Source organism: Mustela nivalis (assembly GCF_964662115.1).
Source record: "Mustela nivalis genome assembly, chromosome: 1".
In the NCBI taxonomy this organism is placed as follows: Eukaryota; Metazoa; Chordata; class Mammalia; order Carnivora; family Mustelidae; genus Mustela; species Mustela nivalis.
This window is the reverse complement of record NC_139020.1, coordinates 101,415,567-101,559,745: the sequence shown is the minus strand read 5'-3', so window position 1 is coordinate 101,559,745 and position 144,179 is coordinate 101,415,567. Positions and strand designations below refer to the sequence as shown.

The 144,179-nt window shown below is 36.0% G+C and overlaps 3 protein-coding genes, 1 long non-coding RNA gene and 1 pseudogene across 10 annotated transcripts in view; 3 read left to right on the top strand and 2 right to left on the bottom strand.

Moving 5' to 3' along the window:
- Window positions 1-35,626, bottom strand: part of LOC309871580 (uncharacterized protein) — a gene marked incomplete at its 5' end in the record, with an annotated part of 709,738 nt that extends 674,112 nt beyond the window's left edge. Inside the window, 3 exons of the mRNA XM_082744737.1 lie at window positions 4,396-4,455; window positions 33,881-33,939; window positions 35,386-35,626. Coding sequence (XP_082600863.1) covers window positions 4,396-4,455; window positions 33,881-33,939; window positions 35,386-35,626 — 360 coding nt within the window. The remainder of the gene's footprint in view (window positions 1-4,395; window positions 4,456-33,880; window positions 33,940-35,385) is intronic.
- LOC309841313 (syntenin-1 pseudogene) lies at window positions 16,800-22,481 on the top strand (annotated as a pseudogene). The gene is made up of 2 exons: window positions 16,800-16,859; window positions 21,598-22,481. The product of its transcript is annotated as a syntenin-1 pseudogene (transcript).
- Window positions 35,446-40,750, top strand: DNAJC19 (DnaJ heat shock protein family (Hsp40) member C19). 2 transcript variants are annotated; one of them, XM_082744755.1, is made up of 6 exons: window positions 35,446-35,627; window positions 36,436-36,487; window positions 36,567-36,640; window positions 38,321-38,400; window positions 39,314-39,384; window positions 40,600-40,750. In XM_082744755.1, the coding sequence occupies exons 1-6, from the start codon at window positions 35,625-35,627 to the stop codon at window positions 40,668-40,670; spliced, it is 351 nt and encodes a 116-aa protein (XP_082600881.1). In that variant the 5' UTR covers window positions 35,446-35,624; the 3' UTR covers window positions 40,671-40,750. The 2 variants fall into 2 exon arrangements, with proteins under 2 accessions (XP_082600881.1, XP_082600882.1); XM_082744756.1 differs by lacking the exon at window positions 36,436-36,487 and having other exon boundaries at window positions 35,510-35,627.
- A 4,718-nt stretch (window positions 40,751-45,468) lies between these two features.
- On the top strand, window positions 45,469-48,541 carry LOC309871613. Its single transcript, XR_014315376.1, has 2 exons — window positions 45,469-46,533; window positions 46,576-48,541. It is a non-coding gene; the product is annotated as an uncharacterized lncRNA (long non-coding RNA).
- Window positions 48,415-107,476, bottom strand: FXR1 (FMR1 autosomal homolog 1). 5 transcript variants are annotated; one of them, XM_082744685.1, is made up of 18 exons: window positions 107,243-107,476; window positions 89,110-89,162; window positions 87,382-87,475; window positions 76,402-76,473; window positions 75,836-75,984; window positions 75,527-75,620; window positions 74,973-75,089; window positions 73,639-73,809; window positions 71,768-71,846; window positions 67,984-68,093; window positions 63,537-63,623; window positions 62,098-62,155; window positions 61,948-62,010; window positions 56,598-56,801; window positions 54,650-54,850; window positions 53,855-53,935; window positions 50,281-50,372; window positions 48,415-49,488 (listed from the first exon to the last, which is right to left on the bottom strand). In XM_082744685.1, the coding sequence occupies exons 1-18, from the start codon at window positions 107,291-107,293 to the stop codon at window positions 49,318-49,320; spliced, it is 1,947 nt and encodes a 648-aa protein (XP_082600811.1). In that variant the 5' UTR covers window positions 107,294-107,476; the 3' UTR covers window positions 48,415-49,317. The 5 variants fall into 5 exon arrangements, with proteins under 5 accessions (XP_082600811.1, XP_082600809.1, XP_082600812.1 ...); XM_082744683.1 differs by having other exon boundaries at window positions 61,948-62,155; XM_082744686.1 differs by lacking the exon at window positions 53,855-53,935.
- Between the last annotated feature and the right edge of the window lie 36,703 nt (window positions 107,477-144,179).

Here is a 144,179-nt window from a genome sequence, read left to right as displayed (position 1 = left end):
TGGGAGGTTGGGGGAGCCAGGTGGTGGGTATTAAGGAGGGCACATATTGCACTGGGTATGGCGCATAAACAATGAATTCTGTTACGCTGAAAAGAAAGGAAAAAAAAGAAAGTAGGGCATAGCAATACTTATATAGGACAAAAAAGACTTGAAAACAAAGATTATAACTGGAGAAAAAAGGAACTATATAATAACAAAAGGGACAGGGCACTTGGCTGGCTCAGTTGTTGGAGCATACAACTCTGGATCATGGGGCTATAGGTTCTAGCCCCAAGTGGAATGTAGAGATTACTTAATAACAAAATATTCTACAAATACTACTGCTAATAACAAAGGCAATATCCAATAAGAAGATATAACAATGATAAATATTTATGCACCAACCATAGGAGCATCCAAATAAATAAAACAGTTAATAACAAATATAAGGAACATAAAGGAACGAATCAGTAGAAACACAGTAATAGAAGGGGATTTTAACACTCTACTTACATCAATGGACAGATCCCATCCAAACAGAAAATCAACAAGGAAACAGGCACTTTAGATGACACACTGGACCAGATGGATTTAACAGATATATTTAGAAAATTCCATTCTAAAACAGCAGAATACACATTCTTTTCAAGTGTACATGGAACACACTCCAGAATAAATCACATATTACCACAAAACAAGTCTCAACAAATTCAAAAAGATCAAAGTCATATCATGCATGTTTCCCAACCACAATGCTGTGAAACTAGAAGTCAAACACAAGAAACAATCTGGAAAGAGCATAAATACTTAAAGGTTAAACAACATGCTACTAAACAATGAAGGGGTCAACCAAGAAATCAAAGAGTAAATCAAAAATTAAATTAATGGAAGCAAATGAAAATCAAATAAAACAGTCCAAAATCTTTGGGATGCAGCAAAAGTTTTTTTTTTAATATTTTATTTATTTATTTGACAGACAGAGCTCACTCACAAGGCAGGCAGAGAAAAGGGGGGGAAGCAGGCTCCCCTGAGCAGAGAGCCTGATGTGGGCCTCAATCCCAGGATCCTGAGATCATGACCTGAGCCGAAGGCAGAGACTCAAACCACTGAGCCACCCAGGCACCCCAGCAAAAGTAGTTTTAAGAGGAAAGTTTATAGCAATACAGGTCTACCACAACAAACAAGAAAATTTTCAAATAAACAACCTGACTTTAGACCTAAAGGAGCTAGAAAAAGAAGAACAAACAAACCCGAAACTAGCAAAAGGAAGGAAATAATAAAGATTAGAACAGAAATAATGTAGAAACTAAAACAAATAAACAAAAAAACAAGAGAACAGATCAACGAAACCGGGAGCTGTTTCTTTGGAAAGATCAGCAAAATTGATAAACCTCTAGGCAAGACTCACAAAGAGAGACAGAGAAAGAATGAGAGAGAGAGAGGGAGAGTGAGGACTCAAATAAAATTAAACAATAAATTAAATTAAGTTAAATAAATAAAATTAAAAGAGGAGAAATAACTAACATCACAGAAATACAAAGGATTGTCAGAGAATAATATGAAAAATTATATGCCAACAAATTGGACAACCAGGAAGAAATGGATAAATTCCTGTAACCATATAACCTACCAAAACTGAAGCAGGAAGAAATGGAAAATTTGAGACTGATTACCAGAAATAAAATTGAATCAGTGATCAAAAAACCCCCAACAAACAAAAGTCCAGGACCACATGTCTGGCTTCAGAGGCAAATTCTACCAAACACTAAAAAGTCATACCAGAGATTTTCCAAGATGGTGGAAGAGTAAGAGACCTTAGTTTTGTCTGGTCCCAGGAATTCAGCTAGATAGCTATCAAATCATTCTGAATGCCTGTTAACTTAACTGGAGACCTAAGAATGCTGCAATTCTAGAAATAGAAAAGTGACCACTTTCTACAAGGTAGGAGGTGCAGAGAAGTGAATCCGAAGTGGTATATTGGAAAACAAACTATCAAGGGCAGGAGCCTCCATAAGCTGGCTACCAGAAAGTAATATAGCAGCAGACTGCAAAATTGGAACTTTTATATAAGTCTGCTCTGGTGAGGGATGTGCCTGCCTGAAAGGTGCTCAAGTTGTGAAGCAGGGCAGAATCCTAGGTGGAACAGGATACTCAGGGTCACAGGAAGAATGGTGGTGCCTGAGTCCAGCAAAGCTCCCAGGCATCAGAGCATGGAAGCTGGCTGCAGTCAGCAAGCCCAGAAGTGGACTTTCCATTTGGTGTTGCTATAAACCACAAACCACAACAAGGATTTAGAAACTTGAAGTGGGGTCACATGCCTAAGACAGACATGCTCACTCACAGGCTGAGTGAGCACAGAGTGCAGATGGAGACCAGTGAGATAGGACTGAAAGGACTACTTTTCTTTGAGGGTGGACTGAGGAGTGGGGGATGAAAGCTTACAGCTCAGGCTAGAGATTAGGAGGCTGCCATTTTCATTCTCATCCTCTAAAGCAGCACAGAAAGCCTTCAGGCAACAAAAGTCACACAGAGTGATCCGGATCTACTTACTTAGCCTGTGCTCCCCCACAAGGGCATTGCAGTTCCATCTAAGGCATCTGCATATTTTCAGATGACAATGCTTTGAAACTAGAACTCAATCACAAAAGGAATTTGAAAAGAATTCAAATACATAGAGGCTAAAGAGCATCCTGCTAAAGAATGAGTGGGTCAACCAGGAAATTAAAGAAGAATTTTTTAAAAATCCATGGAAACAAATGAAAATGAAAACAGCTGTTCAAAACCTTTAGGATGCAGCAAAGGCAGTCTTCTCTTTTTTTTTTTTTTTTTTTAAGATTTTATATTTTATTTATTGAACAGACAGAAATCACAAGAAGGCAGAGAGGCAGGCAAAGAGAAGCAGGCCCCCCACAGAGCAGAGAGCCAGATGTGAGGCTTGATCCCAGGACCCTGGGATCATGACCCGAGCCGAAGGCAGAGGCTTTAACCCACTGAGCCACCCAGGCACCCCACAAAGGCAGTCTTAAGAGGGAAGTATTTAGGGGTGCCTGGGTGGCTCAGTGGGGTAAGCCTCTGCCTTCAGCTCAGGTCATGATCTCAGAGTCCTGGGATCGAGCCCCACATCAGGCTCTCTGCTCAGCAGGGAGCCTGCTTCCCTTCCCAGGATGCAAGAGTGGTTCAGTATTTGCAAATCAATCAACATGATATACTATATTGTACACCTGAAAATATAATACTGTGTGTTAATTGTACTGGAATTAAAATCTTAAAACATAATAAATTAATAAATAGGACTAGTAATTAGTTGGAAATATTCAAATAATTACTTTTACAAGAGAAGCTTTTGTTTTCACTAGTGGGAAAATAAAGGAATGCTCTGGTATTCAACTGTTACCCAGATACCCAGGAGTAGCCAGGAACTCCACAATTGAGATATTTTCTTCGGAAAGCTCATTTTGAATTTTTCTCTTTGTTATTTTTAAATTTTACATGTTTGCCTCAGAGGAACAAACACAACTCTCCTTGATCTCACTTAGGAGACTAAGAAGATACTGCTAAGGACTGAAATGTTTTCCTCCAAATTTATGTGTTGTAGTTTAACTGCCACTGTGACTGACCTTTAAAGAGGTCCTGTCTCCAAATTAAGGATAAATGATGTTATACGAGTGAGGTCCTGATCCAGTACAATTGGTGTCATTATGGAAAAACATCAGAGGTCTTCTATGCATGTACAGAGAAAAAGCCATGTGAGGATACACCAAAATGGTGGCCATCTGCCACCAAGCGAGAAAGGCATCAGGGAAAGCCAAACCTCCTGACACCCTGGTCTTAGACTTCCAGGTTTCAGAATGGTAAGAAATGAATTTCTGTTGTGTAAGTCACCCATTCTAGGTTGTTTGTTATAGCAAATCTAGAAGACTAACACAGATACCAAATCCCTAATATAATTTCCCCTATTAGAAGATGCTTGAAACTCCACTGTAAGTACTCTTCTTAAATTACTTAAAAGCTCACAACCGAGGAAAAAGTACCTGATATTTGGGACATTAAAAAACTAGATAGAAACATACAATCTTACAAGCTTAACATGTTAAAGAAAGACTCCAATGTAACCACGACATCTGGGGGAAAAAATGACACCTCAGGAAGAAGATAGCCAGAAAAGAGTGTCCCAAATTCTGTATATAATATCTGCTCAAATCTCTGGCAAACTCTTGAAACATGTTTGCACAGGGAAAACTACAATCAGCCTAGATAAGTCTAGAGGAAATAAAATGAAACTTCAGCTACTGCTCTCTTACAGGCAAGACCAAATTTTCTGTTTGAGCTGAGCCAAACTGACAAAAGAAATCAGTATCTTCAAATAAATAAATAAATAAATAAATAAATAAATAAATAAATATCAACTGACATTACCAAAAATGGCAGAGTAGAGAACTCCAAGTCTTCACTCCCCTCATTAAAGTGATCGACAAGCTGACCAAAAAAAAAAAAAAAAAAATGTCAGCATCAACTTTTTCAGAACTCTGGAATCTAATCAAAGACTTATTTACAACATCTAAGAGAACACTTAATAAAGAAAGAAACTACTGAATTTTGGTAAGAGAGGACTGTAGCATATATCTTATTCACCTAAAAATCCATACCATCCACTCCTAGATCAGGTGGTAACCATGAAGATGGTGTCCCAGATTCCTGATGAAGCTTGCTAGTGACAAGAGTGAGAAATATGAACCTTGTTCTTAAACAACTGTGGTTGTGTTTTTGACCTCTCTAGTAGCCCCCTGAGGGATCAGACCAGGGGCTTCTCTACTCCCTCCCTACCCCATACACTTTGGAGCTTTCTCAGGCCTGAAGGATGTTGGGAATATAAAATTGTGCAGTTCCTTTGGAAAACAGTTTAGAGTTTCCTCAAAGATATAAGCAGAGAATTAATGGATAACCCAAAAATTACAATCATAGGTAAATATCCAAAAGAACTGAAAACAGGTTTTCAAACAAAAACTTGTACATGAATGTTTCTAGCAGCACTATGCACAATAGCCAAAAGGTAGAAACAACCCAAATGTCCATCAACTGGAGAATGGATAAAAAGTATATAGCATATCTATATTAAGCAGAATATTATACAGCCATAAAAAGGAAAGAAATACTCAAGACATATAACAACATGTATTAACCTTAAAAACATAATGCTAATTTAAAGAAGCCAGACACATATATATTTACATCAAATATACAGAGTAGGCAAATACATAAGAAAGAATAAGATTAGTGATTTCCAGAGGATGGAGAGAGAGGAGAATGAGAAGTGAGTAATCAACTGGCACAGGTTTCCTTTTAGAAGATGAAAATGTTTTGGAACTAGACAGCAGTGACAGTTACACAATATTGTGAATATACTAAATGTTAGTAAATTGTACACTTTTAAAATGGTTAAAATGCAGCATTTTATGTTTTGAGAATTTTACTATAATTCATTTATTATAACTAATGTTGCAGGATACAAAATCATTACACAAAAACCTGCTGCGCCTCTATACCCTAATAACAAACTATTGATAAGAGAAACTAAGAAAACAATCCACTTATAATTGCATCAAAAAGAATAAAATATTTAGAAATAAATATAACCAAGGAGGTGAAAGACTTATATACTGAAAACTACAAGACATAAAGTAAGGAATTGAACTAGATAAAAAAAAATGGAAAAATATTCTGTGATCATGGACTGGAATAATTAATACTGTTAAAATGTCCATAATACCCAAAGCAATCGACAGATACAATGCAATCCTTATCAAAATTCCAATGGTATTTTTCACAGAAATAGGAAAACAGTTTTAAATTTGTATGGAATCACAAAACACCCCAAATTCCCAAAGCAATCTTGAAAGAAAAGAACAAAGCTGAAGACATCACACTCCCTGATTTCAAACTCTATTACAAAGCTATAATAATTAAAAACAGTATAGTTAATGGCACAAAAACAGACATATTAATCAATGGAAAAGAATAGTGAGCCCAGAAATAAATTCATACATATATATACATATATATATATGTATATATATATATATATCCAAGAAAGGATCCAAGAATAATGGAAAAAGGACAGTCTCTTCAAAATAGTGCTGGGAAAACTAGACAGCCATATGCAAAAGAATGGAAGTGGACTTTCCCATACCATATACAAAAATTAAAAGGATTAAAGATATGAATGTAATACCTGAAACCATAAAAGTTCAAGAAGAAAACATAGGTGGTAAGCTCCTTAACCTAAGTTTTGACAATGATTTTTTTAATCTGACACCAAAAGTAAAAACAAAAGCAAAAATATCAAGTAGGACAATATGAAACTAAAAAGCTTCTGCACAACATACAACAATCAACAAGATAAAAAGTTAACCTACTAAATAGGAAAAGATATTTGCAGAACATAGATCTGGCAAAGGGTTAACATCCAAAATTTATAAAGAAGTCATACAATCCAATAGCAAAAAACACAAATAATCCTATTTAAAAATTGAGAAAAGATGTGAATAGACCTTTTTCTAAAGATGTACAAATGGCCAAAAAGTACATGAAAAGATGCTCAATATCATTAACCTTCAGGAAAATGAGTGGTACCTGGGTGGCTCAGTTGGTTAAGTGTCTGCCTTTGGCTTGGGTTATGATCCCAGTGTCCTGGAACTGAGCCCAGTGTCAGGCTCCCCGTTTGGTGGGGAGCCTGCTTTTCCCTCTCCCTCTGTGCTCCCCCTGCTTATGCTTGCTCTCTCTATGTGTCAAATAAATAAATAAAATCTTTTTAAAAATCTTCAGAAAGGGACAGCTAGGTGGCTCAGTGTGTTAAGCCTCTGCCTTCGCCTCAGGTTATGATCTCAGGGTCCTGGGATCGAGCCCCGCAACCGGCTCTCTGGTCAGCAGGGAGCCTGCTTCCCCTTCTCTCTCTACCTCTCTGCCCATTTGTGATCTCTTTCTGTCAAATAAAAAAATAAACTATTTTTTTAATTAAAAAAATAAATAAAAATCTTCAGGAAAATGAAAATCAAAGTCATAGTGACATATCACCTCACACCTAGTGAGGCTACTAGAATGGCTAATATCAAAAAGAAAAAACAAGTTTTGGTAAAGATATGGAAAAAAGGGAACCTTGTGCTCTCTGCATGGGAATGAAAATTGGTGCAGCAACTCTGGAAAACAGTTTGGAGGTTTCTCATAAAATTAAATATAGAATTATCGATATTATTCACCAATTCTACTTCTAGATATTTATAGGAAGACAATAAAAACACTAATTTGAAAAGATATATGCATTCCCATGCTCATTATAGCACTCTTTAAAATAGGAAATATATGAAAACAACCTAAGTGTCCAATGATAGATGAATGGGTAATGAAATTATGATATATTGATATATATATGTAGATATATGTATATCTACATATATATATCACATGCTTCAGCTTTAACAAGGAATGAAATCTTGTCATTTGCAACAACATGGATGGACCTCAAGACTTGAGGATTTTATGCTAAATAAAATAAGTCTGACAGAGGAAAAAAATAGTGTATGATCTCACCTTTATTTGCAATCTTTAAAAAAGAATAAAAAAGATCATAGATACAAAAAACAGATTAGTGGTTGCCAGAGGCAAAAAGTGGAGGGTGAAAGAAATGGGTGAAGGAGATCAAAGGTTAAAAAAAAAAAAAAAAGTCTTTAATTAAAAAATACGTTAAACAAATTTTTAAGCATAAAATGTCCAGGATACAATCTATAATCACTTACCATACGAAATACACACACACACACACATACAAAACATGACTATACTCAAAAAAAGGACAGGAAAGTGTGCCCTGAGGATGACGTGGACATTAGCAAACAATGATTTTAAAGTTTAAAAACTATGCCTAAGGACATAAAGGAAAATTTGTTTGTAACAAATGAAAATATGACAAATCTCAGTAGAAAAATTAAAACTGTATAAAAGAAACAAACAGAAACCCCTGAGTTAAAAAATGAAATATGTGGGTAGAAATTTCATGTTCATGAATAAGAAAATTCAATATTGATAAACTATCAAGTCTTCCAAATTTGATCTATAAATCCAAAGCAATCACAATCAAAATACCAGAAAATTATTGTGGATATTACAAACTGATTTGAAAGTTCATAAGGAAACACAAAAGACCAAGAATAGCCTTACACAATAGTGAAGTAGAAGAGCAAAGTCAAAGGCCTGATACTACCTAACTTCAAGACTTACAGTAAAGTTATAGTAATTAAGACAGTGCAATATTGGTGAAAGAACAGAGCATAAGGAATAACACAGAGGACACTGGGAGACAGAGAGAAGTGAGTTGGGGGAAATCGGAGGTGGAGACAAACCATGAGAGACTGTGGACTCTGAGAAACAAACTGAGGGTTTTGTAGGGAGAAGGGGGGGTTGGGTGAATCTGGTGGTCGGTATTATGGAGGGTATGTGTTGCATGGAGCACTGGGTGTGGTGCATAAACAATGAATTTTGGAACACTGAAAAAAAATTAAATTATTTTTTTTAAAAAAAGGAAGAAAGAAAGAATATACAAGCAGATCTATGAAACAGATTAGAGAGCCCAAATATATATCCACATTTATATAATCAACTAATCCTTAACAAAAATGCGAAGGCAATTCAACAAAGAAATGATATCCTTTTGAGGAATGGTGGGAGAATAACTGTACATTAAAAAAATATACATGCAAAGGAAAGGAAAAAAGAAATCTAGACACAGACTTTCTACCTTTCAAAAAATTAATTCAAAATGGCTCATAGACCTAAATGTAAAACACAAAGCTACATATAAAATATAATATAGGAGAATATAATTTAGGAAAAAAGGTAGGTGACCAGAGTTTGACTGATTATTTTAGACACAAAACCAAAAGCAAAATCATGAGAAAAAATAAGTTGTATGTCGGTGAAATTTAAATCTTCTGCTCTGTGAAGGACACTATTAAAAGAGTGAAAAGAAAAGCCCAAGACTTAAAGAAAAATCACCATCTGAAATAACTTTTATCCAACATATACCAATAATTCTTAAAACTCAACAATAAAAATACAATTGAAAACAGGGAGATTCAGTGGGGCCTGAGTGGCTCAGTTGTTAAGCATCTGCCCTCAGCTTAAGTCATAATCCCAGGGTCCCGGGATCAAACTCTGCTTTGGGCTCCCTGCTCAGCAGGAAGACTGCATCTCCCTCTCCCACTCCTCCTCCGTGTGTTCCCCCCGCCGCCCCTCTCTCTCTCTTTCTCTGTGTCAAATAAATAAATAAAATCTTAAAAAAAAAAAAAAAAAAAAAAAAACAGGGAGATTCATGAGATTCTTTGATGGACTCTACCCTATTACCGGTGCCACCATTTCATCACCAAAATTGTTCTAAAAAACTGAAATGACCCATTAGGGAAAACCAGCGCTATTAGTGTGGGTAATGCTGTGGGCTTGTCATATTTGGCCTGTTTTTTACATTGAGGTATATTTCCTCTATGCCTGAGTTTTTACCATGAAAGGATGTTGAATTACATCAAATGTTTCATCTACAACTATTGAGATATTTATCACTTTTATCCTTCATTCTGTGAACATGTATCACACTTATTAATTTATGTATGTTGAACCATCCTTGCATCTCAGGTGTAAATCCTTCATGATCATGGGGTATAATCCTTTTAATATTCTGTTAAATTCAGTTTGCTAGTATTTTGTGGGTGCTGGTACCCCATAATAATGTTTTCTTAATCCTAGTACTCAGGGTCTTTCAACACAATGTATAGATCCCTAACATTAAGCTCCCAGTCAATCTTCATTTCCCTTCATTTCCAACAAAGTATAGGCAAGTAAAAATCACAAGATATTTGCAAGAAATCTATAGCATGAAAGAGAAAACTTGTGGGAAATACAGAAAAAAAAAATTGTCTCTGGATGAAAAAGCAAGAATTCAGAGAAACAAAGAAAACAATTTCAAAAGTATGCCCTGATTGAAGTAGACTTTGCTGAGCCAAATATTTTCTCTCTTGTTTGATACACTGGGATTTTGACACTTTGGAACAATATACCATGATAAAATTTGGAATGGATAAAAGCTATGCTCTTCTTGAATTCTCATAAAAAAATTATGTCATATATCCTCAGAGATAAAAGTACTCTAAAGACTGCTATATTCAACTCTAAACTATTAAAAAAAATGTAGATGTAATATTTGATTGTTATAAAAGAAAAATTAACAAAAGTGACTAAAAAAGAAGTAAACAAACTGAATAGAATAAATTGAAGTGGCAAAGGTCTACATTTCCAGTTTTTATCAATGAGTGAAAGAAAGAGAAAGAAAAAGAAACCAGGCCCAAAGAGCCTTTAATTGCTATCTTCTACAAAACTATCAAGTTACAATTACTACGTTTTTACATTTTTTATAAGTGATATTTTTTTTTATTAATTTAACAGTATTTTCTAATTTCCTTTCTGATTTTTTTTGACCCATTGGTTATTTTGGAGTGTGTTGTTTAATTTCCCCAATTTCTTTCTGTTACTCATTTCTACTTTCATCCTATTGTCATCAGAGAATATACATTGTATGATTTCAATTCCTTAAATTAATGAGAATTGTTTTTATAGACTAACATTAAGATGTTAACGGCAATTCCCAAAGCAACCACTGAAGAAAATAACTTAAGACAAATAGTAAAAGAAGTGACAACTGATATTTTCTGTACCAGAAAATATCTATTCAACACAAAAGAAAGGAGTAATGGAAGATTGGAGAATGAAAAAAAAAAAAAAGACATGATATATTAAAAACAGCAAAATGGCATGTGTAAATACATACCTTATTAGTAAGTATATTAAGTGTAAAGAGCTAAACCCTCCAATTAAAGGGCAGAAATTGCCAAAATGAACAAAGAAACATGATCCAGTTATATGCTTTATACGATAGACACACTTCAGATTCAAAAACACGAACAGGTTGAAAGAGAATGGAAAACGATATACCATGCAAAAGGAATGAAAAGAGCTGGAGTAACAATATTAACATCAAACAAAATAGAACTTAAGGCAAAAATTGTTATTAAAGGGTTTCCTGGGTTGCTCAGTCACTTAAGTGTCTGCCTTCAAGCCAAGTCATGATCCCAGGGTCCTAGGATTGAGCCCCACATCAGGTTCCCTGCTCGGTGGGGAGTCTGTTTCTCACTCTCCCTCAGCTCCTCTCCCCAGCTTGTTCTCTTACTCTCTCTTTCAAATAAACTATTTTAAAAATTGTTATTAGAGACAAAGAATGACATTGTATAGTGATAGAAAATGTCAACCAAGAAGATATAACATTTGTAAATTACATAAGACTAACAACAGAGCCCCAAAATGCAGGAATAAAAAACTGACAGAATTAAAGAAAGAAACAGATAATTCAACAGCAATAGCTGGAAATTCCAATACCCTCATTTTCAGTAAGGGACAGAACAGCTAGACATAAAATCAGTAAGGAAACTGAAGCCTTAAACAACACTATAAACCAACTAGACCTAACAGACACCTATAGAACACTCCATTCTGTAACAGAAAAATACATATTCCACTCAAGTACACATGACATATTCTCTAAAATAGACCATATGTTAGTCCATAGAACAATTCTTATTAAATTTAAGGACTGAAATCATAAAAACTGTAAAAACTGTATTCTCTGATGACAATCCTTATTCAGTTAAACCCCATGAGAGTTTATCCCATAGGACTACATATAAATCTACTTAGGTTTGCAGTAATATCATGGCAAACTAGTGTGTTCTCTTTCTCCCTCCACCCTCCTCTCTCCTTATTTCTCTCTTCCCTCCCTCCTTATCAACTATAAATTCAAAATGCCACATAAGCTTGTCGATTCCATTTATAGTCTATGTTACAAGAGCTCCCAAGGAAAATTATATCCATGAAGCCAGAGATCCCTTACTACCATTCAGCTGTGTTCCTCCTCATTGGAAGTAAATGGGATAACTATCATTTGTTCTTTCAAGCAACGTATGCAAGATTTTCTATGTCCATTTCAAGAAAACGAGCAATATTTTTGCAACAAAGAAAAAAAAAACTTGTAATTTCTTCATATTTTTTGTTAAGAGCCTTTATTGGTTTCTAATCAGATCTTGCTAGTTTTTAGTAATTGCTATAAAGAACAGGGAGACTTTGGATTTCAGTGATGGTGGCCAAAGTAATTCAGATCATCCTACCAACAAAGAAAAAAGCATACTTAAAACATTGACCTGGATGAGTCAGGAGAGCTAAGAAGATTAACAAGGAGAGCTAACAAGATTAAAGAGTAACTTATCTGAGATAATGGAGAAGTCAGAGATTCAGAGAGGTTATTCAAACTTTGCCTCTTTTGCCTTGATGGCATTTGTCAGTTTTGGGTGAAGTGACTGAGATGCTGAAGAACATTTTCTGATAGGCTTAGCAGCAAGGATGACAAAATTGATTCCAGGCTTCCCAATGATAGGAGCCCCAGAAAACTATCTGTCCAAAAAGCTGTACTTTCAATCAGTCTTATGAAACATGCTGTCCATGTGGTAAGGAAATGAGACTTCCTTTCAAAAGCCATATGAATAAGCCATCTTGAAAGAGTTCCCTTTAGCCACATAAAACCTTTGGATGACTACAGCTCTGGCCAATATCTCAACTGTAGCCTCATTAGACAGCCTGAGCCAGAATTATGGTTTCTCCAAAATTCTTGATCTAAGAAACTATGTAATAACTAATATTTGTTGCTTTAAGCTATAAATTTGGGGTTGATTTTTTAGTCAGAGATAAAAAATTCACAGAGTTAAAAAAAGCAGATACAGTAAGAAGTTTTTACATGCATATAAGGTTTCAGAATAAGAAAAAACACTAAACAGGGTAAAAATAATACCTAAAGAAATATGATGGAGAATTTTTCAAACTGAAAACAAAACTCCATAGGTTTATGAAGAAAAACTATCCCCAAGAAATGCAAATTTAAAAAATACATATCTAGGTATATTATATTTAAATTGCTAGAAAAAACAAAAACTTGAAAGCACATCCCCCCAAATGATACACATACAAAATTATACTGAGACGTTTCTTCTCAACAGAATACAATGAGAGCTGGAGACAATGAAATGGCCTATTTAAAGTGATAAAAGAAATAAGCTATTAATCTACAACTATATACATAGTGAATATATCCTTTAATAATTAAGACAAAATAAAGATATTTCCAAACAAACAAAAACTGTAGATCATAAACAGGCCTACAATAAAGAAATACTAAAATTATTTCTTCAGGTGAAAGGAATATGATCACAGGAAGAAGCATGGAAATGAAGAAAAGAAAAATTAAAAAAAAATAAAGAACAGTACTATATGGGTAAATATTAGTGAATATTAACAGTAAAAAGTAAAAATAAAGTTTTAAGTATTTAAAATACATGTATAATTAAAATACACAACACAAGAGGCAGGAAGGAGAAAAGAAATGGCATAAGTATTAACGTATATTAGATTCTAGTAAGTTAAAGATCCATACTGTACTATCAAGAGCAGCCACCACAAAACTGTAAAAGAGTATGTAACCAACAAGAAATAGAGAAGCAGTAATGGAATTTAAAAAAAAAAACTTTATTAACTGTGCAGAAGCTTTTTATTGGTATTGATATTGGTCTGTAACTCTCCTTTTTGATAGGGGTCTTTCCCTCATTTTGTGATCAGGATAACACTGGCCTCATAGAGTCTGGAAGTTTTCCTTCTGTTGCTATTTTTTTAAACAGTCTCAGTTAGAATAGGTATTAATTCTTCTTTAAATGTTTGGAAGAATTCCTCTGGGAAGCCATCTGGCCCTGGACTCCTGTTTTCTGGGAGGTCAAAAATGGGCAGAAGACATGAACAGACACTTCTCCAAAGAAAACATACAAATGGCTAACAGACACATGAAAATCTGTTCACCATCACTAGCTATCAAGGAACTACAAATCAAAACCACATTGAGAGACCACCTTACACCAGTTAGAATGGCAAAAAATAACAAAACAAGAAACAAAAATATTGGTGAGGATGTGGAGAAAGGGGAACCCTCGTACACTGTTGGTGGGAATACAAGCTGGTGCAGCCACTTTGGAAAGCAGTACAGAGATTCCTCAAGTTGTTAAAATTGAGCTACCCTACAACCCAGCAATTGCTTTACTGGGTGTTTACACCAAAGATATAGATGTAGTGAAAAGAAGGGGCATATGCACCCCAAAGTTCATAGCAGCAATGTCCACAGTAGCCAAACTGTGGAAGGAGCTAAGATGTTCTTCAACAGATGAATGGATAAAGAAGTTGTGGTACATATATACAATGGGATATTACTCAGCCATCAGAAAGGATGAAGTGCACATATGATTTATTGAAAGAAATTGCATCGACATGGATGGAAATGGAGGGGATTATGCTAAGTGAAATAAGTCAAGAAGAGAAAGACAATTATCATATGGTTTCATTCATATGTGGAACATAAGGAATAGCATGGAGAACTATAGGGGAAAAGGAGGGACAAATGAAAGAGGAGAAATCAGAGAGGGAGATGAACTATGAGACTATGGACTCCAGGAAACTGAGGGTTTCAGAAAAGCAAGGAGTTGGGGGATGGGGTTGCCAGGTGACAGGTATTGAGGAGAACATGTGTTGTGATGAATAATGGGTGTTATACGCAACCAATGAATCACTGAACACTACATCAAAAACTAATGATGATGATATAGTGGCTAACTGAACATAATAAAAATAAATAAATAAATAAATAAATAAAACAAAAAGACTTTATTTATTTGAGAGAGAGCATGTACAAGCAGGGCAGGCAGGAGGGCAGAGGGAGAGAAACAGGTTGAAGCACGCTCCCCACTTAGCAGGAAGCCAGATGCAGGGCTCAATTCCAAGATCCTGAGGTCATAACCTAGCTCCATCCCAGGACCCTGAGATCATGACACGCGCCAAAGGCAGGTGCTTTACCAACTGAGCCACCCACGTACCCCAATGATGGAATTGAAAAAACAAACAAACATACAAACAAAAAAACACTTGACTAATCCAAAATAAGATAAGAAAGGAACACTGTGGCTGAATTCTCTGCTCAGGTTGTCAGAAGGCTGAAACTAAGGTATCAGCCTGGGCTGAAATCTCATCTGAGGCTTGGGGGCCTCTTCCCAACTCAGTGAAATTGTTGGCAGAATTCATTTCTTGCAGGTGTAGAACTAAAACCCCATTTTCTTACTGACAATCAGCTCCTACAGGTTGTTCTCAGCTCACAAAAGCCATCTTCAAGTCCTAACCATAGGCCTTGTGAAACATGACAGCTTACTTCTTCAAAACAAGCATGAGGATCTCACTCTGGTCTGCTAGACTGTTCCCTACAGAAAGTAATGTAACCACAGGAATGGCTCTCTAATCACCTTTTGCCATATTACCTAATCTAATCAAGGGGCAATGAACCCACTGTGTTCACAGGCCCAGCCCATACCCATGGGGATAAAATCGTAGAGTAGGTAAACACCAGTGCCTGGAAATCTTGGGAACTAACTTAAGATTTGACTTAGCAGAGTGTGGACTGTGGGGAGGCAGATGATACAAAGGAATAGGAAAACTTTGAATGGACCCATATAACTGGAAAATGGAATAAAACAGATTGAGGAATGGTGGCAAGAGAAAAAAGAGCTGAGGAAACAGCACTGGGGGAACTGGGAAAGCTAAGAGCTTTGTTTGGCAATGTATTCTGTGTGAAGCAAACAGTATTCTTTTGACTATTAAGAACTTAGTCGCTCTTCAAATATTTTCTTCAGAGATTGCCATAATTATCTTAATTTCTTTCAATAAATCATATGTGCACTTATTTTTGTTTCTTATTTTTAGGTTTTGTTTCACCATTGTTCATATCAATGCAAATCTGTGCTCAGAATGAAACAACATAAGCCAACATTACTTACTGGAAATATCAGGTTTAGGACTCAAACAGACCTTAAATCAAATCTCTAGTCCTTCACTTACTGGCTAAATTTTATTTTTTATTTTTAAACCACCATGTGTGCCCATGCTAACTGATGTTACTTACTTTAGTGTGGATCAAGATACTGCCTCTAACAGACTGGTTTATCTCCTATAATCTGGTTAAGTGATGGCTGTGATCACCAGCCTATCCAGATTGACACTAAAATAACTAAACATAGTTAACTGCTTCATTAAATTCCTTATGGATAAATTCCTTATGGATAAATTCTCTAATGTCCCTATGGTCACACATATTAAAGAGGATATCTATTACTGTTTAAAGTATATACTAAATGTCAGCTTCTAGGGACACCTGGGTGGCTCAATTGGTTAAGCAGCTGGCTTCGGCTCAAATCATGATCCCAGGTCCTGGGATGTAGCCCCACATCGGCCTCCTTGCCCAGTGGGCTTCTCCCTCTCCCCTTGATTGTGCTCTATCTCTCTCTCTGTGTCAAATAAATTAATTAAATATTTTATAAATATCAGCTTCTAGTATTATAATTTTATTATTTCTTCCACCTTGGTAAACGAAGTAGCAAATATGAAGTTGTGATCTAAAGAACAGAAAAGTGCAGCTGAGACATGTCAGGAAGGGAGCTCATAATAAGATAATACTTCCTAGCTAAGACTGCAAAAGCACCAGAGGGGCTGAGGTTGCTGTCCATCGTATCCATTGATGTTTTCTCAGAGCTTTACACATAATAAGTGCTCAATAAATACAATACCTAATAAATGAAAACAATATTCTATGTCTAATGCCAGTTGTATTTCTGGTGCACGATGGCCTTATTAAGGCGTCCAGCTTCAGAGTAAAGGTAGAAGACCTACCTGTCAGAAAGTCAAGGGTTAGAAGAGCTTAGAAGGGTTGGGAAATAAATTATGTTCTTGCTGGAAGATATTACAAATAATTCATTCACTCCTTTTACAAGTATCCTTTGGTCACTTTCTATGTTCAAATATTATAATAGATGACATAGAAACATGATTTTAACTTTCAAGAATCTTCAGTTCAATAGAGAAAATACTCACATACCAATAAGTGCTATACAAGGCTAGATGTGGTAAGTGGCATGTGTAACACAAACAAAATTATACAGAAGTTCAGAGAAAAGAAAGATCACTTTAGACCATGGATTGGCTAACTAAGGCCCATGAGCCAAATTCATCCTTTAACTTGTTTTTGTCAAGGTCCATGAGCTAAAGACAGTTTTCACATTTTTGATAAAACAAAGAATAACTAGATTATATGAGGCCTATAAAGCATCATTTTACTATCTGTTCCTTTACATAAAGTTTGCGAACACCTTTCACAATGAACAAAGAAGAATAAACAAAGACAGCTTCACAGAAGGTACATTTGATCTAGGCCTTTAACTGATGGACAGAGATGAGACCAGGAAAGGGCACTTGGAATAGAGAGAATGACTTGAGTAAAAGTCCAAGGGCAGTGAACTTCAAAGCACATCTGAAGAATGATGGTGATGCATCCTATTTGGTGGGACAATAGGTTTATGAAGGGAGAAGTGGAAGAGTCTGGAATGACCCTCGTGGTGGGTAAGCTAAGGAAGTTGACTATGCAGTAATTAAGGACATCCCACTCCATATATCATGGCATTTTTGCAATGGCCTCTCTTCAAGGACTCTAAGATAAGAGTAAAGATGATTTTCCACAGTAGAGCACTATAGTAATGATATTTTTATAACAATTAGCCAGAAACAAATCTCATGCTTCATTCTGGCCAAAAAATAACTTACGATGGCAACATATATTCTCCTAACTTTACCCTGGGTCAAACTGAAACTCCCAAATGGGTGCCTAAAGACACCTTGCTTTATTACATCTTGTCTCCTCCATCATCTACCTCCCTGAAAATGTGATTTACAATGGGACTTCAGACAGACCCTCCAGTGTAGCTTTGTTTCACATGACACTATGTTATTAATGCATGACACTATGTTATTAATAATATTCACCAACAAGTCTAGACCCACTATTTCACCCTCATTTAGTGGCAATCTCCTGCAATCAAATAATTGTGCTTGTCTGTCTGGACCCAGCACAAGATGCACTTACACAGACTGTTCTGTTGGTCAGTTCCATTTTCTGACAGCTCAGCAGGGAGGGCTTGATTTATTCAATGCATAAAGCTGCTACATACAAGTGGAACCCTAGCTAGGGAAGGAGGGAAAAGAACTGAGAAATACAACAGAAAAAGACATGCAAAGATGGAATGAAATAGAGGATTGACTGGAAAATCTCCATTTGCAAAAAGGCACTGAGGCTACCCCAATTTCCAGGTCCGCTGAAATCCTGAGTGACTCAATTTTCCTTCCTCACAGACTGAAAGCAGAACTTTTATTCACAAGTACATGCCTCCTAAACGCTGTCACTCTGGCCAAACATATTTCAGGTCTTTGACTGGCCCTCTATTCCTACTGCAGACTAAATAAGGACAATAATTCTTGTAATTAAAAAGCAAAGAAGGAGGGGGAGGAATTAAGATGGTGGAGGAGTAGCAGGGTAAGATGACATCAGGTCGCAGGAGTTCAGTTAGTTATCAAACCAGTCTAAACACCTACAGATCGAACAGGAGATTGAAGAGAAGAAGAACAGAAATTCTAAAAACAGAAAATTGAATGCTTTCTGAAAGGTAGGATGTGCAGGGAAGTAAATCTGAAGCAACGGGAAGATAGACTGCGGAGGGAGGAGCCAGCTCTGATCAAGTAGCAGAGCAACGGAGCACAAAATCAGAACTTTTAAAAGTCTGCTCCACTGAGGGACATTGCTCCAGAGGCTAAGCGAGGCCAGAGTCCCTGCGGGGATAGTGTGGTCTCAGGTCCCAAGGGGTCACATAAAGATCAGGGGTGTATGAGTGTAGCAGAGCTCACAGGTATCAAAGCAGGGAAGCCAGCTACAGAGATGGAGCCAAGGAATGAGCTCTCAGCTCCAGGTTACCTTAAACAATGATTCGAGCCACAGTCAGGCCACTGCTCTTTGAGCAGGGACCCCACAAGTGGCAGATCTGGGGAGACTGACCTTCATCCGCCAGAAGAGCAGAATGGCAGATCTGCTGGGTTTGGAGACTCCAAACGGCGCTGTGTGCCAGAGACAGAAATGCTCAGCCACAGGCCAGGTGAGCTCAGAGCAGCCAGAAACCAGGGAGATGGAAGTGACTGAGCATTTTTCTCCAAGGGCGCACTAAGGAGTGGAACCCCGAGCTCTCGGATCCTCCAGGCCAGAGATTGGGAGGCCACCATTTTCATTCCTGTTCTCCAGAGCTCTACAGTAAGCATTCAGGGAACAAAAACTCCTGAGAGCGAACCGGAGCAGATTACTTAGCCTAGACCCTGGCAGTGGCACAGCACAATTCTACCTCCAGCGAAGACACTTGAGAATCACTACAACAGGCCCCTCCCCCAGAAGATCAGCAAGAACATTCAGACTAGACCAAACTCACTGATCAAGGAAAACAGAGGATTTCCAGCAGAGGGGAAAGCAAAGCATGGAATGCATGGCTTTCTCCCCATGATTCCTCAGTCTTGCAAAGTTAATTAAATTTTCTTAATTTTTTTTCTTATTCTAATTTTTTAAACTTTTACTCTTTCCTCTTTTAACATGTTTTTAACTAGTTCATCTTAATAATACCGTTCTAAAAAAAAATCTTATTTTAGTCATTATTATAGTCATATTTTATCCTTCATTGTATCTAACTTTATTTTTTGTACACATATGGGGTTTTTTCTTTTAAAAATTTTTGGGATACAACTTCTTTTAATAAATCAAAATATACCCTAAATCTAGCAGAGAGCTTTGCTCTAGTCTCCAGCCTGAGCAAATTCTCTCCACTTTTTTCTCCTTTCTTTTCCCAACTGACTTATCTTATCAACTCCTTTTTTATTTTTTTAAAGATTTTATTTATTTATTTGACAGAAAGAGATCACAAGTAGGCAAAGAGACAGGCAGAGAGAGAGGAAGAAGCAGGCTCCCTGCTGAGCAGAGAGCCTGATGTGGGGCTCAATCCCAGGACTCTGGGATCATGACCTAAGCCTAAGGCAGAGGCTTTAACCAACTGAGCCACCCAGGTACCCCTCAACTCCTTTTTTAGAATTTTTTTTTAAATTATCCTCTTTACAATCATATTCCATCCCTTCATTGTGTTTACCCTCATTTTTGTGTATATACATAAGTATTTCTTTCTTTAAAATTTTGGGAGGTAGTTTCTTCTTTTTTTTTTTTTAAGATTTTATTTATTTATTTGACAGACAGAGATCACAAGTAGGCAGAGAGGCAGGCAGAGAGAGGGGGGAAGCAGGCTGCCTGCTGAGCAGAGGGACTGATGCGGGGCTGGATCCCAGGACCCTGAGATCATGACCTGAGCCAAAGACAGAGGCCTAACCCACTGAGCCACCCAGGTGCCCCATGGGAGGTAGTTTCTTCTAAGAGACCAAAATACAACCAAAATCAAGTGGGTGGCTCTGTTTTGTTCACCAGTCTAATACATATAAATATATATATATATATATATATTTTTTTTTTTTTTAACTTCTTTTTATCCCCTATCTTCTCCCCGTTTTGGGGTATCTTCTGATTTGGTTAACACATATTTTTCTGGGGTCTTTGCCATGCTTTTAGTATTTTATTCTCTCATTCATATATTCTTATCTGGATAAAATGACAAGGCAGAAAAACTCACCACAAAAAAAAGAACAAGAGGCAGTACCAAAGGCTAGGGACCTAATCAAAACAGACATTGGTAATATGTCAGATCTAGAGTTCAGAATGATGATTCTCAAGGTGCTAGCTGGGCTTGAAAAAAGCATAGGAGATGCTAGAGAAACTCTGTCTGGAGAAATAAAAGCCCTTTCTGGAGAAATAAAAGAACTAAAATCTAACAAAGCTGAAGTCAAAAAGCTATAATGAGGTGCAATAAAAAATGGAGGTTCTTACTGCCAGGATAAATGAGGCAGAAGAGAGAATAAATGATATAGAAGACCAAATGATGGAAAATTAAAAAAGCTAAGCAAAAGACAGCTAAACAACTACTGGATCACAAGGGAAGAATTCAAGAGATAAGTGATACCACAAGATGAAACAATATTAGAATAATTGGGATTCCAGAAGAAGAAGAAAGGTGGGGGGCAGAAGGTATATTGGAGAGAATTACTGTAGAGAATCTCCCTAAAATGACAAAGGGAACAAGCATCAAAATCCAGGAGGCACAGAGAATCCCCCTCAAAATCAGTAAGATTTGGTCCATACTCCATCATCTAATAGTAAAACTTACAGGGCTTAGTGACAAAGAGAAAATCCTGAAAGCAGCCCAGGACAAGAAGTCTGTAACATATAATGGTAAAAATACTACACTGGCAGCAGTCTTATCCACAGAGACCTGGCAGGCCAGAAAGAACTGGCATGATATAGTCAGAGCACTAAATGAGAAAAATATGCAGCCAAGAATACTATATCCAGCAAGGCTATCATTGAAAATAGAAGGAGAGAGTTACCGGAGGCGGCGAGGCAGCAAGAGGGGTAAGCGGGTCCTTGTGGCCTAGAAAAATCCTGCAAAAATGTCTCTTGAAGACGTGAAGGTAGACAAAGTTATTCAGGCTCAAAATGCCTTTTCTGCAAACCCTGGCAACCCAGCAATTTTGTCTGAAGCTTCTGCTCCCATCTCTCAAGATGGAAATCTATACCCTAAGTTGTATCCGGAGCTCTCCCAGTACATGGACTTGAGTTTAAATGAAGAAGAAATCCATGAAAATATGGCTGTGGTCCCTGGAGCACCAGTTCAGGGACACTTCAATATGAACTATATGGTGGCTCCTGTAACTGGTAATGATGTCGGAATTCGTAGAGCAGAAATTAAGCGAAGGATTCGTGAAGTCACTTTTTGAAAGGATCAAGATGGAAAAATTGGGCTCAGGCTTAAATCAATAGATAATGATATATTTGTTCAGCTGGTCCAGGAAAATTCTCTAGCCTCATTGGTTGATCTGAGATTTGGGGACCAAGTACTCCAGATCAATGGGGAAAACTGTGCAGGCTGGAGCTCTGATAAAGCACACAAGGTGCTCAAACAGGCTTTTGGAGAGAAGATTACTATGACTGTTTGTGACAGCCCTTTGAACGGACAGTTGCCATGCACAAGGATAGTACTGGACATGTTGGCTTTATCTTTAAAAATGGAAAGATAACATCCATACGGAAAGATAGTCCTGCAGCCAGAAATGGTCTTCTCACAGAACATAACATCTGTGAAGTCAATGGGCAGTATGTCATTGGGCTGAAGGATTCTCAAACTGCAGACATACTGTCAATATCTGAGACTGCAGTTACTATTACAATCATGCCTGCTTTTATCTTTGAACATATTATTAAATGGATGGCACCAAGCATTATGAAAAGCCTCATGGACCATATCATTCCTGAGGTTTAGAAGTCATGGCACAATGGAAACTTCACTGAACTCCAGTTTACTTCTTGGGCAACTTAACTCTATATTACGCTTTCCAGAAGCCAGAAAGCATATGCTGCATGAAGACCTTTCTATCTTACATATGGCTGGGAGTCTTACATTTTTGATTGGATATATTGTTCACACTTCAAGATTGTTATAGCCTTAAACTGGTTTTACAAATGTGAAACTTTGGACAAATTTACTGATTTTCACAGAGTAGTTTCTCTACTGGATAAACCTGATGCTTTTACAAGCCATTATGATTACGACTGATACAGGCTTAGCTCTGTGTTAGAACCAATCACCTTTATCTTACATATCTAATAGTGCTGTTCATATTACTTTAGTTCTATGGTATAATTGTATTTTTAATGTGTAACCATAGTACATGTAGAATGATTGCTTTTGATGGTTTTTTTAAGCGCTCTGTGTGTGTGCATGCGCACATGTGTGCATGTAAAACACCAATTAAGTATACTGGTTTCATTCCATGTAAACATTATACGTGTATGTAGGTTGCTAGAGATTGTGTTGATCATCATTTAATTATAACTAACTTTATTTAATATGCTTCAACTGTCACCTTAACTGTGTCAAGCATCTAGAATAAAAGCTAAAATATAACTATTACTGCCTTTCTAAAACTCAAAATGCAGTTCTGTGTTAAACTGAAATAAATGTACACTATCCCAGAAAAATGTAATGGTACATACTGAACTATAGCATAGCTGCTTAGTTGCATTTGAGATTTTCTAGTCAATTGTGTAATGGAAATTTCTTTCTTCTAAAAGAAATTTCTGGTATTGCTTTCTGAGAAAAGCTTCACTACATATTAAATGTAAAAATTCTTATACCAAATAGGATAAACTTTTGACTCCCTTTATTCATTTACAGATTAAGTGGAATAATACCTAATTTTGTCTTTAACATTCTGTAACCTCACTACTTTGGGATGGTCTAAGGATGTTTCTCAGATAATTTGTTCCATTTCCTAACCCCTCCCTACAAAATGGAAGTGACACTTTATCCTGATTTTTTTCTTTATGGTTTATGCCTATTTCATCTTAATTAAATGTGTATAAATAAACTAGAAAAAAAAGAAAAGAGAAGGAAAGATAAAAAGCTTCTAGGACAAACAAAAACTAAAAGAATTTGGAAACACCAAACCAGCCCTACAGGAAATACTGAAAGAGAGAGCAAAGAGAGCAAAGAGAGAGCCTAAAAGTAGTAGACCAGAAAGGAGCAGACACAATATACAGTAACAATCACATTATAGGCAATACAATGGCACTAAATTCATATCTCTCAATTGTTACCCTGAATGTAAATGGGCTAAATGCCCCAATCAAAAGACACAGGTAACAGAATGGATAAAAAAACAAAACCCATCAATATGCTGTTTACAAGAAACTCATTTTAGACCCAAAGACACCTCCGGATTTAAAGTGAGGGGGTGGAAAACAATTTACCATGCTAATGGACATCAAAAGAAAGCTGGGGTGGCAATCCTTATTTCAGATAAATTATATTTTAAGCCAAAGACGATAATAAGAGATGAGGAAGGACACTATATCATACTCAAAGGGTCTGTCCAACAAGATTAAATATTCATAGGTATTTAATTATCTATGCCCCTAACATGGGAGCAGCCAACTATATAAACCAATTAATAACAAAATCAAAGTAACACATCAACAATAATATAATAATAGTAGCGGACTTTAATACCCCCCCTCACTGAAATGGACAGATCACCAAGCAAATGATCAACAAGGAAATAAAGGCCTTAAATGACACACTGGACCAGATAGACATCACGGATATATTCAGAACTTTTCACTCCAAAGCAACAGAATATACATCCTTCTCTAGTGTACATGGAACATTCTCCAGAATAGATCACATCCTGGGTCACAAATCAGGTCTCAACTGGTACCAAAAGATTGGGATCATTCCCTGCATATTTTCCGACTACAAAGCTCTGAAGCTAGAACACAATCACATGAGGAAATTTGGAAAGAACCCAAATACATGGAGGCTAAAGAGCATCCTTCTAAGGAATGAATGGGTCAACCAGTAAATTAAAGAAGAATTGAAAAAAATTCATGGAAACAAATGATAATGAAAACACAACTGTTCAAAATCTGTGAGACACTGCAAAGGCAGTCCTGAGAGAAAAACATATAGCAATACAATCCTTTCTCAAGAGACAAGAAATGTCTCAAGTCCACAACCTAGCCCTACACCTAAAGGAGCTGGATAAAGAACAGCAAAAAAAGACTAAACCCAGCATAAGAAGAGAAATCATAAAGACCAGAGCAGAAATCAATGAAATAGAAACCAAAAAAACCAGTAGAACAAATCAACGAAACTAGGAGCTGGTTCTTGGAAAGAATTAATAAGATTGATAAACTCCTGGCCAGACTATCAAAAAGAAAAGAGAAAGGACCCAAATTAACAAAATCAGGAATGAAAGAGGAGACATCACAACCAACACCAAAAAAATACAAACAATTATAAGAACATAATATAAGCAACTATACGCCAGCAAATTGACAATCTGGAAGAAATGGGTGCATTCCTAGAGATGGATAAACTACCAAAACTGAACCACAAAGAAATAGAAAACTTAAAGAGACCAATAACTAATAAGGAAATTTAAGCAGTCATCAAAAATCTCCCAACAAACAAGAGCTCAGGGCCAGATGGTTTCCCAGGGGAATTCTACCAAGAATTTAAAAAAGAAATAATTCCTATTCTCCTGAAACTGTTCCAAAAAATAGAAATGGGAGGAAAACTTCCAAACTCATTTCATGAGGCCAGCATTACCTTGATCCCAAAACCAGACAAAGACCCTACTGAAAAGGAGAATTACAGACCAATATCCTTGCTGAACACAGGTGCAAAAATTTTCACCAAAAAACTAGCCAATAGGATCCAACAGTACATTTAAAGGATTATTCACCATGACTAAGTCAGATTTACTCCTGGGCTGAAAGGCTAGTTCAACATCTGCAAATCAATTAATGTGATACAATACTTTAATAAAAGAAAGAACAAGAACTATATGATACTCTCAATAGATGCTGAAAAAGCATTTGACAAGATACAGCATCCTTTCTTGATCAAAACTCTTCAAAGTGTAGGGATAGAGGGCACATACCTCAATATCATCAAAGCCATCTATGAAAAACCCACCGCAAATATCATTCTCGATGGAGAAAAACTAAAAGCTTTTCTGCTAAGGTCAGGAACACGGCAGGGATGTCCATTATCACCACTGCTATTCAACATAGTACTAGAGGTCCTAGCCTCAGCAATCAGACAACAAAAAGAAATTAAAGGCATCCAAATCGGCAAAGAAGAAGTCAAACTCTCACTCTTTGCAGATGATATGATACTATATGTGGAAAACCCAAAAGACTCCACTCCAAAACTGTTAGAACTCATACAGGAATTCAGTAAAGTGTTAGGATATAAAATCAAGGCATGGAAATCAGTTGCATTTCTATACACCAACAGCAACACAGAAGAAAAGAAATTAAGGAGTCAATCCCATTTACAAGTGCACCAAAAACCGTAAGATACCTAGGAAGAAACCTAACCAAGGAGGCAAAGAATCTGTACTCAGAAAACTATAAAGTACTCGTGAAAGAAATTGAGGAAGACACAAAGAAATGGAAAAACGTTCCATGATCATGGATTGGAAGAAAGAAATATTGTGAAAATGGCTATGCTACCTAAAGCAATCTACACATTTAATGCAATCCCTATCAAAATACCATCCTTTTTTTTTTTTTTTCAAAGAAATGGAACAAATACTCCTAAAATTTACATGGAACCAGAAAAGACCTCAAATAGTGAGAGGAATGTTGAAAATGAAAGCCAAAGTAAGTGGCATCACAATTCCAGACTTCAAGCTCTATTACATATCTATAATCATCATGACACTATGGTACTAGCACAAAAACAGATACATAGATCAATGAACAGGAGAGTGAGTCCAGAAATCGACCCTCAACTCTATGGTCAACTAATCTTAGACCAAGCAAGAAAGAATGTCCAATGGAAAAAGACAGTCTCTTGAACAAATGGTGATGGGAAAATTGGATAGCCACATGCAAAAGAACTAAATGAACCATTACCTTACACCATACATAAAAATGGACTCAAAATGGATGAAGGACCTCAATGTGAGACAAGGATCCATCAAAATCTTTGAGCAGACCACAGGTAGCAACCTCTTCAACCTCAGCCACAGCAACTTCTTCCTCAAAACACCACCAAAGGCAAGGGAAGCAAGGGCAAAAATGAACTATTAGGGCTTCATCAAGATCAAAATATTTTGCACAGCAAAGGAAACAGTCAACAAAACCAAAAGACAATTGACAGAATGGGAGATATCAGATAAAGGGCTAGTATCCAAAATCTATAAAGAACTTATCAAACTGAACACCTAAAGAAGAAATTCTCCAGTCAAGAAATAGGCAGAAGACATGAACAGACATTTCAGCAAAGAAGACATCTAAATGGCCAACAGACATATGAAAAAGTGTTCCACATCACACAGCATCAGGGAAATACAAATCAAAACCACAATGAGATACCACCTCACACCAGTCAGAAAGGCTAAAATTAATAAGTCAGGAAATGACAGATGCTGGCGAGGATGCGGAGAAAGGGGAACCCTCCTACACTATTGGTAGGAATGCAAGCTGGTGCAACTACTCTGGAAAACAGCATGGAGGTTCCTCAAAAAGTTGAAAATAGAGCTACCCTATGACCCAGGAATCACACTACTGGGTATCTACCCTAGGATACAAATGTAGTGATCCAAAGGAGTATGTGCACCTGAATGTTTATAGCAGCGAAATCCACAAAGGTCAAACTATGGAACGAACCTACAAGTCCATCAACAGATGAATGGATAAAGAAGATGTGGTACACACACACACACACACACACACACACACACACACAATGGAATACTATGCAGCCATCAAAAGAAACAAAATCTTGTTATTTGTGACATGGACAGAACTAGAGGGTATTGTGCTGAGCGAAATAAGTCAATCAGAGAAAGATAATTATCATATGATCTCTCTTATAGGAGGAATCTGAGAGGCAGGGCAGGAGTTGTGGGGGTAGGGAATGAAAAAAATGAAACAAGATGTGATCAGGAGGAAGACAAACCATAAGAGACTCTTAATCTCAGGAAACAAAACTAAGGGTTGCTGGGGATGGAGGTGTATGGAAAGGATGGCTGGGTTATGGACATTAGGGAGGATATGTGCTATGGTGAGTGCTGTGAAATGTGTAAGACTGATGATTCACAGACCTGTACCCCTGGGACAAATAATACATTATATGCCAATTAAGAAAAAAAAAGAAAATGGTAAGAAATTTCTACTTTATATCCTAAGAGAAATTATGGTGAAAAATCAAATTGAGAAAAGGAAGAAACATATTAAAAGCTGAAAGGACCCCAACTTAAGATTCAGTGGTGGGGAAAAAAAAAGAATGGAACTGTACAAGAGTAAACCTGATGATGACTATGAAGATCCCAAAGATGCTGAAGCCATCAAAGAGACCCAGTGTATATGAAAGACTTCAATCTGAAGACAGCCTGAGACTATAAGATACCTCACCATATGAGAATAAATGTCACCAAGAAGAAAGAGAAACTTGGACAGCTAGATCCCCTGGTCCTCAAAGGGAATGCACATGAACAGGTGAATCCTCTCTCTCCAAGACCTCACAGTGGCTGTCATCAAGGAAACACAGTGCATGGTACAAGAACTGAAGAGCACTCAGTCGATTCTTCTCCTATCCAAGCATATCTCTATTCCCCAAATCCCCCAGATAGACCCAGGAAAAAGTCTAGAAAAGAGATTTCAGTATGATGATGAAACTCTCCTAGTTTTCAGGAATAGCAGATGAAGTGTCAGGATGAAAAGGCAGTGTCTTGCAGGCTCAAATGGAGGATTCCTCAGACTCTTCTGGAAAGGACAGTGCTCTGATGACATGAGATTCATTGCCTAGATCCTCAAAGGCATCAACACTCAGCCTAGATACTCCAAAGTTAATGGAATTTGAAAAATCAGATCCAACTGATATGAAGCTGGAGACTGTGAAAAGGGATGCGATTCAACACTTGTATATGCAACAGTATTTGACCAACAGGATCAAGGAACTGTTGCTTTTGATGCAGAACTCTATCTACCAAGACATCAGAAACTAAAACTAGATATTCAGATGAAATGATCTGACCTGCACCATATCACATTATTTCAAGAAATGTTTCTCCTCAAGAATTTTGAGAAACAAAAATGTACTTCAAGAGCACATTAATTCATTAGACAGAGAGGAACCAGATATGCAATGGAAAATAAATGAAATTCTTAACAAGATGGAAGAGAAAAAGAATGAAATTTCCAAGCTCCAGGACCAAGAAAAGGTACTCTATACCGGTATCCAAGCTTCGATTGGAGAAAACAATAAATTTTCTAATTTCCTCATTAAGGTCTTAAAGAGTACTAAGTGGATGAATAAAAAGAAGGTTGAAGGAGATGCTGATGATGTTGATGACAGTGATGAATCAAGTGAATAAGAATCCACCTGGGAAAGTGATGAGGATGAATATGAATCTCATGATGACGTTTTTGATGATTCTATTTGCCCAACAAATTGTGATATGGGTCTTTTTGACCAGGCCCTTCAACTCTAAGAGAAAGGCTGGACATTAAGGAGGTCTTAGCTGAAGAAAAGAAAATTATCAATAACATCAAAAAGGAATATGACACAATCCAAAAAAGTAAAAATTGTGGCAAGTAACCTGAATGTAGTGAAGAAGGCCCTAGAGGTTTACCAATGAGAGATGCAGAAGTACCTGAATGAACTGCCAGTTGTGATTCCACTCAAGCTCTACTGGATTGAGCATGCGGTATTTGGAGAAATACCTAATGATCCTTCTGGAACCTTGGTCTTTTCTAACCATTCCTTGGGATGGTCATAAGAACAAATTGTACAACTCCATGAGGAAAATTCCAAGCAACGAAAAGTTAACAAAGAATGTTGGAAGAGGTGTAAACAGCTTATCTAAGAAGAGATAGAGACAATGAAAAGGATAAGCAAAATGGAAGAAACAGTTCATCAAATAATAACCAACAAGTTTGGCTGTGGGATATACCCAGAAACCCCTCAGACAGTTTCTGTGAATATAACACTTGAAAAGCTAAAGATCAAGAAACTCTGAAAGGAATTATTGAATGCAAGGGAAGACATGGTAGGAAAAACTTGCTCATGTACAATGGGCATTGATGACAAAGACAAAGGAATATACCAAAAGTATCATCAGATGAATGATCAATATATCAAAAAGAGAAACATAATTCTTGGTTGAATAAACTCCAAAACCAGCAGAGTAATGGCTTCCAGGCCCAAGGAAAGCAGATATTGTGGCAAGGGAGAAGGTCACAGAACGGCTCCAAGTCTAGACAGAAAAGAGGAAGAGGTTGTTCTTTTGCATCAGATAGGTGGTCTTACCCTCTCACCCATACAGCCTCTACAAGAGAATAAGAAGAAGCCATGCATGGGCCTTTAAGTTTGCCTTTTTTCTCAAATCCATCCAAGATTTCTGACACATAGCTTATCAGAAGTTCTGTTTCATTGCCAGATGCAACAATCCTATTATTTTAAGTGAACTTACCAAAAAGTCTAAGACCAGATCTAGTCATAAAATTTTAATAATTTTTCTCCAGTTTGGTTATCTTAGAAAAGACTATAGGGGTACCTGGGTTGCTCAGTCATTAAGTGTCTGCCTTCGGCTCAGGTCATAATCCCAGGGTCCTGGGAGTGAGGCCCATACCAGGCTCCCAGCTCAGCAGGAAGCCTGCTTCTCCCTCTCTGGCTGTTTCTCTCTGTGTCAAATAAATAAAATATTAAAAAAAAAAAAGAAGAAGAACTGACTATTGTACCCAACATCTACTTCCAACTGAACTGAACCATTTTAGATCATTTTGGAACCCACTGGATTGAATATGGAGTCTTGGAAGGCTGTATTTCAAAACTGCAAGAAAGCATCTGTGACATATCATGTTTTAAGAAATTTGTCTCCTGGTTATCTCAAGGCTTAGCCATTGGCAAGACAAACTTAACAATCTGTGAGAAAACTTGGCTTTTTTTAATCCTTGAAAAATAAACTCTGATGTTAAGTATTTTTTGAGAGGACAAAAAAGAAAAGCACAATTCCAAGGGAGAAGAAGTGAATGAAAACTTGGACAAAGTAGCCAACAAAAGAAAAAGGGTCAAATCAGGCATGCAGGCCAAGCAGCCCTAATTCCTTAGAGTTGGTAATTTGTGACTGAAGATAGATTCAGAGCCATCAGAAAAACAAAACAATGCAGCAGAACTCATGTTTGTGAGAAATACGACACGGAGGAATATATTTCCTTTTTTTTTTTAATTTAAGGATTTTATTTGTTTATTTGACAGAGGTAGAGAGCACAACCAAGGGGAGCGGCAGGCAGAGGGAGAGGAGGAAGCAGGCTCCCCATCAGGCCCCTGGGATCATGACTTGAGCCAAAGGCAGATGCTTAACTGACTGAGCCACCCAGGTGCCTAGAGGAATATATTTCCTTGGTATCCATTGGGTTGACAGAATAACCTCATCTCATTGGAGCCTAAAACTGAAAGAATAATGAGACTCTAGAATTGTGGCGCCAGGTTAGAGAACTTTGACCCAAGCTGGGAAGGGCTAAATTAGAGAATACAGGTTGAGGAGAAAAGCTGAAGTAAAAATAGTATGCTCTCTGGGCGCCTGGGTGGCTCAGTGGGTTAAGGCCTCTGCTTTTGGCTCAGGTCATGATCCCAGGGTCCTGGGATCAAGCCCCACATCTGCTCTCTGCTCAGCAGGGAGCCTGCTTCCCCCCTCTCTCTCTGCCTGCCTCTCTGCCTACTTGTCATCTCTCTCTGTCAAAAAAATAAATAAAATCTTTTTTTTAAAAAAAAGTATGCCCTCCGAGCAGTTATGCTATTTAGATACTATATTCTTTACACATATTATCTAATTTCATTCTTAAAAACAATACAATGAAGTACTAGTATTACTTTGACTTTACAGAGGGGGAAACAAATTATGTAACTATTCTTCTATTGAACATTTATTCCATTTTTTCTATGCTGAATTAAACATTCATTTCATATTCTTAAAAAGAAAGGAAAATTACAAACTATTTGCCAACAATATCTTAGAACAAGAAACGTAAATCAGAATTCTGACATTGTTAACTTCACAGAGCAGTTATTTGAGGGCTCAGAATGCAAGACATGCAGACAGAGCAGTTTGCTTTGGACTTGCAGAAAGCAGGAGACTACCTAGTTTCCTGAATCACCTCTGGTTTCAGCAAACTCATCAGCTCTGAATGGATCAGAGCAGTATGTTTTAACAAAATGGAGAAGGCTTTTATCTAGAGGAGGCTTTTCTCTAAAGACATTTGCAGCTCTACTAATATTCTAAGTAGTCCCATAAATGACTTATGTCATTTTCTTCCATGTTCTATTCAAGTCATTCACTGTTTATTTTTTTACTTATTTATTAAAGAATCTTTATTTATTTGACAGCAAGTGAGCACAAGTACCGGGCGTGGCAGAGGGCAAAGGAGAAGCAGGGACTCCCTGCTGGGAATCTGCCGAGGGGCTGGATCCCAGGATCCCAGGACTCTGGGATCATGACCTGAGTCCAAGGCAGGCCCTTAACTGACTGAGCCACTCAGGTGCCCCTCATTTGCTTTTTTAAATACAGGTCTAAAAGTAATGATAGGTTAGGGACACCTGGGTGGCTCAGTGGGTTAAACAGCTGCCTTTAGCTGAGGTCATGATCCCAGAGTCCTCAGATGGAGTCCCGCACGGGGCTCCTTGCTCAGCCAGGAGTCTGCTTCTCCCTCTTCCTCTGACTGCCACTCTGCCTGCCTGTGTGCATGCTCGCTCTCTCTCGCTCTCTCTCTCTGATAAATAAATAAATAAAATACTTTTAAAAATAAATAAAAGTAATGATAGGTTAAATCACTCTGAGAGATCATCTCTAACAATCACTTTTGATTGTGCATAACAATTTAAACTAATTTGAGAGTGTCATTTTCATTTCAGGCTAAGTGGTCGTGGGAATTCATGGCTATACCCACCTAAGAATGATCTCACTGATATTTGGATTCCTATTAGTGATAGAACATAGCACTTAAGATTCAGAGCTCTATGGATACATATTAATGAGCTACTCCACTGAGCTGTCCCAGAATATAAATTGATTACCAAGAAAGAAAGGTGAAGAAGGCAATATAGCATCAATGCAGAAAGTGACTTAGCAATGTCAAGTCCTCCTAACCTGACAAGGCTGCTGTTCTGTCCCCGAAATTATATAGGATTTGTTTCCTTTTGAAGATTCTTTCATATTCCTATTTAAGAGGTCTGAATAGATTGTACCTATTACTATAAATATTTGGTGTAGTTGCTTCTCTATTGAAGAATCTTTGTCACTTTCTCACTGTACACCCTAAACTATGTTTGCCTTTCAAGCACATAAAAAAATGTGCTAGTCATAAAAAAGTAACAATAAACAAATACACATTAAATTCAATGTGTATTTGTGTGTGCATATGTGTGAGTTTCTGTGTGTGTGTGTGTGTGTGTGTGTGTGTCCAAGTATGTATTTGTTCTCTGGGTCACAATATAAAATATATTTCTTACTAAGAGTCATGGTCAAGAAGTATTTGAAGGGCACAATCAAGAATACTTCTCTGTAACTCTCACCTCTCATTTATTCCTCCCCAAGAAGTTATTTACCTGACTGGCAAATTTGGGAGAAGAAATTGAGCCAAGTCCTTTCTCATTCTCTTATCCCACAAGTTCTCTCTTTTGTCTTTTCCTACTCTCTGTAGTAGGCTAAATAAAAGCCACCCAAAAGATCAGGTCCTAAAATCAGGAATCTGTAAATTATATCTCTCTTTTTTTAAAAAAAAGATTTTATTTATTTGACAGAGATCACAAGTAGGCAGAGAGGCAGGCAGAGAGAGGAGGAAGCAGGCTCCCCGCTGAGGAGAGCGCCCGATGTGGGGCTCGATCCCAGGACCCTGGGATCATGACCTGAGCCGAAGGCAGAGGCTTTAACCCACTGAGCCACCCAGGTACCCCTATAAATGATATCTTATATGGCAAAGTCTTTGCAGCTATGATTAAGGATTTTGAGTTGTGGAGATTATCCAGGATTATAGCCTTGTACCTTAAATCTAATTATATGTATCCTTTAAAAGGAGGAAGGGGAGAATCTACACACAAGAAAGCCAATATGAAGACAGAGTAGAGAGTGATTTCAAGATACTGACCTTCCTTGAAGATTGAAGTGATGCGTCACAAGTCAAGGAATGCTGGCAGTCATCAGAAGCTAGAAGAAGCAAGGAATGATTATCCATTCATCAGTTTGTGGAAATTTCAAAAGATTACTTTTATAGCTTCTTTCCAAGTGCTTAGTGGGAAGGGAGAAGATTATCAGACTTACAACCATGAGTGAGGTATGAGAATTGGAAGGGCCTCTGCACACCAATTTGTACTTCAACATGCCTCATAATAATAATGGCCAACACACTAAGCAATAATGACATGCAGAGAATACCATGTACATAATTCTCTATCCTCACAAAAATTTGGTAAGGTAGTTATCATTACCCTTGTTTTACACATGAGAAAACTCAGAGTCAGAAATAACTTATCTAAAGTCATACAACACTAGTGAAAGAACTAGGTTGTACATCTATTTTGACTTGCCCCCACAAACAGCCCTGTCCATTTCAAGTGTCTCCCTACATTGCCTATCCTTGGTTTCCTAAGACTGGGCTTCTGTATGTTAACCTGTTCCTCAGGCAAGCTATGTGCTGTAGTTTGTACATACCAAAAATATACATAATAAAAATTCTTTACATAAGAAATTTTGGTTGACAAAATAAATTACATTAAAAAATTGCAGGGCTAGAATTCTTAAAGACCCAAATGCAGAATCTTTTTACAGATGAGTACAACAAAGCCAGCAAATTTGCATATGTGTCTAATATGCAGTCAGCTCATCAAAGCAGAATTTCATCGCAGTGTAAACCGATTGCTAATACTTTGTAAGTTCTAAGTGGAAAGCAACTCCAAACTTATTTGATCATCCAAACATTGTTAAGCTTCCATTAATGTCTCCATTACTTTCCTCTTCTCAAGCATTTATGCAGGGATATATGAAACTGATGCCCTGTAATGGCAACACCAAACCCTAGTTTTTGAGGAGAAGAAGAGAAATTTTAAACAGCATTTTTCAGTTGTGGGGGATTTGGGAATCCCATGATCATGATATTAACTGACTTTGAAGTGAGAATTCCATTCTACAAAACCCTAAATATTTACACAAAGTTCTGACAAGTCACAAATCAAAATAAAATTCTTTCAAGAGAATGCTACCGAGCACCGCTGAAACACATTTTGGTTTGTCGTTTTGGTTTTCTGGGACATATTTTCGTCTGCCATACTGGCCTGCCACATATTTATTTCGCTTCACGGTGTAACTGTTACGGTATTTTTAAGGATATTCATTACCCCTGTCAGTTATAAACAAAATAAAAGGCGAATGCAAGTGTTGAAAAGTGAGGGGGGGGGATGGGGATTCGGAACGCGTTCTGAGTAAGGCTACACAGTATTTGTTTTCGCCCTTCTGCACCAGTACCTTTCCCCACAGGTATTCCCGAACACCTTCGTGCCGGTAGCAAAGGGCAAAACATACAGAAGCCCCAGCTGGGAGTCCAAATAAGGAGGCGATCCGCCCACCCACCAACCAATCCGAAGTTGTTTTCTGCACCTGCCCACTGCTTGAACGCCCTTTCCCCTCTGGCCCGCGGCGGCCCCGTTTTACGACAGTTTTCCGATCTTTTTGCGGCCTCTACTGCCGTATTTCCTGGGGCTCCTGTGTCTGGGTGGTTTGTATCTGTTCGGGGTGGCCGCGTTGCTGTCTGTTGGAGGAGTGGGAATTGGTGGCCGCGGCCTTGGGGCTGGGATGAACCGCACTCTCGGTGGAGGCCGGGGAGCCAAGCCAGAGCCATGGTGAGTCGCCCTTCTGGTCTCCTTAGCAATCCCAGGCCCAGGACTCAATCTCAAGTCGCGACCTCGGAGGAAGGGAGCCGAGGTTGTGTCCCCACTGCGACTGTGGGCTGCAGATGTAGGGCCCCAGAGAGCCGCACCCCTCCAGGACACAATCCTTGAGGGCCTTTATGGTCTTAACATGGCTCCAGTCCCTGGTTCGTCGTCCACGCGGTTTAGTGATTAGTGGAAACGCATTTGATTGTACTTGCCCTTACCCTGACACAGCTCACAGTACCTTCTCTGCTTCGCTCTTTCTCCTTGGCCCTTGCCGACACATCTTTTCTCTATTCCTGAATACATTTGGGCCTCCGTACAGTGAGGGTGAGACGACACAGTGCCAAAGGCGCTGTGAAAAGCTAGTCTTCTAGGTAAGCCCACGTTTAACGTTGAAACATGTCAAAATTCTGCAGTGTCTAAATAGTTCTCTAGCGGAAACTTTATTTCCGTTGTAATTGATGGAACATTAATGTAGCTTCATCTGCCCTGAGGTGCAAGAGGTTTTCAAAGGGATGGTAGTCATCATCTTCGCTGTTGTGAATTAAACAAATCCTCTCGCTGTTATCTTTCACAGTGAAAATCCCATACTTTACAATGAGCTGGAGATAAAAGTTGCAGTCCTTTTAAAGGATGATGGGCAGACTATTTTCTCCCTATAGGTTGTTTCTCCCTTTGAAATAAAACTTAAAAGAGTTCGGGATGGGACAACGGGTATGATAGGGAGGGGTGAGAATTCCAGAAGTCAGTTACTTACTCTGCTTCCCCTTACCAGGCAAGTACAGTGGTAGCAGTTGGACTGACCATTGCTGCTGCAGGATTTGCAGGTTTGTTTATGATTTGGGAGTGGAAATGAAGTAGGGGAGGTTGGAGATTTTTTAATTATTTTATTGCTTTTGTTTTTAGGCCGTTACGTTTTGCAAGCCATGAAACATATGGAGCCTCAAGTAAAACAAGTTTTTCAGAGTTTACCAAAATCTGTAAGACTTACTAAACATTTTTGCTAATTCTTTGCTACCTGTGTTTGAAGCCTAGAGTCACACTTGAAGAGGGTAAATTTCCAAACATCCATGAAATTTTAAGAGATTGCTTTGGGTCCCTTCTCTTGCTTCCCACAAAGATGGTTTAGACGTTCTGAGCTTTGCAATGTTATCCTCAAAAATCAAATGTTTTATATGACAGACTTGGGGCTGAGGTATTAACAATTCCAGTATCATGAAAGTTACTATTATTGTTTAGATACTATTAACCTCATCATTTGTCCAAATACTTGCCTTATCTGCTCTGCATGACAAACATGGAGTGATCTAGGGATCTGAAGTGATCCATCTTAACTGTGTGGCCCTGGCACTATCTAATTCTTGGGTAGCTGGATTTAAGTAGGCTATAAAGTACCTACTGCTGGAGTTAAGTAGGCTATAGAATATGAGTGGATGTAATGTTTGGCTCTAACAGCTTGTTCAGTACTTTTTATTTTTGTGACTGAATGTGACAGAATAGGGTGATGGTAGATTTTACCAATATGATTTCTGATGTAACAAGGTCAGCAGAGCTGGTAGCCTGATTTTCTCAATACATATCTTAAAAGTCGTTTTAGTAGTTAACCTTTACCCTCAAAATACCCTTGAACCACTCACCTGAAAAGATCTCCAAATCCAAAGCACTTGTTTTTCTAACGTATAGTCATATTCTTAGGTTTTTTTTTTTTTTTTAAACACAGAAAGATTGAGCACAAGCAGGTGGAATAGCAGGCAGAAGGAGAAGCAGGCTCCCCACTGAGCAGGAGCCCAATGTGGGACTTGATCCCAGGATCCTGGGATCACAACCTGAGCCAAAGGCCATCCTTAACCAACTGAGCCACTCAGGCGCCCCTCAGATCAAATGTTTTAAATGTTATCTTAAAGACTTTATTTAAGAGAGAGAGCACAAAAGAAGGGAGGGTCAGAGGGAGAAGCGGACTCCTCGCTAAGTAGAGAGCCTGATGCTGACCTCCATCCTGGTACTCTGGGCTCATGACCTCAGCTGAAGGCAGATGCTTAACCAACTAAGCCTCCAGGTGCCCCTCTTAAATAAGTTTTGTTTTTTTTTTTAAGATTTTTGTTTATTTATTTATTTGACAGAGGGAGAGAGAGAGAGAGAGAGATGGCAAGTAGGCAGAGAGAGTTTTGTTTTTTTTTTTAAGATTTTTGTTTATTTATTTATTTGACAGAGGGAGAGAGAGAGAGAGAGAGATGGCAAGTAGGCAGAGAGAGAGAGGAAGGGAAGCAGGCTCCCTGCTGAGCAGAGAGCCCGATGCGGGCCTCGATCCCCGGATCCTGAGATCATGACCTGAGCTGAAGGCAGAGGCTTAACCCACTGAGCCAGCCAGGCGCCCCCAGGTGCCCCTCTTAGATCAAATTTTTATCTAATAACACAGCTAACTTTATTCCCAGAAGAACTGGCTTTGAAGCACACAGTTCTTTTGTCTTAAATTTTTAAGATCGTTCTTCTGGGGGAAGAAAAATGGATGTTCATTAAAATACTTGTTGCTATTTATAAAACTAAAATGCTGCTGCAAGAGTTAAGGTTCTCTGAAATGTCTAAATTTTTCTGCTAAGAACATTTTCAACACTTAGCAATTTTATACTAATCTATTTTTATGAATGCATTTCCTCTTTCAGGCCTTCAGTGGTGGCTATTATAGAGGTGGGTTTGAACCCAAAATGACAAAACGGGAAGCAGCATTAATACTAGGCATAAGGTAATTTCTAATATTTGTAACATTTTTCTACAACTCTAGAACTATGAGCAAATATAAAAAGACCTTTTATTGTCATAAAAGTGTTACACACATTTTAAGATCTAAACACTCCCTACAAAAGTCCAATGAGAAGGCACACTGGCACATAAGCACTTTTTAATTCACTGATAGGCTTTTAAACCAATAATAGCAGTGTACAATGTTGTTATAACTTTTTTTTGTAGTGAAAATCTCCATTTCCAGATACTTAAACAAGCTTTCTTTTTAAAAAATCCCAACTAATTTTTTAGTATTTTATTTGAGAGAGAGAACGCACGAGAGCGCTCACGCCATGAGGGTGGGGAGGAGCAGAGGGAGAAGTAGCAGACTCCGTGCTAAGCTCAGAGATCAGGGCGGTGCTCTACCCCAGAACACCAAGATCATGACCTGAACCAAAGTCGTTAAGCCAGAAACTTAACCGACTGAGCTTCCCAGGTGCCCCTTAACTAATTTCTTAAGAATGCCCTATTTGGGGGACCTGGGTGGCTTAGTCAAGATTAACTGTCTGCCTTGGCTCAGGTCATGATCAAGCCCCAGGTCCTAGGATTAAGCCCCAGTTAGGGCTCCCTGCCCCCTTCAGGAGTCTGCTTCTCCCTCTTCTTTGCTCCTTCCCTTTATCCCTCTTATGCGCTTTTGCTCTCAAATAAAATCTATTTAAAAAAAAAAAAAAGAAAAAGAAAAGCCTCATTTTCCTAAGGAACTATTTAGTACCCTCATTCAGAAGATTCATCATCCTTATAGGTTAGGAAGAGGCTCCTAAACCACTTTTCATAGTGCTGTGTCGTTGACTCGTTTCAGTCACTTTAATTAGCCTTTGTGTATAATTTTTTGATAGGATTCAGAAGTAAATTCTATCCTTTTCTTCTTAAATTAGTCCTACTGCCAATAAAGGAAAAATAAGAGATGCTCATCGACGAATTATGCTTTTAAATCACCCAGACAAGGGTAAGTAGTCATTAAATTCTTGTACATGTTTTTAAGTCACTGTTAGCTAGTGGAATAACTTAATTCTTGGCTATTCCGAAGGAAATGCCTAAATCTCTGTGAGCGCTGTTGCCTAGGCTGGATCCATCCATTTTCCAGTGTCTTAAAAAGAATAAATCCTGAGTGAGAAATTCATGAATAATAAGCTTACCTAGTAACCACTGTAATTTTAAAGTAGTGATAAGCATTACTATTTTCAGATCTGCAAAGTGATAAAATATGACTACTAGTTTAAATACTATCAATATTGCAGTTTTTGGTTGGGGGAGGGGTCTATATTAAAGGAAATGCTAAGTTTCAGTTAAGGAAACTAAAAACTTAGTTTTCTGTCCATTTAGACCTTTGAACTAGAGGTTACCTGTTTAGAAACCTGTAAGATTTGTTTCTGATACATTTCTAAGCAGACTTGGCTGTGTTGAAAGCAAAAAATTACTAGGAATACAAAACTACAGACCTAAAATCCATGTTCCATTGCTCAAAAAAGGATAGGCCCTTCATTAAGAATGTTTGGCATTTAAACATGGCTGTGATTGTTTGGTATCAGACTGCATTAGCCTTTACAAAATTTAGCTTCTGTTGAAGGGCTTCTGATTTACATTTAGTGTGGAGCCTATAAAGGTCTATTTTCTTATTGGGATGTTGACGCTTGCTGCTCTGAGAACTACATCTTGAGAATCAGTGCTCCAGCAGAGTAGTAGGAAAGCACCCATAGGTATCATGAAGGCACAACAGGAACAGAGAAAAGCTGTGAAGGACAGAAATAGAGTGGGGTCTTTCCAACAAAGCTCAGAAACCTCTGAGAACCATGTTTTCAAAGTAACGTGGTACAATAAACTCATGTTCATTTATGACTTCTAATCCTCATAAATAGTAACTTATACTATTTCAAGGTCACATATGTGGGGTCTTTTTAAAATTGTTTCTATCAGTTAAGTTTTTAAAAGTGCCGTTTATGTGGAAATCTTCATGTGAATTCATTTCCCATTTGCCAAATATATTACAGTTTGGTCCGTGGTTGCTGTGTCATGGTTATTTTAAAAAGTCAAAATACCATGTCTGCTAATTCCACCTTGAAAGGTGGGATAAGCAGTAGGGATCCTTGAAACAATAGGTTTTCACCAAGCAGAAATTGAGAAGCCATATTAAAACTATTCCTTTTTCTCTTTCTTCCTACAGGAGGATCTCCTTATATAGCAGCCAAAATCAATGAAGCTAAAGATTTACTAGAAGGTCAAGCTAAAAAATGAAGTAAATGTGTGATGAATTTTAAGTTCTTGTTAGTTTATGTATACGAGTGTTAGCTTTTTATAATAAAATGCCTCAAAGCCACAAATTTTAAAAATGATTTAGTACAAACTAAACCAAAAAAGTTTTTTCTTTGAATGTGAGAATTTTAAATTACATATAGAATATCTGGATTTAACATTCAGTTATTATAAAAACCATTTGAATAGAAATAGACCTTCTCTGGCTTTGAAGGAGCCCCCAATCTAATGATACACTGAAAAATTGGTAATTAAAATACAGTGATCCTGTGAAGGAATGTACAGAGGTTGTTATAGGAGGGATTCATCTTATTGGGAGAAACGGCTGCTCAAAGTTCAGAAAATCAACCCCACTGCTTTGGAACCTTAAATTTAAAAGTGAGTTTAGCCACAGCTTTGACGTTAAGAAATATAACTATATCCCTAATATAATTGACAGAACTTAGATTTAATACAGTAAAAACTGTTAACAGTATAAGATTAGACAGCAGAGGCCTTGTTTCTAATCAAGAAGTATTTACATTGAACTAGCCACTTAAACTGAAAGTTTATAAATTGAGGGTTTTTTAATGTAAGTTGTTACATTTGTTATCAAGCTTAAACATAATTAGCAAAACTAAAAACTGATATGCTCTCATTTATGGTAAACATTCAGCATGGACTATTGAATTTATTAAGTCATAAATGTTACTTAAATAACATTTATGGTAAGTGGCTGAGACTATTGGTCTAATATAAAATATAGAAGGATCTGAACCAGAGGACATGTGAAGACATCTGAAGTAGAAGTCTGTGGCCTGTAGCAGGAATATTATCATTGGCTCTAAGATGGTAAATCATACTACCTATCATCTGAACTTTAACATCTTAAGAGTTCTTAGTAATGGAAAATCCAGGACTCTCAAAGTCAGTTAAGATTAGTTTGGTGTTGGAATGTGTTTACTGGCACTTCAGATTTGGGCACTTCAGATCTGTTCTTTAGTTTTCCACCATTTCCTTAAAATCTGATTAAGTCTACTTGTTATGATTTAGAGCAGGAGAAAGCACCAGCTTAACACAGCCATGGCTTTTATGTAGAATAAATCTTTCTAGTTATTTCTAGGGATAAGGGATATGAAGGTACACTATTATTCAAAATAGTAATGTCTTATGAAGTTAACTGAGAACACTGAAATGAGCAAATACTGAACCATGTGTTCATAGGGGAAATAAAGGTTACTCTGAATCTCTGGGTCATGTTTTTATCAGCCAGTCAATATTTAACCTTGTCTGTCTTTACTTAGAAAGACACCTCATGTTGATTCATTAACATTAAACTTAGAGCCAGCACTAACTCCTGTCATTACATCACAGCCTTCTTGTGTTTAGGAAGATTAGGCAACATTTCACTAAGCTTGAAGGCCATCTTAAATAGGAAAATCACTAATAAGCACAAAAATGTGAAAAAAACAGCGTTAACTGGACCACAGAAGGGATGTTTATCTACAGTATGGTAAAATAAGGCAAGCATAACTATGGGCATTGGGGGATTTAAAATTTTCACCACTCTGCATGTCCACAAATGAGCAGGAAAGTACCTTGAGTACTGATTTTGGGATTACAAATTTTAGCAAACAGATGAATTTGCAAGTAAGATTATCTGCTAATGATGAGGCTCTATTTTGTCTTACTAACTTTTGTTTCAGTCTTTTGGACTAAACAAATTTCTTTAAGAAGAGATTAAAAGTTAAAAGCAAATTTCTTAAGGACAATAGAACTATGGGCTAATATACCCAGAGGCAATGAAGCATTAACCCTAAAAGGGAAAACATCATGTAGTGGGTATATTTTCAGGTGTTTAGTGCAAATAGCACACCTGTTTTAAAGCAACTATTAAAACAATGAAAAATACTTCAAAATAACACTAATAACACAAAATAACACAATAGAGCACATATTTCTGTCATAGTAAAGTTTTATTTCTTCGAGGCTTACCTTTAAGTAGAAGAATCCACAGTTCATTGTAGATTATGAGCCAGACCTACCATTTTTCTTGGGAAAAAAGTCACCTGTGTGAGGGGTCTAGAACATAGTGGGTAACTGGTTCAAGTATGACCTGTGTGAAAGAGCCTTCATCTTTTAATGTTTTTTTTTTTTAAACAAAATACTTGATTTGTAATGTTATTGACTACTTACAGTGTACTAGCATTGTGCTATAAGCAAACATTTAAGTATGTTTTACAAGTAAGGAAACAATATTGTGAAGTTAAGTAATGCTGATCTTTCTCAAACCTAAAGTCCACGTGTCGTTAACCTGCACTGTGATACCTGTCACAAACTTGGTAACCAGGAATGTATCCCTTGGTGGTAATGAAATTTGAGTCTGAGAGCTGTCATTACACCTTTGGCTTGTGGCCTTTTTATCAGTATATTTTTTCTTCTTCAAGGGGGAGGTAGGTATGCACACAGCACTAACAGATAAGAGGTGCAGTTTCAAGTCAAACTTAGTAGTAGCCAGGCTTTGAGTATACTACCTACATGCTTAGGCCTCTGCCCTCCCATCGGTTAATGGCCACCTTAAAAAGTGAGGGTTCCTCCACATTTTATGGGCAGGGAACCAAAAATAAATTATTTCAGAGGTTACTCTGAAATAATGAAACTGTAAGCAAGCCCAGGGGTCTTCTCCAATTTACTGTGTTCATTTGTAACACGGTTCTCCCTATATTAGTCTCGAATATGTAGGTTTTAAGAAATTCCTACCCACAGCCTTAATGTTAGATCTCACAAAGCAGAGATTTAGTTCCCCTTCTTTGTCCATTCCATTTTACCTTCCCTGCTTCCGGGTTGACATTACTATAGGAGTGGTCCTGGAAGTTAAATCTTTTCCCACTCTTAGAATTTTAGGAAAATTACCTTGCCTTCAAGATTTCCAAATGATGGGAATACCTACTGAAGCATTTAAAAAAAAAAAAAAAGTATAGTTATATAAATCAGTATCCCAGAACACCCAAACCATTTAAGAAACAATTGAGAACTTGTATGAAAACAGGTGGAGAGGTGCCTGGTGGCTCAGTTGTTAAACCTCTGCCTTTAGCTCAGGTCATGATCCCAGGGGTCCTGGGATTAGGCCCCATATTGGGCTCCCTGCTCAGCAAGAAGCCTGCTTCTCCCTTTCCCACTCGCCCTGCTTGTGTTCCCTCTCTCACTGTCAAATACATAAATAAAAAATCTTTAAAAAGGGCAGGTGGAATACTCATATATTCTAATTTTAGAAGCTTGATTAAAGGTTTTCTCCACAAACCTTAATTTATAATGAAAGCAAAAGGGGTAGCTAGAAAAAGGCAGCTAGAAAACCACTAATGGAAAGGTATTAGATTAACATCTTACTAACACAAGAGCAAAACCCTAAGCATGTTGAACTATGCCACACTAAAAAGCTGTACTCCGTATATTGAAAATGTACGCCCTACCTTAAAACCCTACATCAGAAATAATTCTTTAAAAAATTCAGTCAGGCATAATGGATTATTTAGAATTAGAAAGTCAGGTTTTAAGTTTCCACGGTTCTGGCTAGAATACAGAATTCTGTTCAAATGGGAGAAGAGTAGGATAGAAAAAATTAAATTTGAGGTAAAGTACAAAAACACTATTTAAAATGTTAGAGTGGGTTTTGGTTATAGATGGAATCCTGAACTGAGAATAACACTGAGTACCAGGAAACTTCAATGACCTAAGCTCTGCTTTTTTTATTTTGGCACTGTTGTTCAGGGTCACTGTGTCTGCTTACAGCTAACTGTTGTGTTAGAAACAGGGTATAGGAAGAGCTTCTATACAGGGGCACCTGAGTGGCTCAAGACATCCAACCCTTGGTTTCAGCTCAAGTCATGATCTCATGGGTTAAGGGATCAAGCAGAGTCTGCTTTAAAATTCTCTCCTTCTGTCTCTCCCCACACTTTCATTACCAAATAAATCTTAGACCAAAAAAAAGAGGAGCTTCTTATCCAATGTTATCAGTTAGTCCAATTACTATGGACAAAGCCCATAGTATTTAGTGTTTAGGTATAATCTGGATTATGTTAACACTTGCTGTTACTTCATTCAGTACAGTTACAGTTAATGGAATTTCAAACGTAACATTCAGATTCTTTCTTTACAATCTGGTAATGACAGGTCAAAAAATGAAATTCAACCAGGCTGAGGCAAAAAAAACTATTCTCTGTAATACTTTTTTTTAAAAAATTACTTTTGACAGTCCAAGTAAAAGAGGTACAAGGTATTTGGAAAATCTCTCTGTAATTTCACTCCAAGAAAAACTTACCAATCACGGAAACACAAATTTAAGAAGCTATTCACTAGTATACTTAATAGTGAAGGCTTTAAGACTGGTAATGCCAGTGAAAAATATTCTTGCCCTTGCTTTTTTTCTGTCTTTAAGATTGCCTACAACATTGGGAATGTCTGGGGTTAGGTACACAGAAGCTCCCAATTCTGTACACCTATATCTACAATCTTCAGATTATCAGAGGAAGAAAGAGGCAAGCCAAATGGACTGGTAGACATCCTCTAACAAAGATTATAGCTTGCATTATAGCTTATACCTTATTTGAGTACTTGAAGTAGTAATATGGAAGGTACAGATGATTCTTAATCTAAAGCAATCCACTGATAAACCCTTCTTACAAAATATATTTCCTTAAAGAATGTACATCCCTCATCAAGAAATAAGGGATTTATTTTCTGGATGATTAGGGTCTTGCTTGGATTTCTAGAGTAGATGATCATACTTAAAAATGTATTTAGAAGTTTAACTATTATAGACTGTGATTATTACTTTATTGCAAATCCTGAAATAAAACCCCAATATTATCAAAGGTTGTAACTACTTTCCATTCAAGAACACTTCCTAATAACTAAAAATTGTGAAAAGGAATCACCAAATTCACTATACCAGATATCCTTTTAAAAGGTATTGGGGATCCAAACCATTAAACAGCAGATAAAGGAAACTAAGTGAGGCTTCACACCAAACCTCTTTTGCCTTTTGGAATTTTGTCAAACACACAAATCTGGTTCAAATTCAAGTTCCTTCAGGCCTTCTAGAAAATCCAAGTGTAAAAGTCTGCTTTACCCTCATCCCAACAGTCATCCAACACAGGACTTACTTCATTATAGCTAGTTGTCCATTCATCTGTCCTTATAAACTAAGCTCATTGTAGGCATAGCCTATGAGAAAACTAGGTTGGTTTCAACCTCAAAAAAGGGTGTATCTGTGGGAAGACAAGTGGTACAATTTCCCAATCTAACTGCAACATTTAGTTTAGATGCCAACTCTGCAGAGATCTTTCTCAAGTTACACATTCAACTCACAGAAAACAATACCTACAAACACTTGTGACTTAGCATGAAGATGATGGATCCCAGCAACAAAAGAATGGCTGACATGGAGATCTGGAATACAAAAAAATACCAGGTACTTTGCCTCTTCCTCACTAGCTTATTGTCCTCTGTTCTTAGATTACTTACATATACCTGTAATTTTTTTTTTTTTTTTTTTTTTTTTGGGCGCAAAATCATTCACGTGACCTCCCTCAGCCTGGTTCTAAGTAATGCCTGTTGGGTTTTCATGAACTCACCAGTTTGATGTGCTGCTTCTCAACTCCACATTAAAATACACAACTACTTAAAAACTGGTGGACTCCTACTATAATTTTACCAACAGTGACTGAGCTATCAACAAAACCCATTTACACCATTTTGCAAAAGTCTTAAGCCCACTTGAAGCTTTAAAAAGGTGATTCCAGGGCACCTGGCTATCTCAGTTGGGAGGGTATGTGACTCACTCTCAGGGTTGAGAGTCACACACTGGGTATAGACATTAAAAATAAAAACTATAAAAATGAATAAAAAGGTGATGCCAAACAAAAATACTAGCATTCCCAAGGTTTCAGGAAAAGATTTTTGCCCCCATGTAATCTTAATAAACTTGTGTGACTTCACATAAGTATAATGAACGTGAGGGCTGCACAAGACCTTTACTTTTGATTTTTTTGGGGTATCTTTTAGCATGTCCTAACTTACCAGTAAGTTTTCCAATAGCAACATCTTACCTACTGGTGTAGTAGTAGCCAAAAAAGATACACCCCTCAAAATAATTGGAAGACTACCGGATTCAAAAATGGTTACTACCTTCAGGGAGTGGGCCTTTTCACTTCTAAATCAAAGTATATTGTATTTACCCCATGAAAAGCCTATTATAGGGAGTGTCTGGTGCTCACAGTCAGTTAAGCATCCATCTCAACTTCGGCTCAAGATATGACCTCAAAGTTATGAGCTCAAAGCATCAGGCTCTGTGCTGGCCCTGTGAAGCCTGCTTAATTTTCTCATTCTCTCTGCTCCCCCCTCTTAGGAAAAAAAGGCAAGCCTATTATGGTTCTACAGTACACAAGCCATGAGGTTTAGTCACTTATAAATAATGAAATCTTGATACTTCTTTCCTAGAATATGGTTACTCTCCTGAAGAACTGCTTGCAACTATGCCCATTTTCTGAGATGGTTTTACATTACTTTCTCAATAAAATAATCTTTATGAAAGGATATTAGTAAAATCTATTCTACATGAAAGAAAACGAGAAATCATTTTTTATTTATACCGTATTTACCAATTTGGAAATTAATTCTCATACCTTATAATTTATCTATAACCCTGTTACTGAAGAGAAGAAAAAAAGGCTAACAACTGTACTTCTAACCTTTAATGATTTAAAAAAGGTGTCTGTGGGTTAAGTTTTTAAAAATCAGGGTATGAATTATTTGATACTGTTACTCAAAATTCAAGAACTGCCCTATTCATACCACATCTTACTTATAAATTCTGTTACTAGGGTTTAGGAAAAAGCATGTTAATACCATCACATCTTAACTTCAGTGATAATAAATTTGAGGTCGGAGTTATATGGACACTGTCCTGGCAAATACATTTTTAGCAGTACCTTGAAATGTCTTTCAGTCATTATAAATTAACTAAAATCACTCAACAGTTTTATGTATACAACAAAGATTATGCACATAAAAAACACTTTTCAAATACCAAATGAGAGAAAGGACTGTCTTTCTTGCTCAGTGGTCTATGTATTTCTATTGCGGGGGGGGACCCTCCACTGTAAATCCAAATGTAGATTTACTTTACCCTCCAGTAAATCCACATTTGATATGACCTCACATACATCTGCATAATTATTTTATCATTGTTACTCTGAACACACTTTATGTAAAGTCTTTATCGTCCTAAAATTAAGCCATGTGGCTAAAATACATACAAAAAATACAATCATTAACAATGACACCCTTCAAAATTACTTGAGAATCAGAAACCAAGTTAATGGTCTACTATTTAAAAACTGCTCACCATAATTATTTTATAAAAATAACTTTTAATAAATTATCAAAGGCAAAAACAAAATTCTGGATTAACCCCACTGCCTTCCAAAAGTTGCCTTTGATAAGATTATAAAGACTTAACTAGTATCAAATGTATGATCAATTCCCTAAGCCAATCTAGTCTCACAAAGTTTTAAGTGCTAAGATTTCAAAGGATGCATTACAAACTGATTAACCAATTAATATGTTACTACTATTTATGAGCAAGTGTAAATGCTTTTTAAAAAGCAATCTACTATTCTAGACTATTACTAGCTCCAACTACTTTGCTACATTTGGTATAAAAAGTAGAAAGTTAAAAATCAGCAAATGGAAGATCAAAGTTTATTTACTACCTGCATACAAAAACATATTGCACATCAAACAACCAAAATCAAAAAAAAAAAAAAAAAAAAAAGAGAGAGAGAGAGAGTAAAGAAAAAGAGAAAAAAGGAAAAGATACTCTACTGAAGACTAACATGTACTTCTATACAGAATAAACCTCCTGGAAATGGATCTTTTCAGTAGTTCAGGTTATGTCTGAAATGGACATGACTAATTCAGCTTAGTGTTTTAACTAAAGCTATGTTTGATTTTTAAATACTGTACACTTTAATAAATAAACCAAACAAAGCCTCAATGTAGAACAGTCACTGCCAATATCACCCAGTGTCCCTGCAGATGAGAATTTAACAAATGTATTCCAGTGGTCTGCAGATTTTCCTCCACATACAGCATTTAAAAAACACATTAAAACAGACCAGTTTCCAGACTAAACTAATGGAGAAATTACAATTCAGTGCAAAATATTTTAGACTGCATTTCATTCTAGTTTTCCTCAGGTGAAGAAGTGGTTGCATATTATTAAAAATGTAACAAAAGCAGCTAATGCTTTCATAAAGAATATTAAGTTAGGGATCCCATCCCTCCCACCTCCCCCCATCTCTGCCATATTTGGAAAACAAAATAACATTTCCTATAGCCAGCAACTTTTTTTTAATGTTACATATACTATTCTCAAGGCACATCTGATGATATATTTTATAACACAGTAGGTGTCAAAGTATGTTTAACATATGATATCTTCAGGATCCCTCCCCTTTCTGAATTCCAAATGGAGGAACTGAAAGTGCGATGTAAAGACTGGCGATCCATATTCTATCTTTGGCAAGCTTGTACAAGCACTATTGTAAAATGTAATGTAAAAGAACTGTAAACTAGGAACTTCTTCAGTTTATGAAACACCATTCAGGACTGCTGCTTCTTGAGTGTTTTCTTCTTTTAAGGTATTAATCTTTTCTTCTCCTGGAGTACGCTGTAGCTTAGAAATTTCATCGCCAGAAGCACTAGTTGGGCCATTTATTGCCTTTTCTGAAGGACCATGCTCTTCAATCACATCTTTTGCCTGCCAAAGGGAGACAACTTTTTCAACTTCTTTATAAATGAAATCTACAGCTGAGGAGGAAAACAGCTATGTAAACATTAATTAGCTAATTATTTTAGTTTCATAACCACATTGGATCAAAGAATTAAAATGTTAAATTTTCAAAACATATACCAATGTATTCCACCTCTTTGGTCTTTCAACTTCTCTCTAGTACCCGGCAGTGCTAAATTACAGAATAATGTACTTGTTTACTGAAAATTGAACCTAATTTTAACCACTGGAAAGCTCACCATGTAAAAGACATAAAGTTAATACACCCCAAGCAAATAAACACCTATTTTACTCACCTTTTTTTTCTTGAAACTCATTTACATTTCAAATCCCTTAAAGCATTTAAAGAATTGAAACTTAAAATGTCTACATCCATCACTGAGAAGAGGTATATATAGCCTACTGCTCCCCAAATTAAGCCAACAGTCTCCATGCCCAATATCTTTGGGTAAACTGAATTTTACAAAAGCTATTTGGAATTTTAAATGAAAAGTATTCCAGGCTCAAGCATGCATATCTTCAGTTACCTGGCGCCAAGAACAAAATCAAGAGTAGTCTTTAAAGTATTATTTGTCCAAAAAAATAAATAAATAAATAAATAAATAAAATAAAATATTATTTGTCTAGTTGGGGAAACAAGTGATCGATCACACAATCAGTTAAAAAGTAAAAATAAAGCTAAACCATACCAAAACAAAACAAAACAAAAAAACCCAAAAAGCAAAAACAACAAAAACCTACAGGTTAAATTCTCCTTACCATTTCTTTCTTGTTTTTAGCCAAAGTTTCCCTTGGGAGGTTTCTTTGTCTGCTCTGAGACTCAGCTCTAGAAATATAATCTGCAACTGTGACTGTTGAAGATGAGAAAAAAATTACAGGTGTTGAAAAATATTTCTAAAGTTTATTTATGGATAAAGAGTAATTTTACTTTTAAGATAAACTGATGGTGGGTAACCCAATTTCAAAATTTTAAGCTGGGTACCACCTCCAACCAAAAACAAAACTTGAAAAATATGTGTGATTTAGTGCTGACAACAGAAAATTCCAAGCTGGAGATCCAAAGCAGCCTAGATTTAAGTCTACTTTCACAGAAATCCAGCCATTGCTTCTGACTGACTCTACAGTTGTGGGATAAAGTTTGATACAGAAATCCACAACCAGGAATAGGAAATGCAGCATTCTAAGCCCAGTGTTTCCAATTCTCAGTGGGGGAAAAAAAGGGGGACATATCTGGTGCAAATCATGGTGTGCTATATATATACTTCGATTTGAAATTTTCATCAGATCTGATTTTCTCAAATATATTTTTTTTGTTTTTTGTTTTAAAGCCTAAGTAAGCTATCAAAGTGTGGGATTTCATGGTTCCTTTTTCACATTCCACAGTAGAAACCCTTCTGAATGATCCAAAACAAAAAGCTACAAGCCAACTGAAGATGGCAGACCACCACCCTAAAAATGTGGACAATGATCCTGGTGGGAAAAGTGCCACCATTAATTCAGTAACCACCTCTTCCCTGCTTTGACAATCTTTCAGGGGACTGACTGAAGTGTTGTGTGTTTGCAAGGACATAGATGGCAATAGTGAGACTAAGCAAGCTAACACTCTTCTGTCAACCCAAGTGCAACATCTCTGTTCTACAGTACTCTGGCCTCACTTTACACATCAAACTTTTCTCTTTAGGACTTACAATTTAGAATTCATAATTTGAAGAAATATCAAAATAATCGCTCTCTTTCAAAGAATTCTACCAGAGACTGGAGGAAAATCTCTCATTATATGAAATATCATTTATTTTAATTTATGGGATGAGAGCAAGTTAATGTAAAGAATGAAAACTCAAGTAAATTTTAAAGTATTTATTAAAAGTCACTAGGGGAGAAATGGTCCATCAGGTTTAAATTATATGAAAATAAATAATTTTGATAAAGAAGCAGGATGGTATTTACAATTCATTTTTTGTGACCACGAATTAACATACTGCTTTTTATAAGATCCAAAATTTTCTGAGACTAAATGAATCTTAAATTTCAAAGAAACCACTTAATTCAGAATACAAATCATTTATAAGAAATAGCACCAAATAAAGATGTATCCTGTCTAAAACTGCCTCTTTTCTTCCAAATTGTAATTTAGAGCTTTAAAATAAAAATCTTCACATAAATCCAGTTAATTCACAAATACATTTAGTAATAGTTTCCAAAACTGGGAAGAGAAATACTATCAAATCCATTTCATTATTATGTCTACATACATGGTAGCAAAATCATCCTAGAAATGATTTCTAGTTTGGGGAGCACCTTAATGAATTGTTTCTATACTTCAGCCCTCAGTGACACCTGAAGAACTCAGCTACTTGGAAACCATGCTGCACAAATTTATTGCTAAATTGGAGTATGTGACAATTCTTAGAACCCTTCATCCACTATGTACATGCACAGCATAATATACTTTGACATGGTTATCAACTAAATTAAGAGGCACTTAGCTGGCAAGGTAAAAAATTACAGCACCCCTCTGCCATGAAGGGAGGTACAACCAGAAACAAACTAAGGTGACTCAAAGCCTGTTTACAGCCAGTCCTTATAATAACAAGCCACTTGAAAGGGCATTAAAGATTAATATAATACAATTCCTAGGAAAAAAATACAGTAATCTGTGCAGCAAAATTTGGACTGCTGAATTTCCTAAGGGGCCCAACTAAATTAACTGGACACAAGTGTATATAGTCACTTTCTAAGTATAATAAGGAATATTCACTGCTTAATTTACACTAAAGACAACAAAAATTTTGAGCAAATGAGAACAAATGAAATGACTGTGTATATAAGGGAATGTTCATATTTTTAGATGAGGCTACTTTTCTAGAAGTACTGACAGCAGCAAGGAGAAAATGATGCACCTGTTCCATCAATGCTATCTTAGGGGGCTTTTAGGGGAAGGACAGGGAAGGCAGGCAAGAAGACAAGGATTTCTGAACAGGAGAAGCAACAATTCCAAAAACAGAGTAGAACAGGAATAAATTTAAGTATGGAACAAATCACCAAATTATTGGATACTCCAAATTACTCAAGTTTCACTTAATATCACACAGAAATCTCTCTGCCTCTTCTTTAACACCACTATGTTTTTTATGTCCATTGACTTGGTAATAAACCACCATCCACCTAGTTAACAAAATTATGTTGTTCTTTATCCTATGTTAAGCCCCAAACGATAGTCTGAACTTTCTTATTTATAAAGTTCAGCAGTATTCACTGCCATGCCAACTTTAAACAGTGTAAATATGACCTCTTGATCCAAAGATATTTCTAACACTATAGAGAGAGGGAAGAGAAGGGAAAACAGTAAGAAACATTTTCTGGAAACTTTCTATTTTTGACAGTATTTAATTCCTTTTAAATTTACAACTATCTTTAAAACATAAAGTTTTCTTCAAGAATGGGAACACCTTTAAACCCATTTCCCAAATGTCTCTACAACCACTAAACTTAAAATATTAAAGATACTTGAATTTACATTCTTTATTTGGGGAAAACACATTCAAGAATTTGCTTTGGAAAGAATGCAGAAATTGATTAGTTTAAAAGGGGTTTATTTTTGGTGCACACAATTTCTTCATTGTGAATATACACGTGATTCTCTGTATACAGGAAATGGAATAATGTTCAAAATAATATAGACACAGCAAACAAAGTTTCTTTGAAGTTACGAAAAATTATGACTACTTAAACATTCTAAAACTAATAAATAAGTACTATTAATTTGAATAGTTAGTAGGTGTAAGGGAAAAGGCATCACACTACAATAAACAAACAAAACATAACATGCATTCCTCTTATTAGAAAAAAGACACTTTCAAGTATTTATCTCATTTATACTTTTTTTCAAACTGTGGGTATTACAATGCCCACAAAAATGAGGTGCTGAATTCAGATATAGTAAGCGGCACCATGCAAAAGTTGCCCCGTTTTGCCAATCAACCTCAATCACAATCTACAAGAAAGTCCCTGGGATGGCAGGCCCAAACTCAAGTATGCAGAATCTGCCAAGTGGACAAAATAATGGTCTTCGCAACAGTATTTCCATGTAAAAAAAAAATTAAGACACAACATTAGTTCAATTAGGTTACTAAAACATTTACGGAGTGAAGGAAGAATGCATTTTCTTAAGAGAAGTAGTCTTATTAGTTGAGTAAAACAATTTATGCAATGCATATCTTGAATGTATATGCACACATGTGTACATGTTAAGTGTAATATATTTAGAAAGCAGACACATGACATTTTTTTCATGCTTGTGACCTGGTGTTGTCAACAGGTCCACTCAAGTTACCTGGCTGTCTATCTTCTGCCTGACCCCTGAAACGACGCCTGCGGCTACGATTGCGTCGCTGGGGTTTTTTTTCACTATCATCTGTAATTGCAAAGTTTACCATGAACTATTCTGACAAAAACAAAAGCAAAACAAACAAACAAAAAAAAACTTCTTTCCTTCAAACATTTAAGAATGGGGAAAGAGAACTTTCTAATTAAACAGGGAAGATAAAACATGCATTACCGACAGGAAGATAATTTTGTAGTTTTAAGCATTTCAAATAGATTAAAAATGGAACTATCATCTGGAAATTAAGAGGGTTTTAAACTCTTAATTGAACAAAGTCAACAATTACCATCATTCAGGAATAAAGTCTTCCTTTCCAATACAATTCAGGTTTTTTTGGTTTTTTGATTTTTTTTTTTAAGCAAAATTAACATTTTAGCCCTTTGGAAGTTAATGTCTACTCATTATACATACCTTCACTAGTGTCATTTATAATAAATTTTAAAGAGGCAAGCTGAAAGCCCAATTTTGGTTTAGGAATAATAAGAGTATTAAGTGCCTTGCAGTTTGAATATCCATACTTAGTTAATAGCATCAAAGGGCACTTTAATAAACCCTTCTGATTTCCAATTTAGCTATACAAATCTAAGAACTAGACACTTCAGACACAAAGCTATCTATCTTTGTTGAAGTAAATACTAAGAAAAATTCAATATGCGAATTGCATTACGTTTTTTTTTTTTTTGAAAAAAGCATCATACATTGATATTATACAATAATGTATCTTTTCCCTAAGTGCTTACATACCTAGCCCATTTTCATTAACTGAAGCTGTATCAGATTCAGTCATCCCATCCATGAGAACAGCATCTTCATCAGTCCTTCGTCTACGAGACCGCCTACGACGGTTAGTACTGTGATGAGATTCGCTGGCATCAGTGTCTGCAGTCTGATCAGATTCTGTATTATCAAGTAAGCTGTATGGATTGCTGTCTGGATCTTTGAGCACTATATGCATGTCAGAGGCAAGAAATATTTGTTTAAGAGAGCTGCAGTCATTAGCAATGTTTTGATCTATATTGAACAATATCTATTAATGATAAAAAAAACTTTAATTCTCCCCCTATATTCTGTATTCAAATAAATGTTTTCTGTATCACTATTTTCCCTGGAAAATAACAAATATGAAGAACTTTAATGGCAATGAAAATTAAAGCAGAAGATGAACAAATACCCTCAGCTTCCTACCATTTCTTGGACTTGTTTTGAAAATGTATTAGGAAATAAGTATATTATTATATGCTACTTTTGATATTCACATTCTTAGTTAATCCTGCCCAGAGGCTAGAGAAATGAAAGTGAAGAGAAATATTGAACTTTGTCTCCTTTATGGAGTTCAACATGTCGCTGCTTGTTATGTTATGTTCAATGTTAATGAACCGAAGCAATCAAAACAAGTCTACACAAAAAAGCAAACTTTAAAAAAAAAAAAAAGGTTCAAATTCTAACTGATAATAAGAAAACAGAGAAATGAATGTTGACCAGTACTCCCATCTCCAGAAACAAAAGAGTGAAGGTGGGGTAAGGTGGGGGGAGGGTGGAAAAGGGGAAGTTTTAAGATATAATTCATAAGAAAAAAAATACCCATCTTACCTATGTGCATTTATTGCCTCCACCAATCAAATTACAGAAGAAATTCACCTAATCACGATTTTTCCTTTCTAAGTTTCCTTTGGTAACAGCTAGCAAGCTAGCATCTTTGCAAAAGACACTAAGTTTATCCATTAATCATAAGCACTAGGTAAAGTACATTTATTGTGAAATTCAGCATACTACAATTTTATAAACCCCGGAAATAGCAATGTAATGTAGTAAAATATAGAAAGTATTTCCCTAAATGCCTATCAACTAAACTTAGGGCTTAAAGAATATCACTGGAACTAGAGTACCTTTTTAAAAGCCCCTAAGTTTTTGTGATTTGTTCCAAGTTTTTTGTAGTTTGTACACAAGTCTGGTGTACATTTAATTATATATATGTATGTTCTACAACATTTAAAATACTATATAAACTTTAATAGGGCATACATGATAATATTAAGAGTGGTTTCCCTTAAAGTGGTATACAAAAAAAATATGTAAAGATTGTATCTGATATAATCTATTGCACATATTGCTGACAATTCTTTCCTCTAAACCCTTATACTAAGAAAAACATTCTCTCAACTCCTGTAAAAAGTTGCTTATGCACCTCAGTTTTCAGTCTTCTAAACAGCCTTCTAGACAGCTCAATTCCTCAAATAGTTAAAAAAAATTTTTAATTTCACAATTTTTCCTGTTCCCAAAATAGTACATAGTAAAGCAAAAACTCCTCTAAGTTAATTTTCAATATTAAGTATGTAAAGTTACTTAGATCTTTCTGTGCATTAGAATTTTCTCGGTTGGTCTGGCAAACAAATATATAACCCAAATACTCTAGGGAAGAAACACACTCTAATTACATAAGCCCCCCAAAATTAGAGAAAGAAATCTTAGACTATTCAAAAGAGAGAATCAACCAAAATTTCTCTGACCTGAATATTCTAGCTAAACCTTCACTAAGAAACACCCTAGTTTCTCCTTATCTTGCCATATGCTCCATGACTTTCCTCAACGAGAAGACACTTCCCAAAATGGGTGGCCTTGGGAAATGAATTAGCTTGCATAAAGTTATACTGTTTACAAAGTAAGGATGCTGACATAGTATATAAAAAACTACCAGAACTGATGGAGGATTTGCCACCACGTGGTCCACCACGACCTCGACCCCCTGAAACACTTCTCCCTCTTCCTCCTGGGCGTCTCCTGCTGTCACGCTGATGTCGGCTCTCCCGATCATCTTCTCCTGCCAATGACCAATCACTCAGCTCATCTTTACGCTCAGATTCTGTTTCAGAGGGGTTAGACAGCTCAGAGTTTGTACCTTGGGAAAGAGAACATAGGCCAATTAGATTCCAATTTTTTTTAAAGGGAAAAAGAGGAGTGACATTTTCTAAAATTATTTCCTACAAATCATTATTTTAATAACCATAATTGGCTGATTCAAAGAAAGCTAAATAAAAATTGAGTCTGAAATTTACTAAGAAACAATTACATGTTAATACTGCATTAGTAATACAGAATCTACTAGTGGAAAATTAAAAATTGGTTTGGATGTGCAGAAACAGAGCCAATACAGTATTACAGAAAACACACAAAACTTTACATATATAATATGCAAATGCAGTTAGTATGGGAAAACAGTAAAACAAATTTGGCCAATTTACTGTTTTAAAAACAAATTAGTATAACAAAACTGCTACCCAATATTTAAAAGCAGATTTAATCGTATTTAGAAAAGACAACAGTTTAATTGTACTACTATGCTCCCCCATTATTTCAGTGATTCTAGGAAGCACATTTTTCACTCTTAACATCTCTCAAATCACAATGCTTCTTATAACTGATGGTCTCTTATAAACTTAGAGTGTATTTTTAGTGGCTGTACTTAAAATAATTGTTTTACGAGCAACTGTGGCTTAAATTAGAATGCACTATGTGAAATTACAAATTTTAAGAATGCTGAGAACACAACTTGAACCTGACAAAAGAAAAATTCATCACGACTCTAAAGGTTGACAGAGTATTTCTAAGGTTTCAATGACCTATTTTAATACTGACCTTTTAAAAATTTAAACAACGCAAATATTCTGTAAAAGCCTGCAACATCATTACTAGTATATCACAATTAAAGTGCCAGATTTAGATACTGCAATACTCACTCCTACATCTAATATTTAATTCTGGGATGCCACTTCCACCCCTTCTTATCGTGTATGTCCAAATCCTTCTCCTTCACAGCCCAGTTCAATTCCTAGTTTAAGACCAATTTAACTGAAAACAGACCTCTTCCCTCCTTTTATTTTCTTAAAAGCAATGTGTGTCTATCATATAATGTTGTCATGTGTTGTCTTCCATTTTTTTCCCCCTTTGGATTTACAACCCACTTGGATTTACAACCCACTTGGTATTTAAAACAGTGGACCTCTAAGTGCCTCCAGACACCTAACAATGTGCATAACAATTCTCTCTTGAGAGAAATGAATCTGCTGCATGATTTTGAAGTTCCTTTGTTTATCTCCCAAATAAAAGTAATTCCATGTTAAAGTTCCCTACATTTAAACTCCTACCACTTGATGATGAAAGTAAAACGTAAGAACTCTTCCAATGTACTTAAGTAGTATTAAGGTACCCAAAATAAAATTTAAGTTTAACAAATGAAGGAGCCTAACAACTTCTCTTCTCCTTTACAGGTAATTCTTTTTTAAAAAATATGGGTGCAACCATTCAACTATATAAAAATGATTAATACACTGGAACTATATTTTAGGGAAAAAATATAGCAAGTTTCTAGTATTCCCAAGTGTCTGGGGCTGAGGATCTCACAAAAGAAAATGAATCTCCCAAACATTTCTCTCTTTAAATGACAAAAAATTTACTAAATGACGTCGTGATTTGTTAGAATAATGGCAATTTATCATTTCAAGAGTCATGAAAACACCTTTTGGAATGTGTAAGAAATTTCTCAATTTACTGACAAGTAAATGATAACATTACCAAAATGTGAAGATATTTCATTTTTAAGATTTTTACAAATGTCCCTATTTTATTTTCTCCAGAAATAGAGCATAATATTTAACTCATTATCACAAGCAAGGAAATTTTTGCTAAACTTTAACCTTAATCTATTATTCTAAATACTTAGGGGAGGTGGTCTAAAACATATATAGATTTCGACAGATAAGACAGATACTAGGGGCGCCTAGGTGGCTCAGTGGGTTGGGCCTCTGACTTAGGCTCGGGTCATGATCCCAGGGGCCTGGGATCGAGTCCCGCATTGGGCTCTCTGCTCAGCAGGGAGCCTGCTTCTCCTCATCTCTCTTTCTGTCTCTCTGCCTATTCGTGATCTCTCTCTGTCAAATAAATAAATAAAATCTTAAAAAAAAAAAAAAAAAGACAGATACTAAAGTCAAAAACAAAACGGGCTAATGAACTGGCTAATGTTCTTGTTTTAGCCGTATTTTAAAAGCTTAAATGTTTCTGGAATGGCAAAACGACTTGGCATATATGATAAGGTTAAGGATACTGAAGTAGGGGAATTATGGATTATTCAGGTGAGGCCAAACTAACCATATGAATCTCAGATGCAGAGAACCAAAGAGAGAGCAGAACTCTGCAGACACTGGCTTTACAAGACAAGAGGGAGGGCGTCACATGCAAAAGGAATGAAGGTTGTCTCTAGGATCAAATTCTATCCTAGAACCTCAAAGAAAGACACACAGCCCTGCTGACCATTTTAGACGACTGAGGGTGCCTGGGTGGCTCTCAACTGGTTAAAGTGATTGCCTTCTCTCCGATGATGATCCCATAGTCACAGGATCAAATTCCACATCCTGCTCCCTGCTCAGCAAAGAGTCTGGTTCCCCCCTGACCCTCTCCCATTCTCTCTCAAATAAATAAAATCTTTAAAAAACAAAAATTTAGCCCACTGAGACTTATGTTTGACTTCTGACCTAGAAAACTGTAAGATAAAAAAATTTATGTTAAGCCTTTTAAGTTTGAGATTTGTTAAAGCATCAAAACACTGATGAAATCACTACAACCATCTCTTAATTTTATAAAATATTAAGTTCATGAACCCCAAATTTTTTTAAAATAGAGCTCTAAAATGAAAAAAGAAAACAGCTCTAAAATGATTCACGAACCTAATCCAATTTTTAATGACTCTAACAAATAAAAGCTGTTTTTAACAGAATTGTATATCAGATTTTCCCCTCTCTGAAACTTCTAAAATCACTCCTGAAGACACTTCACATCCTTTTTCAACGTTCACATACATTAAACTTAATAGCTAAGTACTATATTTTATCAACTTCAACATGTCATCCATTTATTTTAAGACTTATTTTGTGTCTTAAAATGTTGCCCATTAACTTTAAAGCATCACCCACTCTAAGGAAAATACCAACTTCAGAGCACTATGAACAAATGTTTCTTTCTTTTTTTTTTTTTTTTAAGATTTTGTTTATTTGATAGACAAACATCACAAGTAGGCAGAGAGGCAGGCAGAGAGGAGGAAGCAGGCTCCCTGCTGAGCAGAAAGCCCAACCTCGGGTTGGATCCCAGGACCCTGGGATCATGACTTGAGCCAAAGGCAGAGGCTTTAACCCACCTGAGCCACCCGGGCACCCCTGAACAAATGTTTCTTACACAATTTAGATATTATCACCTAAATATCCTGATATTAAGTAGGTAAGAGATGATCTATAACCAAGTTCAAATGGTTTTTCTCTCAAGCTCACTTAAATTCAATAGCTATTTCAAGAAATATAACAAACACTATGACCAGTCTGCAAAGTTTCAGAGGTAAGAGTGCCATCTACTGAACAACTTGCATAACCTTCTTCAATCCAGAGGTTATTCCTCTACCACTCATTACAACTTACTAACTCATAAAAATTTTATCTACTGTCAACAAAGGCATTTTGCAAAAAGACTGGCCTCATCAGTAAGCTGACTTCCCACAGAGACTTATAGAAGTCTTCAATGAATTCATCATCCTATCATCGAAAAAGCCAAGTATGATTATCTGTACTATTAATTTGTACTTCCAGAATCATTCACTATAATTTCTCTTTAATTACCAATTAATTGTCAGGGCGCCTGGGTGGTTCAGTCATTAAGCATCTGTCTTGGGCTCAGGTCATGATGATCCCAGGGTTCTGGGATCGAGCCCTGTGTCAGACACCCTGCTCAGCGGGAAGCCTGCTTCTCCCTTTCCCACTCCCCCTGCTTGTATTCCCTCTCTCACTTGTGTCTGACAAGTTAATAAATAAAATCCTTAAAAGAAATTACTGGTTAATTGTCTTTTATAGTAAACGTATTTTCAGGAAATACAGTAGTACTTCACAATTTTCTGCCCTTCAAATGCTAATAAGCACTTACTTTACTAGAATGTTGTTTTCAAGTTTCAATAGTTAACTTTAAATAATAAAAACTATCAAGAAATGAGAACATGGCAATATATGAAAGGGAAGGTATAATTAACCCTTCAGCTACACAACAATGAAAGGCAAATTTAATATAGTTCTGGAATCACTAGATGATCCTTAAAACATGAAATCTGGGTGTGCAATCTGCACACTGTAAGCTTTGTTTATCCATTTTTCCCTAAATGCCTTCTATTTTGGAAAACACTTATGAATTATTTTTTTCTAAAGCAGTTATCATGAGCACAGAGGAACGGAGAAAAGAGAAGGAAAGAGAAAGGGAAGGTAACAAGGGAAGACAAAAATCAGGTCACTGCTAAGATCCAACTCCAAATGCAGAAAAATGGAACAACTCCAAAGCTGAAGAAGAATAAGTGAAAATTCAGGATTAGAGAATTGTTGACCACCACCATCCACTGGCCCCTTCCTACACAGGCTAGGGCCCCATCCTCATAGTGAAATACATTTTAAAAAAATATTCATTTATAAAATGCTAATTTAGTTCTGGCTTTTTAAAAAGCCATTTTAATGAAGTGTTATTTCATAAAATAATTCCAGATGTGAGATATTTATATTCAAAACTGCTAAGTGAGCCAATAAAGTGTATTTTATAAAGCTAGTACAGATGTACTAATAACATTGGCACACTGATTAGCATTATTTTTCATTATTACTTTCCTAGAGAGTAGGCAAAAGATGATTCCTACCAGCATCATCACAATTACTAGGTTTTGATATGTACACATTTTTGTATACAGAAATGCCACCTAGATTTACTCTAAATACTTAGAATAAAAATGATCACGAACTGCCAACTTAACAAAATGTCAATGTTTGATCTCATTACAAAGTGGCTTGGAACATCATATACCTTTTACTATCATTAACATAAACTATGCCTTCACTACCATAGATGTATCTCAAAACTATCTCCTGCCCCCAAAGCCAAGACAGAACAACAAACTAAGTAACACTGAGCAAAAAGTTTTGAAGTGTCTAAACTAAAACAACTAACAAAAAAAAAAAAAAACTTTTTTTTACCATAACCGGAGGTGTAATTAGGGCCCCGACGACCTCTGCCTCTTCCACTATAAGACCTAGAACCTTGTACAGAAGAGACGGTACTTTCATCAGTGGCATATCCTTTTTCTTTTTCAGGCCCTCTGGTGGAAGAAGGTCTGAAACCCATACCAATCTGTCGTAGCTGTTCATCAATCTGTAGGCGTTCCATTCTTAGCTGTTCTACTTCCTGTAATAAGCAAAACAAAAAAGGGTAAATATTCTTTGTCATACCATTTTCACCTTCTTAAAACCTACAGTTAAAACTACACCCCCTACCAATGAAAGAAGCTGTGATCTGGGTCAATTATTTGTTAAAATACAACTGTGTACCTAATAAATACAATTCACAAGGTGATCTGCTGACTCAATTCACTGAATATTTACTGAATACCTTAGTAAGCACCGAATATGCTAAGTGCTACAAAGCATACAATATAGAGAAAAACGAATCTCCACCTTCAAGGGTTATGTTTAACAGACAAACCTAAAAGAAACTATCTTTTGGTGCTTACACAGAAGAATAAATGGTTTTTATGCTAGAGCAATATTCACAGTTCGAGTTTTAGTTCTGGCACAATGACTGAACAGACGAATGTTTTATTAATTAGCAAATAATTACATGATATTACCAGACTCAGCCCTCAAGAAATTAAAACTCTGATAAGTGAAATACAGGTGCCATGTATGAGAGGGACTATTAACCTACTTTTCCATCAAAACGGAGACACCTGAGATGTGGCCTAGATGAATTAGGAGACTTGGTCATTCAGAAACCGAGGTCACACAGAATATGAAGGTAAGATGATGAGACCAAAGCTCCTGGCTAAGAAGTAGTAGAGTACTGGAAGATAAAGCATGGGCTTTAAAATGCCAAACTGAATGGAGATTATAAACATGAGTTTTAAAAGAATGACATCATCATGTGTGCTTTTAAAATATTAACATAGCAGCAATGACAGAGTGACTAAAAGGAAAACCTACTAGAGACAGAGGTGCTGAGGGTATCAGAAAAGAAACCTAGTAATAAAAGTAGAAAATGACAATTCCAACTTTTAATAATTTATGGGCCTTTTTTTTATTATAATCTTTGCTCTTTAGCAACTCAAACAGATTATCTTAAAAACAATGGTTACGAATTATCAAATGATGGCTATGGGGTACCACCTCTGATCAAATACCAGTTATGAAGAAAGTCCATCTTACTCCCTGACCTATTTGCATTTAAAACATCAAGCTAAAAACAAAATGGGTTTCAGTATAACACACATATTTACGTAAGGTGATGACAGTCAAACTACAGGAACACAAGTGAGACCGTTTCTTAAACAGTAAGGAAAGAATGTAAAAGTTCAGAGAAAAAGAGGAACAATGTGCATAAGACCAGTAATTTTATTATGGCAACAGACCTTTTATTCCTAAATTCTCATATAAGAGAACAGGGTAAATCTGAAGCTGAACTAAAAAAATATTTGATGATCTGAAATTTAATACAAAATTTAATACAAAAAATTGATGTAATTTAAAGTTTAACATATAAAGCAACAGTGATAGGTGAACAGTATACAAACCTTCAAATAAGCAATATGATACTCTAAAAGAACTTGCACATTTCCGATGCTTTCTTTAGTGCCAACAAATACAAATGGAACCATACCCTGTAAGAAAACACAACATCCTCAGTATTTCATACTTTAACGAAGTTCTAGCCTGAATTTCACATATGAATAAATAATTTGGAAAACTTTTCTAATACAAGGGATTTATAATTAAATACTAAAATTCAAGATGTAAAAATAAACTAAGGGAAAAAAATCAATAGAATTTAAAATAGGTTTTCAATAATATATTGCATTTGCCCTACAACTTAAGCATGCTGAAAATTTAAATTACTTTTAAAATACCAGTTAACATCAGATTTTCTAATTTCTAATTCAGTCCTTCTCCATATATAAACCACCTTTTAAAGAAATTTTCCTTAAACTGGTATAAATGTATAGACCAGACAGATCACCTGGTAGTGATGGTTTTAAAAAGGTAAAGCACGTTAGACAGGTTATCCTTAATATGTGCTCACATAACAAAACTGTCAATTATTATGTGCTGGAAGTAGTGCTTCCTGACCATTAACAGAAGTGCCACAAACAAACATTTACACAGTGTAAAATAAAGGAATTACTGATATGGGCCAATATTTAGTCACCAATATTAAAGCAAATCAAAGGATTAACTTCGCTCAATTTACAAAAAAATACACTTCTAGCTTCCTAATGGCTAAGGAAAAATGAGTAAAGCCTAAATAAACTCCCCTAGTTCCAGTGTTTCTCATTTTCTTAATTCTACAGAGGAGTTCCTAACAGCTATTTTAACAGATTGGCTTAAGAGGGCATGAAAAAAAAAACTCTAAGTTAAGCTTAGGAAGAAGTCTTGACCCTGTCCTCAGTAAGTCATGGGCAGATAAGAAAGAATGCAAACTGAATAAAAAATGAAGGAGGGGTTTAAAAAAATAAAAAGATCTAAAATGTTTTAAGCAGATACCATATTAATAGGAGTATATTATTATTCTACACCTGTATCTAATTTAATAGTCATCAAAAAGTAACTTTAAGAAATACTCCAATTTAAAAAAAATACTGAATTATGCATAGCATTAGTGGTATCAATGAAAAACACAGGAATATTAAATAGAATTTGGATTATGCCACCCCAGATGTGGAAACTTAAGGGGAACTCCTAAGAATATTATTAAAGTAAATGTTAAATAGAATTTTACCAAGTAGGAAAATCATTCCAGACAGATTATCTGCAAGGAATAAGAGAAATACAATGCACCTTGACCCCGAATTTGAGATGCTATCACCAACAGTTACCTCCAGAGAAAAGCACAGGTAAGAACATAACCTTAAAGACACAGTTTACAAAATATTTTAATGGTTACTATTGAGCCATAATAAAAAAATTTAAAGAGTGATTAATACTGAATATACAAATTTGTGTCTAAAAGTTATTTCAGTGAAATTTCTAGATTTTTAAAAAGATACTAATAACTGATTACTTATATTTAATAGATTGCACTGACATTACCAACTAGCACTTCAGAAAAATAAAGCAGGATCCCTGGTTTCTAATATCTTACACCCCCCCCCCAAAATTCCCATCGGGAGTTAATAATTGACACACTTTTAAAAAACCTGGAGAATGAAATATAAATGGATCTCTAAATGATCTATATGTAGGAAATATCTTGCCAAGCAGGACAAAATGCAGAAAATCTTAAGTCATACAGCAAAAATCTAAAAACAACCAACAAACCAAACAAAAAAAATTTTAAAAATTTATATTGGGGGAAATAAAGAAGTAGTATTTGTTACAAATAAAAAAAGACTAGCTTCCTTAAAATGCAAAACTTCTAACAACTTAGTAATAAAGACAAAAAATATGCAAGAGAAGCTGCTTAACAAAAAAATTCAAATGTCTTAAGCACACAGAGACACCTTTCTGGAATGGTACTAATTAAAACTCTCTATTGGCAAGTATGTGGAAAATAGACCCATTTCTGACACTAGTGGAAAGAATGTGTGGGAAAACTAAGGTCTAAAAATTTAAATGCCTTTTACCCTTTGATCTTTTAAAAAACCCACTTCCAGGAATTTACTCTCCAGTGAAGGGATATTTGCTGCAGCCCTATTTTTAGCAGCAAAATAAAGACATGAAAAGGCAACCAACAACAGTCTAAATTCTATCAGACACAATGGAAACAGGAGAGATACATATACAGGACATGGATACACATTTACATTTGTATCAATACAAATTTAAATACAAATACAAAATACAAATTTACATTTACATAGATACACATATACTATACCCTAACTTTTACATAAGCATATTTCTTTTAATGAAAAACTCAAATCCAATCTTAAAAACAGATTGAAAATATTGAGCAACTGTACATACACGTCATTGGGCCAGAGAAAAAGAGAGTATGGGAATTCAGACTTTATTTCTTGGTCTCAGAATTCATAATGTGGTTTGCTAAGATAACAAAAAATTTAAGGTTGAGAGAAAATCATTAAATACTTAATAATATAGACAATAACTGCTATAATACCTAGGTGGGCAAGGTCATCTCAGGCTAAAGGTGGTCACCAAAAACTTCAGTGTAAACAAGCTATCAACAGTCTGTCGGGGGACTTTAACAGCTTAAATTATGAAATGGTGGCCCCAAATAAGTGAATAACAACCTTCAATTTTGTTTTAATATGCAATGTTGTGAAAATTTTTAAATTTTGTATATTAAGTTTCCAGCTTCTCTTAATATCGAAAAATACAGCAACCAGATTAAAGCTAAGCAGCATCTGCTTCTTTTATAGAAAGAGACCATGTATCTTCTTATCCCTGTATCTTGCCTTGTATAGTCCAACCTGCTTCATCATTTAATAATCAGCTTGGTTTCTGTAAGCATTTAAGTTTCTTAACCCTGGCACAGAAATGTGGGTAACAATAACCAAAACTAAAAATAGTAAAGTACACGAAAGTTCCTATTTATGAAAAAAGACTTCAAAGAATTAGCTCTGCAACAAGTGTTAAATACTGGAAAGCAACTAGGGATACATCAATCTAAGAAAAGAGCAGTTACTCGTATTAAACTAAGAAATTTTTAGTTGACTCATGTAAGGCCCTGACCAATAAACATTTGATATTCAAGCCAATTTTATGGAGTAGTTGTATGCCAAATGGATCACCATTCTTTTATACATTAAAATTAGGGGGTATTAGAGGGGAAAAGTCTGAATTTTAATGACACCTCAATTTTTTTTTTTAAAGATTTTATTTATTTATTTGACAGAGAGAAATCACAAGTAGACAGAGAGGCAGGCGTTGGGAGGTGGGGGGGGAGGGGGGAGATGCTCTCTGCAGAGCAGAGAGCCTGATGCGGACGGAACTCAATCCCAGGACCCTGGGATCATAACCTGAGCTGAAGGCAGCGGCTTAACCCACTGAGACACCCAGGCGTCCCTATACCTCAATTTTAATACTCCACTCAAAGGCAAGAGGAGGGAGGGTTGCTTTAAAAGTAAAGGTTACTTGAGATTTATGGCAATTTTGGAAGCAGTATAGGATGAAACCAACCTCAGCTCCAAGTACTCACTTCTGTAATACTAAGTCATGTGTTTCTCTTCATTTGTGTTTTTTTTTTTCTCTACATTCCAATTAAAAGGAATAAAGGAAGTGGCTCCTTAATAGGCATCTTTACAACATCCAATGCTTAATATGAGTTTATCTGGGCTAGATTTCTGAACAGTTTTCATTCTCCTAGGGAAGACGCATTCTTTCCAACAGGCTAACGAGCTCTCCAAGCAATAATCCATTGGGCAAAACTGAAGCTACTTCCTGAGAGATCATTTGGGAGAAAATCCTTGCCTTATATTCATTCACAGGCATACAAAGTTTAAGCTACTGGAGATACCGAAGTTAAGATATCCTTAAAGTTATGTTTGAGGAGTAAAGAACAGCATTGGAACATGTGAAAAGAGACAGGAAAGGAAATTTCAGAAAGTTGCTGTCACAATTAATAGCAACATAAAAGGTTACAGATTTCAATTAAGAAATGATCGGTGTTTTCGGATTCTAAAAAAGGTTTAAGTACATGGTTATTTACTAAGAGTTCCTTTATAACAAACTGTTTTGTTAAGTACAAAACTTAAAATTCTCAAACTGAAACCACTTTATCAAAAACTGGCTTTTTACTGAAGTACTGAGAAACCAACCAAGATCTCACAGCTCACAACTGAAAGAAGACTTGTTTTCTTGAGCATGGAAAGCAGTATTATAAGGAACAAAATTTTTTAAAAAAGAAAAAAAACAACAACACTGCATCAGAGACTAGATATAACTCCCCAAAATATAAAATAACATTATTAGGTCAGCCAGGAATAGAACAGTTTACCAAAAAAAAAAAATGAAAGAAAAAAAAAAGCAAGCAAGACAAATTAAATTAGACATAATACTTACATCTTCTCTAGGTAGTTTATTTTCATTGTCTCCTTCAATTCTCACCCGAACCACACCAGATTTGTCCACTATTTCCTGAATAACTTTGCCATTTTTTCCAATTACTTTTCCTTTAATAAGAGAAAAAAACATAACACTAATTTAAAACCAGTACTGGTAATCCTTCCAATACCAGCCCCAATAATTTGACTTGCTATCAAATTTAAAAAACAAAACAAAGCTCCATCTTTTTACTCTCAATATATTCACCATGAAAACTAAGAGGAATTTTATCCTTGATCTGAAACTTCCTTCTCTTCAGAATGCCTAAGGCTATTATTAACGAGGACTGGCAATGCTGCTCACACAAGTCATTTTCCAAGTCTAAAACATTTTTTTTAATGTGCTCTACATCATTTCTGTATTTTTAAAATATCAATGCAACCCATTCCAAAACTTGGACATTATTTAAAGGCAAACGAAACACTTATTTTGGCATTAATCATACCAATTTGTTTATGTATTAAGTTAACAAATTCAATCTTGCTTTCATATTCAAGTTGCTACTCATCCACAACACATCTATAACGTAAAGACACTTTTAAAATGAATACTCCTCAACAAAATAAAATGTCTGCATTTAACATTCTTCACAGTTTTTAAGTACTTCACAGCTATACAAATACATATAGTATATATATGGTATGCGGTCTTCCTAAATATGAAATATGATACAGTGACATAAAATCCAAATAATTTACCTTCTCCACACTTAACATTTAAGTGTGTCAAAGAGCAGTTATTAAGTATCTTCTAACTAAAAGAGAAACTAAAAGGAGGGTAGAAAATTCTCTTCCCCTTAGGAACTTAATTCTTACAAAGGTAGCAAACTTGTAAAAATAGCAAAGCAGTACTAGACAGTGTTACCAGGTAACAGAAGTAAATATTCAGGTAACCTTCCCTGTATGAAATAGATGTATCCCTTATAAAGGTTATTAAGTCCAAGCCCCTCATTCTTCTTTAACTAAATCAGCAGTCTATTTCCAGAGTAAATTAATTTTGGTTGAAAGAGGTTAAAATGGAAGTTACTCCTATCACATTCTTGAGAACATAGTTTCCATTAAAGAATAAGGGAACAACAATACTAAGAGCAAATGGGTCAATACAGCAAAGACACCATTACAGGATTTTCTATCCCTATTCTCAAAACTCCTTCCCCATTAATAACCCTAAGTTTAAAAGCAGCAGCAATTGAAGAGGTACAAAGAAAAAATAGAGTAGGACAGGGAATTCACATGATGTAGGTCTTCTCTGAGCAGCCCTAGCAGCAGTATATAAAAGCAACCTTCATTGTTAACACAGTGAAGCTCAAGCAGCAACTCCATCCTTGACCCTGCTAAAAATAAGCAAATGTCTTTTCGGAAAAAACAGTAATCAGACTGATGTATCATAATCCCTCCCCCAGAATCTTTGCCCCTTCCTTCTATGAACTATACCAGTGGTGAGTGCACATCCATCACCCTTCTGGGGTCTGTGGCAGGGACCTACCTGCAAGTTTTATTTAGTCCCACCAGAGACCGTCAATATTTTAACTGATCATTTCCATTAAATTCCAAAGCATATTGACAAACTGAAGCACACCTGTAGTATAAATTGAGCACTGAGCATAAATGCTGAAGGGACAGAGTAAAGAAGTGATTAAGGAAGGCTTCCAGGAGGTGAAAAGTTTCAATTCATTTTTAAATTAATGTTCACATAATATTTTTTATCTGACTTAGGAGGGGTGGGAATGGTCAGGGTCTAAAACTCGTAGAACCTGAATGTGTAAGAGAATTCTCTTGAACTTACCCACCAAGTAGTCCTCATTCCCTTTTACTCCTCAGTCCACTTTTTCTTTTTCACTTGGACTAAAAATGTACTATTTTTCAAAAGAGTGCTTCACCCATAAAACATTTTGGAGGGAAATGTAGTATTATTATATACAACAACCAAGAAATTGTTAGGCTACCTTTGAGTTTTTCACCAACATATACTAGTTACTGCTAATATCTATTTTCTGAAGAGTCCCAAACAACCCAACTCACCAAAGCAAACCAAGACAGAGTAGAGGAAAAAAAGAGATATGACAAGTACTCACATCATTGCACAGATAAATGAATAAAGAGAAAAACCAGAGAACTACAAAAATAACCAATTTCCTTATATCTGAAATATCGGGAATTTTTACTCAAAATTAGCACTACCAAAAACTCTTTTAAGACCAAGGCTATCTTCTATAGAACTGCTGCACTGGAAAAAACCGCAATTTCCTTTTACACCCTCATCGCCAAAACAGTTTTACAGGCGAAAAAACCTAAGTTAAATTATGCTCTGTAAAGTAGAAACCACAATGTTAGTACCAACAGGTGTCAATAATTGTGACTTAAAGAAAATAGGGGACTTGTTTTCAAAAGCAGCCTGTCAAAAGTGATTTCATTTGACAATGATAAACATTTGATAATGTTCTGTATCTATAATCATTTGTTAGAATTATATAGAAATACTTCAAGCTTACACTCAATTTTAACATCTCATCTCCCCAGCAGTTCAATCTACAGTGAACAAGAACCAATAATATGGAGCTTACTTATCTGGCAGTATGTCACACCTATACAAATGCTTGGGAAAAGTAAGAGGTAAACAGCTGAATACCGAGAAACTGTCCAAATTCTTGTCCCACAGTATTGTTATTGTCCCAGAGTATACTAAGTTGTTAACTGGGCAAAACAAACATCTTTTTAAAGTGGAAGTTCTGGGGGGTATTCTGTAATTTTTTTTTAAATAGGGTTAGACCAATAGAACACATATAGCAAAAAATCATTTCCAAAAGGCAAAACAGGCCGAATTATATATAAATGGAGTCCAAAAGGCCCTCTTTCACTGAGGTCAAGAAACTCATGAGACACAGCAGTGGGCAAAAACTCAAGCCCCTCCTAGTAAATGTCTCTGCTTTATGTTAATGCTTACTTTTTTATTAAAGGTTTAGGATAATCACTGAGTATTTACTTAATATATGACCAAAATTTTTGTCTCAAACAGCATTTAAATGGACAGATAACACCAATGTAGAGAATATTAGTAACAAAGCAATTAAACAACTCATCCCAAGTGGTAACGCTCCTTTAACTACAGCTTCACACTCAAAATACTGTCATTTAACTTATAGCCCATGGGTAAATAATATCCATTATTTATTGTGTCAGAAACTTAAAAGTGAAACCTCCCCTCCTATCATCATCACCATTCTTCTCTCCTACCCATGACTTCTTACCTTATTCTATGCCTTTGCAACAACCAATTATTATTTATTCAGGGCCTACTGTGTAGAAGTTTATTACCCTATTGTTACTCCACTCTTACTTTTTCTTCTGCACTAAACAAAAGAAAAAAAATATCACAAACACCTTCTCAGAAATACTATGACAATTCTGATGGACATATGAGTGATAAAAACACATTAAGTGAAAAAGAAGAGCAAGCCCAAGGGGTGAAATGGCTTTTAAAAAACATAATGATGAACTGTTACAAAAATCATGGGTCTTATTAGCGAGTCACCCTGTACAGAAAGAAATATCTTTACTTTATCATATGATAATAATGAGAAACAAGTCACATACTACTTTACTAAAAATAGAAAACAAGTAAGGCTATCAAATGCTCCATGTAACTATAAATAAAATACAGTATCAGACAAGATTAAATTTCAATTAAATTGCTATATTAGTAATAACATTTAACTTATTTAACATTAAGTAGAAATACCTACCAACAAGATTCCTAGGAACCTGAATAAAATCCTCAACAAATTCCAAGAAACCTCTAGCCTTTTTTACAGCATCAGCACTCTGCAGGAGAAAATAAACATAAAATATAACCCTGAAGAAAACCCCAATCCAAACACACACACACACACACGAAATGAGAAACTGTGAATTACTATGTTCTAGTACAAGATTCTGTTCAGCCCACTAAAGTGACATTCCAGCTCAAATAACTCATGAAGTACTTTAAAAAGAAAAAAAATTATTAAGAGGCTAGGAAAAAAGCATACTATTAGAATATCTTTAAGGGAAGGGGGAAAAAAACCTAAGTTGAGAAAACAAAATTTACCTTACTTGTGTTAGCCAAATTTTAACCCAATCCTAAATATATTAGGTCCATACTCCCATGTTAAGTTTCTCTAGGTGAATGTTAAATACAAATTAATTATATTGTCTACTCTGTCACACTTTTCATTTTCAACATAAATTATTTTAAAAGCTATTTTTGTGGAGATACTTTTTAAAAAGTACCTACAAATAAGATTAAAATTCCTTACTTCTAACTGGTATAATTTTAAAAGACTGGAAGACTGGAAAAGGGACCCTCTATACAATCTATAGTTCTTGGGAAGTTACCTTCCACTTTTACTGTGTTCTTTAATAGCCCATAGATGAAGTATATCATGCACCCATCATGTCATATAACACACAAAAATTTTAAAGCATTTTTAATCCTCACAAGCTGCAATGTAAGCACAACTATTTTCATTTTAAAATTAGGAAAATTATGCAGAGAAGTTAAGTAACTTTCTCCAAGTTCACTCACTTGGTAGAGACAATTCCAATCAGGTAGTTAGTATGGCTCCAAAGGTTTCAGAAATAAAATTTAAAAATCAGGCCTCTACTAATTCACTTTATGACCCAACTTTTCATGAGAAGAACTATGCATGAAAAGTCAAGATGTGAAGGACGCCTCAGAGACTCAACTGGTTAAGTGTCTACCTTAGGCTCAGATCATGATCCCAAGTTGCTAGGATGGACTGGGCTCTCTGCTCAGTAAGGAGTTGGCTGGTCTCTGTCTGCCCCTCCCCCTTCACTTGTGCTCTTTAACTCAGATGCACACACTCTCATAAATACCTTTTTTTTTTTTTTTAAGATTTTAAAAAATTTATTTAATAGAGATAGGGGGAGACAGAGGGATAAGTGAGGTAGAAGACTCACCACGGAGCAGAGAGCCCAACGTAGGCCTTGATCCCAGGACCCCGAGACCATGACCCAAGCCAAAGGCAAATGCCCAACAACTGAGCCACCCAAGCACCCCTCTAATAAATATCTTTAAAAAAAAAAAAAAAAAAAAGTTAAGACTTGAAATCATCACCCTAAAAACCTCATCCACTTTTTCTAATGTGAGGCATGGTCTTAAAGAAAGTCTGAATTATTTCTCAGGTTTGTTATTTTCCAATTCACACAAATGTCATAATTAACCAGAGACAAAAAATATTATCCAAACTCAAGTTCTTCAAAAGCTCCTCTATTATATGCTATTCACAGCTGCCAGTGTCTGGCACAGTAAGCACTCAAAAAAAGCAAATTATTTGTAATGCACATAAAACTGAGTTAAAATCAGAAGCAATTGCTTAAACTTCTGAGAACAGTATGTATAAATACTCTATAAATCTTTTATTGACCCATATAATACAACAGTTCTTCAATCTACCTGCACACACATAATGGTTACTGGGGCTGACTGGTTTTTAAAACTATTTCACTGGGAAACTGAAATTCCAAATATATAATCAAGCAAGTTATAATAAAGTTACTAACAAAAAAATTCTTTAAATGAAGTTACTGAGATGGGGGACAGACATTAGCTTACCTCTCCATAGATTCTAAATGTTCCAGTATCTTCATCTAGCTCAATAGCTGTAACTCCAGGAACCTTCCTAGCTTGCTGTATGTTACTACCATGTGTTCCTATTGCCAGGCCCATCAAATCTTCTCTCACAACAAATTCCTCATGAAAAGCTGCTGCAAGTTGTTTTGTGCACTATAAAAGAGGTATATTAAAATTTATATTACAAAAGTTCAAAAACAAATGGTTTTTCATATGCCCACGTTTATAGTAGTCATAATCATCAAGAAGCAGAAGCAAACCAAATGTGCACTAAACAGATAAACAAAATGAGATACATGCATACAAAATTATTTAGCCTTCAAAAGGAAATTTTGACACGTGCTACAATATGGACTGAGGACACTGTACTTAGTGAAGTAACAAAAAAAAAAAAAAAAAGAATACTCTTACGATTCCATCTACATGACATTTCTAAAGTAGTCAAATTTATAGAAACAAAAAGTAGAATGGTGGTTGCCTGAGGGGGTGGAGGGGTGGATATGGGAAGTTGCTGTCTAGTGGCTTTAGTTTCAGTTTTACAAAATGAAAAGTTCTGGAAACTGGTTAATTAACAACATGAACAGACCTAACACAACTGAACTCTACACTTTAAAATGGTTAGGTGGTAAATCTTATGTTGTAATTTACCATAATGTTTAAAAAAACAAAAAGAACTAAGAAAAAATTAAAGAATACTCCTTTGGGATCATATAACAGAAGGGGAAAAAACAGTTTGGTAAGTCTGTTTAATCATGATTACAAAAAATAGTTAATTCTAAAACAATTTTCTAGAATTACTGATATAAGAAGTTCTCCAATAGTGTGGCAATGAAGAATAAGAGAAAACAGAGTAGTACCTTAGGATGGGATAGAAAAGCAGTAATAGGCTCTTTTTTAAAACCTACATGCTATGTGTCCTCCTCTCGTCTTATCTAACAGTTATTATAGTGCACTAGTTAACTAATGGAAGTGTGTTATGAATAACCGCTGACAGGGTAGTAAAAAAAAAAGTTAAGGACAGAGTAAAGAAAAACTAGTAATATAGTTCTACTGGATATCCCTAATGAGTTTCTAAGTTCTTTGGCACCTGTTATCTATGGCCTAACAAAAAACTCAATAGTATTTAGCAAACAAAAGCTATTTGGGGAAAGTAACAGAAAAAAATAATTGCTCTAAGGGCACAATGATGCCTGGAATCAACCACAAAACAGGTCCCAAGGTACCTTTTAATAGTCAAGTAGTTTAAGCCAAGGAACTTGATTAATATACTTATGAAACTAAATGGGACACAAAAAAACTCTGATAAACCCACTTACTTCTAAATGCTTAGTGGCCTCTTCATTTCTGGACATAAGCATCAACTTCGTACGAATACTTCGCAAATGCATGTCACTTAAAATATTTACTCTCTTCACAGTTGCTTCGCTGGCAGACTATAAACAAACAAGTTAATCATTCAAAATAATCTTATTTTTCAAGACAATACAAACAAGAACCTTCCACATAAAACCGTCCTTGATCCTCATCTACTATACTTCTCTCCCCACCATTTCCCCCTCCCAAAGGCAATCCTATCCCCCAATTCCCTTTCTGAATTCCATTATTTAGTTCTGCTATTCAAATTATGATTGGGGTTAGGAGGGCAGGGGAGGATCCAGGATCCCACACATTCATAATATCATGTTGTTCAGAATGCCTTATTAAGATTTTTTTCTTCCACAAAAGATAGAAATTAACATTTTATAGCTGTGAAAAAATTTTCTTCCGTATGTATTAACATGCATACCAAGTTCATTTTATCTTTTCAAATATTTAATTATAAAACCTGTGCAACATCCACTGGCTACCTTAAAACATGTAGTTATCTTACCAATATCATTAGCTGTGTGGTTTCTGGATGGTAAAAAATTCTGCATGCTCCTACTGCTTTCTTAAAATCTTTATGTGCATTTTCATTAGCACACCTAGGGAGAAATTGATTCATATTTAAGACCTAAATAACAGATTAAACCAGAAGGCAATTATAATGCAAACTAAGTATTTTATTTTGACACTACCCATTAAAACTTTGTTTACTAAAAAGATTTTCTATCATAAGTTTTTGGGTGTTTGGGAAAAAGATTTTTGTAGCACTCTTCTTAATTCACAAAGCAATTCAACAGTAAACAAAATTACTCACGCCTCTCTCAAATCTTCAGGAACATCCACTGTGCATTTAAAGAAGGTATTTTTTTTGACAGTTTTATTTTGATTGACAGGCCGAAGTCGTTCAAATGTGACTATTTCATTGTAAGTGGCATCACAAGCAGCATATTCAATGACATAAAACTAAAAGACATCAAAATACTTTAAAAATCCCATCTGAACAAAAATAATGAGCTTTAAATGAAGTTCTAATTGCCTTGCTCAGCTTACTAGCAGACCCTCCCCCTTGTGGCACAAATACTAAGCACAGCTTAGTTACGTCAATCTGATTTGCCTAAACTAGATTATAGGCTCTTACAAGCATGAACCTTGGTGGTCCTCACATGCCTGAAGTGTATCCCTGAAGAGAAGCTTTGAGGTTTGCAAACTCAGAAAACAAATAAAAATAAACGGTCTAATGAATTTTTAAAATTTATGATCAACTATTTCCAAATTAGGAGTTCAGAAACAAAACTAAGAACTTAAGTAACATTTACAGAAACCAGGAGTTGAGGTATTTCTTTGGAAACTAGTCACAAAGCAAGTGTAAACATCACTTACTTCTCCTTTCATCATTCGAACTTTAGCCAACCACCATCCACAGGGTTCTTGGTCATTTGCTCTTGAATATACCTGAGGAGAGGGAAAAAAAAGGCCCTTGTCCATTCATCCTGGAAGATTTCAACATCACAATGACTTATGATAAATGCCAAATCCCATCAAATTCTAGAATCAAAAATGTCACTGCACTAAAATTAGTTAACCATAACTTAATAAAAGAGTTATGTCTGTTTAAACTTTACTACTGAAAAACAAACTGAACCCTTTTGAGGCAATTTGGCTCTTTGGAAATCTAATTCCAAATTCAGGAGATTTTCCAAACATAAATATTATTTTAAAGAATGCTCTTCACAAGGCAGTTTAACATAGTGTAAAACAGAGTTCTTTCACAGTTTATGTCAATCCTGTTCACTCTTAAGCACTGCACTCTGATGATTCAAGTATCAGACACAAGGATAAGCTAGAAATTACTAAAGACATTTTAAATATCACAACAATATTTCTAAGATGCTGAAATCAACGGTTTTCTTAAAGAACCCCAATTTTAAAACCTTCAAGGATATATTTAGAATTTAGATTCCTTCCTGAAGAGCCTAAATCAAATGCACTAAAATTGTTTAGCTGACCAATAAAAATTTAAATTATACACATTTAGTACGTGTAGCACGGTTCATAAGAATCTTACAAACCTCTTCTGTAAAAAAAAAAATTATCTTATATCCTCTGTATTTGTCATTACCAGGTATTTTGTAACATAACACATTAGAGAAGTTTCCCTTAGGGATTAGAGATATTTCTAATGGTACAGCATCTTGATATATCTTCAGTATGTGGAAAACTGGGGGGGAGGGGTATTGGAAGAGACAACCAAGAAGAACCACATTAAAATCTTTATTATATTAAGAGTACAGAGAAATCTATCAATATACGTTAACACCTATCTTTGGGTTAAATGCAAACAACCTGATAATAAGCAAAGAGTTTGGAGAGAAAGCGAAAGACTCAGTGAGGTGATCTGAGAGTAATCATGGAAGTGGGGGAATACTGGAAATGTAACTGAATAAGCCAAAATCTCACATCAACTTCACTGTGCATGATGATCAGAAAAAAAACCTACATACCAATCAGGCTCCAGTGGACTCAATTTTAGCTTTGCAATTCTTTATGGGCAAATCTATCTTGTAACTTTTATCTTTTTGGTCTCCAAAAAACAATAAATTTTACTTTTCTTAAGAATAAAACAAAATTCATTCTATCTTGCAATTATTTTACGTATCCATGGAACCTCTTATAAATCTAGAGGGAAATCTAATGATCTTAGTTTTTTTTTTCTATATCTTGAAACACTTCACTATTTCATCATCATTCATCAATTATTCCCAACTGTGCTTTAAAAAAGGCTATAAAAAGAAAAACAAGAGAGAGAAGAATGATGGTATCACCTGGAAGAACACAACAGTGAAATATAGCATTACTATTGCATCATCCTGGTTTCTTTACTGCATAGTCTTTCAAGAAAGTATAAAAAGACTGGAGACACCATTCTTGCAGTCTACTTCTGGTTTTCACTGAACAGTTAAGAATTCAGAATTTTTAATTTTCCACCCATAACTGCAAAGACAAAATTTACAGAGGAAGGGCTTGCACAATTATTAGAGGAATCTGGACTGATGCAGAGAAAGACAACAGCACTCTAGATTCTAATGATGAATGTGAAATTACAAGCAGAATCTCCCACCATGAAGCCTTTAGATGATGAATAGTCCCAAACATTATACTTCTAAGAAGAAAAAGGAAATTTAATATCCTCACCCAGTTAATCATTCAAACTGTGACTTCATCATACAAAATCATGCAACGAGACTCGGGACCATTCTGTTTTTCTAAAAGGACATGTGATCATATTCTTTCATCTTTTATGACTGTACACCAAAATGTACCCCCATACAAGCTCACAAGTGGGCAAATGCAAAAGGTAGCTATACAAAGATGACTAGAAAGAAACAAATGATCAAGACATGCAAAAAATGCAATGAGTTAGTCAGTGCAACTGGTTAAGTATGAAAATGATAAATCATAGCACAAAGGTAACTATGCTCTGTTCAATAAAATTAGAAGCCACTAAGAGTTCCAAAATATTCTTTTTTTTTTTTTAAAGATTTTATTTATTTATTTGACAGAGAGAAATCACAAGTAGACTGAGAGGCAGGCAGAGAGAGAGAGAGAGGGAAGCAGACTTCCTGCTGAGCAGAGAGCCCGATGCGGGACTCGATCCCAGGACCCTGAGATCATGACCTGAGCCGAAGGCAGCGGCTTAACCCACTGAGCCACCCAGGTGCCCGAGTTCCAAAATATTCTTAAAGAACTGCATTTCTGTTAACCCAAGTGTAAGATGAACCAGAATGAAATGATAAACTAGAACTTACTAGATGTGTTTTAAATTTGATTATAAGTATTTGTGAGAATTTAATCTGCGTTTATGCATGACAGCTGATGAGCAGTAAGTAGTATTTAGAGACCTGTACTCATTTATATATATATATATATATATATATATATAAAACCAAAACCAGGAAAATATGGCATTAAAAAGTTGTATTTACTATTTTTTTTTTAAAGATTTATTCAGGGTGGGGGAGGCATTAGAAGAAGGAGAAACTCAAGCAGACTCTGCTCTGAGCATGGAGCCCAACACAGGGCTCTACCTCACCACTGTGAGACCACAACCTAAGCAAAAACCAAGAGTCAGATGCTTAACTGACTACGCCACCGAAGCACCCCCGTATTTACTATGTTTAAATGCCCATTAAGATACTTAATGTTGACCTTCAGCATCCTTTTATTCTTAACTTCAGTGAAATTATCTGTAAACAGACTTAATTTTTTTCAGAAATGGCCCACCAGGACCAAATGATAAGTGCTGATGACCTTCTCCCTCAGTATGCCTCAGATTAAAAGAAACCCTTAAGAACAGGAGGGAATTGCCCATTCCAAGTACTATCTCAGAAAGGCAAGTTCAGCTAAACAGACTGGAATATCTGTTGGTACCTAGTGAATGGGTGTCTTAAAAGTTTCGGGGGAGGAGGGAGAATGGGTCTTTAAACTACCTAAATCCCTTTGCTCTAATTCTACTTTCACCAAAATAAAATTTTCTAGGAATGTGACTTCCTATGTGAGCTTACCACCAAATAAAGAGAATAAATCATTCTGGACTGCCTTGAAGCTTTATCTCTCACTGAACATTAAAATTCTGGATTTCATTTTATACTTACATCTATCTCTGTAAGCTTCATTAAAAATTTTACCACTGAAAGACAAAGTCATTCTCATAAAGCCAACTAAATCCAAGTTCATGAGCTTAAATCAAACACTATGAATTTGGCTCCACTTGAGTGCAGTGGGTCAAATCACTTTCTTTCCAAAATGAACAGTTTATCTTACACGATAAAAAATCACTTTAATGACTCATTAAAACTGTGCCGTAGTATACTGTGTCCCTGATGTTGCTCACTGTATTTATGACTCCATCACTGGAGTAGGAGCACCTCAAAGAAATTACCTTTATTCAGACTTTAAATTTCAAAACTATTCCCAAGGAGCAAATTACACTCTAAAGCAACAGCCCTCATTGTTTTAACATTCTAAGTTTCTACAAATCCAAGGAAGAGCTTTAAGAAAACCAAAGAGGACCCATGAGAGACCTAAAAGCACAACAGTACTCAGGCTGAAGAAGTCCAATTTCATGGAGTGGATAATGGAACATGAAAAATCAAATTCCAGAATTCTATTTCTGGGTTCTTTCCACCAAATAACTCCAAGTCAAGCTCTACTACAAAACAGGCTCTAAATTCTAACACACAAAGTACAGTTACTTAAATGAATTATAGTCATGTTATTAACCTTTCAATCAAGTTAATAATGTTTTTAACTATGCTTTTCAAAGTCACAACCAAATATGACCACCAAAAATAGACGGGTTTTAACCAGTTTTCACCAAATTAACTGAAAAGAGTATTTCTAAATAATGTTAACTATTAAACTGAATAATCTTAACAGCCAGTTTTATAATTGTTCCTTTATATTCACTATATCATCTCATTACAATTATAACCTATCATAAAGAAATGGAAAGTGTACATTAGGAAAGCAACTTTAACACCTAGAACACACTGAGGCGTTTTATCTACCTATACATAGTATTTTCTCATTCAACTATGTCGCTGATACTTTTAACAAATGGGTTTAAAGTCTTGGAAAATAGCCATTTCCCATGTAACAACAATCAAGAATGTTTACCTCTTCTTTAAACATATGCAAATTTCCCAAGCCCTAAGACTAACTGCAAACTTGGCATTATAAGAAAGACTAATTACAGATAGATAAAATTTTCAGACTGGTTGCAATAATCAAATTGAGACATTTTTTAAAGGTAGAACAGAGGGACACCTGGATGGCCCAGTAGGTTAAGCATCCTTCAGCTCAGGTTATGATCCCAACTCCTGGGATCAATCCCTGACCCGCATAGGTGCTCTCTGCTCAGGGGGGGAGCCTGCTTCTCCTTCTCCCTGCCATTCCACCTTCTTATGCTGTCAAATAAATAAAGTCTTTTAAAAAATAATTAACAAAGGCAAAATGGAAACTACATGTATCTTCATCTTTTGTATAAAAAAATACTGAATTTTAAAAATTTTAAGGTAAGGGTGGGCACCTGGGTGGTTTAGCTAGTTAAGCATCCAACACTTTTTTTTTTAAGATTTTTTTTTTTATTATTATTAGAGCACGCTCAAGTGTGCATGCCAGCATAAGCAAGGGAAACAGCAGGGAGAGGGAGAAACAGCTTCCCCACTAAGGAGGGAGCCCAATGAGGGGCTTGATCCAAGGACCTTGGGATCATGACCTGAACAGAAGGCAGATGCTTAACTGACTGAGCCACGCAGGCACCCCTAAACATCCAACTCTTGATTTCAGCTCAGGTCATGATCTCAAGATCCTGAGAATAAGCCCGCCATTGGGACCCTCTGCATGGAATCTGAGAATCTCTCTCTCCATCTGCCTATGTCCCTCTCCCATCTCACATAGGCTTACAGGTCCTACCCCCGCCCCTCCCTCTCTCAGTAAATAAAAAAAAGTTTTTCTTAAATTTTCAGATATGGGAGTCTCTTATCTCAAATTGTTCTTATTACTCTTGTTTCTCTCAAGGCATCTATCCCAACATTATAATTGAAATATAAAGACATAGGAACATAACATCTGACAAGTCACCATTTAAAAAAAAAAAAAAAGGTTTATGCCACAAGAACAGAAACTTGACAATTCTTATCTCAACCAGAAAGCACCACAATTTTAAAAAAAAAAAAAAAAAAAAAAGTTTTTTTAATCAAATATGTTAAACCCAAGAGAAAAACCTTGTAGAATTATATACTGGCTTCAGTGTCAGCCTTCCTACGGAATGTGTTTGTGTGAGCTCATGTACTAACCTCCTGAACAAAGCAGGTATCTATAATTAAAAAACAAAACAATTCACATGTGAAATCACTCAGGAAAAAAACATTCTCGATTGCACTTCCAGTATCCCAGAATACTATATTATATATCCAGCTTAAGAAAATTTAAAGAAATCATTTTCCCATGATTTCCAATTTCATAAGGTGAGCATTTTCTTAGCAATCTTTTTTTTTTTTTTAAGATTTTATTTATTTGACACAGAGAGAAAGAGAAAGAGAACACAAGCAGAGGGAGTGGGATAGAGAGAAGCAGGCTTCCCACGGAGCACAGAGCCTGATGCGGGGTTCGATCCCAGGATCATGACCTAAGCAGAGGGCAACACTTAACAACTGAGCCACTCAGGCACCCCTTTCTTAGCAATCTTAAGTTAGCAAAGTCAGCAAAGCAAGCACTTACTGAAAAATTTTTCTTCTATCAAATGTTAAAGATCTTAAAACACATGCCACTTTTTAAAAAAGTCAAAGAAAAAGCCACTAAGAGGTTTAAAAATAAGGCTTTGGATTTTAAACCTTTGTTTCAAAACCTTCTTTCTCTTATAAATCATATAGTGCTTCCTTAAGGACATTAGACCATGACACTAATTTATGTTCTATAATTCCATGTAAGCCTCATATATTGACTGGAAAGATGAACCTCAAGTAGCCAAACATTTTTACAGTAGTAAAATTTTAGGATAAACCATATGAAATTGTCAAAATTCAACCATTCCTGACTTACAAGAAAGAAACTGTCATACTGAACTTTAAATGACTGAAGAGACTCAATAAAAATCTCCCTCAAAAAAAATCTTTTTGTTCTAAATCCATTAGTGATGACCAAATCAAAGTCGCCTTTCCCTTCTTAAAAGAAGAAGGGTTCTTAGAGGTACAAAAGAACAAGAGTTGTGAGTCTGGCACAAAACTGACAACACTATGAAATAGTGTAACGAACGTATCAGAGAATAACATTCAAGTCAAAAACTGGAACTGGTCTCGGTTTCCCAACCTTCAGCCTGTGTGACCTTGGAAAGCTTAGTAAGTATTCATAGAGCTTAGAAGACGCCCTCAAGAAACTGTTATGTCAAACTCAGATAATCTTTTTAAAAAGCCAGTTGGGGGTGCTAGGTGGCTCATTCAGTTAAGCATCTGCCTTCAGCTCAGGTCATGATCCAGGAGTCCTCTGACTGAGCACTGGGTAGGGCTCCCTGCTTGGCGGGGGTGGGGGGGGGGGTGATGGTGGTGGTGTCTGTCCCTTCCCCTCTGCCTCTACCCACCTCAACCCACTTCATCACCCCCACCTCTGGCTCCTGCACATGTAAGTGCCCACTCTCTCTCTCAAATAAATAAAATCTTAAAATTTTAAAAAGCCAGTTATAGCTTATACATGTTAGTGCTATACAAGCGTCAACTGTTACTTAATGCTATATGGTATGTGACTGACAGAAACAGTGGCTGATGACTTAAATTAATATACTAAAACATACTGTGCAATGAATTCGTCTAGAGAAAAGTATCAAGTTAGATTAAAAACCTAAATACTCCTGGGGAGCCTGAGTGGCTCAGTGGGTTAGGTGGTTCTTGATTTCAGCTCAGGTCATGATCTCAGTGTGGTGGGATGGAGCCCCATACATGGGGCCACATGCTCAGCAGGGAGTTGGGTTGGGATTCTCTGTCCCACTCTTCCTCTGCCCCTCCCTAACATGCACACCACTCACCATCTCTAAAATAAATAAAGCTTAAAAAAGCAAAACAACAACAAAAAAATACTCCTTAAAACAACAAAGACCATACCTGTAGAAATACTGAAAAAAGTATCCTGAATGCCACACCAAAAACTTAGCAGACTAGAATACAATAAACTTCATGGGAAAAGCCATTAAATATACTTTTTAACTGTCCAGGAGAAAGCACCACAGATAAAAAATTACCCATAAAATACAAAGATTTCCTACATCAAAATCCACATAAACAAAAACACACAAAATTCATATTGGCTTACAGCCAATAAACTAAAAGATGCTCCATATCACTAGTGATAAAGGAAATATTAACACTGAACACATCAGCTTTCCTGTTACCAGTTTTATAAAACTTTACAACTTAATAATAACCCAGCCAGTCAATCTATGAGGAAACAAACACCTTCATGTATTAGCACTTTTGGAGGACAAAATTGTATGTTCTGGTACCATCAAAATTTTAAATATATACGCCTCCAATTTAGCAAGTGAACCACTTAAGATTCCATAAAATCAGAAGAGCGGTTTACTTAAGGACATTACTCTGTGTTTATTTTTTGGCAACAGCAAAAAAATCTGTCAGTAATTTTAATTTCTAATTATGATACGTCTGTACTAAAAAATATTATGGGGTGGTTATAAAGAATCAAGTAAATCTGTTATGTGCAGCATGAAAATGTCCATTATATCCCAACTGACTGAATACAGAAATCACAAACATATAACATTCCCAATTTAACTTTAAACTCTTTTAAAATGCAAAGAAAAATACAATTCTCGTAAATGAGATTTAAGCGAGAGTGTACAGACAAGTATATCTACACTAAGAGGAAGTTTGTTTTTTTTATTTTATATAATACTGTATCATTTCATTTTTTACATTAAACTTTAGTACAATTTAAAGGGGGAGGAGATTAAAAAGAGAACTACCCTAAATACTCAGTAATCACACCACTGGGTATTTACGCAAAGAATACAGAAACACTAATTCAAAGGGATATATGCACCTCAATGTTTACTGCAGGATTATTTACAATAGCCAAACTATAGAAGCAGCCCTAATGCGGATCAACTGATGAATGGACAAAGATAGGGAGGGGGTGTATACACAAAGATACACACACAACAGAATATTACCTGAGCCATTAAAAAGAATAAAATGTTGCCAATTGCAACAACATAGATGGAGCTAGAGAGAACAATGTTCAGCAAAATAAGCAAGTTAAAGAAAGGCAAATGCTGTATGAGTTCACTCATATGTGGAATTTAAGAAATAAAGCAAAGGGGAAAAAAAAAGACAAACCAAAGCACAAACTTGTAAGTATAGAAAACAGAAGGTTACCAGAGGGGAAATGGGTAGGGGAATGGGTGAAAGAGGTGAAAGAGATTTTGAGTACACTTACCTTGATAAGCCCTGAGTTAACACATATAAACCTACACAATCACTATATTGTATACCTAAAACTAATCAAACACTGTATATTAACTACACTAGAATTACAATTTTTAAAAATTTTTAAAAAGAGTAAGTAGTTTCAAAAATTTGGAATCTATGGGTGGCAAGATTGATTTTAAAATTCTTTATGTATGTAAATTTTCAAATTTTTCAAAAGTGGAAAAAAATGACATCTTAATTTCAGATAATGATTCTCGTAATTTAAGGAGCAAACTTCACCAAAATGGAACCATAGAAGACAATGTGAAAGAAAACACTCTGCAATAATCAATTTCCAAATCGTTCCATCTCTTACACCAATATTTTGTATACAGCTGGAGAGGCAGGCTAAAAAGATGGTCCAGGAACAACTTAGTCTGAGACAGGGGAAAGCACAATAGCACCACCACAAGCACACCACCAAGTTTTTCCTTTAATCTGAGCCTTGACACTATCATTATCTGAAAAATTTAAAAACTATGAAAAGCACTAGTTTCACAACTAACCACCACACATTTCTACTTCCAGAACATTTCCAAAACGAAGTCATTCCTTGCCTGCCCCGACTCATCACAAGAATTCCAGAGGAAAAAACTTCTGAAACAGATATAAATTTTTACCCCTCCCTACAAAAAGATGTTGATTAGAAAAGGATTCATTGCTGAGAAAAACATTTTCACTGGAGTCTAAAGTCCAAGTGAACAAGTATAGTAGTAATCAGCAGCAGTACCCACCAGTAGCCTATTTCACACTCCTTTACTGCAAACACTTCACCACTTTGTTTCCCTGTGTCTTCCCATACCATCTATGATACTTCCCTAAAAGACACAAATACATATCACACCCAGACTACAGTTACAAGACTCCTTAGAAAGAAGTCCTTAGTTTCCACTTTTGGTGGATATGAACTATAAAAGAGAAAGTACAATTAAGCCGTAACAAAATTGATTTAGCAAAAGCAAAAGGGTTCCTAGTGAATTTAGAGCAAGTAATTAAAATCTAGGCCAAATTTCAGAATGGAAAGGAATTTAGGCTACCAGGAATTAAAAGTGCCACCATTCTTTGGGTTCCTAGCACATTAACATCTACGATTAATAGGAACTCGAAATTTACCAATAGAATTTACAAAAAGTAAAAAACATACCTAAGTGAGTTCATATGCCAAGACTCAGAACACTGTCTGGCACAGAATACATACTGCTAAGTGCTTATAAAAACATTTAAGACAGATTATTTCATCTGTTTAAGTGTTCCTATACCTCCAGATACCCCCAACCCGACCCTACATAAACTAGAAAAACATATTTAGCATATTAGAGCACCTCGAAGGAATTACATCAATTTCTTGAAAATCACAAGTTTCCTATTTCCAACAGACTCACAACACCTCTATTTGACAATTACTTCCATATTTCATTTCACATAACATCAGGCATATTTAACAACATTAACATACTGAAAATAGACATCCAAACTCCACTAGTGTGAAAAAAGCAACGTACAAAGAAATAGCACTATATGATCCCACTTTTATTTTTAAAAATAGGGGACAGCCTGTGACTGACAAATACAGTGAATAGTGGTTTTTTTCTTCTCATGTAATTCCTATTTATTCCTTTTTGGTTTTCTGTACTTTTAAAATCTTCTGGACATTTCTAAAGTATTCAACAAGACAGTATGTGTATACAATATTTCACATTTTTATGTATCAACTATATTAATGATCACAATAAAGGACTATTAATATATTATAAAGATACTAAGAGAAAAAGTACAAGAAAAGTTTTAAAGTGATTAGCAAAAAGGAAAACAGCAACCAACACCACACAGCTCTCTGTGCCATATTCTATACAAACCAATTCAAATACACTATCATTCTTTTTTTTTTTTTTTAAGATTTTATTTATTTATTTGACACACAGAGGTCACAAGCAGGCAGAGAGGCAGGCAGAGAGAGAGGAGGAAGCAGGCTCCCTGCTGAGCAGAGAGCCCGATGTGGGGCTCGATCCCAGGACTCTGAGATCATGACCTGAGCCGAAGGCAGCGGCTTAACTCACTGAGCCACCCAGGCGCCCCTACACTATCATTCTTAACTCCAAAATTATTATTTTCATGGTAAGGAAACTTGAGCAAGGACACAAAGCTAAAAATGTTAAAGCTAAGACATGAATCCCAACTGACTCCAAAACTCAAGCCCTGCTATATACATTACACAGCCAATTAACAACAGAAAGACCAGCAAAACTATCAGCTAAACAGATTTTCCTAAAAGTGTATTTATTTAAAACAAAGTCACACACACAAAAAACCTTAAAATACATACCTCTACTTCATCTCCTTCACTGATTTCTTTTTTTATGTCAGGTGGTGGTGGTAATCTAACTTCATTAAATGGAACCTGGCGTTCTGGCTGCCAGCTGAAACATCAGGAAAGGAATTAACAATTTTGAAACAGATTATTCGAAAAGCCCCTAATATTTAAGCTGTAGTCTACGCTTACTGTTGTATATCTGAATTAATCATTTAGCTTTCCCTAATGAAAAGCAAGCTTCATTCATATTACATTCTTCCAAGTAATTAGTCTGTTAAAATTTTTGCATGACTCTTGATGAAGTTCATAAATTAACATCATAAATACTAATTATGTGTAACTGTCCAAATTACTCATCCTAAAGTAACAGTACATACAGTTTTCTAAAAATGAAATAGGCTAAGTTCATAGTAATAAATCAGACTTGAAATAATGTCACATCTACATTGTCAATAAACAGTGCAACCAACTTATTTCAAATAATCTTACAAGTATGACTTCTCAAAGGAACAGAATTTCAGAGCTTACAGAATATTAACTTCATAATTCATGTGCACATGTTCACAGAAATGCAGAAAATTACTATTTTACATAACTGAATTTCAAGATTTAATTTTCTTACACAGAATTTACATTTTCTGCAATAAATATACATGTTAATATCAAAACTTGGGAAAAGCTGACTTCTATCTTTATAGCAAATATGACCAAATTAAAACAAACTTCACTACTGCTTAACTAACATTTTTCGTGTCATACTGTATAAACTGGATTGATAAAATTAAAAATTCCTCCCTATTCTAATAATATTCATATGCCTGGGAGGTACACTAGCACATAAAATATCAAATAAATTCCTATGGCTTCCAACTGAAGATGCTATGCAAAACATCAGTAAACAAGACTTTTGAGTGCTTTCTTTTCACCATTACTATTTAAATGGCAGCTGCAAAGACAGGAATCACCCCAACACATGTTTCTACACACAAAGCTGCTGGGCAGATCTCTCTTCAGGCCATTCCAGAATCAGTTTGAAAGTTAAAGTTGAAGACATCTTTTGACCTTCAATTATACAGTGCTCCTTTACAACTCTTCCAAACCAAGCCCAACATACTTTCACATTTACTTGGGAAGAGAGGATTAGGAGCAGGGGAATGGGCAGGATCCCCGCTAAGTAGGGACCCCCCCCCAAAGTGGACTCAAACCCAGGATTCCAGGGTCGTGATCTGAGCCAAAAGCAGCCGCTTAACCGAAAGAACTTAAGCGAATGAGCCACCAGGGTGCCCATCTTTCACATTTTTAAAACAAGGCCTAGGCCCTACAACTATAAAACTGATACTCCTAATTAATACCAAGTTTAAATTAAAGGCAACCCAATACAAACCAGCAGCCATTTGGAAAGCCTTCGACAACATCATTTCAACATTCTGGGATTTTAAGAATTATGCATAGTATAATCCCATTTGTGCCATCTGATTTTTGCAAAAAAATACTAATTCATGTTCACATTATGTTTTTACCAAAAAAAGTCATGCAAAAAGTAACAAGTATACTGTGGAAAGAAAAAGAGGTGAAAAGTCATCAAAACTAGAACTACCTGAACTTTTAAGATGATCAAACAACCGAAGACTCCCACCCAAAAGCAAAATCATTTTCCACTGGCAATCAGAACACCCAGAAGCAAACACGAATTTAGCACAACCAATCTTTAAGATCTCTATTGATCAAAAAATGACTTACTTGTTCTCAAAAACAACTGTGAGGGAGTCTTCATGAACATCTTTGATAAATCCCTGCAAAAAACAAAAACATTATCAAAAGCATGGCAATATCCAGTTAAACATTACATTAGGGGTACCTCATTGGCCTGGTCAGTAGAACATGCAACTTTTGATCCCAAGGTTGTAAGTTCAAGCCCCACTTTAGAGAGAGCACTTAAAAAAAGTTACATTAATTGCAAAAGCCTATATTACACATACAAACATTGAACACTGAAAAGAACCCAAAGCTTGGAATTAGGCAGATGTGGGTTTGATTTCCATCTCCATCATAATGAGCTACACATCCTCAGAAGTTACTTAGCCTCTTAAAATCTGTTTCTACATAGTGTCACCTACCCTGGAATTGGGAAAAAAAATCAATGTACATCCCTGAAACATCATAGGTATTAGTCTATACTCAAAGTGAGCAAGGCTGTCTTTAGTACTGTGACTAGGAGTTCATGCTCTTAATCAGGCTGCCAAGGTTCATATCCCAAGTTCTAGCATTTACACATTTTTGGGCATAATTTTAACTTAATGGTTCATTACAGCATCATACCTTATGGAATTACGAAAATTGTGAGATTTAATGTTCACCATACTACTTGGTGAAATTACAAATATAAATACTACACTCCGCCATTAGTAAAAAGCATTATTACATTTTGAATACTAAACTTCCATTAATTTAATTTTATTTTTCCTACTAAGTTCCCTTCCACCTTCACTTAAAAACAAAAAACAAAACAAAACAAAAAAACTACAATAAGTACACTGCCTCAAAGCCATTTTGGAATGAATGTAAAGATTTGTAATAAAAATCAGTGATCATTTTATATTCTTAAAATTAATTTTGAAACCAGTATTTTTAATCTATCTTCATTTGATACAGCTGAAACAAGCTGTTAAGATCTGACATTCAAGAAAAGAGCAAAGGACTTGAGTGTAGAGTAACTTCAAATACCTGCTCTGCCACTGTGTAACCTTGGGAGTGCAGTCCATGTAGCACTTGTATGATTACAGCTGACATTAAGTGACCCTTTATATACTATCAAGAAGACAACCTTAGTCAAATCCTACATACTTTGAGCCACAAGGTATTCACAATAAATAATCTTCCAAGACATCTTTATCACACGAGACTCCATAATATCACTAAGAACTAGCTAAATAAACACACTTGCAATACCTGGTTAAAACGAGGCAGGGATGAACACTTCCAGTTTACCTCATCTTCCTGTCCAAAAGTCACCTTAGTAATACTAAAGGAACTTTGATAAACCAACAATAATGACAATAAAGAGAAAAGAAAAAACTGCAACAAAACTTCAGAAATTCAGAAAACAGAAATATCAGTAATTTTAAAAACAAAGCAACAATTATTAATATTGAAATACTTACTCTATGTCAGACATTATTCTAAGCAAACAGCAAACCAAAAACTGAAACAAACGCGCAGCGAAAAGAGCTGAAAAGTAAACAGATCACTACTACTACCCCAGAAAATTTAAAGATAGAAACTCTTGAAAAGGAGAGGGTAATAGATGTGGCTAAATATAAAATCATTTTCCTTCATAATATAGATTCACCAATCACAAAACGTAGGTAACTAATAAAACTAAATAAAGTCATTGCATTCTTCTCACATTTGCTACTCAATTGCATGATTTTGTATTTGGCCCTGATCTCACTCCAGCTTCAAACATCTATCACCTGCTTTAGTTGTATGCTATGGGACATTTCAATGCAAATATCCTCATGTGAGACTAAACACGGGATACAATCCTTCCAATAGTGCTATAGCAGTTCCTGCATGCAATTTCAGAGACAATTTTTATTCCTCTTTCTTCCCCAAAGGTAAAAATTAAGAGCTGCTATTCCAGTTCTGATTATCTGACTATGTTATAATAATGAGAGCCTGATGAATTTCTCTCCTCCTAGTAGGTTCAACCACAACCACTTTCTGCAATGATTTTGATCAGCACTTTAACAGCTATGCTACCAGCAAATCTATCTCTATTAATACCCTTAACATTTGTAAGGAATATTTCAGAAACAGAATTTCCAAGTTCATGAATATGAAGTAAAACATACCTTACCATCAGAGGTTAGTCCTCTTCAGCTTTCATTAAAATTTTCTACTCCTTCACAAACAACTTTCAAAGTCTAGAATGTTTCACCAAGAAATCTTTGCCATTTCTGTATAATTTACAAAATGAGTTCCTTCAAATCAGAGCTCTAAGCCACTGGGAAATTCTACATTCTTCATTCTAACATAAACCTGTTTTTCTACCTAAATGTCAACATTCATTCAACTCTTTCCAACCCATCCCCACTTTACTTCCACCACCAGCATCAGCTTTGTTTGGGTGCACATTTTCCAAAAACTTTAAGAAAAAATACAACTCCAGACACATACTCAAATTACTAATATCCTTCAAGCGTAAGATTAAATAGATTAGGAATGAACTCTTAGCAAAAATGCTCTAATCCCCAAACCCTAGATTCTAGGGATAATGTGCTTCTAACGGCCAGATCTCTATGAAATTGTGTCCATCTGACGCAGGACTCAGATATCACTTCTCATGGTTCTTTCTGTATGCTCGAAGTCACCAAAATGATGATACTAGGTCCCTATACACTCAAGCCCAAAAAGAGCAGGGTAAGGCACTTCCAAAATCTTTTGAATCAGGGGACAGTAAATTAACAATGGTCATATTTGTCTGCACAAGACAATAGCAGGGCCTTATGATTTTATGTCCCCACAACTTCTGTACCTCCTTGTGTTTTAATCCAACCTTTGGGGATTCTGTCTCTTCAGTCACCATTCATCTTGCCCAGGACCTTTATTTCTCAGAACAAAATCTTTTACATTTCTTTTTCCTCTTCCCACATATATGCAAACGTGCAAATTCCAAAACATCATTATAAGATGGTCCTTTGTATGTTTATATGTGAAATTCTTAACTACAAAGTATCATCAATAAGAAACAGGCAATATAACACATCAAAAATGTGATCAAAATATCTTTAGAATGTTGTCCATAACAAAGCAACAAACAGAACATTACATACTAAAAACCTAGAAATGTCACGAACTGTGTGAAATGAAGGTAAGGGATGAAATAAAGAGAACAGCAAAAATCCCTAAGCTGAGTAAGTATTATTTGAAGAACTGTTTTTTTTTCAAAATACAGCCTTAAAAACAGTTTACTTTAACTTAATAACTCAAGGTAGCAAGTTGTGTTCTTTTGTTGTTGGTGGTGGTTTTTTGATGACAGAGAACACTACAGCTGAGAAACAGGTTTTCAGCTTGATGAGGGCAGTTTTAGAAGGAAAAAATCCTATTGGTTAAGCAGAAAGAAACATGGTATGAATTATTTCAGGAATTGAAAGACCAAGATTATAAATACAGCAATAAATAAGGACAATAACCAGGGACCCAGTCTACAGGAAAGTTACCAGATTCTAAAAATAAAATTTCTATGGGCACATGGCTGGTTCAATCAGTAGAGCATGGGATTCTTGAACCTCAGGACTGTGAGTTCAAGCCCCACACGGGGCATAAAGCTTACTTTAAAAAATAAAAAAATTTTTTAAAAATTCATTTACAGACCTTCCAGAGCCCTCATTTTAGTGAAAGGAAAGCTAAAACCACATGTATCTACATAACCCCCAAATTCACCACCTAGGAGGCTATAAATGCTGAATTTAAACACTCATCTCTCTGGAGCTCTTCTCAGTAACTCTTTTTCAATCAGATGATAAAGTGCTTTTCCTGATTTGTACTTTTAAATTCCAAAAGGCTAATTTTAGTAGCAATACTAATTTGAAGAAATAAAAGCATCTTTCCTAAAAACCCTTTTTAAAACAAAGTTCTTGGGGGGGAGGGGAGGGGTGCTCAATATACACTTCACGACTGGAAAGGCAAGATATTACCCAAAAGACGCTCAAAATAAAACAAAATTTTAGTGTTTAAAACCAATTTATCAAAAGCTCTTGCTTTGAACTGTGATTTACAAATCCAAGAAGATGCATGAATCCTTTCTTTAAGAGAACTTTCCCACTAAATCACTAAGAACACACCTTAATCCAGAAAAATTCCTTTGACTGCAAGGTAACTGTCCTTTCAAATAAATCCAGCCATTTCTTTAAATTTCTCAAAGACCCACTAGTAATCGCAACTCATTACATCACAAAATTTACATTCCTTATCAAAAGGAAAACAAACTCAAACACCTTAATACTCAGCACACCACCCAGAACCAGACAACTTCAATCCTTGATTTAAACTAAGGTTTTAGACTGGAAACCTAGATCCAAAACCTAAGATTTAGGCCCTGAAAATTCTTTTTTTTTTCCCCCAAAGATTTTATTTCTTTGGAGAGGGAGAGAGGGAAGGGGACAGGAAGAAGGAAACTCCCTGCGGAGCAGGGAGCCTGAGGCGGGACTCCAACCTAGGTCGGTGGGATCATGACCTGAGTCCAAAGCAGATGCTTAACCTACTGAGCCACCTCAAAATTCTTCTCAGAAGAGTTTACTGAGACGCCAGTCTCAAGTAGTAAAAGCAAAAGGATCCATCAAAAATCTCTAGTTCACACTTATTCTCATAAGCAAAAGGTAAAAAGTTCTCACACAGCACTCCTCTTTCAAAATATTCTTATATAAGATTCACTCTACCTTTAATATTTCTATCAAAGTTTTTCTCTCTGAAGTCTTTCTAAAACTTTCATGAAATTTTAAAATTTCATTTGATGACTTAATTACTGAGGCAAACTTGACAAAAATACTGTATTTCTAAAAATATGCGGACTAAAATAAATTCTCCATAAAGACACTGGGCTCAGTTTGTTAAACTCTGTTTCCTCTAAATGGGCTACCTCTCCGTTTTCCCCAGCTGTATCAGTTACCGTTGTGAATAATTATTATGAAAACCCAAAGGGCACCTGGGTGGCACAGTTGGTTAAGCAACTGCTTCGGCTCAGGTCATGATCCTGAAGTCCTGGGATCAAATCCCACAATGGGCTCCCAGCTCCGTGGGGAGTCTGCTTCTCCCTCTGACCACCTTCTTTCTCTCATGCGCTCTCTTACTCTCAAATAAATAAATAAATCTTTAAAAAGAAAGACAGGAAGGAAGGAAGGGAGGGAGGAAGGAAAACAACCCAAGAGAAAAGAAAAGTTACTAGCATAATTTATGCAAAATTCACCTCAGGTCCTTCCATGCACCCCTCCTTTCTCCTCCCAAGAACTGCCACTGGAGATCTCATTATCACTTGTTATCCTTTGATCAAGTATCCATTTTATTTACTAATTTCATCCTTTGGCCCCAGCCTACCTTCCCAGCCCAATTTGTTAGATACTAAATTTAGTAATTTAGCATTCCTGAAATCAAGATACTTCTTACAAACTGATAGCAAATCTTAGAGAACACCAGATAACCACATAGCAATCAGGGTATAAATGTCACTGTTCAAGCCTGTTCAAACTTGGTTTGCTTGCAATTTTCTGTAAGCACTTGACTGCAACCTCCTGACACTTCATTCAGCAAACCAATGAAGGCCAATTTTAGGAAGGATTAAGGTTTCTTACCAGAAGGTTGTTCTGTTGACACCTTCTGATAAAATCAACAAAGCACCAGCACCAAAACTTGCAGAGTGGATGAAAATTCTTGCAAGAAAATCCTGGAGATAATAGAGAGCTCTTTTAAAGTATGCTTACAATATCAATGCTCTCCATGATACTGAGGAATATACTGTAAGAAGAAACACTATCACCTGAATGTGAAGATGTTTTCTCCAATTTATTTTGTTTATATCTTCCATTTTATTCATGCAAGCATTTATAAGACATCTTTCAGGGAATCCTGGATGGATGGCTCAGTTGGTGGAGCATGCGGCTCTTATCTCAGTGTCCTATTTCTGAGCCCAGCTGACTGTAGAGATTACTTAGAAGATCTTAAAAATAACAGTATCTTTTGATAAGTATGAAATACCACTCAGATTAACTGACAACACTTCTTAGTGTCTCTCAGAACTAATACCACTTTAGATGAAACTATACAAGATCTTCCACTAACTTCCCAAATCTGTATAGAAAACTAACCTATTCCTTAGACTCTAAACCGCAATTTAAACTGTAGAGACACCTCTGTCATTGGCTCACTTTCATACCTCAAATCAAACATGTCAAAAATCAGAATCGTCTTTTGTCCTGCTTTGCACTCTACAGGTTACGATCCACTTGACAAGAGTAAAAATAAAATAAAATTGAATACAGCACAGTATATTTTAACCAGGCTTCTAAGAGAATACAGCCCAATCACTAAGGCATTCACAATGGGTAACGAACTAACTTCTCTTCCATGGATCTAGAATGGTACTAGCTAAATGAACTATACTTACAAGAATTGAGGAAATAATGCTTCTGTGTAATAATTTGAATGAGACACCCTATTATGCTAAGAAATTTAGAGGTTCCTAGCACAGATGATTGTCATTGTCCAAGTAATTTTGTACATGTCTCAATTTGCAAAAGGAATCAAAGCTTCTTAAACTAATGTATACCAAGACACTCAAGTGCCAAAAGTACTTAAAGCTACTCCTCTCCCCAAAAATACCATGAGAAATCTTCTTCCTAGTGCTCTTATATCAAGCACTGTAAATAATTTACAATTAAACATTTTATGTTATGTTCCTGGACTGTGTATTCAAGTAACAGATACATTAAGAACTCATTAGGGAAGGGGAAAAAAAAAATCTCACTAAGGTACAATAGTTTCACTGTTAAGATTGGGTCTCAGATCCACTACTTAGTATGTGATAGGTAAAACAAGAGGGCTAAAGGCAGTTAAGGTAAGGATAATAAAACTCCTAACTGGCTGTATTCTTGCCACAAAGCAAGTCACAATGTCCTCCTTCAAGGAATCTCTACATTCTTTCCGGAGCACTCCAGAGACTTTCTGGAGCAATTCTCAGGAGGCTCTATCAACCCTGAATGAGACTGAGCTTTCCTGGATGCTGGGCATCCTCCTCCTAATTCCCTCACGTGCAAAAACAAAACAAACCCGAAAACAATTTTTTTTAAATACACATTAGTAGCACATTTGCCTAAATATTAAAAAATAATTCATATAGTGAAGATAAAATAAATAAAAACACAAGAAAATTTAAGAAATTCTATGTATAAAGATGACACATGCTGCACTTAACCAGGACTGGAAACCCTGGAGCCCTGATAGGAAAAAAAAAAAACAGTTCACTATGTAAAAAATAAAACTTCTCTATGACCAGAGATACCAAAAAGTCGACAGGTATTAAATGAGAAGGGGCACTCAAATGAGTCCTAAGAGGTCTCAAAAAGTGACAAAAGACATTCAATAGGAAAACAGGCAAACAATTTATGGAAAAGCAAATCAAAATGCCCAACATACATTAAAATTCACAAGAGGGAATCTAAAATCTGCAAATGAAAGTTCCACTGAGAAAACCATTTATATCCAACTGAACAGCCAAAATTAAAGATTACAGAACCCATTTTTTGGCAAAGATGTACAGAACAGCTTTTATATTTATTGACAGAGAAAACAGGAAGGGTTAAGCCTTTTGGGAAGTAAGGTGCACGCTCTCAAATAAGTAAATTAAAATCTTAAAAAGTTTAATTTAAAAAATCTAATTAAATTACACTTCAAGGGGAAACAGCCAAAACACAATCCTATTTTATAGAGCAGTGATGGAAAAAAACCTTCATGTGTATATGAATATGTACCTATGTACCATACAATTGAATGCAGAGAAAAATCTAGTAGGGTGTATACCTGGCTATAAACCCTATCTGAAATGGAGTGGGAATGAGAGAAGAGTACGTGGCAAAGGGAAACAAGGAAAAAAAGGGAAAAACTTTACAACAAAGCAACTTCATGAACACTTAATGCCTACATGTTAAAATTATACAAGTGCCTACGTATGCATATTCTTTAAAAGAACTGAGATATATCCTAAAGCATTCTATCAACCAGCACCACACATATACAGCACCACTTTGTTATCTTTTTTTATTTTTCCATCTCTAGGGATCTCAAATCTACATTCTAATTAACAAACTGGTTTGTTTGATGCCTACACCACCTACAAGATTTGAATTGAAATTTGATTCCAATAACAAGCACAAATATTTAAGACTAATACTACAATCAAATTTCTTAACTTCAAGCAGTACTTTTTTTGAAGACCTACACAAATCAATCTAAAAGTGGAAGTCATTGCAAATCAATGGACAAATGTTCTCCAAGTAAAGTCCAGAAATTTACTGATTACGTTAGAAAAGTTACTGCATTATGGAGTAAGTTCTAACATGGGAAAAAATTCCAAGTCAACCTTCAGCATTCTCTAATATTGAACATTTAACTATTCTGAGCTTTAAAAAATGACAATGAAGATATAAAGATTTCATAAGAATGCCTAAGTACATACTAACACTTGTACATCAATGTTCTTGGCTTGTTAATTTCACATATCCAGCAGTTCTTGAAATGGAATTACGTAATGGTTCCACATAGCCACCTGAAACTATTATGACTTTCCAGTTGCAAAGGGCTGAAGTTACCCATAGTTCTATGTATCTGTAAAGTTCTGTGACAACACCAAAACTCGACAGGGTCCATATATTAATAGCTAAAAAGAATTTTTCAACTGCGTAAATTAGAATCAAAAATGAAGTTAATTTTGAATGTATGCCATTATATTACCTAAAATTAAAAACAAATCAGTGTGTCCCAAAGCCAAGAATGAAATATTCAGCTGTTCATTCAACGAACATGTACAGAAGCCCTACTATACACTAAAGACACATAACAAGCCACTGGAAAACTTAAGACTTGAAAAACATCCTATAATCTGAAAACTTTCATATAAAAGCAAAAAGTTACAAAATGGAAAGAAAGTTTTACTATTGATTAATAAGCCCTGTAAGAAATGCAGAGATACAGAAAGCCTGAGTCTTGATCCTGAAGAAATCAACAGCGCATGCATGCCATGTTCATCTGCCAAAAATAACTATAAACTTCATCAATTAATACTGGAAGGGACCTCTACTCATTCTCCCAAAAAAGCTTGGCAAAAAATGCTGAGGCTAAAGTAAAGGAAACAAGTTAAAACAACTGATATTTAACTAAGATTCAATGCTGTCTCAGCATCTTTTAATATAAGACAAACTATAAAGTTGTATGTATAAATAATATATATTTGAATCAACAAAGCAATCCTTTGTATTCATTTTGTTCTGCTTTATGAAGACTTGATATTAGAAAATTTAACAGATCAAAGTCTCTTACTACTAATAAACATCTGCCAGATAATATTCTAAAGCCTTTAAATACGCAATATTACGTGGCAAGATTACCCAAAGGTGCCTCATCATAAGACTATTTGAAAAAGGGGCGCTTGGGTGCCTCAGTGGGTTAAACCCTCTGCCTTCAGCTCTGGTCATGATCTCAGGGGCCTGGGATTGAGCCTCTCTGCTCAGCGGGGAGCCTGCTTCCCTTCTTCTCTGCCTGCCTCTCTGCCTACTTGTGATCTGTCAAATAAATAAATAAAATCTTAAAAAAAAAAAAAGTATTTGAAAGTTCCATATACAATGACCCTGGAACAACACAGGAGATAGGGGTACCCACCCCAACACAACTAAAAATCCACATTTAACATCTGGGCCCCCCAAAACGTAATACTAATAGCCTACTGATGACCAGAAGCATTACCAATTACATAAACAACCTATCAACACATATATACAGTATTCTTCCAGTAAAGCCAGGAAAAAATGGTAAAATCATTGACAAAAATACATTTATACATATAAGCAGATTCATGTAGTTTAAACCTACATGTTGTTAAATGGTCAAAATGCATATGCATACACAAAAGCATTTCAAGTATTTCCCAAAATACTTTCTACAGCAAGCAATATGAGGCTAGCAACTGAGAATGGCATTTTTAAAAAACTGTCTAGGGGCACCTGGGGGACTCAATCTTAAGCGTCTGCCTATGGCTCAGGTCATGATCCCAGAATCCTGGGACTGAGCCCAAAGTTAGGCTCCTTGCTCAGCCTGCTTCTCCCTCTCCCACTCCCCCTGCTGGTGTCCACTCTGTCAAAAAAAATAAATAAATCATTTAAAAGAAGGCAAAACCATTACATTGTTAATAAATAAATGCCTAGCATAAATTATAATTTGAAGGGGCGCCTGGGTGGCTCAGTGGATTAAGCCTCTGCCTTCAGCTCAGGTCATGATCCCAGGGTCTTGGGCTAGAGCCCCGCATCAGGCTCCCTGCTCAGCCTGCTTCTCTCTCTCTCTCTCTCTCTCTGCCTGCCTCTCTGCCTACTTGTGATCTCTCTGTCAAATAAATAAATAAAATCTTTTAAAAAAAAATTAATCTGAAGCATATACCTAGTTTTAAGATTTCTACCAGCCATATTCAAATAAGAAAAAAAAAAGATTAAATTCAATAATAATTTGTTTAATCCAACATATTCAAAATACTTTAACAGGTAATCCCATTTTAAAATTGTTTTACGTTCTTTTTTTCCATACTAACTCTTTGAAATCCAGTATAGGTTTTACAATTAAAGCACATCTCAATTCACACTAGCACATTTCACTCGTGGCTAGTGACTGCCACATTGAAAAGAACAGATTTTTATCAAGTGAAGACACAGATCAAATCACTTCTCCAAGAATCCTCCCAATCAGTTCTCTTTATTCCAACTGTATTAACACCTTATTAGGAATAGTATGTAATTAATAACTTCAGAAGCCATACATTTAAACTTAAAAAAGAAAATCACTTTGAAGGAGGAAAAAAGGGCCCTGGCAGGCCGAAAGGCTCAAAGGATGAGGAAGATAATAATGATAAGGAAGATGAACAGCTATCCTGTAATGTGAGGAATGTGTACGTATATTTAAAAAATTGTTCTGCTAAGAATGTGTATTGAAGTGCAGCTCAGTATTAGCTTCAGTATACAACTGTTCAGATTTTTGTACGGCTGACAGGACTCTTTTTAGAGAAAATATATATATTTTTTAAACCCAGGTTGTTGGGGCACCTGGATGGTACAGTCATCATGCATCTGACTCTTGGTTTCAGCTTAGGTCATGATCTCAGGATCCTGGGATCTAGCCCCCCCATCCAGCTCAGCAAGGAATCCACTTGAGATTCTCTCTTCTCCCTCTGCCCCTCCCACTCATGCATAGCTTGCTCCCTCTTAAAATAAGTAAATCTTCGGGGCGCCTGGGTGGCTCAGTGGGTTAAGCCGCTGCCTTCGGCTCAGGTCATGATCTCGGGGTCCTGGGATCGAGTCCCGCATCGGGCTCTCTGCTCAGCAGGGAGCCTGCTTCCTCCTCTCTCTCTCTCTGCCTCTCTGCCCACTTGTGATTTCTCTCTGTCAAATAAATAAATAAAATCTTTAAAAAAAAAAAATAAGTAAATCTTCAAAAAATAAAAAATAAAAATGGAGATTGCAAATTTAGAAGGGCTCCTATAGTTAAGATTTTAAAGCTTCTGATGTTGAATGTTTCTAAATATTTAGCAGTTTTCTTAATTTCTTGACTTGTGTACTGTGGCACAGCAAACTTGTAGGAATTACCATCAATAGTAAATTTTCAGTTTTTTAGAATGTTGCATTTGGGGTTTTTTTTAACATATGTATTTTAAAAAGTCATATTTTACTGAAGTCTGAAAAACCAATCTGAACCTTGAATCAGTCTATTAATTTTATGGATCTAGATTCAGTTGGCCTCAGTTTCCTCAATTGCTGTTAACATTACCTCCCCTTCACTGTGATTCTGAAAACTAAATGAGATAAATTCATATAAAGTACCTGCACAGTCTAATACGTACCTGAGTGCTCAATAAGTAATAGCTTTCTTAGAACTAGACAGGACCTTAAAGCAACAGAACCTAGCAGATACTACCACTAGATAAATTGTTAAAAGCAATCAAACTGCCAAATACTGCAGATGAAAGAAAAAAAGGGTCTTATGACCCCCTAGTTCAAGAATTAGGATCACTCATGGAACACGTATCACCCTTTTGACTATTTAAAAAAAAAAAAAAAAAAAGGGTGGCTCAATCTGTTAAGCCTATTAAATGACTTCATGACTTTGGCTCAACTCATGACCCCAGGGTCCTGGGATGGGGATCCTACTTCTCCCTCTCCCCATCTCTGCTTGTGTTCTCTCACATTACCTCTCTCTTTAAAAAATGAATAAAATCCTAAAACAAAACAAAACAAAAGGCACACTAGTTTGAGGTACCAGGCTGGCTCAGTCAGAAGAACCCGCAAGTCTTGATCTCAGGGTCAAGAGTCTGAGTCCCATGATGGGTGCAGAGATAACTAAAAATAAATGAATAAAACTTACGAAAATAAAAATAAAAACCTAGTGTGTTACATCCTTAACATTGTGGTAGAGAACATGCTTCTTGAATTATCAAGTGTTTGCTTTATCTTTTTTTTTTTTTTAAAGATTTTATTTATTTGAGAGAGAGAACAAGCAGCAAGGAGGAACAGAGAGGGAGGAGGAGAAGCAGGCTCCCTGCTGAGAAGGGAGCCCAAAAAAGGGGCTGGATCCCAAGACTCTGATATCATGAACTGAGCCAAAAGCACTTAACAGACTTAGCCACCCATGCACCCTGCCCTGTCTCTGTGAAAAAGTACTTATGTATATGCCCACTACTCTGAGATTTCCTTTGAAGAACCTTAATGCTATACTAAATTAGGCACTGGAAATGAGAAGTCCTCGAGTTAAATCTCATTTCAGCTCCACTGTATGTATGGATAAGTTACTTGTTACTGTCAGTTTCCTAGTATATAAAATGGGAATAAAAACACCTATATCATGGAGTTTTTGAAAGAACAAAATCAGAAAATACTAGTATAAGCTTCATAGACTAACAAGGAACAGACACAGTAAACTATTATCTTACAAAATGCACACAGACATGTGATGTTACAAGAAACATACAAGTGCATGAAAATATGGAAGAAAGCATGTTTTAAGTACATAAAGCCAAGACCTTGACAATATATATCTCTAGGTAGATAAAAAATATTTTTCATTTTTGTTTTCAGATTTTTCTTACATATTGCCTTTATAATATAAAAATAAGATTACAAAAAAGTATAATTTCTAAAAATTAAGTGACTTCTTCAGTTAAATCTTAGTTCTTTTAAGTTTTTATAAAAGCACATTTTAAAACATGAATGATTAGGGCGATCTTTGGAATTCCCATGTGTGGACTCCCCATACATACAGTATTAAGTTAAATCTTTTGCCAAAAAACAATTTTCAATTAAAAAATGTACAGCTGGGGGCGCCTGGGTGGCTCAGTGGGTTAAGCCTCTACCTTTGGCTCAGGTCATAATCCCAGGGTCCTGGGATGGAGCCCCATGTTGGGCTCTCTGCTCAGCAGGGAGCCTGCTTCCCTCTCCCCGTCTGCCTGCTTCTCTGCCTACTTGTGGTCTTTCTGTCAGATAGATAGATAAAATCTTTAAAAAAAAAAAAAAATGTACAACTGGGAATTATCTTTAAAATATGTGGAAATGTGTGTTTTTTTTTTTAAGATTTTATTTATTTGTCAGAGAGAGAGAGGGAGAGAGAGCGAGTACAGGCGGACAGAATGGTAGGCAGAGGGAGAAGCAGGCTCCCTGCTGAGCAAGGAGCCCGATGCGGGACTCGATCCCAGGACGCTGGGATCATGACCTGAGCCGAAGGCAGCTGCTTAAGCAACTGAGCCACCCAGGCGTCCCGTGTGGAAATGTGTTTTTTAACTTAACAGTGTCCCTAATATTAAAGCAACCACCATCTATCTTTTCCTCAATTAATCTGCACAAAGAAATCAATATTCAGCACGAACTTTGAAAACTCAGTACTCTCAAGAAATTCCTCTACTAAAATTCTATCGGTCATCATTAATTAATACTAATAAACCTACTGCATAATTAAATTATTCTCAAATTTCATTTTAATATCAAAGTAACAGGAAATTTTGGAAATACTGTAGCACTCTGAAATTTGTAGTCAGTCAAAGAAATTGCAGAGCTCTGAAAGTAATCCTTTTTTTTTTTTTTAAACTTTTATTTATTTGACAGAGATCACAAGTAGGCAGAGAGGCAGGCAGAGAGAGAGGAGGAAGCTGGCTCCCCGCTGAGCAGAGAGCCCGATGCGGGGCTGGATCCCTGGGTCCTGGGATCATGACCTGAGCCAAAGGCAGAGGCTTTAACCCACTGAGCCACCCAGGTGCCCCTGAAAGTAATCCTGTCTTCTACAGAAGGCCTGAAATTTCACTCAACCAACTCAGAGATTACACATTTCCTTGGAACACCATGGAAACTTTCCTCTGTATCAGCCAGAAATTGAGGGACTTACTTTCAACCTCTACTTAAATTATATTCTGCCCATGGCTATGCAAGTTGGAATGCTATTACAAAGTCAGTATCATACATATCAGTTGCTAAGCATTTTAATGACTCCAAATGGGCAGAGGGTTTTGGGGGGATAACTGAAATGTTCTACAGTAAGGTTATGGTAATGGTCACCCAACTCTATAAATACACTAACAACCATAAAATGTAAATTCTTTCTTAAATAAAAGCACTTTCAATGGCCAATAGTATAAACCCTAAGATGCCTCACTCTAGGTAGAAAAGGCTATAAACAAATTTTTATATAAAATTATATCCCCTATCAAGTACTTAACATCGCTTCCCAATTCCCAAAGATTTAGAAGCTGAGGAGCGAAGAGAAGCACATCAAGCTTTTACCTCCTTAACAAACTACAGATTCACTGTTAAAAAAAAAAAAAGAAAACATAGTATTTTTTTTTTAACCATCCTAATTTTAGGTCACATCTTCTTTTAGCTTTTCACTGGTTCCAATTAATTTGTAAGAAGTTTCAGTTCCACCAGAGTATCTTTAACAAATGTCTACAGAGTACTGCCTCAAGGCATAATGATACAGGCTACTAAACCCATGATTTTGAAATTCTATTGCGATTAGCATTTACAGCTGTGTCTGTATATGGGGGAAGGGAAGAAAAGAAGGAAAATCAGAATCACCTGCACACTGAGGAACACCACCGAAAGAATAAACCAAAATGTGAACAGCTGTTATTCAAAGACAACTTTTCTTTCCAAAATGCCCTCACTGACCACTATTATTGTTTACATTAGAGGATTTTACTTAAAATTAAATTGCTGCTATGCTAAATGAAAAAAGCCAGACTCAAAACATTCAGCATACTCTATGAATCGACATTCTGGCAAAGGCAAAACTATGGGGACAGGAAAACGCTCTAGGATCTGGGGGTGAGTACGTACAAAGGTACGTAAGAGAAATTTGGGGAACAGTGGAATTCTTTGATCTCCATGGTGTTGGGGGTTGTTACACATGTACCAAGGCTCATGTAATTATGTACCAGAAAAGGTAAATTTTACCACATGCAAATTAATCTAAAAAATCCATGTAGTTAAAAATAATTGTGCAGTAAATCAATTTTTTTCCAAGTGAGCAAGCAGTTCCACGGGATTAAAAAATTGGGGATATGAACGAACTCAAACCCTTCATTTTACAGAAAATATATGCTCAGGCACGCACAAGATAAATACATGGGGATTCAGTTTACCATTACCTAACTTCAAATCCAGGGCTCCTCCCACCTCACCATTCTCGCTCTTCCAAGAGTTCTGAAGACCCCAGTTTCCACAATGTGCAAGTGGATTATGGTAGGACATAAAATTCCAAACGTTCAAGTGCAATTATTTTAGTACAATGTGGCTAGGATCCCTCCCAACCTTTGCCAAAGTATACCTTTCTTTGTGAAGTAAAAATTAGTCCACTCAAAGTCTAGGTAGACTCAAACAGATCTGCAGAGTAAGGATAAGGATCAACAATACTTCAGAGTTCCAAAACAAGGACATTCACTGTGAATTTGATTAAAAAACGAAACATAACAAAAAAAAAAAAAAAAAGGGAAAACAAACAAACAAACAAACACCCACACCAGAGCACCTGGGTGACTCAAGTCAGTTAAGGGTCTTCCTTCAGCTCAGATCCCTGGGTCCTAGGATGGAGCCCCCTGCCGTCCTCCCTGTCTGCTTCTCCCTCTCCCTCTCTCCCGGCTCATGCTCTCTCACTCTCAAAGTAAAATTTAAAAAAAAAAAAAAAAAAAAAAACCAACCAAACAAAAAAATGCTGTAAACAATCTTAAGACTTTCAAGCTGATAACCTTAAATAATCTTACAAAATAAAAATAAGAAATAAGTATTTTCTATAGCGATCAACACCAATACTTGACTAAAAAAGGAATCTTCTACAATCCACATGCTACGAAATAGCTAAAGGCAAAAAAAATTTTATTTTTCAATTTCCTAGAGGAGGGGGAAAAAAAGCATACATCCATTACACAACTGTATCACCATACAGTGGGAATATGAAACTTTTCCACGGGGGGCAATTGCAAACATGATGAACCTTACCTACCCTGGACAGCAAAAGTACGGCAAGCCCATTTTTTGTGCATCGTGCCACAACTGTATCTGGGCTCAGAGAAGTCAACTACTAGGTTTCAATAAGAAGTCAATGAAGTATCTACTCAAATTTCACTTAGATCTTTTGACACCAAATATTAAATCTATATCCAGTCAAGCAAAAAGCCTCCTTTCCACCAGGCAGTCACTGTTTTTACTTTGCTGACCACCTAAGGCAACTGGTAAAAAGCTTAGGGAGATCCTTTTAGACGCCAAATGTGACTCCCCACCATGCTATCACCACGTGACAGTTAAACCAAATCCATACAGTTTATCAGTAACCTACAAAACGAAAACAACACTAACAAGAGGAAATTACGACCACCAAATAAAATAAATCCCGTGGGACAAAAGGTAGGCTGAAATGAAACCCAGAGAGAATATATTCTGAGTACACACAATACTCTTGTATTAAGAGAGGCCCTTCATAAAAATAGCCAGGACTCTCAAACATTTGAGATCCTGGCTTACTTAGTAAGATTGACTGACAGACACAGCTGGGGAGATTTTGTATTGATCTTGTAACATACTTTTGGAGAAAAAATCAGGACAAGGTACAGTTACAATGGCAAAACTAAACTGAAAGGATTTCATTTTCAGTAATGTGACACCCCCCTCCCTTACATTGGAAGCCCCGACTGAATTCCTCTACTCTCGAATTCCTCTTCTATTTTCCAATCCCCATCCCATAATAATGCATCTCCCGGTGCAAACAAACAAAAAACCTCGTGCGGAAGAAACAAAAAAGCAACAATTCTTTCCAAAAACACTGAATAACTAATATAAAAAAATTAGTCACCTCCCCAGCAGTCTCCCTGATCGATTTCATTTTTTCAATCTTACTTTAAAGCCTTTAACTCTAGCCTTTTCTTCCGTAATAAAGGGGCTAAGGCGCCGCCCAATTTCCCAGGCCGCAAAAATATTTCAACCCGCCACCTTAGGTTTTCTAGTTTTCTCTTCGATTCAACCCTCAATTCGGAACCCGCTTCGCAGTCAGACACTAAAGTTTATTAGCCCCAGACCCTAATACAAAGGTGAATTCTTAAGATTCCGCGACGCACCGCCCCCCCCCCTGCAAAGGGGTGGGGAGGGGTCGGAGCAGCGGGCCGAGGCGCTCCCGCTCGGCCCAGTCCGAGGGGCGGGGGAGCGGCTGTGACCACACAATCCCACCACCTCCTTTCACGACTCCCCAACCTCCCGGCGCTCAGGCCTGCTCCCAGGGAGCTCCTCGCCGCCCCGCAGCGACTCGGCTTCTTCTCACCGGCCCACCAAGGGCCGCACTAGCATCCAAAAATAAGGTTCATAAGTAGGAAAACGCAAGAGGTGTCCGACGTGTTGTTTCAAAACATAACGGAGCCCTGGCCCCCGAGACCGTTAAACCGCGCGGGTGGAGGGGGGAGAAGCGAGGAACCCAGCAGCCCCGGCTTCGGCCTGGACGCCCTTTTCGACTCCAAACCTCATTCTTTGGGACCACCAGCCCTCCCCCAAACCTGCCTTAGCCCCCAGAACACCCGACAAAGCGGCAACAGGGTCAATACCTTGTAGAAAGCCCCGTTGGAGCCGCGAACCTCCACCGTCAGCTCCGCCATGTTGGAACCGCAAAGGCCGCTGGGAAGAGATTCTAGAAACTTTCCAACCAGAGGGGAGGAGGGGGGAGGGGCGTAAAGAAGGCGGGGGAGGGGCGGGGAAAACAGGGCGGGGACTGGGATCCCCCGCCCCACACCCCTGGAGTCTCACAGTGCAACCCCGACTCACCCACTGGGGTCCCTCCACTCCTTACATCACTGGTCGTGGGCTCCGCCCGCCGCTGCCAACGCCCGGTTCGCCTCCCGACACAATCGCCAGACCTTTGCTTACCCGCCTCTACGTCCCCGCCCTCCAGTACCCACAGCTTCCTGGCCCCAGCCGGTGGGTACCTCCAGCCGCCCCGGCGTGAACTGCCTGGAGGCCGTCTGCTCCACGCGTCGGCTCTCCGCGGCGCTCGGGCATTCTGCCCCTAAACTTCTGGCAAGCGCTGGCAGCCCCTAGCTTCGTTATCTAGGGAAGAGCAAGTTTGGGGGCTCCAGTTGCCCACTGGCACAGCCTTTGGGCGGGAGAGGGAGCTTAAAAATGTACACACTGTGTCCCCCAAATTCTTTCACCTCGCTGTTTTTTATTTAAATCGGTGGCCTTCTCTTCACTCAAATTCACAGTCCCAAGCCTCCTCACACAGTTCGCTGGAGCCCTCTCCCCACCTGTTAACATTTCAACTGATTAAAGTCAGGCTTAAGTATTGAAGCTAGTTTTTTCAGACGGTTTACAACTTGCATGAGAGTTTGCGTTAATACCCATTGTTAGAAGTAGTCAGGGAAACTTGGTACTGAGCTGGACACCACGTTTTCCCCTTCGGCAACGCCTGTAAACTTCCACGAAAAGGATCAAAGCAGAATCATCTTGTATGGCTTTCTACCAAGCATTATGTCGGAGATAGTTTGAATATCTATTTTAACAATACCAAAATCTCTTCCCAAAGTAAGACCTTTGGAAAAAATGTTAAGTCTCTTTGATGTTGATGTTTTATCACCATTTTGACAGAAAAATTCTTTTAAAAAATCTTTGCTGGCGCCGTATACTCTGAGAATTGTCCAAGGGTCCAGCCCTTCTGAGGACACGGGGTCCTAAAAATAATGTACATAACGTCTCATCAACACATCTACATCTCCAAAGGTTCAGAAGGAAAACAGTCCGCAACAGTGTTCAGTATTGTTTTTGCTATATATATAAAATGATCTTTTTAAAATGTTGATTATGGTGAGGAAAATGTAAACAATTCCTTCAATGAGTTAAGGCCACCATTTGTTAAGAACTTTATCTGTCCAACACTTTAGATACCATCTTATTATGATCCTTCAGAATTACAATGCCCTAGTTTGCTTTTTATTCCAACAGCTTTATTGAGATATAATTCACATACCAGCATTTCATCCACTTAAAGTGTCCAACAGGTTTTAGTACATTTACAGAGCTGTGCGACTACCACCACTAACAATTTTAGAACATTTTCCTCAGTCCGAAAAGAATTCCTGTACCTGTGGGCAGTCCCCCCATTTCACTCACGCCCAGGCTCTATACAATCACTAACCTACTTTCTGTCTATAGATTTGCTTAGTCCAGACATTTCATATACATGAATAAGTCATACAGTATGTGGTCTTTTATGACAGTTTTTTCAGTTAGCATAGTCTTTTCAAGATTCATCCATGTTGTAGCATGTTACTACTTATTCCTTTTTATTGTCAAATATACCATTGCATGGATATGTAACATCATTCTATTAATTCATTCATCTTTTGATAGACATTGAGTTGTCTACATTTTTTGGCTATTAGGAATAATACTGCAATGAAGATTCCTGTACAAGTTTTTGTAAACAGATGTATGTTTTCATTCTCTTAGGTATATACTTAAAATTGAAATTGCTGGTTCATATTGATGCAGCAGGCTGGGACCAGCCAAGAGGGTCCTTGGCTTCACACTGGATGGAAATCAAACATGAGCCAGCAGGAAGTAAAAGCAGAGTTTATTGAAGATAAAGAGAAAGCAATTAACAGAGTGAGTGTCTAGGAGACTCAGAAAGGAAAGGAGGGAGTCTCATTTTTGTTTGGAGCTTGGGGGAAGGGGGTGGTTTGCTGAGGGCAGAGTCGGGTGTATCCGCCTCTCAGGCATCCAGGAACCTGTTAGAACAAAGACAAGGCCCAGGTGTCATTCCTTGGAGTTAGGGGGTCTTGCATTCAGATGTCTAGCTCCAGTGGTCTGGAATGCTCATTAGGATAGCTTCCCTGGTCCTTCTTTAGATGCCATTTATTCTAGAGAACGATTAACTCCTTGTCCTTTACAAAGAGGATAGATGCTGTTTATAAGACATGTGTAACATGGAGCGGAGGTGCAGGTCCTAGCAAGAAAGGAAGCAGGAAAAAGGAGCAAAAAGCAGATTTTTATGGAGTCTTTCACTTTCCCTGACTCAGTGTGGTCATAACTCCATTTTCCCTTTTGAGGAATTGCTAGACTCTTTTCCAAGGTGACTGCACCATTTGCATTTCCATCAGCAATGGATGAAGGATCTGGTTTGCTTCATGAGTTTTTCTTTCTCTCTTTCTTCCTTTGTCTTTCTCTCTCTCTCTCTCTCTCTTTCTTCTTCTTCTTTGCTTCTTTCTTCCCTTCTTTCTTTCTTGTTCTTTTCGCCTTCAGTGTATTGTTTTCTTCTGCTTCCCAGTGTGAGTGACTTTGGGTAGGGCTGCAAAAATTCCATTTGGACACAAACTAAAGCATTCCATATTATCTGAAATTTGAAGAGTTAAAGTTGGTCCTCTTCAGGACTTGGATGCTAAAAACATTTGAGTTTACCCCCACGCCAACCTGTTCCTGCTAACACTTTACTACTACTGCTAGGTAGACCTCATGATTTCATTAAGCAATTGAGATTCACAGCAACCAGTCGTTTATCTAAAATCACACAAGTTTTAAGTAGCAGACTAGGATTTAAGTCTTCCTCTTCACTTTTCTTTTCTTTTCTAAAATTTATTTATTTGGGAAAGAGAGAAAGAGCATGCACCAGCATGAGGAGGGGCAGAGGGAGCAAAAGAGAGAGGATCTCCAGCAGACTCCCTGCTGAGCACAGACCACCCCCCACCCCACCGATGCAGCTTTATCTCACAATCTGGAGATCATGACCTGAGCCAAAATTAGGAGTTGGACACTTAACCAACTGAGCCACCCAGGAACACTCTCTCCTTTCCATTTCTAAAACCCCCATCAATGACCCTGTTATATTCACAGTGAAATATTACACAAAGTTTAAATTTTGATGTAGATCTATTTTCATCATCTTGAAAAGACTTTTGTTATTAAAAGAAAAGAACGTCAATTATATCTCAAAAAAACTGGAAAAAAAGTAAAAGTAAAAATAGTTTTCTAAAGGAAAAGAAAGGCACAAAACAGCTTGCATAATCACATTTAAAACAGTGTGTGTTTTAATAGTATATATTTCCAGAAAGCAGACTTACGGTTGACATAAATTTTATAATTGTTATTTTTTGCACTGTTTGGAATTTTTGGAATCAGCAAATCACTTGATTCTCACATGAAAAAGTATTACCATGTTTTAAATACTATGCCACGGATTATTCTGCAGTCATTAGAGATGAAGTTTTAGAGTAATATTTATTATATGACAAATGAGATTATTATATGAGATTTGAGAAAATGTTTATAATATACCTATAAAAAGAAGATGGTTAAATACTGTATGTGGAACCAATTTCGTACAGAAAATATATACATATATTGCATGAAAACCCATTGTAAAGACTTCTACCAAAATATTAACAATGGTTATCTTAAGGCAATAGCATGATGAGATCAGTTTTCTCCATGTTTTCTGTTTTACAAATTTTCTGTCTTGGTAAGTAGTAACATTTCTAATTTTAAAAAATTATAAATTAAATAAGGAAGTGTTTTTTGGATGCCTAGGTGGCTTAGTTGGTTAAGTGTCCAACTCTTTTTTTATTTTATTTTATTTTATTTATTTATTTGACAGAGAGAAATCACAAGTAGATGGAGAGGCAGGCAGAGAGAGAGAGGAAAGCAGGCTCTCTGCTGAGCAGAGAGCCCGATGCGGGACTCGATCCCAGGACTCTGAGATCATGACCTGAGCCGAAGGCAGCGGCTTAACCCACTGAGCCACCCAGGCGCCCCGGTTAAGTGTCCAACTCTTGATTTGATTTCAGCTGGGGTCATGATTCAGGGTCATGAGATCAAGCCCCTACATTGGGCTTGGTGCTCAGGGGGGAGTTGGCATGAGATTCTCTTTCTGCCTCTCTCTCTGCCCCTCCCTCCTTCTAAAATAATTAAATAAATCTTTAGGGGGGGAGAAAGTGTTCTTTAGAGACAGAATTAAACATGAGCGTAATGAAACTTTGTATCACAGATACCAAAACACTAAGAATTCAAGATTTTTATCAACTTTGTGGCACTAAGAATTGTAATAATAAAATGTGATAGGGAAACATGCTATCATCGTTTTAAATCTTCTCAAAGTACTGCCTTGGAAAATAATTTTAACTTGACTAAACTGAGACTATGAGTTTTCCTTCATGAAGAAACAAAGATTTAAAAAGTGTGGAATATGGGTGCCTGTTTGGCTCAGTCAGAAGAGCTTGTAACTCTTGATCTTGAGGTTGTGAGTGTGAGCTCCATGTTGGATGTAGAATTACTGAAAAGAATAAACAAACAAAAAAAAGTGTGAACTAATTTTTAATATTTCAACCAACAGCTTCCAAAACAAATTGCACCCTGTTTTATAAATAGCTAATGAAAAACTCAGGAGTCATAGTTTAAAATATTTCAGCTTTTGTTCCACAGTTATCTTTGATTTTCTTAACTAGATATTATCAAACATAGAGTATAAGAATTAATATTAAAGAAAACTACATTAAACCTAACTATTGAGTTCATCGTCTTCATATTATAATAAATCCTTCAATCTATTCTTAGGATGTCAGAAAATCAAGGTGAAATAAGAAAGAAACCATATTGGTTTTATTTTGCAAGTCAGAAATTGAATTTCCTTCCTCCCCAAGGCCCTAACCTAATGCAAAGTTGAACTTAAAGCAAAAAGGATTAGATCACATGTCCACTGAAGAATAATTAATAGAATTAAGAGCATGGGCTCTGAACGTGGATTGCCCTTTTGAAGTCTACCTCTGTCATTTTCTAGCTTGAATTATGTGTATATGAGAAAGAACATTTTATTAATGTAAAGACAATGATTTTAGGCTACTAAAATTTTTACTCTACTACTTGCTTCAAAATAATTGAAACAAAACCAGCTGTAAAAATAACCATGAAAATACTACAGGAATTATGGGCCCCTTTAACTGATTCCGCCAAAGCAAAATACCTACAAACCAATAGGGAGAGACTTGTAAATTTGAACACGTGAAAATTTAAAACTTCTCAAAGGAAATAAATTATCATAAAGTCAAAAGGTAGCCTGGGAAAGGGGAGATGATTATATTCCTTACCAAAGATCTCTTGCAAATCATAAGGAAACACAAATAGTCCCAAAGAAAATGAATAAAGGACATGAACAGTTGACATAATACTAAATATAAATGGTAATAAACATATTAAAAACACAACTAAAACTCTCAACAAAAGAAATACATCTAGATACCACTTTCTCCCTCTCTGAAATATATTTATAAATAATATACATATATAAATAATAAATATATAGTATATAAAGTTTGATGAAACAAGTAGAAAAAATTTGGAAAAGGGTCATATTAGTACACAAATATGTAAATTGGTTCAATCTCTGAGGAGACATTTTTAAATGATATCAATGTTTAAATTAATCATACTGTTTCAGCCAGCAATTTAAACTGTAGGACTTTATTTTACAAATCTACTCAATTAGGTTGCAAAGTTCTTCATAAGGATTTTTCATTGGGGGAAGGAACTCCCAGTCACAACTAAGAACAAAAAATAAAAGAGGAAAGAAAATAAAAATCAGAGCCTAACTTAACTCTTCATATAGCAGTACTTAGAGCAAACTTATCCATAAAACTGAATAATACACATGGGGTAAGGCCTTTAGACTCAAGACTACAACAACTATTGCAGAATGTCCATCATGTTAAGAGGTTTAGAATTATTATATTTCTGAAAGGCATCTGTAATATAATACAAAAGTAACAACACTACAGTCAAACTGTTGGCTCTGCCACTTGCTCGCTAAAACCTTGAGGGAGGATTAAATGAAATAATATGTATAAAGAACTTAGAAGAATGCCTGGCATATATTAGGCATTCAATAAATGATGGTAATGAAAGAAGTAGGGAGATCATTTAACCACATTTGGGTCTTAAGGAAGAAAGTTTTTATCAGTAGAGAGGAAGATAGATTTTAAAATCACAGTAGTGAAGACAGAAACCAGTTAAAAGTCTATTGTAAGCTAGGTAAGAGAGAAATAGAAACCAAATAAAAGCAATAAGAATGAAGAAAAAGAGATAAAACTGAGAGATTTAAAATGTTAAAGCAATGGGTTCTAATAGCTAAAGATATAATGAGAAATGAAAGACTCAAGGATAAATGTTAGCTTTTATTTGGGCAATTGGGTGCATAATGATATTATTAGTTTAAAACATTAAGGAAAGAGTTGTGGAGGCAGATAAGAAGTTCTGTCGGAAACATTGCATTTGAGATGTTTTCAAAACATTCTGTGAAGTTTTAATAGAGATGCAGGGTAGAGATTATGTTTTTGGAGTCCATGGTGAATATTTAGCATTAGAACAGGAAAGTAGGGGCACCTGGGTGGCTCAATTGATTTAAGCTTTGGATTCATGGTTTCGGCTCTGGTCATGATTTCAGGGTTATGAGATTTAGCCCCACGTCGGGTTCTGTGCTCAGCATGGAGTCTGCTTGAGATTCTTTTTTCCTCTCCCTGCCCTTCCCACTTGTTTTCTCACTCTCTCTCAAATAAATGAATAAATCTTTAAAAATATATATATATTAAAAAAGCAGATGAGGGCGCCTGGGTGGCTCAGTGGGTTAAGCCGCTGCCTTCGTCTCGGGTCATGATCTCAGGGTCCTGGGATCGAGTCCCGCATCGGGCTCTCTGCTCAGCAGGGAGCCTGCTTCCTCTTCTCTCTCTCTCTCTCTGCCTGCCTCTCTGCTTACTTGTCATCTCTCTCTGTCAAATAAATAAATAAATAATCTTAAAAAAAAAAAGCAGATAAGATTTTCTAGGGAAAGCTTATGAGGAGAAGTAAAATAAGAGTAACTGTAATTTATAGATGGAACAATCTGGAAAAAGAAGATACATAGTATAGTATAGTATCTTGTGTTGGGTAAAAACAAGATGATATTATATTATATATTTCTTACATTATCTTCTTAATATAGACAATAGTATTTAAAATAATAATATTAATAAAAGATAGAAAGCAAAGTGTCTGACTAATGTAAACTAGATATAAACTCCTCTAGAGCCACAATTTTATTTCTGCTTTTGTACAACATTATCTTGCCTAGAACTCCAAATATTATAGATTCTAAATATGAATGAATGTATGAGATAGTAATAATAAAAATAAACACCTAATCTATGTAACAGTATGGGAAATGCTTAACAATATGTGATTAAAAAATAAAGCAGAATATAAAAGTCAATCTGCATAATGATTATAACTATGTAAAATTTATAAGTGCAAATAGGTAAGAATAAGTGCTTAGACAAGTGAAAAAAGTTTAATTTGTTAGTATGATTGGAATGCTGCTCTTTTTCTGCATTTATTTGGAGTTCCATTCATAATGTAATTTAATGAGGAAGAAAACTATTCAAACATATTTGACCAGATGGTGAAAGAACTGTTTTCTTTGGCAGGCCCCATTCTGTTGTGGTTACCTTAGGGTAGTCAGTTCACCTCTCTGAAGAAGTGCCATTATGCAGAAACCTGAGAAAGATGATTCCTGATTTAGCCATGTAGAATGGGGATAGTAGTAAAGTACACAATATTCTAGTCAGGAAAAAGATCTCATGAAGGCTCCCAAAGTGTGGAATGGCTAGAGCATAGAGAATAGGGAATAGAGACAAGAGATGAACCTGGTAGAGATCCTTGGCAAAAAATTAAGAGGTTTAAATTTTTAAGTATTTTTTTGACCTGGAGAGAGAGCGAGCAAGCAAGCAGAAGCTGGGAGAAAGGCAGAGGGAGAGGGAGAGACAGACTCCGCACTGAGCAGGGAGCCTAATGCAGGGAAATCTTAGGGCCCCGGGATCATGAACTCAGCCCAAGGCAGATGCGTAACCTACTGAGCCACCCAGGTGCCCAGGGGTTTCCATTTTATCCTGAAAACAATAGGAACCCACTAACGGTAAAATAAAGCAAAGGTGTGGCTTTATGAGGCCAGAAAGCTCATGCAAGAAAGTGTATGGTTTCATCAAAATGTGGAGCCTAGAGCAGAGACTATCACAAAATAGCTATTCATATGACTTGTCTGGCCAAGTGTGACCTTAGGAAAATTCTCAAAGTCTCTAAATATGAAAGACTGAAAATAGGTGATCCTAATTCTTCTTCTTCTTCTTCTTCTTCTTCTTCTTCTTCTTCTTTTTTTTTTTTTAAGATTTTATGTATTTATTTGACATAGAGAAAGAGGTAGCGAAAAGAGAAACACAGGCAAGGAGAGTGGGAGAGAGAGAATCAGGCTTCCCGCTAAGCAGGCAGCCCTACTCAGGGCTGGATCTTAGGACTCTGGGATTATGACCTGAGCCGAAGGCAGACAAATTAAGGACTGAGCCACACAGGTGCCCTGGTGATCTCTAATTCTTATTATCTGGGGGCTGTGATCATTTCTAGAAACTTGCTGGCCTCCACATATCTCTGAGTATTTTCCAGAACTTGCATGAAAGATTATGGGCTTCCTTATACTAGAGGTCTTTGCTTTCAGTTCTTTGTTAACATTTCCTATTAAGTTATATTTGCTTCTTTTAAAAAAATTTTTATTTTGGAATGATTTTTATGTTTGTCTCACAGTAGGATCCACACCCAGTGTGGGGCTGGAACTTACAACTCTGAGATCAAGAGTTGCATGCTCTACCGATAGCCAGGTGCCCCTGGAATAAATTTAAATTTACAGATAAATTACAAAGTTAGTACAGAGTTCCCATATATCCTTCACCTAGTACCCCCTAATGTTAACATATTACATTATTATCATAGATTTGCTAAAACCAAAAAACTGACATTGGTATAGTGGTATTAACTAAACTCCAGACTTTACTTATATTTCAACTGTTTTTCCACTAATACTCTTTCACTGTTCTAGGATCCAGTTCTGAATACCAGACTGCATGTAGTTGTCAAGTCTCCTTGTCTCTTCTGGTATGTCCCAGTTTCTTAGTCTTTCTTTTTTTTTCATGACCTTGACCATTTTTGAGACATAGTGGTCAGACATTTCTTACAACGTCCCTAAGTTTGGTTTTATCTGATTGTTTTCTCATGATTAGACTGGAGTTATGAATTTGGAATAATATCATTGAGGTGAAGTGTCTTCATCACATCATATCACAGAGGTAAAATGTCATCAACATGACTTATTACTAATGATATTAACCTAGATCACTTGGGTAAGCTTATGTCTTCTGGATTTTTCCATTGCAATTCTTCTTTATCTATACTATATTTTTTGGAAGCCAATGAATCCAAACCAGGGTGCCTGGGTGTCTGTGGCTCAGTTAGTTAAGCGTCCAACTTTTGATTTTGGCTCAGGTCATGATCTCAGGGTTGTGAAATGATGTCCCACATGGGGCTCCATGTCTAGCTTAAGACTCTCTCTCCCCTCTCCCTCTGCCCACTTGTCCACCACCCCACCGCCACCACCACCGCCATGTGTGCATGCGTATTCTCTCTCTCACTCTCTCTTTCTCTCTCTTAAAAAAGAAAAAAAAATCCAAACCATACTCAAGGCAAAGGGTAATGGAGAATAGAGACGGAGAAGTGGGATTAAGCTTCATTCTAAAAAGAAAGCTTCATTCTAGAAAGAAAGAGTATCTACGTATGTTTTTTTAAAATCCTTCCATAAGGGAAATTTGTCCCTTCACTCTCATTTATTTATTTAGTCAATCATTTAATTATGTTAATATAGAATCAAGGTTATTTATTTTATACTTTGGATATAACCCAATACTGCTTTATTTATTTTGTTCAAATTGTTTCAGTTTTGGCCGTTGAAAGCTCTTTAGGTTGGCTCCTTTGTCTTTTGATAAACTCCCATTGTTTCATTTTTTTATGTGTATTAACTTGTTTTCTATTACTATATGATGACCCAGTTTCATTTTGTATTTTCCCTACCTCAGCCGAATAGTTTTCTAAATATTCCTTTTGATTCACAATTTGTTGAAGATTTGGCCAGCAGGAATCTCTTCAAACTAGCTCGCAAGTTCTTTTAACATGGCTCATCACTATTTAAACAATATCTACTTTCTTGCACAACAACATGTTCCAAGTTCATTTTATAATTTTCCACCCTCTGGTATGGAAATTTCTCTAGAGAGCCCAATTCTTTTTATTGTAGAATTAGATCTAGAAACCACAGTCTGGATGATAAATATATAGCTTTAAAAATATGAAATTTTATCAGACACTTGTATAAACTAAATTTATTTATAAGATCTCCAAATTTTATTCTTAGGCATGCAAGATGAACTAGGATGCAATGGATTCCAAAAAGCACCTTTTTAGACTTCAGTAGTTTTGAAAACTAGGAGTTATCTTATTGGACTTGACTTTAGATTTTATTATAATGTACTATTCTGCAAAAACTTTGAAAAACACAATTATTTATAACATCTTCAGCCTATTTTTCTGTGACTATGTTTTTACTTAAAAGGAGAGAACCGCCACTACCTTCAAATAGCATGCTTCATTCCCATCAAGGCTTAGGCCAATGTTTCTCAAACATTTAAATAAACACCTATTAGTACAAAACACCCTGGTTTATTAATTATTACTTTTTTTTAATGTTGATAAAGATCCACTGAATTGATTCCATAATCCAATGATGAATCAGTCTTAAAAAGCACAAAGACCCATAGTGATTTCACATAAATTAGTCTCATGCTTAAATTAAAATACTGGTTCTAGGGGTGCCAAGTTGACATGGTTGGTTGAGTGACCAACTCTTGGTTTTTGGCTCAGGTCATGATCTTGGGGTCTTTAAAAAAAAAAAAGATTTTATTTATTTATTTGAGAGAGTGAGAGAGCATGAGCGGGGCGGGTGGGGCAGCGGTGGATGGATGCAGAGGGAGAGGGAGAAACAGATTGCCCGGCGGAGCAGGAAGCCAGACACAGGACTTGATCCCAGGAACCCTGGATCATGACCTCAACCCAAGTCAGATGCTTAACCAACTGAGCCACCCAGATGTTCCTTGAAATAATGTTTATTTATTTATTTATTTATTTATTTATTTTTAAAAGATTTTATTTATTTATTTGACAGACAGAGATCACAAGCAGGCAGAGAGGCAGGCAGAGAGAGAGAGGGGAGGAAGCAGGCTCCCTGCGGAGCAGAGAGCCGGATGCGGGGCTCGATCCCAGGACCCTGGTATCATGACCTGAGCCTAAGGCAGAGGCTTTAACCCATTGAGCTACCCAGGCGCCCCGAAATAATGTTTAGACAACTAGTGAAGAGTTTGGGATTTAATTGTTGATTAGTAATTAAAACATTAAGCAAAATTTTAAAAATACTAAAACTCTAGGAAAAATATATAGTCATTCCAGAAGGGGCGCCTGGGTGGCTCAGTGTGTTAAAGCCTCTGCCTTGGGCTCAGGTCATGATCCCAGGGTCCTGGGATCGAGTCCCGCATCGGGCTCTCTGCTCAGCAGGGAGCTTGCTTCCTCCTCTCTCTCTGCCTGCTTCTCTGCCTACTTGTGATCTCTGTCTGTCAAATAAATAAATAAATAAAATCTTAAAAAAAAAAAGTCATTCCAGGAAAATAACTCTTATTTATCTTAAGGGTCAGCTCTGAATATATGAATATATATTATATACATATGTAATATGACTATAATATATAATATATTGATCCAACCTAAATTCCAATCACACTAAGTAAGAGGAATAATAACAGAACAATAGAAAGTGTGCATGTAAAGTAGAGGCAGTAAAAAGAAGAGGGCTGAGGCCTACTCTTCCACAGTGGAAAGTTAGTAGATAATGCCCACATATTATTTAGAAATACAGAAAATACAAAATAATAAGCTAAAATATTAAAAGTGGTTGTTTCTGGGAAAGGGGAAATGATTATATTGGGCATGGGGCACTGAAGTTTCTAAATTCCTTGAGAATCAACTGATTCTTTAAATTAAGTATAATTTTTGACAAGAAGAAAAACTCAAGAGGAGCTATATAATTTTTCAAAAGAAAGAAAGAGTATCCTATGTGCTCTGCAGAGAATCCAGGACTGAGCAGTTTGAGGTCTGGTAACACGAGTGGTGACTGAAAAAGTAGAAGCACGTTCAGAAGGTCAATAGATAAGATTTGGTTCTCAAATTCAGATTCCTATTTTTGGTTCACTTTATGACATTATTTGTCCATTTTTTTAAAAGATTTTCTTTTTAAGTAACCTCTACACCCAACAGGAGCCTCAAACCCACAGCCCTGAGGTCAAGGGCCCACACTCTACTAACTGAGCCAGGTGGGCACCCCATTTATCCACTCTTTTTTTTTTTTTAAGATTTTATTTATTTATTTATTTGTTTGACACAGAAGAGAGAGATCACAAGTAGGCAGAGAGGCAGGCAGAGAGAGAGGAGGGAAGCAGGCTCCCCGCTGAGCAGAGAGCCCGATGCGGAGCTCGATCCCAGGACCGTGAGATCATGACCTGAGCCGAAGGCAGAGGCTTAACCCACCGAGCCCCCCAGGGACCCCCCATTTAGCCACTCTTAAGCTGACTTCCTCCACCATCTTTGAGGAAACTCTTATCATCTAACCCTTGTGCCCATTCCAGTTAATTAGCTTAGTAATGGTACAAATGTTATAATGTAGCAGTTCAGTGGATGAACTTTTAAAAAGACTGAATTTGAATCCTGACCTGAATTTCTATTTGTTATATGATCTTTGGCAAGTTAGTTGATACCGCCATTAAAAAATGGTTAACATTTTTTAAACATTAAAAATGCTAAACACTTAAAAACTGTTTTAAAGATGATTTACAAACTAAAAAAATAATCGACATTTCCAATTTTACTATTCAATTCCTTGTCTTTTGGACTTCTTTGGCTAACTTTGACTATGCCATTTCTATGAGACATAACTGTAGATAACACATACTTCGTAACACTTTCAAAATACATTTGGGGGGTGTTTGACTGGCTCAGTCAGTAGAGCATGTGACTCTTGATCTCAGGGTCATAGATTCAAGCCCTATACTGGGCCTAGAGTTTACTTAAAGATAAACAAATAAATACACACACACATATGTATATAGATACAAATATATCTATTAAAATATATGTATATATATTCGGAATAAGTAAAACTATTTTGAAACAGCTGAAATTTAAGTGTTTACTCCAATTTCCAATACAAAGGAAATTTCAAAACCAAAAAGATGGAAATAAATAACTTCCAAATTTTTTACTGTTCAGTATTCTCAAGAATTAGTAAGACAGGAGAGGGAAACAATTTTATAAGACATATTTTTATCATTCATAATAATATGAAATGTGCATCAAAGAAAATTATTCTAAAACTCGATAAAGTACGGCAGTACCACAGTTCTGGTCAATTATGATAAGAGGAATTGGCTGGAGCCCATATAATCTGCATGTGAATTTGATTAAAATTGTTTTGCTTTAAATCTATACTTGGTGATGTTGAGAGGCATATACTTCTACATAAAGAACATTAAATCAGGTAGATTCATTTAGGCGAAATGGGAAAGAAGACTTCTGCTCTAACTGAGGGTAGACAAAAAATTTTGGTTGTCTTAGATTTGATGCATCTTTTGACCTGGTTTAACTATTTTGTTTGTTTGTTTTTCTTTTGTGAGTTTTCCATTCTGCTTCCCATGAATAGGCTAATGATTTAAGAAAAAGGAGTTGCGGTAATTGTTCTAATGACACACTGCTTTTAAGAAACCATAAAAGCAGGATGCAGAAGTTGTATTGGATTCAGCCCACTAAATAAAGCTAGGTTCTTGTCCCTAAGTAAGTTTTTTATCTCTGCCAAGTATTATTAGATGTATTGGTTAATGTAAACAATATAAGCAAATCCACATTTGTATGGAGATTAAAATAGCACTTTCGAAAATTCTACTGGGATCTTAAGAATAACAAATTCTTATAAAAACTGTTTTTCTTTCAACCATCAACTAAACACTTCTGGGATATATATAATGTGTTAAGCATTTGCTAAGTGCCAAGTACATAAAGAACAAAAATGCATATATATGATTAATTTCTTTGACTCTTGTATTCTTTTGATGGGTATATGTTAAGTAAAGTCTTTTATATTATGTGAATTATCCCTCCTCTCCCCAGGGAGTAAACAGTGAGAGAAAAGAAGAAAAAAAGGAGATCATTCTTGGATCTGCAATTTCCTTTGAATTCTCCAATTTACAAATTACATTGTGCATAAGCTTAAATATCAAAATAGAAACTATCATGCTTTTATTCATAAGTCACATTGTATTTTTAAACTAAGATAGAGTTGATATTCATCATAAGAAAGACCAAAATTTATGCAATTCAGCTAAGAAATGGCTTGAAAACTTAAAAAAAATGTTAAAGAAGCAATGCAGTCTTAATATTTTATTACAATTCTGTTTTCTGAAAGTTGCTTACAGATTTATTTCTTTTTTTAAAAGATACATATATATATATTAAATATTTTATTTATTTATTTGACACACACAGAGAGATCACAAGCAGGCAGAGAGAGAGAGAGGAGGAAGCAGGCTCCCTGCTGAGCAGAGAGCTCTATTGTGGGGCTTGATGCCAGGACCCTCAGATCGTGACCTAAGCCGAAGGCAGAGGCTTAACCCACTGAGCCACCCAGGCACCCCATAGATTTATTTCTTTTTGTGATTTTGCTTTGTAAATTCTTTTTCCACCATGGCTAAAAAATAGAAACATTTTTTCTTCTCTACTAAGTATTATCTTCTTAGGGAAAAGGATGTCCTTGGTGAGATGACATTTTTAGAGAATAATATGTAATTAACTCATAGCAACTCAACAAGTGTGATAACTCTGAATTCCATCCTAATGACTCCTCATTCAAAGACACCAGTTTTCTAGGCAAATATGTTGTGAAGGCATTTTAATATTATTTTGTTATTATGATTACATTTTTCATGCAAAAATGTTCATATTAATGGGTTAGAAGAAGAGTAAAGTGATCAAAATCTTAGGGGATTGCATTACTAACAAAATTATTTTTTAAATAATAATCTTTAATAATGAAAATAAAGTTTTATGAAAAAGAGAAAGAGCTTCAACTTTGATTTTTCACTCACCTTGCAAGTATTTATTAGGCTTTTATTCTGTTGTATGTTATGCTGGATAGAGTCCTTTTTCCCTAAGAGCTTTTGGTTTATCAGGCAAGAAAGTGAATGAACAGGGAATTACAATAAAATGAGGCGGGTTCCAGATGGGGAAAGGACTGGGTTCTATTTGACCCCAGGGCAGTGTATCATAATATAATCATGAGAAGATGCAATGCATTATTTCCCAGAGGAAGTAAGGTTTAAGCTGAGATCTTAAAATAAGAAATTACACAATACATCTATAATTGGAATATATGGAAATTACAATTGACCTTTCAGCAAAGAAGGGAGTTGGAGGTGCAAACTTCCTTGTACATTAGAAAATCCTCATAATGTTTGACTCTCCAAAACTTAACTACAAACATCCTGCTGTTGACCAGAAGCCTACTGATAACATAGTCAGCTAACATATATTTTGTATATGTATTATATCCTATATTCTTACAACAAAGAAAGCTAGAGAAAATAAAATTTTATTTAGAAATCATTAGAAAGAGGGACGCCTGGGTGGCTCAGTCATTAGGTGTCTGCCTTTGGCTCAGGTCATGATCCCAGAGTCCTGGGATTGAACCCCACATCGGGCTCCCTGTTCAGTGGGAAGCCTGCTTCTCCCTCTTCCATTTCCCCTGCTTCTGTTCCCTCTCTTAATGTGTTTCTCTCTGTCAAATAAATGAATAATTTTTTTTAAAAAGAAATCATTAGAAAGAGAAAATACACTTATTGTGCCATGCTATATTTATTGAAAAAAATCTGCATGTAAATGGGCCTGTGCAATTCAAACCCATGTCATTCAAGGCTAGGCTGCATAAATAAAAATATTCAAAGACACAACCATAAGCCTTCACAAACTTGACATTTGACAGGTAATTAATTTTTTTAAAGATTTTATTTATTTATTTGACAGAGAGAGATCACAAGTAGGCAGAGAGGCAGGCAGAGAGAGAGAGGGGGAAGCAGGCTCCCTGCTGAGCAGAGAGCCCGATGCGGGACTCGATCCCAGGACCCGGAGATCATGACCTGAGCCGAAGGCAGCAGCTTAATCCACTGAGCCACCCAAGTGCCCAACAGGTAATTAATTTTTACAAATATATTATCCTTAGGTGAGCAAATTTATCCCCGCTTTAAAGAACGGGAAACATGTTAAGGTGTAATTGGGATTCTAATCCCTTGAAGAATCAGTGTATATGGAACTTAGGTATGTTTCAAAAAAGGTATGAATATATAAAGCTGACGTAAAAACGTTTAAGTCTTTCTTGCTTGGCAATTTAAAATCAAGAGAACCAAAAATGTAAAATGTTCGATTATTCAGGAAGCCTCAACACTGAATAAGACAATGAAAAAGTTTAGACTTATTTAACCATCACTAATCATCAATACATAATTATTCTGAGATAAAATGCAAAGGATTTCGGTATTACCAAGGAATCCTGTATTTCAAAATATTTTCTTGATTTCAGCATTATTTTAAGAACATATTTATAAAGCCACTTGTGTAAATACCCCTGAAGGGAAAACCAATTTAAAAAGAAAATCACATTATTCACCAAATTAACTAAAATCTCTGCCAGAACGTATCATACAGGATTGTTTGAGAAAATGAAATGTAGTAATGTGTTTTATAAACTTTTAAAGGCTGTTTAAATTTATGCTCCTCCAGCTTCCTCTTGTCCCCTGAAGGTTGGCACCAATGCCAGTAAGTAATAAAGTAAACAAGATTGAAGCCCTATTGAATTGTTTCTAATAGTATAACAATCGGACACTGTTTGGTAGGGAACGGTATTGCTCTATGTGACCATTTGTTGCTACGTAATTAGCTTTGGTTTTATCTTTTCTCCATTTCAGACTTCATTGCAAGTTTGCCACAGAGGAAACTGTGAGTTTTGTAAAATTATGAAAAACCACTACAGGAAACCATAATTACTTGATGCTGGTATTCTCAGCCATTTTGGTCCAGATTTACACATTTTAGAGTGAATGGGTTGGGGGGAGGCACACAAGCAGTGCTTCCTAGGGCTATTCCAATTTTGTGAGATGGGAGCTATGACTTCTTTGAAATGCTTTACAATGCTGTATGTAACCAGACCTAACTGTAATTATTTGAATTCGATAGCAGTTTTCTACAATTTGACTTTTGTAGCAGTTCTCTTAAAGTCTGCCAAAATTGATTGGCAATCAATTTTGTCTATTTTGTGGGATTCCTTAAATTCGGTAGTTAATTTCTATCCTAAGTTTTCACATGTTTATATTCTTTCTAGAACATGAGCATATAGTGGGCACTAAAAAAAATATTATTGATTAGTTAATAAATGTGAACGTCACAGTTCTACAGCTCTCCATGTTCTGGAATTTGGCAAAGTAAGTCGCATAAAAATTTTAGAACTAATATAGTGGACAAAATAGAAAGTCATGAGTTTTGAATTTAGAGGGATTAAAATTCTAATAATACCTTAAGATCTCTAAACATGTTTCCACTTCTTTAAAATGGGAATATGATAGCTATTTTACTAGAAAGGTGTGAGAGGAAACACTGAATACTTAATACTTACAATTCAGTTCTTTTTCATCAGAACACACATCTCTTCTAGATCATGAACTCTTTTGGAGCAGGGACATCTCTCCCTTAAACACCCAGCAAAATGCCTGGCTTGGCATATAGTATTGAGAGAATTTTTCATTTAATTTAATGATATTGAGCAAATAAGATAAACTGTAGACCTATTATAATTGGATATTTCATTTATAGATGTATTTTCAGCTAGCACTGCCTTCATTTTCTTTAGCTATATAAATGTCAAAATGGCCAATGTTTATTAGATACTTAGTAGTGTATTGTATGTGTTAAGATTTTCAGTAATGTTGGTCAATTGAATGATGGAGCTGTTATACAAAAGGTAAATGAAATGAGTCCTTTCCTGCAAATAGCTTACAACTAATTGAAAACATAAAAGTGTTCTTATAGAAAGGACTAAGAGCATTTCTAAAGCAACAAACAACTAAATGAGATATATTAGAGTGGCTTTCAAAGTTTTTATATATTGAGCTAGAGTAAGAAATACATTTTACATGGTGACCAAGCATATATATACACATAAATAACCAAAACAAAATTTCATGAAACAATACATAACATTATTTTATGGTTGCATTCTACTTTTTTTTTTAATCCCATCCTATCTCATTGTGTTTTGTTTAACACACTTCTAGAGTCTGCCAACTAAATATAGCTTATGACATATAATAGGTCATGGCCTACAATTTAGAAAACACTGAGCTTGCTAGATTACTAATAATACTTTTTCATTTATCTATGATACCATGCTTTCTGTGCTTTCACTTTTTAGAGCTACAAGAGTTAAGGATGAATACATAAATGACTACTCAAAAGCAATCACTTTATACGAGGTAGAAATTTTTTGACAGGAATAAAGTCAATAAAGCTATAGGTTTCTGGAGAGAATAATCCGGGGCCCTAAATGTGAACTAGACAAAGTTAAGAAGAGAAACGTGGAAACAGAAATGGTGAAAAAAAAATTGTCCCCAAGAGCAAGGAAAACAAAATGGCATTAAATGAAACCAGACTAGAACTGGAGACATAGAGAGGGAAAGTGGTTTGTTCAAGACATTTGAGATATGGGATCAGCTAGGAGGAGCTGGGGGAAAATGATTTGACCTGCTGTCACTTGGATGGCTAAAAAATACTTGGTAAAGTATTGGGTAATAAGGAAAGTATGATACTCAACTTAAATATAAAGCAGATTTGATGTGAGACCCCATACTGCAAAACTCGTTTCTGGGATCATGTTTTTGTGGCAAATTGGCCATTTAGATAGGATTTCTGCTCTGATGTTTCTTTATGTGGTCTCAAAGTCACTGAGTTGCTTTTATAACTGTAATGTATACTAATCTATCTTTACTGTTATGCATAGTCTCCTTTTAGTCAGCCAATTTTTTTGACGTCAAACCAGAAACATTAGTTTTTGAGATAATAAAGCTACCATTTGTTCAGTGCTTACAATGTGTCAGGCATTGCTGTAATCGCTTTGCTCATGTTAGTTCCTCAAACTTTGGAATTACCTTTTGAAGTTGATGGTGCCATTACTCCAGATTTTATGACTAGGTAGCACAGGCAGAAATAATTTGCCCAATAGCACAAAGGTGGCAGGTAGCAGAACCTGGCTTCAGAGCCCTTATATGTTTGAGAGAGAGTGTGGGCGAGCATGGGGCAGGGGCAGAGGGGGAGGGAGAAAGAATCTCAAACAGACCCTGCACTGAGCAAGTTGCCCACTGCCAGGACTGGTCTTATGAGCCTGAAATCGCAACCTGAGCTGAAACCAGGAGTTGGACACCTGATTGTGCCACCCAGGCAACCCCAGAGCCCTTAATCTTTTTTTTTTTTTAAGACTTTATTTATTTATTTTGAGAGAGAGAGAGAGAGAGACAGAAAGAAAGGGGGGATGGGTAGAAGTAGAAGGAGAAAGAGATTTATTTTAGAGAAAGAAAGAGAGAGAGAGAGAGAGAGAGAGAGAAAGCTGGGGGAAGGGCAGAGAGAGAATCTCAAACAGGCTCCACACTCAGCACAGAGCCTGATATGGGGCTCCATCTAGCAACCCTGAGATCATGACCTGAACCCAAACCAAGAGCCGGCTGCTTAACTGACTGAGCCAACTGGGCGCCCCTCAGAGCCGTTATTCTTAAGCATTGTGCAATACAGTCTACCTGCGGCTAGTATCTAGGGACCATAGCAGTTTTCAGCATTGTCCAGGGCCTAACCATCTGATGTAGGAGGTCATAGGCCTGCTCCTTTGTACGACTAGGCAGTAGCTCACATGAAATACATACATTGCAAAAACTTAGAAACAATGATATTCATGAAAGAAATTATAATAAATTAATCAGGCAGAGATAAAATATTTAATGTTATTGCAATTTGTATGAAGAAGTTACATGAATTTTGGTGGGATTAATCAGGAAAAGCTATTTCTGGTATTAGCAAAAATGAAAGCTTCTGATAGTCAAGGAATTATCCCTAGCTGGAGAAGCTGTCCTGCTTCTTCTTACCACAATTTAGACCTTGTGCTGGATTATCTTCGGTTTGCCTCCCTAGGCCCTGTCTTCATTCTCTTTCAGCCTGCTCTGTGAGCTGGGAGGCCGATCTGTAGAGACTGCCTCCGCAGGCTTTTTTGCTTTCTAGCTTTGAGTGGTTGCCACCAAGAGAGAGCCCCTGCGGGAAATGGTAGGAAGGCAGTAGCCATGGGGAACTGGTTCCACTATCTCACATGTTTGCATCCATTGGCTGAAGGTCAGAGTACCTGTCAGCCCTCTCCACAGAACTTCCAGTCTCCTAGTTCTGGAAGCCACAAACCCCCTCACTCTGCAGGCCTACCAGTGGCAAGGCAGCCCAATTCCTACTGCACTATCTCATATGGTAGTTGCCCTACATCCTGAGGGCATTTTTAAAATAGTCTTTTTAAAAAATTGTCTTTGAATGGTCTAGTTTGAGTATGTCTTCAATTTCCTATCAGTCCCTCACTGATAAAATCCTTTAGGACTCTGCTGCTTTTGACCTTTATGCTAAAGAATTTGAAAATAACTAAAGTAAAATGTCTAGGACACTCATAATGTATTTTTCCCAATATAATGAAGCTATACTTGTTCTCTTGTGTTTTTCCATTCATATTGGGAAGGGGAAGGAAAGGAAGAGGGGGTGGGGGAAGAAAGAGAAGTAGGATGAAAATAAGGAAGTTAACATAAACCAGGAAACAAGAGGAAATTAAGACCAATCAGATGGGCATCAGGATATAGTCATGAAGGGCTGAGTTTCTGAAGTCACCAATCCTGGTTTAACCACTCAGCGACTTAGTAATTGTGTGACATTGTGAAAGTTACTTTCCTTCAAATTTAAACTGGTGAAAATAACATTTTTGACCTCATAATATTATTGTAGGGACTGAAGAAAAAACATTTGTGTTCATTTCCTGGCAAATTAGGTCTTTAACAATTGTGATTGATTGATTGATTGATTTCCCCTTTCCTTTACTGAAGACTACTAAAACAATATGGGAATATTTTGTGTGTATTTTCACTGACATTAAATAATCAGAATTTGAAAGAAACCCCAAACCTACTCTTTCTGATTCCTAATATCATGGCAAAATTAATTAATCATTCTAACCTGCTCCAATTAACTTGTATTTCTTAAGTTCAGAGTTTTAGGCATGAATTCAAGACTTTCAGTTTAGTTTAGTTTATATTCAGTTTATATTTAGTTTATATTTATATTCAGTTTATATTTAGTTTAGTTTATATTCAGATCAGTTTAGTTCATATTCCATAAAACAGAACTTCTGGCTCAAGAAGATAAAACCAAAAGTAGAACTTAACAATAAAATGTCATAGAGAATTCCAAAAAACATGCCTATCAGTTCTTGGATGACTATTTGATTTTACCAAGAAACTTTTAAAAGAATCATGTGTACAAGAATCAAGAGTATTTTGCTTTACTTCATAATATATAATTCACCTCACTCCCAGGAAAATGTGATCTTAAAAATGTGGAATGCTTAACTGATAAGTATTAACATTTGAAAAATAATATTAAGTACACCAAGAATATTCTTTCTTTCTTCTAATATTAAGAAATCATTGTCCACTGGTATTATTTTGCCTCTTTTCTTATTTGCTAGTTAAATAAAGTAGAAAAAAATACATACATACAAAACAAAAAGAACATATGTGATATATGGTTATATATGATATATTTTAACATATTATAAATATATAAATATTAACAGATTCAAATGTATACTATATATAATAAAATATATTTTTTATAATCTAAGATGATCAAAATGAGTGTTTAATGAATATATGATACAAAACTCACCATCATATGTGGAATAGTTTCTATAGCATAATTTATTATATTTAATAAGAATATAACTATGATTATTATGGATGAGTACTTGGAAATTAGTGTTTTCTTCGTTAGGACTTATAAAGTACAGAATATATATAGCATTTTGAGAACTTTCTTGTAGCATTTAAAACAAATTCAGATAACATGTATCATGCAGCAGAGAAAATCTTCAAATATACACTTAAGAACATTTAAAAATCAAACCTAATTGCATCCACCCCATGGATGGTATGGTGTTCACATACATATCTGAACACATATGGATACATAGCATGTATATGTCTGAAAGTCATTTGAGAAATATGTATATGATCACAAATAAAAATTAGAGCCTTTTAAGTGTGAAACAGTATAAGCCACTATTTGATAATGGAAAATATTAAATAAGAAATAGGAACTGGCTCTTGTAAGAAGGGAGTCAATTTTTAATTAAAGGGAGATTTTGAAGCCATCTGTTGGCCCCTCAGTTTATTCAGCTGCAATGCAGTAAACGCTCTTGCTCTGTAATATGTACAATTACCTTGTTCAGCAAATTAGCTAAAAACAAGTTGGACTAAGATTCAAAGCTTCAAACAAAGTCCAAACAAGTTGGACTAAGATTCAAATCTTCACATTACACTATTTTATACTCTCATTTCCTTCATAGGTTTCCTTTTCCCATGTTACCTGATGCCCAAGTTACAAAAACATACAAGTTTCTTAAGTGTGCTCCAGAAACCGTCTTCTATTACAAATATAAACTCTAACTCTAGTTCTTGGTCTACTTTTAAGTTTTGTGATTCATCCTTTTGATAACATTTTGAAATCATGGAACATAGCTAGTGTTGGAGATAAAGACAGTTTACCTATTATGATATTATCACTAACTCCCATTCTTAATTTGTTTGTTTTGTCCCTTTTCCACCTTTGCATGGGCTTTTTCCCCCTAGTCACTGAAAACAAACAAACAAATCTATGTTGCTTGAGAACGCAGTTCTCTCTGTTAATTTTTTCTGCTGCAGTTTACATTAAACTTGTATTAAAGGTGTTTCAGCTGTATTTGGAACTCCAATATAATAGAAGCTGAATAGAAGTGGAATAGCAACAGGAAGTTTTGTTCACTGATGTAGTCCAAATACAGAGCTGGTACCGTAGAAGCTCAGTAAGTATTTGTTGACTATCATACTTTTTGATTAGAACAAATGTAAACAATACAGAAATGTCTTAAATTTAAAAATAAAAGATTCGTCTTCCAGAATTCTGGTTCCTCAGCGTAATTACTATTAAAAGTAGTATGTATTCTTCCAACCTTTGTTCTATGTAAACCTATTTTTTAAAAAGGGTTTGTTTATTTTATTTTATTTTTTTAAATTTTATTTATTTGTCAGAGCGAGCGAGAGCGAGCACAGGCAGACAGAGTGGAAGGCAGAGTCAGACGGAGAAGCAGGCTCCCCGCGGAGCAAGGAGCCCGATGTGGGACTCGATCCCAAGACACTGGGATCATGACCTGAGCCGAAGGCAGCTGCCTAACCAACTGAGCCACCCAGGCATCCCGGGTTTGTTTATTTTAGAGAGAGAAAGAGAGCAGGGGGAGAGGGAGAGAGAGAATCCCAAGCAGACTTGCCCACTAAGCACGGAGCCTGATGTGGGGCTGGATCCCAGGACCTTGGAATCACAACTGGAACCAAAGTCAAAAGCCAGAAGCCCCACCGGCTGAGCATCCCAGGCACCCCTGTGTATACCTACTTTTTTTTTTTTTTTTCAGTTCTTCGTGAGAGAACATATATATTTTAAAATTTCATTTACTTCTTTGACAGAGAGGGAGAGCACAAGCAGGGGGAGCACCAGGCAAAGGGAGAGGGAGAAACAGGCTTCCCCCAAAGCAGAGAGCCTTATGTGGGACTCAATCCGAGGACCAACCAGGTGCCCCGAGAGTACATATTTTTATATGCTAATTGGTTATCTATTATATTTTTTATTCTTTTTATATATTGTGCCCTTTTTTTTCTCTTAGGAAAACTTAAATATAATAAGTTTCTGCTCTATGACATCAGCTACAACTCATTGCTATGTTCAATCAATGCATTAGTATTTTAAGATCATTTGGGATGTTAAGTCACATCCTTAAGTCACATTCTTTGAAAATTCCAAAAAGACTATTCTGATTTGTCACTAACATGTTACGTGGGATTGAAAAATATGTTCAAAAATATTATTCAACATCTCCATGCCCTTTTGTGATTCTTTATCTATTAAAAAAACAAAACACAACCCAAGGGGTTAATGGTGAATATTTGGCAAACTTTGGTCACAGAAAATGAATAATGAGTGGAACTTTCCCCTCTCGTGATCTAAACCATACACCACTGAGCAGGAATCAAATAAATTGCGCCTGCTGATGGGGCATCTGAGTGGCTCAGTCGGTTAAGCGTCTGCCTTGGGCTCAGGTCATGCTCAAGCCCCATGTAGGGGCTCGACTTCTGAGAACCTGCTTCTTCCCCACCCTCTGCTTGCTGTTCCCCCTGCTTTTGATCTCTCTGTCAAATGAATAACTAATATCTTTAAAAATAAATAAATTAATACATAGCACATGCTGCAAAATTAAGAGCTGATAGTAGTCACTTTTTGCCCTTATGTTATTAAAATACAAGCTTCAAAAATTTGAATCATTTTGGAACACTATGTCATCATACAATCAAAACTTGAGAAAGCACTCATGATTTATAAATCACAAGTGATATGAAATACTTGTGACAGCTACCTAATATTATTTAGGGTGAATCAAAATTAGAATGAAAATCTCTTGTGGATTTACCAGTGCTTTTTAAAAATTCTCCCTAATATAGTATAGGTGCCTTTGGAAATGCAAAGGAAAACCCAATTCTATTTCATTACATTTTAAAACAATCTTTGGTCAAAATACAAAGAGAAGGCTCTGGATGTCAGTTTGAAAATGCTGAGAGAGTATAATTAAGATTTTTAAAAAGTCTTAACTGAGAGCCAAACCAGTTTTATAGCCTTCTAAGGAACTATTTACAAAGTCTCTGGGAGTTTTCTTTATTTAAGTTAAATCAACCTGGCAGGGAGTCTTGTTTAACAAAAATTCCTTACACATGCAAGGAATGTTATCTGTCACCGCACTTGACTGGTATCTAACCTGGCATTTGTGCTCATTGGAAATAGCTCAGTGTCCATTTCTTTATGGGCTCTTATACTGCCAAATCATAGAAGCCTTTTAAAACTGGCTGCCTAGGAAGATCTAGGGCATAACAGTAAACAAGTTGAATAACTACTGAAAACAGATTTGGAAATAAAATTAAAATCTATCCCTTGTTACTGTTTGGAACCCCACAGAATTTTTCGTTATGCATTTTGCCTTAAGGGCTTTATGAAGTTGGGAAAACTAGTCACTGAATTTTAATATATGAAATCCACACCTAAAAGGAACAGGTCATGACCCCACTGAAGTCTAAAAATATCCTCTGATGCCTTCAGCCCTTGATTCTGTTACAATATTCTTCTTAGGTTGCTAAACTAAGAGTTACTGCTAATGCAGTCAGTAGTTTATGAGGGAGATTTGGTGTAGTTGTTCAGTTTGTTGACCTATGAACCATAGGAATATTGGATAGCTTATGTAAAACCTATCGAATTTCTGCTTCCTTTCTGCTGAAAGAGAAAATCTATTTACAGATTACATGATAACATGAAAAGCATGGCCGGTTTTTTTTTTTTTTTTTTTTCCCCAGGGAATAAAAACACAGTTCAAGTCTTCCCTTATAATGAACAAAAAGCTTGACAAGTGTCATTCTGTAATTGCTTAAAAGAGGACCGCTTTTTAAAAATTGATCTTCTGGTCTTCTCAAAGTTGTGAAAATTCGAAACACCTCTTAGCAATTTTCCTTACATCGTAACTGTTTCACAAATATGTCTCAGTGGTTAATGGAAGTACCAAGACTTGAAAAGTGTATTCTAACATTTAATAAATGGTTACAAATACAGGAGGGTGAGGAGAAGGAAGGAAGGAGGGAAATAGGAAAAAAGGGAAGAAGGAAGTAAGGGGGGAAGGGAGGTAGGGAGGGGAAAAGGAAGGAAAGAAATTTGGTCTAGTAAACCATGCCTAAAGTCAGCCTGCATTCCCAATTAGATTAGTCAGCTCATGAACTTGTCTGTTACAGTTCCATTTTGAGACATGAGACTTTTCTTAAGCATACTATTTAAGGTAACATCCACACAGGCAGTGATCCATTTGTTCAATTAATATGTTATTATAACCTGTTAGATAAATCTCTGTATGTAATGAAGCAAGAACTTTAAGCAAGCATATATGAGTGATTCACAGGATATTTTGTTGTTCTAGGTATATATTTTGTATATATATATAAAATAAATATATGTATTTTTGATTTTTCAAAATCCTGCAGAAAAATATGAAGAAAGAAATGTTTATGGTTTGTTGTAGCATTGTTTGTAATAACTAAAAACTGGAAGAAATTAGATTAAATATCTATTAATAGATATGGCTGAATAAATTATATGCACTTCACTATTGAATATCATGTAGTCGTTAAAATGAGCTCTGTACAACTACAAAATTTTCAAAACAAATTATAAACTAAATATGTAAGCCACAGTACAATACATTTACAATGACTCCATTTATGTAAAATATTTAAAGTTATATGTGTGTATGTGTGCAAATACTTAAAAAAGGAAAGGAACTTTGAGATTGTTTGAATCTTTCATAATAGAACATATTCATGGGTTACTTAAGAAATTAAACAGACATCTGAAAATAGCAGTTATATTTGGGTTCAAATTGGTTCCTTGTGTGTTTAGCATGCAGCTGGGTACAAAATTAGTGCTCTTTGTTCTAGCTCTTTTAGTTTCTTGTCAGTTTTTAAGGCAAATATATTACAGTTACTGCATACAACATATGGGCATTCCATCTGATTTCCAAAATACAGTGAAAATAAAATCTGTCAATAGTAGAAAAAACTGACTTAGGGAGGTTTAAAGAGAAAAGTCTGGGAACACTGCCCTTAGTTTGTTTTGGGATGAGCTTCTCAGGATTTTGAAATATAATTCCTTTTTATAATGTTTATTTATAATCATGATCAATTCACTAGACTTCTCAACAATTAGCAACTCCCCTCCAATAAAATAAGCAGGATACCAGGAAGAAAAAAAATAAAATTTGATGTATTACTATTATCAGTAAAAGTGCCTTGGTTTCAGATAACCTAAGACCATGACTCAGTTGACTTAGACAAGAAAAATCTATAATTTCACACAGCAAAAAGTTTTTCCAAGTAGATTGCCAGGAAAGGTAATCGGTCACCAATGGAGAATCTGAGAAGTGGGCTATTGTTTTCACCAAGAGCTAAGGTGCATCAGTACAGAAGTACTGTGCTATAAGTACAGAAAGAATGACTCATGTCATGAGAGTTACAGTTGGAAGGGTTTAGCAAAATAGTCTCCAAAGAATCCATAAAACCACATTTAAGGATGACTCAGCTTTAAACACCTGCCAAACCAGAAAGTGCAAAGACATTTTAAAATAGTACCAATGATGGAAGACTTTTTCTGCCTTCTTTTTCTCTCCTCCCTCCCAGTGCTCCAACTTAGAGAGGTCAGCAAAGTGAGCCGGGAATGTGGGAGGAGGTAAACAAGAAGAAAGAAATCTAACATGTCCCCTTTTGCAAAGGCCTGACTACTATCATATTCTTGCTAAATGAGAAGATGAATAGAGAAAATCCTATTATTAATGGAGATTGAAGTGCTAGTTAACATAATGATTTTTGATTCCAGGGACTGCTATGCTGAAAATATGATTTAAACTGGTGGTTCCACCTTGTATGACCCAAGCACAAAGAGGAAAGTTAAGGGAGAATCTGGGTTATCTCCCAAGTACCCAGGCAGAAATTCCTTTGTTGAATATATTTTCTGAGAGAGATTTGTAGATAATTATCTCTTTAAGTTCATTGGCTATCTTACTAGATAGATAGATAGATAAATAGATATAGATATAATCTCCCTCTCTAGGATCATGACCCGAGTTGAAGGCAGACACTTAATCCACTGAGCCACCCAGGTGCCCCAAATAAAATCTTTTTTAAAAAATAATGTTTTAGGGGCACCTGGGTGGCTCAGTGGGTTGAGACTCTGCCTTCAGCTCAGGTCATGATCTCCGGGTCCTGGGATAGAGCCCCGCATCGGGCTCTCTGCTCAGCGGGGAGCCTGCTTTCCCCTCTCTCTCTCTACCTGCCTCTCTGCCTACTTGTGATCTCTGTCTGTCAAATAAATAAATAAAATCTTTTAAAAAAATAATGTTTTATAATTTTCAGTGTACAAGTCCTAGAGTTTTTTGGTATTTTCTTCTTTTTTATGCTATTATAAATAGGATTGCTTTATTCATTTTCCTTCAGATTGTTCATTGCCAGTGTGTATAATTGATTTTGTATATTGATCTTGTATGTTCCAAACCTGCTAAGCTTGCTTATTAGGTCTTACAGTTTTTTAAGTGGAATCCTTAGGATTTTCTATATATGAGGGATGCCTGGATGGCTCAGTCTATTAAGTGGCTTCCTTTGGCTCAGGTCATGATCCCAGGCTCCGGGATCGAGTGTTGCATCATGCTCCTTGCTTAGTGGGGAGCCTGCTTCTCCCACTCCCTCTGCCTGCTGCTCCTTCTGCTTATGCTCTCTCTCTCTCTGTCAAATAAATGGATATAATCTTAAAAAGAAGAGAAAAGAATTTTTTACATACAGGATTTTATCATCCTCAAGCAGACATAGTTTTGCTTCTTCCTTTCTCATTTGGTTGTCTTTTATTCCTTTTTCTTACCTAATTGCTGTCTAGAACTTCTAGTACAATATTGAGTAGAAGGGATGAGAGCAGACATACTGTTTATTTCTGATCTTAGGAAAAATCATAATTTTTCACCATTAAGTTGATGTTAGCCATAGGGTTTTCTTTCTTTCTTTCTTTCTCTTTTTTTTTTTTTTTTTTTTTTTTTTTTGCATATGCCCTTTATCTGGTTGAGGAAGTTTCCTTCTGTTTCTAGTTTGTTTAGTGTTTTCATTATAATAGTGTATTTTATTCTGTCTAATTATTTTTTTTCATCTGTTGAGGTAATCATGTAGGTTTTATCCATTCTTCATTGTATGTGTATTTTTTAGTTGGGGAGGGGTAAAGGAAGAGGGATAGAATCTTAAGAAGGCTCCACACCCATCATGGAGCCCAGTGAGGGGCTTAATCTCATAACCCTGAGATCCTGACCTGAGCCAAAATCAAGAGGTGGATACTTAACCGACTGAGCAGGCTGGTGCTCCCATATGTACATTTTTAAAAGTAAATTAATTAATTAATAACTAAATTAACTAATCTCTCTATCTATTTATTTAAATTAAGCTCTATGCTCACTATGGGGGTCAAACTCAGGATCCTGAGATTAAGAGTTGTATGTTCTACCCACTGAACTAGCCAGGAATCTGCATATGTGCATTTTAAACTTTAGTAGATAATGCTAAATTGCTCTTCTTAACCTACAGCAATTTATATACTTGAAAGAAATTTCCCACTTCCCTCATTGTCAGCAATGATCGTTACTAAGGTCTTTTACTTGTGGTCAATCTAATAGGTGAAAAATACTATCTTATAGTTTTACTTTGCATGTTTCAATTAACTAGTGAGGTTGAAGAGGTTTTAATTTTTTTTTGCTTATGAACATTTGTAATTTCTTCTTGTGAATTATCACAAAAGCAATAGCCTTTGTTCATTTTTCTACAGCCTCATTGATCTTGTCAATTTGTTGAAGCTCCTTATATATTACAGATATTCATTTCATGTCATTTATGAACAATATAGATATTTCATCCAAGTTCAACAAAGATAATTTTGAAGAATACAAAAAAATCATTCACTTTGCCTTAATCACTGCATTAAAATTACTTTTTAGTTAACATCTTATGTTAAATATATATAAAAATCAGTGACTCCTTTTTTTAGGTCTTAAAAAAGTCAAATACTTTCTGTGGCATCTTTGACACATTTAAGATTATATTCTACTGATGTCTTTTTGCAAAGAGCTGATCATAAAGGAGCTAAAAATTTCTGGGTGTTAAAAACTATGATTATGACTATGCCCTATAATTTTTCATGTTTCTGTGCTCTTTCAATTATATCCTAATCTACTCTTGCTTACTGAACAGAATTGCCATTTCCAAAGGAAATGCTTTGGTTGTTCATGTCTTTCAAGGAATTTTAATATTTTATCTAAGTTGTTTAATTTTATGCCAAAAAGTTTTTCATAATATTTCCTCATTACATTTTTAATATCCATAGAATCTGAAGTCAATTCTCCTCTCTCATTCCTCTTGGTCATGTTTCCTGATCTGTCTGACCATAAGTTTGTCAGTTTTGTTGATCTTTTCATATTATCAGTTTTTGTCTTTATTAATTTCCAATGTTATTGTACTTCTTATTTTATTGATTTTTGTTATGGTTTTATTATTTCCTTTATTCTGCTTATATTTGGTTTCATTTGATCTTATGCTCCTAGTTTCTTTTTTTTTCTTTTTCTTTTTTTTAAATTATTTGAAATAGAGCACAAGAAAGAGAGGACACAAGCAGGGCGGAAGGGCAAAGGGAGAGGGAGAAAAGAGAGTCCAATGCGGGGCTTGAACCCAGGACCACAGTATCATGAACTGAGCTGAAGGCAGATGCTTTACTGACTGAGCCACCAGAATCCCTATTTTCCTAGTTTCTTATGACTGGAGCTAAGGTAGTTGGTTTGAGAACTTCTGTTCTAAGATAGGTATTTAATTGCTATAAATTACCCTCTGAATACTGTTTAAGGCGTATTTTATACATTTTGATATATTATTTCAGTCACAAACACTTTCTAGTTTCCTTATTAATTTAATTGACCCATTGGTTATTTAGAAATGTATTTTTAGTTTCCAAATTTTAGAGGATTTCTCAGATTGTGTTTCTATTATTAATATCTAAAACAATTATATATTATTTAGATAATATCTTTTTGCAAGATTTTAATTTATTTAAATTTTTAAGTTTTGTTTTATGATCAGGGCATAAGTCTAGTTTTGTTAATGTTTCAGATGCATTGAAAGAGAACATGTATTCTGTTGTTGTTGGCTGGCTTGTTCCGTAAAAATCAATTAGGTCAAGTTGGTTGATAATGTTTTTCAAGTCTTCTATATCCCTACTGATAGTCTGGCTTTTTGTCAATTATTCACAGAGGGGAATTGAAATCTCTGACTCTCATGGTGAGTTTGTTTTTTTCACCTTCCAATTCATAAATTTTTGCTTCATTTATTGTAAAGCTCTGTTTTTAGGTGTATAAAGGCTTATTATCTTTTTTTTTTTTTTTTAAGTAAGCTCTATGGAAATACAAATCAAAACCACAATGGGATACCACCCACACCAGTCAGAATGGCTAAAATTAACAAGTCAGGGAATGACAGGTGTTGTCAAGGACGTGGAGAAAGGGGAACCTTACTACACTGTTGGTGGGAATGAAAGCTGGAGCCGCCACTCTGGAAAACGGTATGGAGGTTCCTCAAAGAGTTGAAGATAGAACTACCCTATGACTGAGAAATTGCACTATGGGGTATTTACCCCAAAGATAAAATGTAATGACCCAAAGGGGCACCTGCACCCCAATGCTTATAGCAGCAATGTCCACAATAACCAAAATATGGAAAAAGCCCAGGTGTCCATTAACAGATGAATGGATAAAGAAGATGTGAGATTACACACACACACACACACACACACACACACACACACACAGGAATATTACATAGCCATCAAAATTTGAAATCTTGCCATTTGCATTGACATGGATGGAACCCAGGACCACCTTATAACAGTGAAATAAGTCAAATAGAGAAAGGCAATTATCATATGATCTCACTGATATGTGGAATTTAAGAAACAAAGCAAGAGGATCATAGGGGAAGAGAAGAAAACAATGAAGTAAGACAAAACCAGAGAGGGAGACAAACCTTAAGAGACTCCTAATCATAGGAAAGAGGAAGGGGTTTAGGGTAACTGGGTGATGGACATTGGGGAGAGTACATTTTCTAATGAGCACTAAGTATTCTGTAAGACTGATGAATCACACAGACCTGTACCCCTGAAGCAAATAATACATCATATTTAATTAATTTAATTTGAATAAAAAATAAATAAAATAAAGTAGGCTTCATGCCCAGCATAGAGCCCAACATGAGGCTTGAACTCAAGACCCTGAGATCAAGACCTGAAGTGGGACTAAGAGTCAGATACTCAACTGACTAGGTCACTGAGACACCCCAGGATTATTATGTCTTTTTGATGAATTGACCCCTTTATTATTATAAATAATAAATACTTTATTATTATAAAATGGCCCTCTTTATTTCTGGAAAACAGTTTTTAATTTGAAATGTATTTTGTCTGATATTAATATGGCTACTATAGCTTTATTTTTATTATTATTAGCCTGGTATTTTTTTCCATTTCATTCTTTAATATTTAACCTATTTATAACAGTATTTGAAATGAGTTTTGGATGTTGTTGAGTCTTGCTATTTTATCCAATCTGAAAAATCTCTGCCTTTTAGTTGGGATGTTTAAATCACCTACATTTAATGTTAGTATTGAAATGTTGGTATTTAGGAGTCCCTGGATGGCTCAGTCAATTAAGTCTGCTTCTCTCTCTCCCTCTGCCCCTCTCCCCTGCTCATGCTCTCTCTTTTACTCTCTCTCAAATAAATAAATAAAATTTAAAATTTTTATTTTAAATCTATCCTCTTGCTATTCATTTTCTATTTGTGCCAATTGTTCTTCATTTACTTTTCATGCTTTTTCTGCCTTATTTTGGACTAATTAAACATTTTTATTTTTCCATTTTATCTCTATTGTTGGCTTATTAGCAATAACTCTTTGATAGTTATTTTACCAATTGCTTTAGAGTTTACAACATACATCTTTAAGTCAGTAGTGACTTAAGATATCTTCAAGTGATATCAGTGATGTAAGTGATAAAACAAACTTATAACAGTATATTGTCATTTTTTTCTTCCCAGCCTTTGTATTATTGTTGTCATACATTTTACTTCTACATATTTTATAAACCCCAAGGCATTATTATTTTACTTTAAAAAGTCAATAATCTTTTTAAAAGATTTAAATAATAAGAGAAAATATTTTTATGATTACCTGTGTAGTTACCATTTCTGGTGCTCTTCATTCCTTTGCATAGATCCAGATTTCCATTTGTTATCATTTCCTTCTATTAAAGGATTTCCTTTAACTTTTTTATAGTACAGTTATGCATGCTAAAGATGAATTCTTTGAGCTTTTGTATATCTGAATGAGTTTCCTTTTTGCCTTAATTTTTGGCAGGTATTTTTGCTGAATCTGGAATTTTAGGTTAGTAGTTTATTCCTTTAGTATTTTAAAGATGTTACTCCACAATCTTTCAGACTCCGTTGTTGCTAGTGAGAAATCTGTAGTCTTTGTTCCTTTGGTACATAATGTGTCTTTTTTCCTCTGGCTGCTTTTAAGATTTTCTCTTTCTCAGGGTGACCCTGAGAATATGAGCATCTCTGCTATGACATTTGGGTTGTATCTGTTGCCTGTACCCTGTCATATAAGCAGATAGAATGATCACAGTTTAACAGTCACTAAGAAAAGCTTCTTTAGCTTACAGATAAACTCTTTTTTTTTTTCAGTCTTCCCCCTACTTTTTTCTCTTTTTTTTAATATATTAAATTTATATATATATATATATATATATTTTTTTTTAATTTCTTTTCAGCGTAACAAAATTCATTGTTTTTGCACCACACCCAGTGCTCCATGCAATACGTGCCCTCCTTAATACCCACCACCTGGCACCCCCAATCTCCCACCCCCCGCCCTTTCAAAACCCTCAGATTGTTTTTCAGAGTCCATAGTCTCTCTCCTCCCCTTCCAATTTCCCTCAACTCCCTTCTCTCCATCTTCCTATGTCCTCCATGTTATTTATTATGCTCCACAAATAAGTGAAACCATATGATAATTGACTCTCTCTACTTGACTTATTTCACTCAGCATAATCTCTTCCAGTCCTGTCCATGTTGCTACAAAAAGTTGCTTCCCCCTACTTTTGCATTTTTCATTTGATAGTTTTTATTTTCACATTCCTTTTTCACTAATTTTTTCTTCTGCACTGTTTTGCTCTAGTTAATTTTAGACATGTATTTTTCATCTCAGATATTGTAGTTTCCATCGCTGGATGTTCAATTTATGTCTTTTTATTAATTTTTTTTAACGATTTTATTTTTAAGTAATCTCTACAATGAATGTGGGGCTCAAACTCACAACCCCAAGGTCAAGAGTCATGTGCTCTACCAACTGAGCCAGCCAGGAACCCCAGATTTGTGTCTTTTTAAAAATATCTTTTATGTTTTAAATTTACATTTTCAGTCATTTTCTTTTACATTTCAATCATTCCTCTAACTTACTGAACATATGGTATACAGTTATAATGTGTGGAATACATGTTTTAAATGTCCTTATCTACTAATTCTATCATCTTTGTCATTTCTGGTTCAGTTCCTATTGATATTTTTTCTTTCCTTGCTTATCTGCATACCCAGTAATTTTTTACTGTATTCTGACATTGTAACTTTACCTTATGGGGTAAAAAGGACATTTTTTCCATCCCTAAGAAGACTCTTGAACTTTATTCTGGGTTATAGTTAAGTTGTGTAGGCACCGTTGGATCCTTTTGGATCAAATTTTGATAGGCAATACCAGCAAACCATTTAATCTTGGGATAATTTTGCCCCATTTCTGAGGTAAAATTCTTCTGTATAGTTGACCTTATATTGCATAAATCATGAAGCTTTCCAATCTGAGTGTTAGGAACTGAAACTATTTCTGGTCCTGTATGGGGTCTAAGAATTATACTTCTAATCCTTTGAATGCTTCTCCTCCTGGGCTACAGTGGTTTCCTTACATGTAACCACTGATCAGTGAGTGATTTTTAGTTGAGAGGACCCTCTAACATTCCTCAAATATCTCTGGTAGATCTTTTAAGCAGGTAAAATGATCAACTTATCAGCCACTAATGAAAAATAAAACAACAATAACCTTTGTACTCTGACGGGGAATGAAAATTTTCTACTTTGATTGATTGTGTAATAGTAGGTGAGGTACATTTATGAAAGTAGATAATCTAGAAAAAGCATAGTCCCATTATAGCTTTCTACCTATTGTTGCATTTTGTGGTAAGACCACCTAGAGGAGAGTGATTGCTCACACCTCTCACAAAATATTGTGGTCAAATCAATTTTAGTAGAGAGCTGTAGGAGAAAGTACTATGAGCAACATAATCACACCGTAGTAAAATGATTCATTTAGTGTCCTGTTAACTTTTTTCAATGATAGCCACAGTGGATTATTAATCATTAATTAAATTAGTGATGACCAAAGTTACTCATTATAAAGAATTTACCTATCTGTAATCTCTATTAAATCTTGGTTCTGGGGGCACCTGGGTGGCTCAGTGGGTTAAAGCCTCTGCCTTCGGCTCAGGTCATGATCTCAGGGTCCTGGGTTCGAGCCCCGCATTGGGCTCCTTGCTCAGCGGGGAGCCTGCTTCTTCCTCTCTCTCTGCCTGCCTCTCTGACTACTTGTGATCTCTCTGTCTCTGTCAAGTAAATAAATAAAATCTTTAAAAAAAAAAAAAAGAATTGGGTTTAAAAAAAAAAATCTTGGTTCTGGCACTTGCTCAATGCAAGACACCACTCAGGGGGGAGCAAGGTCCAGAGTAGAATATCATGATCTTTCATTTGTTATTTGTCTTTCATTAGTTCCATTCTACCTAGTGGAGTGTGATTCAAGAGGTCAGTTGCTTCTACTTAAACACTATATTCATTGATATTTGACCCTTGGGAAAGAGGTTATCCACAGAAGCCTTCCCACATCTAACAAGCTCTGGTTATAAATATCCTCTCTGTTCTCCAGGCAATAATAATGCCCACATTTGGGGACTCCAATTGATTCTGCAGTAATCATTTTGTGAAAGGTGGAAATCACTGAAATTTCACCTGTTGGTAGAAAGGTAAATATAAAAAAGGTACTGATTATAGTTACGAAAAAAAAGTATAGGCATTCTGTATGCTTTAATTAATTTAAGATGTTTGTAAATGTCTTTATTTCTGGTTTCAGACTGCTCATGAATGTTATGTTTTAGATAAATATGTAAATCAAAAATCCAGTCAACATTATGTGTTGATCCCTGGGGGGAAAAGAGAACTTAGATGTGATATAAATTCAGCATTTTAAAAAAACATGTATTGTATGACTTGATGTAAGATTGATTTACATAAGAATTTGGAGCTTCCAGTTTCAAGTAAGTGCAAGTTAGCTTGATGCACAATACTTTTAAAAGATGTTTGTCTTCTGGCCATCATCTAGGTAGGGCTTACAACTTCA

Excerpts from the sequence above, each read along its gene's own strand:
- FXR1 (XM_082744683.1), bottom strand. The coding sequence starts at position 107,293 with ATGGCGGAGCTGACGGTGGAGGTTCGCGGCTCCAACGGGGCTTTCTAC. Across the intron at positions 73,810-74,972 it reads AGGCCACTAAGCATTTAGAA|TGCACAAAACAACTTGCAGC; the intron begins GTAAGTGGGTTT and ends CCTCTTTTATAG. Across the intron at positions 53,936-54,649 it reads AGTTAATGAAAATGGGCTAG|ATGATAGTGAAAAAAAACCC; the intron begins GTATGTAAGCAC and ends TTGCAATTACAG.
- DNAJC19 (XM_082744755.1), top strand. Across the intron at positions 36,488-36,566 it reads TGCTGCTGCAGGATTTGCAG|GCCGTTACGTTTTGCAAGCC; the intron begins GTTTGTTTATGA and ends TTTTGTTTTTAG. Across the intron at positions 36,641-38,320 it reads TTCAGAGTTTACCAAAATCT|GCCTTCAGTGGTGGCTATTA; the intron begins GTAAGACTTACT and ends TTCCTCTTTCAG.